The following is a 144,179-nucleotide window of genomic DNA, read 5'->3' as shown; positions in this document are numbered from 1 at the left end:
CAAAGTCTGTTTTTTATACATACATTGCAAATGATAATAGTACCTCACAGTATTTAAAAAATCTTTCCATCACTCTCCCGGCCTTGATAATCACCAAGTGTTAAAGAGTAAAATATCATGATCTGATATATCCAACTGAAACGCCATAAAATTATCACAAAACCTTCTGTGCGAGCTCACTGGCGCAGGAAACTCTTTATTTATTTGACCTTTTTTTGTTACTTTTAGCCCGTTTTCTCCTCAATTTCATGGTATCCAATCGGTAGTTACAGTCTTGTCTCATCGCTGCAACACCCTACAGACTCAGGAGAGATGAAGATCGAGAGCCGTGCGTCCCCCAAAATACAACCCAACCAAGCCGCACCACGCCCACTTAACCCAGAAGCCAGCCGCACCAATGTGTCGGAGGAAACACTGTGCAACTGGCAACCATGTCAGTGTGCACTGCACCCAGCCTGCTACAGGAGTCGCTAGTGCACGATGGAACAAGGACATCCCTGTCGGCCAAACTCTCCCCTAACCCGTATGACGCTGGGTCAATTGTGCGCCGTACCATGGGTCTCCCGGTCACAGCCAGCTGCGACAGAGCCTGGACTCAAACCCAAAGTCTTTAGTGGCACAGCTAGCACTGTGATGCAGTGCCTTAGACCACTGTGCCACTCGGGATCCCTTGGCACAGGAAACTGAGGGCCCAGAATAGACTATTGATACAATGTTGCAAGTTTGCTAGCCACAGGCAGGAACCAGTTGATTGATTTGATACAATGTAGCACTTCACTAGTGATAGCTCAAGTCAAGACCAATAGAAAGGAAGGCAGACAGGTAGAGTAAAGAGATTAATGCGATTGAAAGAACCAGAATTTTCATCAGTTTATTTTCTACTTTTTTTATTTGTCGGCTTTAGGCCTGTGTATTTTACTTAATTGATGGTGGAAGTTAAAGGCCTACTGCTGCATTGGCCTATAGGATATCTTAGTTCCATGCGCTCATTTCTTTGATCAATACTATTTATTTGTATACGTGTGTGTTTTCTTGTGAGTCCAGGTCAATATGACCTCCTCTTTGATAGTGTGATGGATTACAGGTTAGTGGCCCCCTCTGGGATTGCGCGCGCACACACTTAAAACACACATAGACACCACACACACTCCACACACACACACACACACACACACACACACACACACACACGCACACACACACACACACACACACACACACACACACACACACACACACACACACACACACACACACAGGGAAAATTAGGGTAGACAATTTCCTTTCAGAATCAACAGATGGCAGCAAAGTATTGCACCAGTCTGCATCAAAATACATGCACCAGTTGGCATGTAGTGAAATCATAAGATTTCAATCAGTGGTCGAAAAAGTACCCCATTATCATACTTGAGTAAAAGTTAAAATACATTAATAGAAAATTACTCAAGTAAAAGTGAAAGTCATCCAGTAAAATACTACTTGAGTAAAAGTCTAATAAGTAAATGTAATTCCTTAAATATACTTAAGCATCAAAAGTAAGAGTATAGATCATTTCAAATTCGTTATATTAAGCAAGGGGCACACTCCAACACTTAAGACATCATTTCTAACAAGCATGTGGGTTTAGTGAGTCCCCCAGATCAGAGGCAGTAGGGATGACCAGGGATGTTCTTTTGATAAGTGCGTGAATTGGACCATTTTCCTGTCTTTGCTAAGAATTCAAAATTACAGCACTTCAGTATCCACGCAAAGCTATCCACAAAATCCAACTTGAACGTGTACACTGCTTCGGACAGAGAGGGCAGAGGTATGAACGCCCAATCGTTGCCAAATTTGCTTCCTTTAAAGATAAAATAATGGATAAAAGCCTGGGTAAAAGACTTGCTAGGACCAAAATTGGCATGAATGACCAGTTCCCAAAGCAAAATGCAGAACGGTGAAAGGTTCTGTATCCAATTTTCAAGGAAAGTAGATTAAAAGGGAAACAAGGACGTGAAAATACTGCCCCCTATCCCAAACAGGTTAAAAGGGAAACGAGTAGCTCTTGTTGACGATAAACTATATATTGATAACCAGTTGTTCAGAGACACAAAGACTACTCCATGGCTATTTTAAAAATGACAAAGTTCTTATAGACGAGGAAAATAATGAAACACAATTCTAGCCCAGTTATGGATTGTGATAATACAATAAAAATATAGCTTTTCTATATATTTTCAAATATAACCAATTGGAACACAAAAGCACTAATTTGAGAGAGCTTTCAATGTTGTTCAGATGGTGGATATACTTTTTATAATGAATTATACATCTTATTTATTTATTTATTGTCCTATCATGGTGGAACAGTGTTTTAAAACAAATTATACTTTAAATGTATGTATTGTCCTATCACGGGGAACAACATCTTTAAAATAAATAAATAAATTAGATATATAATTTATGATCCTATATTGATGGAACGGTCCACAACCCTATACCCTAGAGACCCACCTGAATGACACAGCTAGTAAGGAGAAGTCCCTAACTGTTTTATTGGCCTGCTGTAAGCGGTCTGTATGCAGCCATAATGTGGTCAGAGACCTAGAGCAGCACTGCCCCCTCAAGATTCTGAGCCTGCTTGGCTGGGTTGGTCCTGCAAAGGCAAAGCCCCTAAAGGGAGAGCATACTATACAAGGAAATTCTCAAAGCTGCTAATGAGAACCTTGACGACCTTGTACCTAGCCTGTGGGGATTCGGTGGGGTGCCCCCACCCAGGCAGTGGCAGGGCTGGCAACACTAGCTGCAGTAACCCATGGGGGGTCACACTCGGACATTCAGAGAGGGGGTATATTATTGTGGCCCTGGTGGCAAAAAATCAAAAGTCTGACTGCATAGAGATGCTTGGGAATATGGTCAATACGGGGGACCGTGCTATGGGTGTTTCAGGGAAAAGGTGTACATTTGACCTCCATCATCTAGGACGTGACAATGGTTAATGAAATCTCTCCATTTCTGCCCATTTTTTTGCACAGTCTTGCAGTCCTTCTCATACAGCTGCAGCTGTATATGCATTCGTAAATCAATACCTTTCTTGAGTTGGGCTCTGGGATGGTGCAACTGTTGAGAATGTGAGCCTATGGTTGTGTGAGGGGAAAGGGTTGAGTGTGTATGAGTGTAAAGATGTTAGGGACAATACAGTATGATTCACAATAATTGTTTGCTAATATAAAGATTGCTTGCAATAATGTAATTTTGGTAATGGCAAGACTAGTGAGAGGTACAATCCTTTGCATTTGCACATTACTACAAATATCAATAGCTAATTATGGAAAATAAGAAACAGGATTTAAAAAAAAAATATATATATATATTTTTTTTAATGGCTATATATAACACAAATCGAGGTGAGGGGGATGGAAATGCATTTGGTGGTTGATCTACTTCTGTTCTGTAAATGGCACTGTGTGCTCTTTTCGAAGGATGGATCGCCGTCTTTTCAGGGCTATGGGATACGAGGGGGTGGTCTGCTGGGCATTGGGATGACAACCCAACTTGGGATGAGGAGGGCTTTTAGCGGGTGTAATAGTGGGGACCAATTGGAGGTTTGTAGTAGCAATGCAAATATCATGGTACAGCTATATAGATACTCAATCATCATGTTACTTTTTAATTGTACGTTTACAAACATATATTTTGAAAAATAGAATTCAAAGTTGTGTCTCATTATGGTAAGTGGTGAAATAAGTATAGCCAGTTACAATTGTAATGGCTTAGCAGAGAAAAGATGATCAGTATTTACATGGCTAAAAGAGAAGGAATATAATAACTATTGTTTACAGGAAACTCATTCAACAATTTTAGATTAAGTTTTGTGGAAAAAGGACTGGAGGGCAAAATATATTTCTCCAATGGGCAAAGAAATTCAAAAGGGGTTTTAATTAACAGTAATTTTGATCCAAATGTGCAAATTGTCCAAACAGATCATCAAGGTAGATGGATTATTTTAAAATATGTTATTGGACAATAAACAGATATGGCTTATTTTAACCTATACGGTCCAAATAATGATGATCCAAGCATCTTTGAAAATATATATAAGAATCTATCAACTCTACAAGCAACACTAGACTATCATTATGTTGGGAGATTTTAATACTTAAAAACCTCTATGAACCGGAAAGGAAATCAGTGGATAAGTGGATATATGGAGATTTAAATACCCTGACCTAGTGAGATATACAGTGGGGCAAAAAAGTATTTCGTCAGCCACCAATTGTGCAAGTTCTCCCACTTAAATAGATGAGAGAGGCCTGTAGATTTCATCATAGGTACACTTCAACTATGACAGACAAAATGAGAAAAAAATTCCAGAAAATCACATTGTAGGATTTTTTATGAATTTATTTGTAAATTATGGTGGAAAATAAGTATTTGTTGGCAATGACAGAGGTCAAACGTTTTCTGTAAGTCTTCACAAGGTTTTCACACACTGTTGCTGGTATTTTGGCCCATTCCTCCATGCAGATCTCCTCTAGAGCAGTGATGTTTTGGGGCTGTTGCTGGGCAACACGGACTTTCAACTTCCTCCAAACATTTTCTATGGGGTTGAGATCTGGAGACTGGCTAGGCCACTCCAGGACCTTGAAATGCTTCTTACGAAGCCACTCCTTCGTTGCCCGGGCGGTGAGTTTGGGATCATTGTCATGCTGAAAGACCCAGCCACGTTTCATCTTCAATGCCCTTGCTGATGGAAGGAGGTTTTCACTCAAAATCTCACGATACATGGCCCCATTCATTCTTTCCTTTACACGGATCAGTCGTCCTGGTCCCTTTGCAGAAAAACAGCCCCAAAGCATGATGTTTCCACCCCCATGCTTCACAGTAGGTATGGTGTTCTTTGGATGCAACTCAGCAATCTTTGTCCTCCAAACACGACGAGTTGAGTTTTTTCCAAAAAGTTATATTTTGGTTTCATCTGACCATATGACATTCTCCCAATCTTCTGGATCATCCAAATGCTCTCTAGCAAACTTCAGACGGGCCTGGACATGTACTGGCTTAAAACTTTGGATGAATTGCGTGCCCATAGTGAACTGCATCCTACTCTGTCCTAGATTGCTAATATATGCATATTATTATTACTATTGGATAGAAAACACTCTGAAGTTTCTAAAACAGAACTCATAGGGCAGGCAATCTTCCAAACAAGAAGTGAAATACTGAATGTGGGTCAACTTTGACATCATCGCCCCCTCCTTTCCCAACAAGTTATGGATCTGGTAGCACTTCCTACGCCTTTCACTAGATGTCCTCATTCAGTAGAAAGTGGAATGGAGCTTTTGGTGTGAATTTTGACCGAATGGGAGGGGAAATAGTCACTGTCCCGACAGAATGCCATTTTCCTGTGGCGCATTTCTCTGTGGGTGCCACCGTCGTTCCATTTGGCTGCAGCTGAAAATGTATGATCCGGTTGGAACGTTATTGGATATATATGAAAATAACATCCTGAAGATTGATTCTCTACTTAGTTTGACCAGTTTATTCGACCTGGAATATATCTTTTTGACGTTTTCGTTCGAGTTGTCCTGGACCGGCGTCAGCTTTTGGGCACGTGAGCTGAAAGTGGTAGCAAATGCAGCTAATTGGACACTGTATTGGACATTATGGAACAAAACAACAATTTATTGTGGAACTAGGACTCCTTGCACTGCATTCTGATGAAAGATTATCAAAGGTAAGGGATTATTTATGATGTAATTTCATATTTCTGTTGACTCCAACATGGCGGAGAAATACTTTTACGTCTGAGCGCTGTCTCAGATTATTGCATGGTAGGCTTTTTCCATAATGTTTTTAAAAAATCTGACACGGCGGTTGCATTAAGAACCAGAGTATCTTTAATTATGTAGAACATGTATCTTTAGTCAAAGTTTGATGAGTATTTCTGTTATCTGGCATATTTTGGAGGCATTTCTGAACATGGCGTCAATGTAAACCGAGATTTGTGGATATAAATATGCATATTATCGAACATAACATAAATATATTGTGTAACATGTCATATGAGTGTCATCTGATGAAGATTTTCAAAAGGTTAGTGATTCATTTTACCTCTAATCCTGCTTTTGTGACTCTATCTTTGGCTGGAAAAAATGGCTGCGTTTTTCCTTTGATTTGGTGGTGGTCTAACATAAATATATGTTGTGTTTTCGCTGTAAAACATTAAAAAAATCGGACATGATGGGTAGATGAACAAGATGTTTATCTTTCATTTGAGGCATTGGACTTGTTAATGTGTGAAAGTTAAATATTTCTAAAGAATATTTTTGAATTCCCTGCGCCACCTTTTCAGCTGAATGGGGGAGGGTGGAGTTCCCCATAACAGGTTTTAAGCAGGGGGACACGTCTGGCACTGCAGGATTTGAGTCCCTGGCGGCATAGTGTGTTACTGATGGTTGGCTTTGTTACTTTGGTCCCAGCTCTCTGCAGGTCATTCACTAGGTCCCCCATGTGGTTCTGGGATTTTTGCTCACCGTTCTTGTGATCATTTTGACCCCACGGGGTGAGATCTTGCGTGAAGCCCCAGATCGAGGGAGATTATCAGTGGTCTTGTATGTCTTCCATTTCCTAATAATTGCTCCCACAGTTGATTTCTTCAAACCAAGCTTGTAGGTGACCAAGTACTTATTTTCCACCATAATTTGCAAATCAATTCATTAAAAATCCTACAATGTGATTTTTCTTCTCATTTTGTCTGTCATAGTTGAAGTGTACCTATGATGAAAATTACAGGCCTCTCTCATCTTTTTAAGTGGGAGAACATGCGCAATTGGTGGCTGACTAAATACTTTTTTGCCCCACTGTATATACTGTATTACTCTTACAGAATTTCCACCTGGGTGAGGATATTGTAAATTGAATCAAAGCCTACTAGATGAATTGTTTAGAACTAGGACAGAAGATTTTATAACTGACTTCTTCAGACATAACATAGATACAGCAGATCCCCTTATTGTATGAGATACTTTTAAATGTGCCTTTAGAGGCCATGCAATTCAGTACTCATCTATAAAACAAAAGCAATTTAGATCAAAAGAGTCCATATTAACAAAGGAAATTGATGATCTAACAGTACAGTTCGATAGCAATAAAAACTGTACCATTAGAGGCACAGAACAAGTTAAAGGAAAAACAAAAAGAAATGGAAGAACTTATTCAAGAGAGATCCAATGTAATATATTATAAAAATTAAGCGAACTGGATGGAACATTGGGAAAAATGCACCAAATTATTTTTCAATCTTCAATATAGAAATGCTACCAAAAAATGTTTTGAAACTTGCTACAAATAAAATAGTCACACATGATTTACCCAGTGATATTTTGAAAGAGGAAGTAAGGTACTTTCAGAATATGTTTTCGTTTCAGTCTCTTCTGTCTCCACTAACTGAAGCTAATTGCATGGATTTTTTCCTGATAATAATGTAAAATTAACATCTGTACAGAAAGACTCATGTGATGGCCAATTTACAGAGGAGGAACTGCTTGATGCAATTGGGGCATTTAACTTCTTGACGCTACCCATCCCTGTCACGGGATCATTTTCGTCAGCAACCACTGAATAGCATGACTATAGCATGACTATATCGAATATATATTTTAAAAACTACCTGAGGAATGATTATAAAAAACGTTTGACATGTTTCTGTGGACATTATGAAGACTATTTGGAATTTCGTCTGCGTTGTCGTGACCGCTCTTTCCTGTGGATTTCTGAACATAACGAGACAAACACACAGAGGTATTTTGGGTATAAAAATAATCTTTATGCAACAAAATGAACATTTGTTGTGTATCTGGGAGTCTCGTAAGTGAAAACATCTGAAGATCATCAAAGGTAAACGGTTAATTTTATTGCTTTTCTGATTTTCGTGACCAAGCTTGCTGGTGCTACCCATCCCATGTATTCGATACAGTCAAATAATATTACTAAAAATATTCATATTTATGAAATCACAAGTGCAATATTTCAAAACACAGCTTAGCCTTTTGTTAATTAATCCACCTGTCGTCTCAGATTTTGAAATTATGCTTCCCAGCGAAAGCAATCCAAGTGTTTGTGTAAGTTTATCGATAGCCTAGCATTATGCACACTTAGCACCAGGAAGCTTGGTCACGAAAATCAGAAAAGCAATAAAATTAACCGTTTACCTTTGATGATCTTCAGATGTTTTCACTTACGAGACTCCCAGTTACACAACAAATGTTCATTTTGTTGCATAAAGATAACTGGAACTTTATTGACCAGGCCCTTGCCTAATACCTGCTCTCCTCTCCATTTCCGGTTAAAGCACTTGATGGTCGACCATTGGGATCTGGGAATATCCCTCAATGCATATGATGGCTCTCCTGGTTGAGGATGATCAACACCTGGGCACCAGGATGCCAGAGGACCTGCTTCCCTTCACCCTGTGCGTCCATATTGGTTGAGAGGCCGGTAGCACCCGCCAGTCTCATATTCCATCCTCCCGTATAGTTGGCCCCGTGCTTTGGCATGTAGATGTGGACATCTGCCAGGCTCTGAAGAGGGAACCTGCACCTGCTACCTGCCTTCCTGAGCGCATATAAGGGACATGCTGTTGACTGGAGCACACACATCCCTCACCACTGGACACCCATGCATTACCCACGCAATTCACTCCATCTCCAATAAATACAAAATACAGGATTTGGCTCACTATTTCAACTCATGTTCAGTATGTGCCCAAACTAAATCATCCTCAGTCCAACGGGCAGGTTGAGAGGATGAACCAGGAGCTGGGGAGTTTCCTGAGGAGTCACTGCCAAAATCGGCAGAGGGAGTGGGCCCGATTCCTTCCCTGGGTGGAAGACGCCCAGTATTAATTACATCACTCCTCCACTGGGCCTACTCCCTTCCAGAGTGTCCTGTGTTATCAGCTAGCTCCCACTCTGCCCTGCAAGAAGCAAGGTGACTTATAGGTTACAGCTTCCCACTAACTACCGGATCTCATCTTCTTTTCATGTTTTTCTCCTCAGGCCGGTGGTTCCTGGTCCCCTAGCTGAGGCCGTCCCCCACGACACCCCTCAGCCTCCTCTGGACATCGAGGGAGGTGCTGAGGGGAGGACGGCTCACAACAATGGCTGGAACGGAGCAAATGGAATGGCATCAAACTGTTTGATATATTTTATACCATTCCACCTATTCTGCTCCAGCCATTACCAAGAGCCCGCACTCCCCAATTAAGGAACCACCGTAGGAACCTGCGTGTTATTCTTAACTTTTCACCCTATACTATTAGCAAAGGTGCCACTACCAATAAGTACTGTGGTGAGGTTAAATGTGTTGGGCAACAGGGACACAACTCTGTTGCTTCACCTTCCAATGCTGAGCTGAGAAAAACCCAACAAAAATACAGTTGAAATTGGAAGTTTGTATCGAAAGCTGATAGGCGGCGATATGAGGAGGCAGCACGGCAGCACGGCTGGGACGAGAGGCATTACATTATTGGGGGATAATTGGGGGATAATAAGTCAGGTAGGAGACCTGAGCCAACTCCCCGTGCTTACCGTGGTGTGGTCCGAGCAGGAACCGTGTTATGCCAGGCACCGTGTTATAGCCCGGTGCGTTACATCACAGCGCCTCGTATCGGCCCGTGCTAGAGTGGGCATCGAGCCAGGTGCCTTGAAGCCGGCTCAGCGCATCTGGTCTCCAGGGCATCTCCTCGGCCCGGGGTACATGGCACCAGCCCTACACACGGTGTCCCCGGTTCGCCAGCACAGCCCAAGGTTCCACCTCGCCACACTGGCCTGGCTACGGGGAGTATCCAGCCAGGTAGGGTTGTGCAGGCCCGGTGCTTGAGACCTCCAGTGCGCCTCCACGGTCCGGTCTATCCGGTGCCTCCTCCACGCACCAGCACTCCGGTGGCAGCCCCACGCACCAGGCTGTCTCTCCCGCCTGTCCAGCGCTGGCAGAGTCTTCCTCCTGTCCAGAGCTGCCCGTCTGTCCTGAGCTGCCTGAGCCGCCCGTCTGTCAGGAGCTGCCGGAGCCACCCGTCTGTCAGGAGCTGCCTGAGCTGCCCGTCTGTCAGGAGCTGCCGGAGCCGCCTGTCTGTCAGGAGCTGCCGGAGCCGTCCGTCTGTCAGGAGCTGCCGGAGTCGCCATTCCCTCCGGTGCTGCCGGAGTCGCCGAGACTAAGTGGGCCGAGACTATGATGGAGTGGGGTCAACGCCCTGCGCCATCGCGGACAGACGCCCACCCTGACCCTCCCCTATAGGTTCAGGTTTTGCGGCCGGAGTCCGCACCTTTAGGGCGGGGGGGACTGTCACGTCCTGACCTTAGTTATTTTGTTAGGTCTTTGTTTTAGTATGGTCAGGGTGTGAGTTGGGTGGGTAGTCTATGTTCTTTTTTCTATGTTGTGGTTTTGTGTTTGGCCTGGTATGGTTCTCAGTCAGAGGCAGGTGCCGTTCGTTGTCTCTGATTGAGAATCATACTTAGGTAGCCTTTTCCCACCTGTGTTTTGTGGGTGATTATTTTCTGCGTCTGTGTTTTCGACACGGAACTGTTTCGTTTTCATTTTGTGTAGTGCTCAGTTTTAATAAAAAATATGACGAACACTTACCACGCTGCGTATTGGTCCGATCCTTCTTACTCCTCCTCAGAAGAGGAGTACGAAAACCATTACAACCAAGGAATTGCACCTCTGCATTTGTGATAGCAATGAATGCTTCACTTTTCCTAATAACGTCATAAGATTTTTACAGATTTCTCCACATGTAATTCAAGTTCTTCAACCTGTCCAATAAATGGGTACAGAACATGCATAGATCATATTGTCAAAATGAAAATATTGCATATCATGAAGGGTTGATAGATACAGAGACGGAGAGAGAAATGTGATTCAAAATAACCTTACCTACCCGTGAAAGAGAGACAGCCAGACAGAGACTGATATAGACAGAGACATAGGAATAGTCAGAGAAAGAGGAGAGAAAGAGAGATGGGGTACAGTAGAGAGAGATAAAAACAAAGTGAGAGGGAAAGAATGAAGGAAGAAAGATAGGAGAGCAAGGATAATGTATAGTGTGAGAGGAGAGAATCATTTGGAGTGGTGCATTCCTCATTATTGACTGGGCGGAAGAAAGCTCCAGATCCTGCAGAGTTTTACAAACCCCGCTGACTAATGCCTTTCTATGGAAAAAGTTGTGGAAAAAGTACGCAAATGTCAGAGTTGAGTAAAAGTAAAGATTCCTTAATAGAAAATGACTCAGGTAAAAGTGAAAGTCACATATTAAAACCCTACTTAAGTAGAAGTATTTGCTTTAAAATATACTTAACTATCAAAAGTAAATATAATTGCTAAAACATACATAACCTCTCTGTGCACCGAACCCGTTAGCGGGATTAATTTCGACAACATACGGTGATCGCTACATAAATAGTCATATTAAACATTCGTGAAAATACAAGTGTCTCACATGGTTCGAACGCCTAGAATCTAGCTAATCCAACTGCGTTGTCAGATTTAAAAAAGTATTTATTGCGAAAGAATACGCTCCGATTATCTGAGCACAGACCCCCATATCAAACTACTGTTTCAACCAGTAACAAAATCACAGATTGCATTGAAATAAATTGTTTACCTTTGAAGATCTTGCTCTGGTTGCAATCCCAAGAGAGAGAATAAAGTAGACGGCACGGGTCAAAGTTATTGATTTATGACCCTGTGTCCATGATGACGTGTACATGTCCAAATATGTGCCTCCGGCCAGGCCATCCTGTTCCTGTGGTCACGTGTTAGAGGGTGTGTTATTTTATATCTATATTGCATCCTTTGAAGTAGTCATGCTGATTGATGTCTAGGGACCTGGTTGAACTTGGGAGCGGTTCAGTTTGAACTTTTGAACGTGTATGGCCCCCACCCCCAGTTTTATTGCCCTTATGGTTGTTATCTGATGAAGCAGGAATGTCCGGGGTATTGGCTGTGGCATACGCATTATAAATGTCAAGAACAAGGCCTGCGATTTTTTCAATAAAGCCCAGAATATTAAACATAAAAATATGTCTCCTAGGCCAATTCTCGGGGTGCTCTTCAGCTCATGTCATGAGCCCAATGACAGAAGTCTGGAGGATGTTTTGCGTGAGGCTCCAGAATGTTTTAAAGGAGTTTTGGGTACGAGTGAGGGACATATGTCTTACATGTTCCATGCTGAGGAATCTACGGTTAAGATATTCACAGACAGCGGCCCCAAACCCCTTTATCGGGCAGAACCCGAGAGTTTTTCTCCAGCGCTAAGGATGAGAGAATGGCTTAAAATAAGACTCGTGCTGTGTCAAATTGAACAGGCCCTGAGTGCTTCAAGTCTACCCTGATATGCGTTGGAAGAACTGGTCTGCGGACGAAATGATCTGATGGCCCTAAGAGTCGCTTCAATGGCGTATACCCCGGACTCCAGAGTGACAATTTTAGCATGTGAACAATTTGATAGTGCAAATGCAACGAAAACTGTCAGTTCATATGTATTTTCCAAAGCATGCAAGGATGTAAACTTTTTAAAAATAATGTTCAGTTTTAAATGGCGCGATTACCATATTTTCCGAACACTGATGAATAAGCTGGACAGTCTTTTCGAAAATCCTGAACAATTACGGCGATGGCCGAGGTTATCGTTGAGACATACCCAGGACCCACAAGGCCGAAGGAGGATCTTTCCCTGGAGTGAAAACGTCCGGAGCTTCGATGGAGCGGGCAAGCGACTTTGCGATGGTGAATTGGAAACGGATAATGGTCAGGGCTAACCGGACCTAACCGGGGCGGCAGGGTAGCCTAGTGGTTAGAGCGTTGGACTAGTAACCGAAAGGTTGCAAGTTCATATACCCGAGCTGACAAGGTACAAATCTGTCGTTCTGCCCCTGAACAGGCAGTTAACCCACTGTTCCTAGGCCGTCATTGAAAATACGAATTTGTTCTTAACTGACTTGCCTAGTTAAATAAAAGGTATAAAAAAAAAATCTGTAAGAAATAGTAAACATTTTGAATTATAACGTGTGTTAAAATGTATGTACTAAATATTCTGAATTAAATCATTGGTTTTGAAAATGTATCTCACCATTTAACGAAAGGGGAAGCGGTCTTTTCTCTCACGCCATGGTCTGTCGCAGAGAAATGTAATGTCTGAAAAAAACATTTATTGTTTTATAGTCTTTCCTACAATGGTATGTTATAAACATTACTGGTTATTTGTAATAATGTACAACTGCAGGCCTCCAAGGTTTTTACATAAAACACTCGTGATTCATGTTTAAATATTAGTCAAATTTGTTAATGAATTCTAACATGTCTTAAAGGTTGTACGAAATATTTTGGAATTCAATAAAAGGAATTTAAAAACTGTATCTTACCCTTTAACTATGGGAAAATGTATTTTACATCATCACCCAGCTCTGCCGCGAAGGAAAAAGACACGGAAAATCAGGGGGCGTGTGTGAGTGTGCGTGTGACGGAGCAGCAGGAGTGTGTGTGCATTTCAGAAACAAAAGGGTGTGTGTGTTCAACAGGGGACCCAAGCATTCTATCTGTAGAGAATCGTTTGAAACCAATGTTTGCACTATCATGCATACGGCATGTCCAGATATCTGCCGACCGCCCGGGGTTAAACATTGATGTCTAATCAGCGCCCGGTGCCCCCCACCCCGGTTGTAGACAGAATGTCTCTTTGAATTCACATATTCTGAATAAGTGAATCTCTCCTAATGGATATTTCTGGAGGTGAGTAAGTGAAAAATATATTTTAAGTTTTGTTTGAATATTCGTGATATTGTTGTAATATTATTTATTAGTTATTTGTGTATTTCAGGCCAAATGCCCATAGAAGTTAAAGTGCATATATATCGTATAACTGTTAATATTATCTAACGTTTGTTAGGCTCCCCAACCGAACATTCCCAATGAAACAACCAAAGCGGAGGAAAGCCCAGTTTTTAATGACATTTCAGATGTTGACGACCAGTTATTCTGTGTTGCGGCCAACCTTCTTGACCCCGACAATTCTATGGCATCAGGCCTGCAATAGAACAAGCAAGGTTTTTCACATTATTTTCCAGGGCTTTGAAATCGAGGAACGTTTTGCTATACAAACGACTGGGGGTTTTAATTGAGAGACAGTACCGAGACGATATGTTATTCTGGCATAGAACAATTCCACGCATGTTAAACAGCAAACCAATTAAGAAACGCAAATACAGGCGCTAAAATCATATATGTAACACGTATCATTCCAGAAATACCCCAAAACGCACATCCTTAATTATTCAAATGGACGAACAACAGGAACAAGTTGAGACACTTGAAAGCCTCTTAGCACAGATTCCGCCAGAACTCCTAGAAATTATTAAACATATGAATGAGTCATGGACGCCCGATGAAAGCATATTATCACAGATTCCAGCCAAACTCCTAGAAATGATTAATCGTATGAACGAGTCAGGGAAGCCCGATGAAAACCTGTTATCACAGATTCCCGAAGCCCTCATAACCTTAATTAATCGGATGAACGAGAGTCAGACATTTTCGGCACCCGCCACCCCAACAGCGACAGCCCAACCATTAACCCCCATGTCCGTAGAGTCTGATACGCCACATGATGTTTTTGGGGAATTGGAAAATTGTCTCATAAATCTGGAGGGAGATGGTATTGATAGACGTGTCCGGGTTGTGTACCGAAATAATTTCAACAATACAGAGATTCGAAAGTTTTTCAATTTCCTATGGGCGAGTCAGAATCTTGACTATGCTGTGTTTTACGTAATGATAATTGACACTCTGAACGATCTGTTAGACACAGCAACACCCGAAAGGGGGGGCACTCGTGCCGTTATAACTGTTCAGTATGTCAGGATGCAGATTGCCCAATGCAACCCTTAAATTTGACACCCTGTGAGGATTGCCACCGCACATGTCGTTCGACCTACTGTCACGAAAAACACAACATTGAAACATGGCACCCCAAGGCATGTAAATCTGTCAGCATTTGTGACATTAACAAGAAATGCCCAAAATGTCATTGCAATTACAACCTTAAAATAGATAGCCCTAAACCGCATGTGTGTGGAATCATACATTGTCCAATCTGTAAAGGGCCTTTGAAAAGCAGAGACGCTGAAGTGGTTCAAGAAGTGCCACACGAGTGTTATATTCAGCCCTTGGCTGAAGATGAACATTCAGAGAAATATGTGTTCTATGATTTTGAGACAAATCAGCAATCGGGGGATCATTTACCTATTTTTGTATCTACCATAACTTTCAAGGGGGAAAAGTGGTCTGCAGAAGGATCCAATTGTGCACTACTCTTTCTAAAACATTTTAGAAAGCCACAGTACAGAAACTTCACGTTTATAGCCTACAATGCTAGAGCCTATACGACTCTTACCTTCATCTGAACCCCTTGATACAGCAAGGCGTGGCACCCAGTGTCATTGCTCAAGGTAGTAAAATCTTGTGTTTTGTAGACCCAGCCTTCAACCAGAGATACATTGACAGTTTAAGCTTCTTACCCATGCGATTGGCTCAAAGGCCTTGGGTTTTGAAAACTCTGTGAAAGGCTGGTTCCCCCACTTCTTCACATCTGAGGAGAATCTACATTATTTCGGATCATATACCAGCCCAGAAATGTACGGGTGTGATCAAATGTCTCCCAAAGAGCGTGAGAGATTCATGACGTGGTACGAGACAGTAAGACATGGCACCTTTGATTTCCATAAAGAGATTAAATCATACTGTGACAATGATGTGGTTATACTTCGTGAAGGATGCCTCAGATTCAGAGAAGAGGTAATCAAAGATGCAGACATTGACCCCTGGAGTTGTACAACTATTGCATCGGCATGCATGAAAACCTATCGTACACACTATCTGCCTACATCCTCTATAGCTATCCCCTCGCCTGACAACTACCGACGCCAATTCACGTCATACTCTAGTGGGTCCATTCAATGGTTGGAGTATATGGCCCAGGATAAAGACATTTTTATTCAACATGCTTTGAATCGGGGGGAGAAGGCGTTTGGCTCTTACCATGTAGATGGCTACACCCAGATTGACGGGGTTGAGACCGTGTATGAGTACAACGGTTGTTTCTTCCATGGTTGTAAATCTTGCTTTGTGCCCCAGGCCATGTGTGTCCTAACCCAAAAGACTTTTGGGGAAATGTACCAAGAGTTTCAAGACAAATTGAATTCTTTACAGGCTACTTACGGGCTAAAAGTGGAGGTTTTGTGGGAGCACGAATGGACCGCCCTCAAAAAGTCTGATCCTCATGTTCAAGCCTTCCTTTCCAGCTATGACACCCCAGAACCCCTGGAACCCCGACAGGCCTTGTATGGCGGCCGTACCAATGCTTTGACCTTGCGGTATGTAGCGCAACCCGACGAGACAATAGGATATGTAGATTTTACATCCCTTTATCCTCATGTAATGAGTTCCTCATGCTATCCTATGGGGTATCCGGAAATTATTCATCGTGATTTTGACTTACCTCAAAACTATTTTGGTCTGATCAAAGCAACTGTCTACCCTCCTAGGGGTTTGTTTATACCAGTGTTGCCTTACAGGGGCCCTCAAGGAAAACTTTTATTTCCCCTTTGTCGCACCTGCAGTGAAAACAAACAACAAACCCCATGTGATCACTCAGATCAAGAAAGAACCCTGACAGGGGTGTGGGTCACAGTTGAATTCTCTAAGGCTTTAGAGATGGGGTATCGTGTGGCCAAAATCTTTGAAGTGTGGAACTTTTCCAAGAAATCAGACACTCTTTTTAAAGAGTACATCAAGACCTTCTTGAGATGCAAGCAAATGGCTTCAGGCTATCCTGCATCGGTCACAGATCAAGAGAGCAAAGACAGGTACATTCAAGACTATCACGACAGAGAAGGCATATTTCTTGACCCTGACAGAATAGAGGTCAACAAAACCAAACGAAATGTGTCGAAATTGTACTTAAATTCGCTTTGGGGGAAATTAACGCAGAGATGTAATATGCTAACAATGTCGATTATTAAAGACCCCGAAGAATTTGGGGAATTTGTTTTTTCGGACCAATACGAAATTTCACATTTTTCATTCTTGAGTCAAGACATTGCCCTGGTGCAATGGCGACGTAACAAGAAGTGGGTTCTACCCACTAATAATGTAAATGTGTTTCTTGCAGCATTTACCACGGCCTATGGCCGACTTGAACTGTACACGCTCTTGGAGCAGCTTCAGAGGCGGGTTCTTTACCACGACACAGACTCTGTGGTCTATGTAAGCAATCAGGGGGATTGGAGCCCCCCACTCAGCAACTATCTGGGTGGCTTAACGAGTGAACTCGAAGAGGGTGACCATATCACAGAATGGTCCTCCTGTGGTCCCAAAAGCTATGCTTTTAGGACTAAAAATAATCACGTGGTGTTGAAAGCCAAAGGCGTGACTCAAAACTATGAAAATGCCACGCGTGTAAACTTGGAATCAATCACACGCTTGGTCGAGGGGTTCCTAAATGACAGGAATAGTGACTTGGAGATTTTGAGCTCCTACAAAAAGATTGTTAGGGATAAAAAGGGCTTCCATCTGAGGAATGCCCCACTTACTAAAAGATTCAGGGTAGTCTATGACAAGAGACTGCTTTTGCCTGACGGGACCACATTGTCCCTTTGGCTACTGACTTATGCTACAAGCCGCAGTGTGTCATTAAAGCTTAAGATATAATGACTGCTGTAGAAGGAATGTTTACCCCCGGTTGCAACTACCATTTTCGGCCTTAATCGCAGGGCCGTCTAATAGTGGTAAAACTTGTTTTGTAAAAAGTATTTTAGAGAATTCTGAACATGTGTTATCTCAAAAGCCTGATAATGTTGTGTGGTGTTATTCTTGTTATCAACCTCTGTATGATGAATTGTTGAAGACAATAAAAATCAAGTTTGTTGAAGGAATACCCGAATCCCTGTCTGATGATGAGCTTTTACCTCCTCATAAAAACAATCTGCTGGTTTTGGACGATATGCTATTTGCAGGTAGCGAACATTCCGAAATTGCCCGAGCGTTTACCCAATATGCTCATCATAGAAACCTGTCCGTGCTTTACTTGGTACAGAATGTGTTTCACCAAGGTAAAAATAGCCGCACCATCAGTTTGAACGCCAATTACATGGTTTTGTTTTAAAATCCTAGAGACAAACTACAAATTAACACTCTAGCTCAGCAGATGTACCCGGGAAGGAAATCCTACTTCATGGAAAGCTACGAGGACGCTACCAAAGTGCCATTTTCTTATTTAATAGTGGATTTAAAAGCAAATACTCCAGAACACCTGAGGCTACGAACAGGTCTGTTCCCGTGGGAGTGGCCGGCTGCTTACATTCCTAAAAAGTAACCGCTATGTCTCTGCGTTTAAAAAGAAACCTGCCCCTCTTGAGAAGCCTAGTTGGGGCTACATCTAATGAACGGAAGGCCATCTTGTGTCACTGTTCTTCAGATCTCATATTATCCCTATGTGAGATTGCTTTGAATCTTCTCAAAGGACGCATTCCACTCACCCTGACACAATTGAAAAAATTAAAGAGACAAAAGACCGCGATCAAACTCTTTGCCAATAAAAGGGTCAGTCTTCAAAAGAAACGACATAGCATACAACAGTCTGGCGGTTTTATTCTACCTTTTCTAAGTATAGCCGTGCCCTTCATCACCAGCCTTATTGCTGCCAGAGGTGGGGGTTGAACACAGAGGGTGATGGCCAATAAAATGTATCTGGTGCCACAACAAGAGTTGGATAGACTTAAAAAACAAGTGCAGGGTCCTGAAAATATCAGACAAACAGCAGAAAATGATTTGGATACGGCCATGAAGGATATTTTGAATCAAAAAGGATTGAACCCCTATGATAAGGTCAAAAAATACACAAACCTCTTGCAAAGGTATTTGTCCTTAGTGAAACAAGGGGAGAGAGAGACAGGCCATTTAACTATTTCCCTACAGGACCCTTTAAAAGATGACGAGCCTAGCGAGAGCCAAGCCCCTGTAATGCCTGAACCTGTGAGCTTACCGTCTGAAGATCAAATGCCTGTTGAAGATAAAGTTATGCATGACTTGTTAACCCATGTTCCGGCACGTAACAGGAAAAATGTTAGCTACATTATGAACAAGATAAAAGACTCAAATGGGGCCGCTACTTGGAACGACAAAGGAGAGTTTATCCTTCAGGGTTCTGTTGTCAAGGGTTCACATATGCTTGACTTGCTTAAAAGTACCACATCGGCCCACAAGTTTGCTGATGACAGAAGACCTCCAGGGTGGCTTCAGTTTCTTAAGGCCCTGACCATCCTCAACATTCCCCTCTCTGGTGTACCCAACTATAAGCTTCGTCAACAGATTCACTCTTTAAATCAAAAACCTTCAACGAGATACAGCACCCCTAAAGATGCACCAACAACCCCGCATCCCTATGAAATGAATGATGATAACCCATTTACCCCCCTGAACGCCTCCGGACCTTTCCCTAATCCCGATCTCTCTGGGTGGTTAGACTTTTGAATGACTTTTAGTGTATGCACGGCAGACATTCGGTAACCGTGCATAGCTCATCCCTGTATCCTTTCTCATATTTTTTGTCGAAAACACCCCTCAACTTGGATATACGAACCAAGTCCCCCACAATGAATTAAAAATGTATTTTTTTCTTACGGCGAAGGGGGAACAAACCATACAGATTTTTAAAGACTTGAAAAGAGTTTTCAGAAAAGACCTCGGAGGGTTTCATCCGTATACTCTTATGATAACTATTGTTATACCCAATTTCTAAATCTTGAACTATATCGATATATCTATGCGTGTTGTGAGCTGTAAAATAGCGCCACATCCGCTCCTTCAGAGTTCTGTTAAAGCGTTCAACAACTGAAGCTTTCAAATCTGAGCCTGTAGCAAAATGTACTATATTCTGCTTCTTCATGAGTTTCTGAAAAGTATTATTAAAAAATTATTTTCCGCCATCAGTCTGCACTTTCTTGGGGGCTCCTCCTTCCTTCAAGATAGAGTCAAAGGCCCGGGTCACCTCTGCCCCACTCTTATTTTTTAAGACCCTGACAAAAGCTATTTTAGAGAAAATATCTATAACCGTTAGCATGGCAATCCAAGATGGCGTAGCAGTAGGTCGTCCTGTCCTGTCGTGTCCCTGTATATATCGTTTATTTTTCGTTTTTTACATATTTTCTCCACATATCTCTTTGAAAACATTTTGCTAAACCCTAAGCTTCCAAATACTCTCCTGCAACCCGACTCACCCAATGTAGCTATTTTTCCTAAAGTATTTATATTTACTTCGGGACCCCTCAACTGAAGCTAGCCAGCTAACCAGCGGGTATGCTAGCGGTCTCCAGCTAACCGGTCATCAGCTAACCTGTAGTTCGGAAAGCTCTCGCCTGTTCGTACAACGCGACTTTAACCAGAGCACAACGGACCTATTTATTTTTCATCCCCGGATTCCCACCGCAAACGGAACATCTTTCAGCTGGATTTTTCAGCAACTAGCTATCTAGCTAAACCGCAACCTCGGATTACTCCTGGCTAGCGTTTCCACCCACTTAGCTTGAAGCTAGCCCGGCCGTAGCACCTGTGCTACCACCGTAGCATACTCCTGAGCTACAATACCCGGGCCCACGACCGGTCTACCGATGTCATTGCATGAAGAGGAATAAACAGACTCACCCCATCGCGACGTCCCCCAAAGGCTAACTCTCTAGCCCTCGCTATCTCCCTGCTTGCTAATTCGGCCTGCTAACTGCTAGCTTGTCCAGCTCCGGCCCGCTAACTGCTACCTTGTCTAGCCCGGGCCTACAAACTGTTAGCTTGTTAGCACAGGCCTGCTAACCGCCTGAATCGCCGCGTCTCAAACGCTCACCGGACCCATATTTACTTTCTATCTCTTTTGACTTTTAATTTGTTTATACCTTCCGGAAACCTGCCTCACCCAATGTGATACGGAATCGCGATTATTTTTTATTTATTTTTAGAACACACTCAAGAACCTCCAGAAGCTAACCAGCTAACTAGCTACAAGCTATTTAGTCATTGTTAGTTTTTTTTAAACCTGGATAACACTCGCCAGGCCAGCTTCCCTGCCCCATCCACCGCTGCCCCCTGGACACTGATCTCTTGGCTACATAGCTGATGCACGCTGGACTGTCCATTAATCACGGTACTCCATTCTGCTTGTTTGTTCTATCTGTTGGCCCCGTTGCCTAGTCTATGCCATTTTACCTGCTGTTGTTGTGCTAGCTGATTAGCTGTTGTCTCACCTACTGTTTTAGCTAGCTTTCCCAATTCAACACCTGTGATTACTGTATGCCTCGCTGTATGTCTCTCTCAAATGTCAATATGCCTTGTATACTGTTGTTCAGGTTAGTTATCATTGTTTTAGTTCTCAATGGAGCCCCTAGTTCCACTCTTCACGCCCCTGATAACTCCTTTGTCCCACCTCCCACACATGCGGTGACCTCACCCATTACTACCAGCATGTCCAGAGATACAACCTCCCTCATCATCACCCAGTGCCTGGGCTTACCTCCGCTGTACCCCACCATACCCCTGTCTGCGCATTATGCCCTGAATATATTCTACCATGCCCAGAAACCTGCTCCTCTTATTCTCTGTCCCCAACGCTCTAGGCGACCAGTTTTGATAGCCTTTAGCCGCACCCTCATACTACACCTTCTCTGTTCCGCGGGTGATGTGGAGGTAAACCCAGGCCCTGCATGTCCCCAGGCACCCTCATTTGTTGACTTCTGTGATCGAAAAAGCCTTGGTTTCATGCATGTCAACATCAGAAGCCTCCTCCCTAAGTTTGTTTTACTCACTGCTTTAGCACACTCTGCTAACCCTGATGTCCTTGCTGTGTCTGAATCCTGGCTCAGGAAGGCCACCAAAAATTCAGAGATTTCCATACCCAACTATAACATCTTCCGTCAAGATAGAACTGCCAAAGGGGGCGGAGTTGCAGTTTACTGCAGAGATAGCCTGCAAAGTAATGTCATACTTTCCAGGTCCATACCCAAACAGTTCGAACTACTAATTTTGAAAATTACTCTCTCCAGAAATAAGTCTCTCACAGTTGCCGCCTGCTACCGACCCCCCTCAGCTCCCAGCTGTGCCCTGGACACCATTTGTGAATTGATCGCCCCCCATCTAGCTTCAGAGTTTGTTCTGTTAGGTGACCTAAACTGGGATATGCTTAACACCTCGCCAGTCCTACAATCTAAGCTAGATGCCCTCAATCTCACACAAATCATCAAGGAACCCACCAGGTACAACCCTAACTCTGTAAACAAGGGCACCCTCATAGACGTCATCCTGACCAACTGGCCCTCCAAATACACCTCCGCTGTCTTCAACCAGGATCTCAGCGATCACTGCCTCATTGCCTGTATCCGCTACGGAGCCGCTGTCAAACGACCACCCCTCATCACTGTCAAACGCTCCCTAAAACACTTCTGTGAGCAGGCCTTTCTAATCGACCTGGCCCGGGTATCCTGGAAGGACATTGACCTCATCCCGTCAGTTGAGGATGCCTGGTCATTCTTTAAAAGTAACTTCCTCACCATTTTAGATAAGCATGCTCCGTTCAAAAAATGCAGAACTAAGAACAGATACAGCCCTTGGTTCACCCCAGACCTGACTGCCCTCGACCAGCACAAAAGCATCCTATGGCGGACTGCAATAGCATCGAATAGTCCCCGTGATATGCAACTGTTCAGGGAAGTCCGGAACCAATACACGCAGTCAGTCAGGAAAGCTAAGGCCAGCTTCTTCAGGCAGAAGTTTGCATCCTGTAGCTCCAACTCCAAAAAGTTCTGGGACACCGTGAAGTCCATGGAGAACAAGAGCACCTCCTCCCAGCTGCCCACTGCACTGAGGCTAGGTAACACGGTCACCGCTGATAAATCCATGATTATCGAAAACTTCAATAAGCATTTCTCAACGGCTGGCCATGCCTTCCGCCTGACTACTTCAACCTCGGCCAACAGCTCCGCCCCCCACGCAGCTCCTTGCCCAAGCCTCTCCAGGTTCTCCTTTAACCAAATCCAGATAGCAGATGTTCTGAAAGAGCTGCAAAACCTGGACCCGTACAAATCATCTGGGCTTGACAATCTGGACCCTCTATTTCTGAAACTATCTGCCACCATTGTCGCAACCCCTATTACCAGCCTGTTCAACCTCTCTTTCATATCGTCTGAGATCCCCAAGGATTGGAAAGCTGCCGCAGTCATCCCCCTCTTCAAAGGGGGAGACACCCTGGACCCAAACTGTTACAGACCTATATCCATCCTGCCCTGCCTATCTAAGGTCTTCGAAAGCCAAGTCAACAAACAGGTCAATGACCATCTCGAATCCCACCGCACCTTCTCCGCTGTGCAATCTGGTTTCCGAGCCGGTCATGGGTGCACCTCAGCCACACTCAAGGTACTCAACGATATCATAACCGCCATCCATAAAAGACAGTACTGTGCAGCCGTATTCAACGACCTTGCCAAGGCTTTCGACTCTGTCAATCACCATATTCTTATCGGCAGACTCAGGAGCCTCGGTTTTTCGGATGACTGCCTTGCCTGGTTCACCAATTACTTTGCAGACAGAGTTCAGTGCGTCAAATCGGAGGGCATGCTGTCTGGTCCTCTGGCAGTCTCTATGGGGGTGCCACAGGGTTCAATTCTCGGGCCGACTCTTTTCTCTGTGTATATCAATGATGTTGCTCTTGCTGCGGGCGATTCCCTGATCCACCTCTACGCAGACGACACTATTCTATATACCTTCGGCCCGTCTTTGGACACTGTGCTATCTAACCTCCAAACAAGCTTCAATGCCATACAACACTCCTTCCGTGGCCTCCAACTGCTCTTAAACGCTAGTAAAACCAAATGCATGCTTTTCAACCGGTCGCTGCCTGCACCCGCATGCCCGACTAGCATCACCACCCTGGATGGTTCCGACCTAGAATATGTGGACGTCTATAAGTACCTAGGTGTCTGGCTAGACTGCAAACTCTCCTTCCAGACTCATATCAAACATCTCCAATCGAAAATCAAATCAAGAGTCGGCTTTCTATTCCGCAACAAAGCCTCCTTCACTCACGCCGCCAAGCTTACCCTAGTAAAACTGACTATCCTACCGATCCTCGACTTCGGCGATGTCATCTACAAAATGGCTTCCAACACTCTACTCAGCAAACTGGATGCAGTCTATCACAGTGCCATCCGTTTCGTCACTAAAGCACCTTATACCACCCACCACTGCGACTTGTATGCTCTAGTCGGCTGGCCCTCGCTACATATTCGTCGCCAGACCCACTGGCTCCAGGTCATCTACAAGTCCATGCTAGGTAAAGCTCCGCCTTATCTCAGCTCACTGGTCACGATGGCAACACCCATCCGTAGCACGCGCTCCAGCAGGTGTATCTCACTGATCATCCCTAAAGCCAACACCTCATTTGGCCGCCTTTCGTTCCAGTACTCTGCTGCCTGTGACTGGAACGAATTGCAAAATTGCTGAAGTTGGAGACTTTTATCTCCCTCACCAACTTCAAATCAGCTATATGAGCAGCTAACCGATCGCTGCAGCTGTACATAGTCTATTGGTAAATAGCCCACCCTTTTTCACCTACCTCATCCCCATACTGTTTTTATATATTTACTTTTCTGCTCTTTTGCACACCAATATCTCTACCTGTACATGACCATCTGATCATTCATCACTCCAGTGTTAATCTGCAAAATTGTAATTATTTGCCTACCTCCTCATGCCTTTTGCACACATTGTATATAGACTCCCCCTTTGGTTTCTACTGTGTTATTGACTTGTTAATTGTTTACTCCATGTGTAACTCTTTGTTGTCTGCTCACACTGCTATGCTTTATCTTGGCCAGGTCGCAGTTGCAAATGAGAACTTGTTCTCAACTAGCCTACCTGGTTAAATAAAGGTGAAATTAAAAAAAATTTAAAATAAAAGCATGTAGCGATTTCCATCAATTTTATCTGCAAGGGCCTGCATGTCACATAGATCAGCCTGAAATTGGGAAAATGGTTGGGTAGAAAAAAACTATATTTCTTGGAAATTGTTTTCTTACGGGTTTATGTAGAGTGTGCGCATCCTGCTCTGATAGCCACTCATTCACTTTAGCATCGCTTAACCGGCTACCTGTTTCTTCGGCTAAAGCTCTCTGTAAACGTTCCTTACCCCCATAAGAACCAGGATTAGAGGGATTATAATAAATGTTTTTCAACATCTGCTCTACCAATAACGTTAATGAGCCACTTTCAAATAACGACAACATTTAATTTTCATTTTTGGGATTTTTTTTTTCAAGAAAACATTATGTATTACATATACAGACAATTCAGAATTCGTTGCAGGATACATGTCCCCGTTTTCTCAATGATCACATCATGCAAAACCCTGTATATTTGGTTTAGATTAACAGGCTTGTGTCACTGAATTTTTACAACACACACATCCGCTATAAAAGTATATAAACAACAAATATGATACATGTTACAATTAAATGGTGTTTCAAACAAATAAAGTAAAATCTTAGACAAGGTTGTTTCTAGTTCTTCAGAATCACCACCAAGCAGGGATACTATTTGTGTCCATTGTAGACACTCGCCCGCATGTCGTACATGATTCATGATTTGTTCCATTTTCAGCACACGCTCTACATTAGTCCCGGACTTGTGGGTTGTGTAGAACGATACATTGTTCAATTTACTTTCAATAATTTGATGCATAACATTTGTAAGTTCTCTCAAAAGAAAACATGTATTTATTCTCTCTAACATCGTATACACATAGTTACCCATTGCTTTACATCTAAATAACAAAAATGTCACTCGGTCTCTTGGGGTTTATTGAGCCAGAAAGTCATCACATCAGCCACCACAGCCTCCCTGTATTTGTTATTGTCGACCAGGGTGTGTCGGATTTCTTTGAGTTTCTTTGAGTTTCTCGTGCATGTATTCAGTTCATGTAGGAATGCCTCGGTTACCCCGTAAACTCTGGGGATAGACGGCACAAGGCCCATAGACTCCAGGGCTCTGACCAGCGATGGTATAAACCTGCAGGACCAAAGTCTTTTCACCTCAAAATGGTTGAAGAAGTAGTATCTTTGGGGGTCGTATAGGCATGGATGCTTGCGCTGGCTGGGGTGATTGATCTCACAACCGATGCATTTTTCTCGTATATATTCTCCAATCACCACGTCTAAAAGCGTGGCTACAGAGGCCTTGATGGTGTCCACAAAAATAGTACTGAACACCCCATCAAACACATCCTCAGGCTGTGTACATGTAGGGGGTGTCGCGGGTCTTGCCAGGGGGGAGTAGAATGTTGGGCTGCGAGGCATATAATCCTTAGGGTCGGGCCCCCATGACGTTTCGGAGTTCTGGTATGCGGTAGGAATTTCCATGGTTAATACGTAAGTGAAGAACTGTAGGTTTTAAGGACCCTCCTTTTATTGTTGAACCAGCCCTCGGGGTATCTGGGCGTGGTTAACGCAGCCGCGTACTTAGTTTTCTTCGTGGGGTGACCCTTCTGACGATGTACCTTCTTGGGGCTCCTTTGAATCATAATCCTCAGGATTCGTATATATTATGCACTTCTTTAGCCGAATAATGCTCTGTCGCTGTTGGCTCTGTACAAACAGAGGGTCCAACAACTCCAACATTTTCAATTCCATTAAATCCCAACTTTTAAAAGGAATAAGCATGCGCAACATAAAATTCCCAACCAAGCCTCCATCACGAATGTTTTGGTTGAGGATTTCCTCGGTGCTGATATAGAACTCCACGCAGCCACAGGGAAGTCCATTCTTTCTCTGTATTTTCACCCTGTGAAATACTCTTCCTGAGGAGTCAGGGGTACCTTCCCAACGGGTCTCGTAGCCTGTGAACAAGCTATACCCCTTGGTGATACGTCTCAGTTCAGGACACAAAACCTGGCGAAAAACCGTCCAGTCTTCAACCCCATAGTCCACTCCTAATGTCTGGTCGGTATATTCTTCTCCTTCGGCTACCGTATAGAGGTTCACTCTACAGGCCAAGTAATCAAACAGATACCCCCATTGCTGTCCATTAGACATCCGCACTTGATCTTTCAGTTGCGGGCGGTATCTGGGTTCTATACACACTTAGAAACCGCTTTTTTGGAGCATCGTATATTGCGGCAGTATACTTTGCCCTTTCTCTATGTTTCAGCCGCGGTCCTGCTTTCGTTGTTACAGTCATCACAGCTTTGCCACTGATCGCAAAATCCATGTTTAAAAATCTTGTTTACTGTTCTGGGATCACACGCCTTGTTCTGGACATTTATAATGCGTATGCCACAGCCAATACCCCGGACATTCCTGCTTCATCAGATAACAACCATAAGGGCAATAAAACTGGGGGTGGGGGCCATACACGTTCAAAAGTTCAAACACTGAACCCCCCCAGTTCAACCAGGTCCCTAGACATCAATCAGCATGACTACTTCAAAGGATGCAATATAGATATAAAATAACACACCCTCTAACACGTGACCACAGGAACAGGATGGCCTGGCCGGAGGCCCATATTTGGACATGTACACGTCATCATGGACACAGGGTCATAAATCAATAACTTTGACCCATGCCGTCTACTTTATTCTCTCTCCCAAGGCTCATTTTTACACAATGAATGGTCTTTTGTTCGGTTAAATCCATTTTTTATAGCCTAACACAAAACATTTTGTGAACGCTTATCTCGTTGAATTTCGTGTCATTCAATTTTCGACGTAACATCCAACGTAAAATAGACAGACTTTCCCTGACTTTATCCAGTCATGTTTGGATTCCTTGCAATCAACTGTTTGTTTGTAACATAACCAAACATGATGGGTCATTTTGCGGGACGTATTGACCCGGAAAAACCGATTGGAAGACAACAAGTGACGAGCCCATTGTGCACCAATTATATGACCACTGTCTCGTTGGTTGACTGTATTTTAACCCAATGACCACTGATCGTCTTGAAATCTAGCTGGGTAGATAGCCAATGAGCAGAGGTAAACGGCAATATCCCATAGTTCTTTGTTGTAAGACAAACCTTTCCATTGAACGCTGGCGTGAGGACCGTTCTTTCGCCATTGCCAATTCAACCATGAAGGAGCGACGCTTATTACGCACAGCAGTATTTCGGTGACTTGCATCTTCAGCAGCTGTTTATTTATCCAACATCATGGCGAATAAGTCAAGGAAAACTAATTCTAAGACTAGATATACGAATGTAGAAACAATTTTAGAGGAAATTGATCGTGAAAGTGAGACATCTGCTTTTTGAAGACTCCATTAAAGTTATTATATTAGTCATTAAAGTACTCCATTGAAGTTCCCATAGCTTTGATTCTGAAACTGAGGCATATTTTTTGAATGGAGAGGACATTGTTTTGGACTGGTAAGTTGCTCTCATGCTAATGCCGTTGTTTCAAATTAATATAAAATATTATTTGTGATTGTTTTTACATTTTATTTGCAATATATAAAGATGTAATGAAATGGGTAAAGTACACGTTAACTAGTCATTGTGAGGGAGCATGGTCTACCAGCTGCTGCTCCACCCCACCCACACATGAAATAGCCTATTTGAGGCAGGCCCACAAACAAGGGCCAAAGTGAAATGGAACAGCACTTTATGTTCCCTATACTCTATATATACAGTATGTTTATTATACATGTTTTTACATTTGATTTGCAATATATAAAGATGTAATGAAATAGGTAAAGTACACGTTAGCTAGTCATTGTGAGTGGGGGTCTCTTTGTTTGTATGAGAACGACCATAGCCTATGTCTGTGTGTGTATATATATATATATATATATATATATATATATATATATATATATATATATACACTGCTCAAAAAAATAAAGGGAACACTTAAACAACACAATGTAACTCCAAGTCAATCTCACTTCTGTGAAATCAAACTGTCGACTTAGGAAGCAACACTGATTGACAATAAATTTCACATTTTGTTGTGCAAATCGAATAGCCAACAGATGGAAATTATAGGCAATTAGCAAGACACCCCCAATAAAGGAGTGGTTCTGCAGGTGGTGACTACAGACCACTTCTCAGTCCCTATGCTTCCTGGCTGATGTTTTGGTCACTTTTGAATGCTGGCGGTGCTTTCACTCTAGTGGTAGCATGAGACGGAGTCTACAACCCACACAAGTGGCTCAGATAGTACAGCTCATCCAGGATGGCACCTTAATGCGATCTGTGGCGAGCTGTGTCTGTCAGCGTAGTCTCCAGAGCATGGAGGCTCTACCAGGAGACAGGCCAGTACATCAGGAGACGTGGAGGAGGCCGTAGGAGGGCAACAACCCAGCAGCAGGACCGCTACCTCCGCCTTTGTGCAAGGAGGAGCAGGAGGAGCACTGCCAGAGCCCTGCAAAATGACCTCCAGCAGGCCACAAATGTGCATGTGTCTGCTCAAATGGTCAGAAGCAGACTCCATGAGGGTGGTATGAGGGCCCGACGTGTGCTTACAGCCCAACACTGTGCAGGATGTTTGGCATTTGCCAGAGAACACCAAGATTGGCAAATTTGCCCCTGGCGCCCTGTGCTCTTCACAGATGAAAGCAGTTTCATACTGAGCACATGTGACAGACGTGACAGTCTGGAGATGCCGTGGAGAACGTTCTGCTGCCTGCACCATCCTCCAGCATGACCGGTTTGGCGGTGGGTCAGTCATGGTGTGGGGTGGCATTTCTTTGGGGGGCCGCACAGCCCTCCATGTGCTCGCCAGAGGTAGCCTGACTGCCATTAGGTACCGAGATGAGATCCTCAGACCCCTTGTGAGACCATGTGCTGGTGCGGTTGGCCCTGTGTTCCTAATGCAAGACAATGCTAGACCTCATGTGGCTGGAGTGTGTCTGCAGTTCCTGCAAGAGGAAGGCATTGATGCTATGGACTGGCCCTCCTGTTCCCCAGACCTGAATCCAATTGAGCACATCTGGGACATCATGTCTCGCTCCATCCACCAACGCCACGTTGTCAGGAGCATGCCCAGGCGTTGTAGGGAGGTCATACAGGCACGTGGAGGCCACACACACTACTGAGCCTCATTTGGACTTGTTTTAAGGACATTACATCAAAGTTGGATCAGCCTGTAGTGTGGTTTTCCAAATCCAGACCTCCATGGGTTGATAAATTTGATTTCCATGGATCATTTTTGTGTGATTTTGTTGTCAGCACATTCAACTACGTAAAGAAAAAAGTATTTAATAAAAATATTTCATTCATTTAGATCTAGGATGTGTTATTTTAGTGTTCCCTTTATTTTTTTGAGCAGTGTATATACAGTGGGGCAAAAAAGTATTTAGTCAGCCACATAATTTGCAATTCAGTGCAAGTTCTCCCACTTAAAAAGATGAGAGAGGCCTGTATAATTTTTTATCATAGGTACACTTCAACTATGACAGACAAAATGCGAAAAAAAATCCAGAAAATCACATTGTAGGATTTTTAATGAATTTATTTGCAAATTATGGTGGAAAATAAGTATTTGGTCAATAACAAAAGTTTATCTCAATACTTTGTTATATACCCTTTGTTGGCAATGACAGAGGTCAAACGTTTTCTGTAAGTCTTCACAAGGTTTTCGCACACTGTTGCTGGTATTTTGGCCCATTCCTCCATGCAGATCTCCTCTAGAGCAGTGATGTTTTGGGGCTGTTGCTGGGCAACACGGTCCCAGAACTCTGCAGGTCATTCACTAGGTCCCCCCGTGTGGTTCTGGGATTTTTGCTCACCGTTCTTGTGATCATTTTGATCCCACGGGGTGAGATCTTGCGTGGAGCCCCAGATAAAGGGAGATTATCAGTGGTCTTCTTGTATGTCTTCCATTTCCTAATAATTGCTCCCACAGTTGATTTCTTCAAACCAAGCTGCTTACCTATTGCAGATTCAGTCTTCCCAGCCTGGTGCAGGTCAACAATTTTGTTTCTGGTGTCCTTTGACAGCTCTTTGGTTTTGGCCATAGTGGAGTTTGGAGTGTGACTGTTTGAGGTTGTGGACAGGTGTCTTTTATACTGATAACAAGTTCAAACAGGTGCCATTAATACAGGTAACGAGTGGAGGACAGAGGAGCCTCTAAAAGAAGAAGTTACACGTCTGTGAGAGCCAGAAATCTTGCTTGTTTGTAGGTGACCAAATACTTATTTTCCACCATAATTTGCAAATAAATTCATAAAAAATCCTACAATGTTATTTTCTGGATTTTTCCCCCTCATTTCGTCTGTCTTAGTTGAAGTGTACCTATGATGAAAATTACAGGCCTCTCATCTTTTTAAGTGGGAGAACTTGCACAATTGGTGGCTGACTAAATACTTTTTTGCCCCACTGTATATATATATATATATATAAATGATATTGTGTAGAATGTGTAGAATGCAAACCCATACATCTCAACACAGCCAGCATGCTTCCTCAATTCAGTCTACATTAGAGGGAGCATCAAGGAGATTGCTGGCTACAGCACCACTGCACCAAGCCCTGTCCCTTCTGCTCCTGCCACAAGTGTTCATCTGTCCAAATATATTTGTGCAGGCATGGATGTATCTAAGGGCCAAAAAGGCACAGCATGGAGGCGTTGCTGTGTTGTTTGCAAGATGAAGTCTCCCATCACATGCACCACATGCTGAGTGACCCTCTGCTTTACATCAGAGACTGCTATGGCATCTGGCATCAGCAGCAGAATTTTGTCTAGAGTTTTGGCTAAGTTGGTGGGGTTATATGGCAAAGTGGGTGGGGGCTAGGGTCAGTATGTTATATCTGTCTTAAAAGTTATAGTACTTTTCCTGTCTTATCCGGTGTCTTGTGTGAATTTAAGTCTGCTCTCTCTTTCTCTCCTTCTTTCTCTTGGAGGACCCGAGCCCTTGGACCATGCTTCAGGTCTACCTGCCATGATGACTCCTTGCTGTCCCCAGTCCACCCGGCCTTGCTGCTGTTCCAGTTTCAACTGTTCTGCCTGCTGCTATGGAACCCTAAACTGTTCATTTTTACTCTTGAGGTGCTGTCATGTTGCACCCTCTACAACCACTGTGATATCCACAGCCAGAAGAGGACTGGCCACCCCCCATAGCCTGGTTCCTCTCTAGGTTTCTTCCTAGGTTTTTGCCTTTCTAGGGAGTTTTTCCTAGCCACTTGGGTATATTTGGGCTACTTGTGTGGGACACCTGGGTGACTTCATGATAAATGTCATGTAAGCACACTCATTTTGGAAGTTATCTTTCTAAAACTTTGCACAAGTACTGTTGCAAGTACTATTTTTCACTGAAATTGTCCCCATCATCCTATCTGAATGTTTGTTTTATCTTGTTAATTTTAAAGATAATGATACAAAAATAGAAATAAAAAACGTATGTTTATTGTCATTGTTTTATCTAAACCAGATCTACTGTTTTATTTTTTATTTTTATTTTTTATTTCACCTTTATTTAACCAGGTAGGCTAGTTGAGAACAAGTTCTCATTTGCAACTGCGACCTGGCCAAGATAAAGCATAGCAGTGTGAGCATACAACAAAGAGTTACACATGGAGTAAACAATTAACAAGTCAATAACACAGTAGAAAACGAAGGGGGGGTCTATATACAATGTGTGCAAAAGGCATGAGGAGGTAGGCAAATAATTACAATTTTGCAGATTAACACTGGAGTGATAAAAGATCAGATGGTCATGTACAGGTAGAGATATTGGTGTGCAGAAGAGCAGAAAAGTAAATAAATAAAAACAGTACGGGGATGAGGTAGGTGAAAAGGGTGGGCTATTTACCAATAGACTATGTACAGCTGCAGCGATCGGTTAGCTGCTCAGATAGCTGATGTTTGAAGTTGGTGAGGGAGATAAAAGTCTCCAACTTCAGCGATTTTTGCAATTCGTTCCAGTCACAGGCAGCAGAGTACTGGAACGAAAGGCGGCCAAATGAGGTGTTGGCTTTAGGGATGATCAGTGAGATACACCTGCTGGAGCGCGTGCTACGGATGGGTGTTGCCATCGTGACCAGTGAGCTGAGATAAGGCGGAGCTTTACCTAGCATAGACTTGTAGATGACCTGGAGCCAGTGGGTCTGGCGACGAATATGTAGCGAGGGCCAGCCGACTAGAGCATACAAGTCGCAGTGGTGGGTAGTATAAGGTGCTTTAGTGACAAAACGGATGGCACTGTGATAGACTGCATCCAGTTTGCTGAGTAGAGTGTTGGAAGCCATTTTGTAGATGACATCGCCGAAGTCGAGGATCGGTAGGATAGTCAGTTTTACTAGGGTAAGCTTGGCGGCTTGAGTGAAGGAGGCTTTGTTGCGGAATAGAAAGCCGACTCTTGATTTGATTTTCGATTGGAGATGTTTGATATGAGTCTGGAAGGAGAGTTTGCAGTCTAGCCAGACACCTAGGTACTTATAGACGTCCACATATTCTAGGTCGGAACCATCCAGGGTGGTGATGCTAGTCGGGCATGCAGGTGCAGGCAGCGACCGGTTGAAAAGCATGCATTTGGTTTTACTAGCGTTTAAGAGCAGTTGGAGGCCACGGAAGGAGTGTTGTATGGCATTGAAGCTTGTTTGGAGGTTAGATAGCACAGTGTCCAAAGACGGGCCGAAAGTATATAGAATGGTGTCGTCTGCGTAGAGGTGGATCAGGGAATCGCCCGCAGCAAGAGCAACATCATTGATATACACAGAGAAAAGAGTCGGCCCGAGAATTGAACCCTGTGGCACCCCCATAGAGACTGCCAGAGGACCGGACAGCATGCCCTCCGATTTGACACACTGAACTCTGTCTGCAAAGTAATTGGTGAACCAGGCAAGGCAGTCATCCGAAAAACCGAGGCTACTGAGTCTGCCGATAAGAATATGGTGATTGACAGAGTCGAAAGCCTTGGCAAGGTCGATGAAGACGGCTGCACAGTACTGTCTTTTATCGATGGCGGTTATGATGTCGTTTAGTACCTTGAGTGTGGCTGAGGTGCACCCATGACCGGCTCGGAAACCAGATTGCACAGCGGAGAAGGTACGGTGGGATTCGAGATGGTCAGTGACCTGTTTGTTGACTTGGCTTTCGAAGACCTTAGATAGGCAGGGCAGGATGGATATAGGTCTGTAACAGTTTGGGTCCAGGGTGTCTCCCCCTTTGAAGAGGGGGATGACTGCGGCAGCTTTCCAATCCTTGCGGATCTCAGACGAGATGAAAGAGAGGTTGAACAGGCTGGTAATAGGGGTTGCGACAATGGTGGCAGATAGTTTCAGAAATAGAGGGTCCAGATTGTCAAGCCCAGCTGATTTGTACGGGTCCAGGTTTTGCAGCTCTTTCAGAACATCTGCTATCTGGATTTGGGTAAAGGAGAACCTGGAGAGGCTTGGGCGAGGAGCTGCGGGGGGGGCGGAGCTGTTGGCCGAGGTTGAAGTAGCCAGGCGGAAGGCATGGCCAGCCTTTGAGAAATGCTTATTGAAGTTTTCGATAATCATGGATTTATCAGTGGTGACCGTGTTACCTAGCCTCAGTGCAGTGGGCAGCTGGGAGGAGGTGCTCTTGTTCTCCATGGACTTCACAGTGTCCCAGAACTTTTTGGAGTTGGAGCTACAGGATGCAAACTTCTGCCTGAAGAAGCTGGCCTTAGCTTTCCTGACTGACTGCGTGTATTGGTTCCGGACTTCCCTGAACAGTTGCATATCACGGGGACTATTCGATGCTATTGCAGTCCGCCACAGGATGTTTTTGTGCTGGTCGAGGGCAGTCAGGTCTGGGGTGAACCAAGGGCTGTATCTGTTCTTAGTTCTGAATTTTTTGAACGGAGCATGCTTATCTAAAATGGTGAGGAAGTTACTTTTAAAGAATGACCAGGCATCCTCAACTGACGGGATGAGGTCAATGTCCTTCCAGGATACCCGGGCCAGGTCGATTAGAAAGGCCTGCTCACAGAAGTGTTTTAGGGAGCGTTTGACAGTGATGAGGGGTGGTCGTTTGACTGCGGCTCCGTAGCGGATACAGGCAATGAGGCAGTGATCGCTGAGATCCTGGTTGAAGACAGCGGAGGTGTATTTGGAGGGCCAGTTGGTCAGGATGACGTCTATGAGGGTGCCCTTGTTTACAGAGTTAGGGTTGTACCTGGTGGGTTCCTTGATGATTTGTGTGAGATTGAGGGCATCTAGCTTAGATTGTAGGACTGGCGGGGTGTTAAGCATATCCCAGTTTAGGTCACCTAACAGAACAAACTCTGAAGCTAGATGGGGGGCGATCAATTCACAAATGGTGTCCAGGGCACAGCTGGGAGCTGAGGGGGGTCGGTAGCAGGCGGCAACCGTGAGAGACTTATTTCTGGAGAGAGTAATTTTCAAAATTAGTAGTTCGAACTGTTTGGGTATGGACCTGGAAAGTATGACATTACTTTGCAGGCCATCTCTGCAGTAAACTGCAACTCCTCCCCCTTTGGCAGTTCTATCTTGACGGAAGATGTTATAGTTGGGTATGGAAATCTCTGAATTTTTGGTGGCCTTCCTGAGCCAGGATTCAGACACAGCAAGGACATCAGGGTTAGCAGAGTGTGCTAAAGCAGTGAGCAAGACAAACTTAGGGAGGAGGCTTCTGATGTTGACATGCATGAAACCAAGGCTTTTTCGAACACAGAAGTCAACAAATGAGGGTGCCTGGGGACATGCAGGGCCTGGGTTTACCTCCACATCACCCGCGGAACAGAGAAGGAGTAGTATGAGGGTGCGGCTAAAGGCTATCAAAACTGGTCGCCTAGAGCGTTGGGGACAGAGAATAAGAGGAGCAGGTTTCTGGGCATGGTAGAATATATTCAGGGCATAATGCGCAGACAGGGGTATGGTGGGGTGCGGGTACAGCGGAGGTAAGCCCAGGCACTGGGTGATGATGAGAGAGGTTGTATCTCTGGACATGCTGGTAGTAATGGGTGAGGTCACCGCATGTGTGGGAGGTGGGACAAAGGAGTTATCAGGGGTATGAAGAGTGGAACTAGGGGCTCCATTGTGAACTAAAACAATGATAACTAACCTGAACAACAGTATACAAGGCATATTGACATTTGAGAGAGACATACAGCGAGGCATACAGTAATCACAGGTGTTGAATTGGGAAAGCTAGCTAAAACAGTAGGTGAGACAACAGCTAATCAGCTAGCACAACAACAGCAGGTAAAATGGCGTAGACTAGGCAACGGGGCCAACAGATAGAACAAACAAGCAGAATGGAGTACCGTGATTTATGGACAGTCCAGCGTGCATCAGCTATGTAGCCAAGAGATCAGTGTCCAGGGGGGAGCGGTGGATGGGGTAGGGAAGCTGGACTGGCGAGTGTTATCCAGGTAAAAAAAAAACGAACAATGACTAAATAGCTTGTAGCTAGTTAGCTGGTTAGCTTCTGGAGGTTCTTGAGTGTGTTCTAAAAATAAATACAAAATAATAGCGATTCCGTATCACATTGGGTGAGGCAGGTTTCCGGAAGATATAAACAAATTAAAAATCAAAAGAGATAGAAAGTAAATATGGGTCCGGTGGGCGTTTGGGACGCGGCGATTCAGGCGGTTAGCAGGCCTGTGCTAACAAGCTAACAGTTTGTAGGCCCGGGCTAGACAAGGTAGCAGTTAGCGGACCGGAGCTGGACAAGCTAGCAGTTAGCAGGCCGAATTAGCAAGCAGGGAGATAGCGAGGGCTAGAGAGTTAGCCTTTGGGGGACGTCGCGATGGGGTGAGTCTGTTTATTCCTCTTCATGCGGTGACATCGATAGACCGGTCGTGGGCCCGGGTATTGTAGCTCAGGAGTATGCTACGGTGGTAGCGCAGGCCGGGCTAGCTTCAAGCTAATTGGGTGGAAACGCTAGCCAGGGGTAATCATCCGGGGTTGCGGTTTAGCTAGATAGCTAGTTGTGAAGATCCAGCGTATTTGGAAGCTTAGGTTTAGCAAAATGTTTTTAAAGGGATAGCTATGTATGTGTTACATTCAGTTCACATTCACACAAACTTCAGAGCGTTTTCTTTCAAATGGTACCAAGAATATCCTTGGTTCTGTGCCTGAGCTACAGGCTGTTAGATTTGGGTATGTCTTCAGGGGGGAACTCTAAATAAGTATCAAAAGTTAAACTATAAGTAATTTAACATTTCTTATATTAAGCAAACCAGACAGCACCATTTTCTTGTTTTTATTTATTTATTTACGGATAACCAGGAGAACACTCCAACACTCAGACATAATTTACGAACGAAAGCATGTGTTCAGTGAATCCACCAGATCAGAGGCACTAGAGATGACAAAGGATTTTCTCTTGATAAGTGTGTGTTAGACCCTTTTCCTGTCCTGCTAAGCATTCAAAATGTTACGAGTACTTTTGGGTGTCAGAGAAAATGTATGGAGTAAAAATTACATCATTTTCTAGGAATGTAGTGAAGTAAAAGTTATCAAAAATATAAATAGTAAAGTACAAATGCCCCAAAAAACTACTGAAGTAGTACTTTAAATAATTTTTACTTAAGCACTTTACACCACTGCTGCCAAGATCAATGGAGGCAGGGGGCTAGGGCGCTACTTCCTGCATAACCTTGCCATTGCCATAATAGCCAGGATGCAAGGAGACCGGCTCATGGAAACGCTGGATTTAACAAATGGTAAAATAGCCCTCGTAGTGACAGGGGAGGCTCTGAGGTCCTAAAGATAGTCACGGAAGGGAGGTGGACAGGGAAGGATGGATGGAGGGAGAGGGTTATTTCTTACATTAGTACCCCAGGTTTCATTACATACAGTCGAGAAGAACTACTGAATATAAGATCAGCGTCAACTCACCATCAGTACGACCAAGAATATGTTTTTCGCGATGCGGATCCTGTGTTCTGCCTTACAAACAGGACAACGGATTGGATCCCATGCAGCGACCCAAAAAAACGACTCCGAAAAAGAGGGAAACGAGGCGGTCTTCTGGTCAGACTCCGGAGACGGGCACACCGTGCACCACTCCCTAGCATTCTTCTTGCCAATGTCCAGTCTCTTGACAACAAGATTGATGAAATCCGAGCAAGGGTAGCATTCCAGAGGGACATCAGAGACTGTAACGTTCTTTGCTTCACGGAAACATGGCTCACTGGAGAGATGCTATCCGAGGCGGTGCAGCCAACGGGTTTCTCCACGCATCGCGCCGACAGAAACAAACATCTTTCTGGTAAGAAGAGGGGCGGGGGCGTATGCCTTATGGCTAACGAGACATGGTGTGATGAAAGAAACATACAGGAACTCAAATCCTTCTGTTCACCTGATTTAGTGTTCCTCACAATCAAATGTAGACCGCATTATCTACCAAGAGAATTCTCTTCGATTATAATCACAGCCGTATATATCCCCCCCCAAGCAGACACATCGATGGCTCTGAACAAACTTTATTTAACTCTTTGCAAACTGGAAACCATTTATCCGGAGGCTGCATTCATTGTAGCTGGGGATTTTAACAAGGCTAATCTGAAAACAAGACTCCCTAAATTTTATCAGCATATCGATTGCGCAACCAGGGGTGGAAAGACCTTGGATCATTGTTACTTATATACGCATATAAGGCCCTGCCCCGCCCCCCTTTCGGAAAAGCCCGACCACGACTCCATTTTGTTGATCCCTGCCTACAGACAGAAACTAAAACAAGAGGCTCCCACACTGAGGTCTGTCCAACGCTGGTCCGACCAAGCTGACTCCACACTCCAAGACTGCTTCCATCACGCGGACTGGGATATGTTTCGTATTGCGTCAGATAACAATATTGACGAATACGCTGATTCGGTGTGCGAGTTCATTAGAACGTGCGTTGAAGATGTCGTTCCCATAGCAACGATTAAAACATTCCCTAACCAGAAACCGTGGATTGATGGCAGCATTTGCGTGAAACTGAAAGCGCGAACCACTGCTTTGAATCAGGGCAAGGTGTCAAATACAAACAGTGCAGCTATTCCCTCCGCAAGGCTATCAAACAAGCTAAGCGTCAGTACAGAGACAAAGTAGAATCTCAATTCAACGGCTCAGACACAAGAGGCATGTGGCAGGGTCTACAGTCAATCACGGACTACAGCAAGAAATCCAGCCCAGTCACGGACCAGGATGTCTTGCTCCCAGGCAGACTAAATAACTTTTTTGCCCGCTTTGAGGACAATACAGTGCCACTGACACGGCCTGCAACGAAAACATGCGGTCTCTCCTTCACTGCAGCCGAGGTGAGTAAGACATTTAAACGTGTTAACCATCGCAAGGCTGCAGGCCCAGATGGCATCCCCAGCCGCGCCCTCAGAGCATGCGCAGACCAGCTGGCCGGTGTGTTTACGGACATATTCAATCAATCCCTATACCAGTCTGCTGTTCCCACATGCTTCAAGAGGGCCACCATTGTTCCTGTTCCCAAGAAAGCTAAGGTAACTGAGCTAAACGACTACCGCCCCGTAGCACTCACTTCCGTCATCATGAAGTGCTTTGAGAGACTAGTCAAGGACCATATCACCTCCACCCTACCTGACACCCTAGACCCACTCCCATTTGCTTACCGCCCAAATAGGTCCACAGACGATGCAATCTCAACCACACTGCACACTGCCCTAACCCATCTGGACAAGAGGAATACCTATGTGAGAATGCTGTTCATCGACTACAGCTCGGCATTCAACACCATAGTACCCTCCAAGCTCGTCATCAAGCTCGAGACCCTGGGTCTCGACCCCGCCCTGTGCAACTGGGTACTGGACTTCCTGACGGGCCGCCCCCAGGTGGTGAGGGTAGGCAACAACATCTCCTCCCCGCTGATCCTCAACACTGGGGCCCCACAAGGGTGCGTTCTGAGCCCTCTCATGTACTCCCTGTTCACCCACGACTGCGTGGCCACGCACACCTCCAACTCAATCATCAAGTTTGCGGACGACACAACAGTGGTAGGCTTGATTACCAACAACGACGAGACGGCCTACAGGGAGGAGGTGAGGGCCCTCGGAGTGTGGTGTCAGGAAAATAACCTCACACTCAACGTCAACAAAACTAAGGAGATGATTGTGGACTTCAGGAAAAAGCAGAGGGAACACCCCCTATCCACATCGATGGAACAGTAGTGGAGAGGGTAGCAAGTTTTAAGTTCCTCGGCATACACATCACAGAGAAACTGAATTGGTCCACTCACACAGACAGCATCGTGAAGAAGGCGCAGCAACGCCTCTTCAACCTCAGGAGGCTGAAGAAATTCGGCTTGTCACCAAAAGCACTCACAAACTTCTACAGATGCACAATCGAGAGCATCCTGTTTATTTATTTACGGATAACCAGGAGAACACTCCAACACTCAGACATAATTTACGAACGAAAGCATGTGTTCAGTGAATCCACCAGATCAGAGGCACTAGAGATGACAAAGGATTTTCTCTTGATAAGTGTGTGTTAGACCCTTTTCCTGTCCTGCTAAGCATTCAAAATGTTACGAGTACTTTTGGGTGTCAGAGAAAATGTATGGAGTAAAAATTACATCATTTTCTAGGAATGTAGTGAAGTAAAAGTTATCAAAAATATAAATAGTAAAGTACAAATGCCCCAAAAAACTACTGAAGTAGTACTTTAAATAATTTTTACTTAAGCACTTTACACCACTGCTGCCAAGATCAATGGAGGCAGGGGGCTAGGGCGCTACTTCCTGCATAACCTTGCCATTGCCATAATAGCCAGGATGCAAGGAGACCGGCTCATGGAAACGCTGGATTTAACAAATGGTAAAATAGCCCTCGTAGTGACAGGGGAGGTTCTGAGGTCCGTTTACACACTCAACGTCAACAAAACTAAGGAGATGATTGTGGACTTCAGGAAAAAGCAGAGGGAACACCCCCTATCCACATCGATGGAACAGTAGTGGAGAGGGTAGCAAGTTTTAAGTTCCTCGGCATACACATCACAGACAAACTGAATTGGTCCACTCACACAGACAGCATCGTGAAGAAGGCGCAGCAGCGCCTCTTCAACCTCAGGAGGCTGAAGAAATTCGGCTTGTCACCAAAAGCACTCACAAACTTCTACAGATGCACAATCGAGAGCATCCTGGCGGGCTGTATCACCGCCTGGTACGGCAACTGCTCCGCCCTCAACCGTAAAGCTCTCCAGAGGGTAGTGAGGTCTGCACAACGCATCACCGGGGGCAAACTACCTGCCCTCCAGGACACCTGCACCACCCGATGTTACAGGAAGGCCATAAAGATCATCAAGGACATCAACCACCCGAGCCACTGCCTGTTCACCCCGCTATCATCCAGAAGGCGAGGTCAGTACAGGTGCATCAAAGCTGGGACCGGGAGACTGAAAAACAGCTTCTATCTCAAGGCCAGACTGTTAAACAGCCACCACTAACATTGAGTGCCTGCCTCCAACACACTGACACTGACCTAACTCCAGCCACTTTAATAATGGGAATTGATGGGAAATGATGTAAATATATCACTAGCCACTTTAAACAATGCTACCTTCTATAATGTTACTTACCCTACATTATTCATCTCATATGCATACGTATATACTGTACTCTATATCATCGACTGCATCCTTATGTATGTCACTAGCCACTTTAACTATGCCACTTTGTTTACATACTCATCTCATATGTATATACTGTACTCGATACCATCTACTGTATCTTGCCTATGCTGCTCTGTACCATCACTCATTCATATATCCTTATGTACATATTCTTTATCCCCTTACACTGTGTATAAGACAGTAGTTTTGGAATTGTTAGTTAGATTACTTGTTGGTTATTACTGCATTGTCGGAACTAGAAGCACAAGCATTTCGCTACACTCGCATTAACATCTGCTAACCATGTGTATGTGACAAATAAAATTTGATTTGATTTGAGAGGGGGGGATAGATGGATGCTGAGTTTAACATGAAGGAGTGTGCCCAATTGCTTTGGAGACTCTGTTTGTGAATTTAGGTTTATGTAAGAAGGCTGTAAGGTCAGCACGGCCACACACTCAACGGCATGAAAGAGTTGGTTATTCAGCAGAAAAATGTTAAAGCTCATCTTCTTTCTCTCACAACTTAACTCCCCCTTAATCACAAATCACCCCATCTTTCTTCCTTCTCTCTTTCCCTCTTCCCTCTCACTCTCTTTCTCTTTCCCCCCAATTTTCCCTCCCTCCCTAAGCCTCTCTCTCTCCCCTAAATCCATCCCTGGCTAAAAGGCTGTACACACAGCAGCGGAGTGCGGATGCCCACGTAGCACTCTCAGGGAGCTGAAGACTCCTACTCGGTCTCTGCGTCATGGAAAAGAGATCCCTCAGAGATGACACAGAACAGATGGAGGAATAACACACCGTCCCTCCATTGTTTTAACCACAGATGCATCATAAATGTCACTCTATTCCCTATTTAGTGCAATACTTTTGACCAGAGCCCTATGTTCCTGGTCAACGGCAGTGCACTATATATACGCTCTTAGAAACAAAGGTGCTATCTAGAACCAAAAAGGGTTCTTTGGCTGTCCCCATAGAAGAACACTTTTGGACCCAGGTAGAACCCTTTTTGGTTCCATGTAGAACCCTTTCCACAGATGGTTCTGCATGGAACCAAAAATAGCTCTACCTGGAGCCAATGGTGGTTCTTCTATTGGGACAGCCATATGTGTTGGGAATACAGAGCCATTTGAGGCGCACCCATATCAAATGATTAGGACCACTCTTTATACATAAGCAACACAAATAAAGATAAAGTTAGATTTTTTTAAAGACTACATCTGTGTGGTGGTTAATTAACTGGAATATCAATTGATGATTGAATGCTTTGAGGGTAACACCTGGACTTGAATCAGGGATGGATGCTTATACATGCATTCTTTCAAAGTGGAATTTGTCAATTTCTCCCTTGTGGCAGGACAATTCTTACAGTATATATTACCTACTGTATACGTACAGTACATGACATTGCATGACTTAAGCTAATTACTGTACATAGATATTTGGTGCATATTCATATGCTTATGTGATAGGAATACAAGCAAGTAAGTAACATTCAGGATCAAATGCTCTGAATCGCCCCCCATCACCTTGAATTGACCAACATAGCAAACTGCAATCTGTGATAATTGTCTTAAATGTTCCTTGCTGCTCCTCCACAGCTTTTTTTTAACCATTATAAAACCAGTTTAGTTCCTTCTCCTGGAAAACAAAACTGTTTGGGCTATGAAAATAATTCTCTCAGTTCAAATCCACTACCTGTTGCGTACGGAGGACACAACATCCCAGGGCTCGCTCAATTGGTGTAACCGTGGTGACCGAATGCACATCCGTAATTGAAATCATGGGCCATTTAAACAATGACAGACTACGTAGAGACACAACTTGGGTCTCTATGTGTATATTGTGTGGCCACCTGTTGTTGCTATGCTGTCACCTAACCCCTGCTGCTGTTATGACCCCTATTTCTAACCATTGCGTAACTATCATCCATTAGTAGAAATACAGGCAATTGCTGCACTTTGAAACTCTCACTAGAATGACCTTTTACAAAGACAGGCTTTGTTCAGAAGTGACAAAAGCTGTTTGCCCATAAACCATCTCACTCACTATATCCTCATATTCACGTCGCTCACAGAAGGCCTTTAATATTGGATCTGAGGCTGGTCTGTAACACTAAAAAAGCCCATGCAGCATTTTTCTGGTCTGAGTAAGGAAGGATTCAATTAGACTATGGGGTAGCTGGGCAGATCTACAATCCAGGGGCTTACTTTTTGGTAGAACACCCTATTCTTTATGTAAGAAGATAACAAGAAGATGGGGCCAGCAGCTCTGCTTCTAGCTTCGAAGCTACTTTGCATTATTTTGCTTTTTTTGTGTGTTATTAGCCCAGATTTTTTTTGTGTTATTACACATACAGCCGGAAAGAGCTTTTGGATATCAGAGCGGCGGTAACTCGCCAGCAATACAACCAGGGATACAACTTTCCCAAATTGGATCCTTTGTTCGTACCCCCCAGTGCAATTTAATTTAGTCCAGAGGCTGCTCCAAAACACTGGCAGCGGAGAATAGGTATTCGGAGTGGACTTCTAGTCTGACTCAGGAGGCGTGCACACCATCCACTGCTTCAGAGTATATTATTCGCTAATGTTCAGTCTTTGGATAATAAAGTAGACGAGCTCAGGGCAAGAATCTCCTTCCAGAGAGACATCAGTGATTGTAACCTACTCTGTTTCACGGAAACATGGCCCTCTCGGGATATACTGTCCCCGTCCATACAGCCATCTGGGTTCTCAGTACATCGTGCAGACAGGAATAAAGAACTCTCCGGGAAGAAGAAAGGTGGCACTGTATGTTTCATGATTAATCACCCGACCTAGAATAGCTCACAACCAAATGCCGACCGTATTACCTCCCAAGAGAATTATCTTCGGTTATAGTCACAGCCGTGTATACTTCCCCTCAAGCCAATACCACGATGGCCCTAAAAGAACTACACTATTAAAACCTACCCAAACCAGAAACCATGGATAGATGACAGCATTCGCAGAAAACTGAAAGTGCGAACCACCACATTTAACCATGGCAAGGTGACTGGGGATATTGCCGAATACAAACAGTGTAGTTATTCCCTACGTAAGGAAGGCAAACAGGCAAACAGGCAAACAGGCAAAAATGAGACAAAGTGGAGTCGCAATTCAGCGGCTCAGACACGAGATGTATGTGACAGGGTCTACAGACAATCACGGACTACAAAGGGAAAACCAGCTACATCGCGGACACTGACATCTTGCTTCCGGACAAGCTAAACACCTTCTTTGCCCTTTTTGAGGATAACACAGTGCCACAGACTGTGGGCTCTACTTCTCTGTGGCCGACGTGAGTAAGACATTTAAACGTGTTAACCACGCAGTGCTGACGGCCCAGATGACATCCCTAGCTGCGTCTTCACTGAATGCGCAGACCAGCTGGCTTGAGTGTTTACGGACATATTCAATCTCTCCCTATCCCAGTCTGCTGTCCCCTCTTGCTTCAAGATGTACACCATTGATGCTGTACCCAAGAAAGCAAAGGTAACTTAACTAAATGACTATCGCCCTGTACCACTCACTTCTGTCAGCATGGTATGCTTTGAGAGGCAAGTTAAGGTCATATCACCTCTACCTTACCTGACACACTAGACTCATTTCAATTTGCTTACAGCCCCAATAGATCCACAGACGATGCAATCGCCATCGCACTGCACACTGCCCTATCCCATCAGGACAAGAGAAATACCTATGTCAGAATGCTGTTCATTGACTATAGCTCAGCATTCAACCCCATAGTACCCTCCAAGCTCATCATTAACCTTTTGTGACTAGGGGGCAGTATTTTCATTTTTGGAAAAAAAACGTTCCCGTAGTAAACAGGATATTTTTTCAGGACAAGATGCTAGAATATGCATATAATTGACAGCTTAGGATAGAAAACACTCTAACGTTTTCTTTAGACATAGTTTCAGGCTTTTATTTTGAAAAATGAGCGTGAAAGATCACATTGTGTAAGTGGATAGGTGGGGGCTCTCAGAGTGAGTTTTTGCGCTACAGAGTAAAGCGGCCACTGTTCCTCCCGCTGTTATTGAAAAACCTACACTCTAGGTTGATATATTATCTAATATATATTTTAAAACTACCTGAGGTTGACGTTTGACATGTTTCTGTGGACATTATGAAGACTATTTGGAAATTCGTCTGCGTTTTCGTGACCGCTCTTTCCTGTGGATTTCTGAACATAACGCGACAAACAAACAGAGGTATTTTGGGTATAAAAATAATCTTTGTGGAACAAAAGGAGCATTTGTTGTGTAACTTGGGAGTCTCGTAAGTGAAAACATCCGAAGATCATCAAAGGTAAACGGTTAATTTGATTGCTTTTCTGATTTTCGTGACCAAGCTTCCTGATGCTAAGTGTACATAATGCTATGCTAGGCTTTCGATAAACTTACACAAACACTTGGATTGCTTTCGCTGTAAAGCATCATTTCAAAATCTGAGACGACAGGTGGATTAACAAAAGGCTAAGCTGTGTTTTGCAATATTGCACTTGTGATTTCATGAATATTAATATTTTTTAGTAATATTATTTGACTGTTGCGCTATGCTATTCAGCGGTTGCTGACGAAAATGATCCCGCGACAGGGATGGGTAGCTTCAAGAAGTTAACTTCTTGGTGACATGGGGCAGTATTTTTGTGTCCGGATGAAATGCATGCCCAAATTCAACTGCCTGCTACCCATCCCCAGAAGATAAGATCCACATATTATTAGTAGATTTGGATAGAAAACACTCTGAAGTTTCTAAAACGGTTTGAATTATGTCTGGGAGTATAACAGAACTTATTCAGAAGGCGGAACCCTGAGGGCAAACCATTCAGATTTTTTTTGTTTTGAGGTCTCTCTCTTTTCAATGAGCTTTCATTGGGAATCCAGATTTCTAAGGGACCTCCTTGCAGTTCCTATCGCTTCCACTGGATGTCAACAGTCTTTAGAAATTGGTTGAGTTTATTCCTTTGTGTAATGAAGTAGTGCGGCCATCTTGAATGAGGGTCACTTGAAGTGTACTGTTAGATAGAGGCGCACGACCAGAAAGCATGCTTCAGTTTGTTTTCTTCCTGTATTGAACACAGATCATCCGGTCTTCAATTTATCGATTATTTACGTGACAAAATTCCTAAAGTTGTATTACAAAAGTAGTTTAAAATGTTTTGGCAAAGTTTACAGGTAACTTTTGAGATATTTTGTAGTCACGTTGAGCAAGTTGGAACCGGTGTTTTTCTGGATGAAACGCGCCAAATAAATTTACATTTTGGATATATATCTGTTGCAGGAATTAAATTCCTCTGTTTTAATACCCAATTAAAATCAAACACTGTCAATTCATAAGAATTTGTATGACCCTTATTTGTATAAAATGGACAGAGCCCAATCTTAAAGTCAACCAGTAGCTTTTATTCACGGGAGTACTCCCCCTTTTACACATTTTACCACAGGTTATAAACTGAAAATGACGTCATTAGTTTTAGTACCAGCCCGTGTCGTCTCCGCTCTAGTACAATGGCTGTATGGTTCTCACATCGTCTCTCCCTATTAAGATATATGACTGAGCCTAGGCCACCTTGTGTAGATAAGCCTTCTAGCCAGTCTGGCTATAAGTTCATTCATTTCTACCATGGTACAGACAGTCATTGTTCTAATTCATGATTATATTTACACACATTATATACAAAACATAGAATTATTACTAGGATTAAAAAGAAAATTCATACATATCCAGGAACATAATAGTATTCTGATTAGTCAGTCCTGATTGAAATGTATACATAATTAGTCATCATTGATAAAGATTCCCTTAACAATATCGACGGAATTAATCGAACAACAAGATCATTTGTGATGTTTATGGGACATATTGGAGTGCCAACAAAAGAAGCTCATCAAAGGTAAGGTGTCACGTCCTGACCTTAGTTCCTTTTTTATGTCTCTATTTTAGTTTGGTCAGGGTGTGAGTTGGGGTGGGCATCCTATATTTTGTTCTGTGCGTTATATTTCTATGTGTTTGGCCTGGTATGGTTCCCAATCAGAGGCAGCTGTCATATATACTGGAGTGCCAAAAAAAGAAGCTCGTCAAAGGCATGAATAAAAAAAAAAATTCTGCGTTTTGTGTCAGGCCTGCAAAGAGGTTAAAGTTATAAAATAGTAAATAATGGCTACATCTCAGAAAGTGTTAAACTATCTAGAGGAGTAAATCAAGGTTGTCCACTATCGGCATATCTATTTATTGCCTTCGAAATGTTAGATGTTAAAATTAGATCAAACAATAATCTGTGGCTTAAAAACTGTCACGCGCTGGCCATAAAGAGGCTTTTATTCTCTTTTTTGTTTAGGCCAGTGTGTGACTAGGGTGGGCATTCTAGTGTCATTAATTCTATGTTTTGTATTTCTTTGGTTTTGGCCGAGCGTGGTTCCCAATCAGAGGCAGCTGTCTATCATTGTCTCTGATTGGGAATCATACTTAGGTAGCCTGTTTTCCCACCTATGTTGTGGGATCTTGTTTTTTGTTAGCCCTGTGAAGTAGGCAGAATGTGACGTTCGTTAATCAGTTTGTTGTTTTAGTATGGTGTTCTGAGTATTAAAGATCATGAACACTTACCACGCTGCACCTTGGTCTACTTCTTCAGACGAACGTCACAGAAGATCCCACCTCAAAAAGACCAAGCCGCATTTTCTGGAGGAATGGACATGGGAAGAGAGGCAGCACGAGAGGCAGCCCGGGGGGATTGCCGGAGTCAGGTTAGACCTGAGCCAATTTCCCGTGCTTACTGTGGGGAGAGAGTGACTAGTCAGGCACCATGGTATGCGGCTCTACGCCGTGTGTCACCGGTGCGTATGCACAGCCCGGGGCGCTCTGTGCCAGCTCCTAGCATTTGTCAAGCTAGAGTGGGATGATGCCAGGATGGATGGTGCCGGCTCAGGGCATCTAGCCTCCAGTGCATCTCTTCCTGTCCAGGATATCCTGCGCTGGCTCTGCGCACGGTGTCTCCGGTGCGTCTCCACAGCCCAGTACGTCCTGTGCCAGCGCCCCGCAGTTGCCGGGCTAGGGTGAGTATCCAGTCAGGAAGGGTGGGGCCAGCACTGCGCTCCAGACCTCCATTGCGGCTCCATGGCCAAGTATATCCTGTGCCAGCTCCACGAACCCAGCCTCCAGTGATGATACATGGCCTGAAGCTTCCAGTGATGATCCATGGCACAAAACCTCCAGTGATGATCCATCGCACGAAGCCTCCAGTGATGATCCATCGCACAAAGCCTCCAGTGATGATACATGGCACGAAGCCTTCAGTGATGATCCATGGCATGAAGCCTCCAGCGATGATCCATGACACAAAGCCTCCAGTGATGATCCATGGCATGAAGCCCCCAGTGGTGATCCATGGCACAAAAAAGCCTCCAGTGATGATCCATGGCCCAGAGCCTGCAGTAAGGATCCATGGCAAGGAGCCTCCAGCGACGGTCTCCAGTCCGGAGCCTCCAACGACGGTCTCCAGTCCAGAGTCTCCAGCGAAGGTCTCCACTCCGGAGCCTCCTGCGATGGCCTCCAGTCCGGAGCCTCCAGCGACGGCCTCCAGTCCGGGGCTTCCAGCAACAATCCCCAGTCTGGAGCCTCCGAGCGACGGTCCCCATTCCGGGGCCTGCAGCAGGCAACCTTGTCACGTAAATCAGAAGCAATCAAATGAAATCGTTTACCTTTGATGAACTTCGGATGTTTTCACTCACGAGACTCCCAGATAGATAGCCAAAATATTATTTTTGTAGGCGAAATAGCTCCGTTTGTTCTTCATGTTTTGCTGAGAAATCGCCCGGAAATTGCAGTCACGAAAACGGCAAAACATATTCCAAATTAGCTCCATAATATCTACAGAAACATGGCAAACGTTGTTTATAATCAATCCTCAAGGTGTTTTTCTAATATCTATTCGATAATATATCCGTCGGGACAATTTGTTTTTCAGTAGGACCGATTGGAGTAATGGCTACCTTTGTATTTTACGCGAGAATCTCTCTGGGAGCCATCATGTGACCACTTACGCAATGTAGCCGCCTACGGCTATTCTTCAACATAAATGCGTAAAACTACATCACAATGCTGTAGACACCTTGGGGAATACGTAGAAAGTGTAATCTGGTTGATAGGGCATTCACAGCTCAATAGGGACTCATTGGAACGTATCGCTTTCAAAATATGGGGCACTTACGGATTTGATTTTTCTCAGGCTTTCGTCTGCAACATCAGTTCTGTTGTACTCACGGACAATATCTTTACAGTTTTGGAAACGTTAGATTGCTTTCTATCCAAAGCTGTCAATTATATGCATATTCCAGCATCTTGTCCTGACAAGGAACCGTGTTATGCCAGGCACCGTGTTACAGCCCGGTGCGTTACATCGCAGCGCCTCGTATCGGACGGGCTAGAGTGGGCATCGAGCCAGGTGCCTTGACGCCGGCTCAGTGCATCTGGTCTCCAGGGTGTCTCCTCGGCTCGGGGTACATGGCACCAGCCCTACGCACGGTGTCCCCGGTTCACCAGCACAGCCCAGTGCGGTCTGTTCCACCTCGCCACACTGGCCTGGCTACGGGGAGTATTCAGCCAGGTAGGGTTGTGCAGGCCCGGTGCTCGAGACCTCCAGTGCGCCTCCACGGTCCGGTCTATCCGGTGCCTCCTCCACGCACCAGCACTCCGGTGGCAGCCCCACGCACCAGGCTGTCTCTCCCGCCTGTCCAGCGTTGGCAGAGTCTTCCTCCTGTCCAGCGCTGCCAGAGTCTCCCGTCTGTCCTGAGCTGCCAGAGTCTCCCGTCTGTCCTGAGCTGCCAGAGCTGCCCGTCTGTCCTGAGCTGCCTGAGCCGCCCGTATGTCCTGAGCTGCCTGAGCCGCCCGTATGTCCTGAGCTGCCAGAGCCGCCCGTCTGTCCTGAGCTGCCAGAGCCGCCCGTCTGTCAGGGGCTGCCTGAGCCGCCCATCTGTCAGGAGCTGCCGGAGCTGCCCGTCTGTCAGGAGCTGCCGGAGCCGCCCGTCTGTCAGGAGCTGCCGGAGCCGTCCGTCAGTTAGGAGCTGCCGGGGTCGCCATTCCCTCCGGTGCTGCCGGAGTCACCGAGACTAAGTGGGCCGAGAATATGATGGAGTGGGGTCCACGTCCTGCTCCAGGGCCGCCATCGCGGACAGACGCCCACACTGACCCTCCCCTATAGGTTCAGGTTTTGCGGCCGGAGTCCGCACCTTTAAATCAAATCTAAATCAAATAAAATGTATTTATATAGCCCTTCATAAATCAGCTGATATCTCAAAGTGCTGTACAGAAACCCAGCCTAAAACCCCAAACAGCAAGCAATGCAGGTGTAGAAGCACGGTGGCTAGGAAAAACTCCCTAGAAAGGACAAAACCTAGGAAGAAACCTAGAGAGGAACCAGGCTATGTGGGGTGGCCAGTCCTCTTCTGGATGTGCTGGGTGGAGATTATAACAGAACATGGCCAAGATGTTCAAATGTTCATAAATGACCAGCATGGTCCAATAATAATAAGGCAGAACAGTTGAAACTGGAGCAGCAGCACGGCCAGGTAGACTGGGGACAGCAAGGAGTCATCATGTCAGGTAGTCCTGAGGCATGGTCCTAGGGCTCAGGTCCTCCGAGAGAGAGAGAGAAAGAGAGAATTAGAGAGAGCACACTTAACTTCTTGAACCTCTGGGGGCAGTATTTCATTTTTGGATGAAAAACGTTCCCGTTTTAAACAAGATATTTTGTAACGAAAAGATGCTTGACTATGCATATAATTGACAGCTTTGGAAAGAAAACACTCTGACGTTTCCAAAACTCCAAAGATATTGTCTGTGAGTGCCACAGAACTAATGCTACAGGCGAAACCAAGATGAAATTTCATACAGGAAGTGAGCCAGATTTTGAATGCGCTGTGTTCCAATGTCTCCTTATATGGCTCTGAATGCGCAAGGAATGAGCCTATACTTTCTGTCGTTTCCCCAAGATGTCTGCAGCATTGTGACCTATTTGTAGGCATATCATTGGAAAATTTACCATAAGAGACTACATTTACCAGGTGTCCGCTCGGTGTCCTCCGTCGAAACTATTGCATAATCTCCAGGTGCGTGCATTTTTCCATTTTGTTCAGAGGAGAAACCAAACTGCCACGAGTGATTTATCATCGAATATATATGTGAAAAACACCTTGAGGATTGATTCTAAACAACGTTTGCCATGTTTCTGTCGATATTATGGAGTTAATTTGGAAAAAGGCCATTGTAATGACTGAATTTTCAGGGGTTTTTCTTAGCCAAACATGATGAAGAAAACGGAGCAATTTCTCCTACACAAATAATATTTTTGGAAAAACTGAACATTTGCTATCTAACTGAGAGTCTCCTCATTGAAAACATCCGAAGTTCTTCAAAGGTAAATGATTTTATTTGAATGCTTTTCTTGTTTTTGTGAAAATGTTGCCTGCTGAATGCTAGGCTTAATGCTATGCTAGCTATCAATACTCTTACACAAATGCTTGTGTAGCTATGGTTGAAAAGCATTTTTTGAAAATCTGAGATGACAGTGTTGTTAACAAAAGGCTAAGCTTGTGAGCCAATATATTTATTTCATTTCATTTGCGATTTTCATGAATAGTTAATGTTGCGTTATGGTAATGAGCTTGAGGCTATAATTACGCTCCCGGATACGGGATTGCTCGTCGCAACAGGTTAAATTCACACAGGACACCGAATAGGACAGGAGAAGTACTCCAGATTTAACAAACTGACCCTAGCCCCCCGACACATAAACTACTGCAGCATAAATACTGGAGACTGAGACAGGAGGGGTCAGGAGACACTGTGGCCCCATCCGAGGACACCCCCGGACAGGGCCAAACAGGAAGGATATAACCCCACCCACTTTGCCAAAGCACAGCCCCCACACCACTAGAGGGATATCTTCAACCACCAACTTACCATCCTGACACAAGGCTGAGTATAGCCCACAAAGATCTTCTCCACGGCACAACCCAAGGGGGGGGCGCCAACCCAGACAGGATGACCACATCAGTGACTCAACCCACTCAGGTGACGCACCCCTCCCAGGGACGGTATGAGAGAGCCAGTGACTCAGACCCTGTAATAGGGTTAGAGGCAGAGAATCCCAGTGGAAAGAGGGTAACCGGCCAAGCAGAGACAGCAAGGGCGGTTCGTTGCTCCAGAGCCTTTCCGTTCACCTTCTCACTCCTGGGTCAGACTACACTCAATCATATGACCCACTGAAGAGATGAGTCTTCAGTAAAGACTTAAAGGTTGAGACCGAGTTTGCGTCTCTGACATGGGTAGTTCCATAAAAATGGAGCTCTATAGGAGAAAGCCCTGCCTCCAGCTGTTTGCTTAGAAATTCAAGGGACAATTAGGAGGCCTGCGTCTAGTGACCGTAGCGTACATGTAGGTATGTACGGCAGGACCAAATCAGAGAGATAGGTAGCAGCAAGCCTATGTAATGCTTTGTAGGTTAGCAGTAAACCTTGAAATCAGCCCTTGCTTTGACAGGAAGCCAGTGTAGGGAGGCTAGCTAGCACTGGAGTAATATGATCACATTTTTTGGTTCTAGTCAGGATTCTAGCAGCCGTGTTTAGCACTAACTGAAGTTTATTTAGTGCTTTATCCGGGTAGCTGGAAAGTAGAGCATTACAGTAGTCTAACCTAGAAGTGACAAAAGCATGGATTAATTTTTCTGCATCATTTTTGGACAGAAAGTTTCTGATTTTTGCAATGTTACGTAGATAGAAAAAAGCTGTCCTTGAAATGGTCTTGATATGTTCTTCAAAAGAGAGATCAGGGTCCAGAGTAACGCCGAGGTCCTTCACAGTTTTATTTGAGATGACTGTACAACCATTAAGATTAATTGTCAGATTCAACAGAAGCATCTTTGTTTTGTCCGAGTTTAAAAGTAGAATGTTTGCAGCCATCCACTTCCTTATGTCTGAAACACATGCTTCTAGCGAGGGCAATTTTGGGGCTTCACCATGTTTCATTGAAATGTACAGCTGTGTGTCATCCGCATAGCAGTGAAAGTTAACATTATGTTTTCGAATGACATCCCCAAGAGGTAAAATATATAGTGAAAACAATAGTGGTCCTAAAACGGAACCTTGAGGAACACCGAAATGTACAGTTGATTTGTCAGAGGACAAACCATTCACAGAGACAAACTGATATCTTTCCCACAGATAAGATCTAAACCAGGCCAGAACTTGTCCGTGTAGACCAATTTTGGTTTCCAATCTCTCCAAAAGAATGTGGTGATCGATGGTATCAAAAGCAGCACTAAGGTCTAGGAGCACGAGGACAGATGCAGAGCCTCGGTCTGATGCCATTAAAAGGTAATTTATCACCTTCACAAGTGCAATCTCAGTGCTATGATGGGGTCTAAAACCAGACTGAAGCATTTCGTATACATTGTTTGTCTTCTTTAGGGGGGGGGGGGGGTATTGTCACGTTCTGACATTAGTTATTTTGTTAGGTCTTTCTTTTAGTATGGTCAGGGCATGAGTTGGGTGGGTAGTCTATGTTCTTTTTTCTATGTTGTGGTTTTGTGTTTGGCCTGGTATGGTTCTCAATCAGAGGCAGGTGTCGTTCGTTGTCTCTGATTGAGAATCATACTTAGGTAGCCTTTTCCCACCTGTGTTTTGTGGGTGATTATTTTCTGTGTCTTCCACACGGAACTGTTTCGGTTTCATTTTGTTTAAATGAGTTTAATAAAAAATATGACGAACACTTACCACGCTGTGTATTGGTCCGATCCTTCTTACTCCTCCTCAGAAGAGGAGGATGAAAACCATTACAACCAAGGAATTGCACCTCTGCATTTGTGATAGCAATGAATGCTTCACTTTTCCTAATAACGTCATAAGATTTTTACAGATTTCTCCACAATGTAATTCAAGTTCTTCAACCTGTCCAATAAATGGGTACACAACATGCATAGCACATATTGTCAAAATGAAAATATTGCATATTATGAAAGGTTGATAGATACAGAGACGGAGAGAGAAATGTGATTCAAAATAACCTTTTACATCCCCGTGAAAGAGAGACAGCCAGACAGAGACTGATATAGACAGAGACATAGGAATAGTCAGAGAAAGAGGAGAGAACAAGAGATGGGGTACAGTAGAGAGAGATAAAAACAAAGTGAGAGGGAAAGAATGAAGGAAGAAAGATAGGAGAGCAAGGATAATGTATAGTGTGAGAGGAGAGAATCATTTGGAGTGGTGCATTCCTCATTATTGACTGGGCGGAAGAAAGCTCCAGTTCATGCAGAGTTTTACAAACCCCGCTGACTAATGCCTGCCAAGCAGTAGTGGAAAAACTACGCAAATGTCAGAGTTGAGTAAAAGTAAAGATTCCTTAATAGAAAATGACTCAGGTAAAAGTGAAAGTCACATATTAAAACGCTACTTAAGTAAAAGTATTTGCTTTAAAATATACATAAGTATCAAACTTAAATATAATTGCTAAAACATACATAACCTCTCTGCTCACCGAACCCGTTAGCGGGATTAAATTCGACAACATACGGTGATCGCTACATAAATAGTCATATTAAACATTCATGAAAATACAAGTGTCTCACATGGTTCGAACGCCTAGAATCTAGCTAATCCAACTGAGTTGTCAGATAAAAAAAAATAGTTATTGCGAAAGAATACGCTCCGATTATCTGAGCACAGACCCCCATACCAAACTACTGTTTCAACCAGCGCTTGCGTAACAAAATCACAGATTGCATTGGAATAAATCGTTTACCTTATCTCGTTGAATTTCGTGTTATTCAATTTTCGACGTAACATCCAACGTAAAATAGACAGACTTTCCCTGACTTTATCCAGTCATGTTTGGTTTCCTTGCAATCAACTGTTTGTTTGTAACACAACCAAAAAGATGGGTCATTTGCGGGATGTATTGATCCGGAAAAACCGATTGGAAAACAACAAGGACGAGCCCATTGTGCACCAATTATATGACCACTGTCTCGTTGGATGACTGTATTTTAACCCAATGACCACTGATGGTCTTGAAATCTAGCTGGGTAGATAGCCAATGAGCAGAGGTAAACGGCAATATCCCATAGTTCTTTGTTGTAAGACCAACCTTTCCATTGAACGGTTTGTCTTAAGGACCGTTGGCGTAAGGACCGTTCTTTCGCCATTGCCAATTCAACCGTGAAGGAGCGACGCTTATTACGCACAGCAGTATTTCGGTGACTTGCATCTTCAGCTGTTTATTTATCCAACATCATGGCGAATAAGTCAAGGAAAGCTAATTCTAAGACTAGATATACGAATGTAGAAACAATTTTAGAGGAAATTGATCGTGAAAGTGAGACATCTGCTTTTTGAAGACTCCATTAGTTCCCATAGCTTTGATTCTGAAACTGAGGCATATTTTTTGAACGGAGAGGACATTGTCTTGGACTGAGAGGACATTGACATTGTCTTGGACTGGTAAGTTGCTCTCATGCTAATGCCGTTGTTTGAAATTAATATATATATATATTATTTGTGATTGTTTTTACATTTGATTTGCAATATATAAAGATGTAATGAAATGGGTAAAGTACACGTTAGCTAGTCATTGTGAGTGAGGGTCTGTTTGTTTTTATGAGAACGACCATAGCCTATGTCTGTGTGTGTGTGTATATATATACTGTATAAATGGTAATGTGTAGAATGTGTAGAATGCAAACCCATACATCTCAACACAGCCAGCATGCTTCCTCCAATCAGTCTACATTAGAGGGAGCATCAAGGAGCTTGCTGCCTACAGCACCACTGCAGCAAGCCCTGTCCCTTCTGCTCCTGCCACAAGTGTTCATCTGCCCAAATATATTTGTGCAGGCATGGATGTGTCTAAGGGCCAAAGGGGCACAGCATGGAGACGTTGCTGTGTTGTTTGCAAGATGAAGTCTCCCATCACATGCACCACATGCTCAGTAACCCTCTGCTTTACATCAGAGACTGCTATGGCATCTGGCATCAGCAGCAGAATATTGTCTAGAGTTTTGGCAATGTTGGTGGGGTTATATGGCAAAGTGGGTGGGGGCTAGGGTCAGTATGTTATATCTGGAGTACTTTTCCTGTCTTATCCGGTGTCTTGTGTGAATTTAAGTCTGCTCTCTCTTTCTCTCCTTCTTTCTCTTGGAGGACCCGAGCCCTTGGACCATGCTTCAGGACTACCTGCCATGATGACTCCTTGCTGTCCCCAGTCCACCCGGCCTTGCTGCTGTTCCAGTTTCAACTGTTCTGCCTGCTGCTATGGAACCCTAAACTGTTCATTTTTACTCTTGAGGTGCTGTCCTGTTGCACCCTCTACAACCACTGCAATATCCACCCGTTTTATCTAAACCAGATCTATAGTGTGTTATTCTCCTACATTCAATTCACATGTACACAAACTTCAGAGTGTTTTCTTTCAAATGGTACCAAGAATATGCATATCCTTGGTTCTGTGCCTGAGCTACAGGCTGTTAGATTTGGGTATGTCTTCAGGCGGAAATTTCACAAAGTAGGGGGGGAGCTGCAAGAGGTTTAAGCTTTAGCCCCACACATCTCCTTGCTTTCAGAGCACACACTTGCTGCTCTGGCCGATGATTTATTTACCTCTGGATAACATAAAAACAGCCTAACCTAGCTCTGCTGGCAACAATTTCATCATGCTTTTTTTGCCGACATTTTATGGCCGGTGTCAGTAAACGTGTAGCTAGCTACCTAGGTAAACAATTAAGCTAGCTTGGTAAACATGTAAGATCACACGCATCATGCCACCTAACGTTAGCTAGGGAGCCAGCCAGCTAATAGTACAATTGAAATTAAACCACTTTCTGTCAAAATTAGAAAGGGTAATATCTGAAAATGTAGCTAGCTACATTTATCTTTCCCGAATACATCATCATGTATGATGGACACGTCTCCCTGTCACGGATCCATGCCACAAATGCCCTTAGTTTAAAGACGTAATCCGGAAACAGGTGTTTTCCCATCTCTTTAGCTATCATACTCTAATTCCACTCATTTCAAAACTCGATCCTTCAGAAAGTGGAGAGCAAAACTTGTTGCATTCGACAGGATTACCAACACAGGCTGATCAGCTCAAATAGACGACAACCTTCTATATGACAGAACAATCCAAACTCCTCTCTCGGCATGTCCAGACCATTATCTCAGCCAATCTATGGAGATTGCATGGCTGTGTGCTCAATTGTATACACCAGTCAGCAACCGATGTGGCGGAAATAGCCAAATCCACATATTTTAAGGGGTGTCCAAATACTCCTGTATCTATAAAAGTATATTTACCAGTTGTGCACTCATTTTCAGATAGACGTTTTTTGTTTGGGGGATGTCTATAGACACGTCAAGAGTCGTGGGATGGTGTCTTGCAAAGACACTGTCGGCAGCTTCTCTAAATTTCCTACTTGAACAGAGTCCGAGCTGGGGTAGTTCGGGTGGAGTTAGTCGTTTGATAGAGTGGTGAATGTGCTGCTAAAAAGGCAAATTCGGGGGACGCAGGCGAAAATAACAAACAAACAAACCAACCACTGTTCCACTCGTTCGCAAAGAGGCAGACACAACCTGTTATTTGAAATGAATTCCAGGTGACTACCTCATGAGCTGGCTGAGATAGCGCCAAGAGTGTGCAAAGCTGTCATCAAGGAAAAGGGTGGCTTCTTTGAATAATCTAAAATAACATAGTAAAAAATAAAAACCCTGGAATGAGTAGGTGTTCTAAAACTTTTTACCGGTAGTGTATGTAGTTACGGCCCTGGTTACTTGCTGTTAAATCCTTGCTTCCTCCGTACTTGTTTCCTCAATTGCGCTCAAAGCGCATTGAAGCAGAGGATCCAAGGTACTCCCTCGGACCTCTTCCTCCAACGAGCTGAGAGAAATTGGTGAAACATGTACGGAGGAAGCAAGGGTTTGACGCCAAATTTCAGACATAGTCAGAGTGTGGCTTTAACAATGGTCATGTTCCCCTGCATGAATCAACCAGTGATTGCATGTCATCGAGTGTGCAGTCAGGCACCAGATAGGATGTGGTTAGTTGATACGTTAAATACTTATCCAGGCTTGTAAAATCTGGCATGTCAGCAACGTCTGAGCAGGTCAACACGACCATAGACTCAGCCATATGACATCATCATACACAAAGAGCTAATAGTGGGAGTCATGTTAGATGTATAATTTTGTTGTTTTTCCTCCTGCTGTGTATAATGAGTGATTTTAATATTCAGCTCATATCAGGTAACATTTGTGTTTTCATGGTAATTCAAGTCATATACTATGTTGGCCTAGTCATTTGCCCCGGCTTCAAAATTTTAATCTCACAATACTTTCCAATTTGTGCGCATAGCTTTTCAGTGTGCATCCACTTACTTCAGATTTTTATTTCTGTCTTTGCAGTGAACAAGCACGTTCTCTTTCATGAAAAGAAGAAGATTAGGTTGATTTAACCGTGAACGGCAAAGAATTAAGAATCTGCAACATCTAAGCAGATTTCACTGATTTCATTTCTATTGTCAAAACTGTGTTGACCATCATTCGTGAGAAGAGCTAAGAGGTGTTCCTATTGGACTTTTCCAGGACCACATCAACTCGTGGTAAAACATTTTGGATGAACCAAATGGTGGCAAAACCTCAAGCAGTTGTCTGTTTCCACTCCCATCAATGAGACAGTTATTCCTCAATAAGTATCTTGTTTCATGTTGTTTTCCACTTGTAAACTTTCTCTACCTTAGGCTAAATATTATTAATTATCTTTTTTTTCCTGCGAGAGGATCATGTCTGGCATTATCTAAGTCAGGGTTCCAACTGGCGAGCCGAATGTGACCCAAAAGGGGTTTTATTTGGCCACCAAGATTTCTGAGCAAGAAATAATCATCATAATCCTTTATTTAAAAAAATAAGATACAGTCTATTGTCCAACAATGAAATATCAGGAAATCAGCTCCAAGTAATTCACAAGCATTATAGAGATTGTATACAAATGTAGGCAAGGTTTGGAATGATTGTTTTTGTCAAATATTATGTTTAGGCTTGCAGTCAATTTGCAATCTACAAATGATTTGCAATTATGTCCCCCCCCCCCAAGGGGGAATCTAATTGATGACCCCTGATTTAAGGTATAATGGAAACGTGAAAGAGACAACTGCTCACTTACTGTGCCTTCAAATATTCACACCCCTTGACTTTTTCCACATTTAGTTGTTAAAGCCTAAATAAAAAAATTGATTTGGTGTCATTGGCCTACACACAATACCCCAGAATGTCATTGTCAATGTGGAAACATGTTTTTAGAAATTGTATTAAAAATGAAAAGCTGAAATGTCTTGAGTCTAACTATTGAACCACTTTCTTATGGCAAAACAAATAAGTTCAGGAGTAAACATTTGCTTAACAAGTCACATAAGATGTTTCATGGTCTCACTTTGTGTGCAATAATAGTCTTTAACATGATTTTTGAATGATTACCTCATCTCTACCCCACACACACACACAACACTCTAGTTACTGTACAACACTAACCTAAATGACAGTGTGAAAAGGAAGCGTGTGCACAATAAAACATGCATCCTGTTTGCAATAAGGCACTAAAGTAAAACCGAAAAAAATGTGGCAAAGAAATTAACTTTATGTCCTGAATATAAAGCGTTATGTTCGGGGCAAATCCATCATAACACATCACTGAGTACCACTCTTCATATTTTCAGGCATGGTGGTGGCAGCGTCATGTTATTGGTATGCTTGACATTGGCAAGGACTAGAGCAATTTTTGGGGGATAAAAAGAGACGGAATGAAGCTACGCACAGACAAAATCCTAGAGGAAAACCTGGTTGTCTACTTTCGACCAGACACCAGACATAAGTTCACCTTTCAGCAGGACAATAACCTAAAACGCATGGCCAAATATACACGGGAGTTGCTTACCAAGACGACATTGAATGTTCCTGAGTGGCCTAGTTACAGTTTTGACTTAAATCTACTTGAATGACAAAGACTTAAATAGCTGTCTAGCAATGATCCAACTTGACAGAGCTTGAAGAATTTATAATGTGCAAATATTGTACAGTCCAGGTATGCAAAGTTCTTACAGACTTGCCCGGAAAGACTCAATGCTGTAATTGCTGCCAGATGGGATTCTAACATGATTCACTGCCAAAGGTGATTCTAACTCGGGGTTTGAGTACTTATGTAAATGATATATTTCTGGTTTTCATTTTCAATACATTTGCAGAAAACAAAAATGTTTTCACTTATTTCACTCATTATGGGGTATTGTGTGTGTGTGAGGGGGGGGGGGATCTATTTAATAAATGTTGAATTCAGGCTGTGACACGTGGAATTAATCAAGGGGTATGCATGTTTTACCCTGAATTATAATATGCTTCACAACATTCCGGTAATTCAGTACACAATAAAAAAAAATGTGTCTAGAAACATGTACAATCAATCAATGGTACAACCTAATCTGTGTTTGGTGTTGAACTTTTTCACAGTTTTTCTGATATATTAAAAAGGAAAATACATTTATTTGTGTCCTGATCATAGGGCAGAATAAAAGTTGAATAATTCAAGTTGTCTTTTACCTCTTAAATGTTTTAAGCTTATCAAAGCTTATGAAAACAATGTTTGAGTGTCAGAAATTGTGGCTACATTTAGTATGAAGCAGTATTTATTAAAAGTATTAATCTTATTCACGTTTCAATGAAATTAGAATATTTAAGTGTTGTATATGATATAAATACTGGTATGGCAGATTTAATAAAGGACAATGGTCATTACACATTTATTTACAGTTATATTAGTTGATACAGTACTTGCAACAGTGTTAGATTGTTATGGTTCAGTGTCCATTTAGTGTGCAAGTTGCTGTCTTCTATAGAAAATGTCCGTGGGTAGGTCCTTTTGAGGGATAAGACGCTTGCGTCCCATTTGTCTACACTCACTCATGCCACCTTATTTGCTCTACTGGCCCTCCAGTGGCATTGTGGGAAAGTGAGCCCTGTAGAATGCCATGGCACAAATCAAGCTGTCTCCATCTCCCTGTGCAGAGACGGAAACGGTCATTAGTACTCCAATACCATACTCCGATAGTGAAACACACACACTGAGGGTGTCAACAATTCAATTGAGATGTAGGCTGGAAGGACAAAAGTACTTTCCGCAGACAACTATGACCTTGCCGTGAGAACTCACTACCCTTTATGACAAGAATGAAACATTAACATTAACATTCCCTCATTTTTAGAATTTCATGTCAGCAAATAAAGGGCTTATATGACTTAATTTATCATGAAACTTGGAAAAACTAATCAAAAGTGAAACTGAGACGAGATGTTATTTAACTGATCAACTGTTTGCAACAGTAGGGGGTGCTATGACATGTCAATTGTGGCTTTTTGAACAAGGCTCCCCACTGTCAGTCTCAATGTTTTTCATTTCCGAAATCAAGTTTTCAAGATGTAGAACTTTCAAACTACATAAATTATCACCGTATGATGCATTTTTCATATGATGCCAAACACATCATTCTGTGACACTTTCTGTATTTTTAAAGTTCTATATCTTGGACATGATTGCTGACATGCAAAACATTTTGGGACTGTACCAAAAGTCGACAAATAAAACAAATACCAAGTGCTTGAGTGGTATTTTCCTTTTAAGCATTTTAATTTTCAACTTCAATGGATGAAGCCTATTACTCACCCTTTATGGCAAACAAATGTATTATCACTAATTGTCCTATCCTATCCTGTGTGAGAATGCAATTTGTTATAAACAACTAAAGACATAATGAGACAGATACAAACGGAACATTATGCAATTTGTATGAAGAATATTTAACCTACATTGAAAGATGGTTATTGCCATACCAAAAATATGTCGGTATCATGCATATAATAAGCCAGAATAATCAAATAGACTATAATTTTTTTTCTTACCAACATATTTAGCCGAACAGATTTACCTTTTGACAGGGTCAACTTGGCAGAATTATACCATATACCAAAATTGTATATGCTCGTAGAGTGTACTTAAAGAAAAAAACAACTTATTTCTATCATTCTTATATTGTGTCATATAAGAATGATAGAAATACGTTTTTTTTTCTTTAAATGCACTTTTCCACCGTTATTAGCTCAAAATTAAGCAAAGCATTATCAACATTTAAGAGCAAATGTTTTTGGGTTTTTTTCAAATGATACCTACCTAAACTTGATCTGTATAATTATCAGAGGCTTTAATGCAAATGCCATAAAAACAAAAATACAAACACTAAATATATGGATAAAATAGAAACCTTAATTTGTTTTACTTTCAGGACATTTCAAGACCTACATTTCAGATTATTTTTTTTAACACAAAATAAACAGTTTATAGTATAAAACAAGATGCACATGTTTTACAATATTAATGAATCACACATTTTTGCTCAATAATAAGCCAATAGGTTCAATCACAAGAATATAACCATTTAATAATTTCCCAATCGAAATGTACTATTACTTCCCATTGCAAAAACATTTTACGTTTAGCACAAAAAGTAAACGGTGACCTAAAGTTTAAATGCAACAATGTTTCACACACAAGTTATTTTTAAAGAGATGGCTAACACCAAGCGAGCTGCAATAAACACAGTTCTACTAGATGATCATTTTAAACTTCTTGTTGAAAGTTATTCTTGAAAAGGGAGAAGCTAACAAATTAGTAACAACATCCACTTCGATAACACCTGCTGCAGCCGCTGCAAACTAGCCGACAACAAAAGATCGTGGGAAAACTACTGCTCTGTATTGCGTAGTGACCTGTTGGCCTTCAAGAAGCCAGTTTCAATTAAGTTTTTGTAAAAACGTCCCACCCATTAAGTCAATGTAATTGGTTATTTCCACTGTCACTCCAAAATGTTGCCCTAATAGAGTTGAATCGCAGAGGCCTTTTAACTAGCTTCTGATGGCCTAGCCAATGGCTGACTTTAACTAGCCAGATTTATCTCCCAATAGATTCTTCAGTGTTAACCCTTTCCTTTCCAACAAAAACTGAAGAGATTAAATCAGAACATCATTGAAAATAATATTATTATTTTATAAATCCTTTGCCCTTCTCTAAAGGCATTGTGTTTGGGTTAGTAATAATTTGTAGTTGCTCTATTTTCCCTCCGCATATATGAACACAGACATACTGGACATGGTGATTTGACAATATTATTTATTTATTTATTTGCTCCGGTCTCGCTTTAGTTGGTCTCGAAAACAAAAATAGGCAAGGTTGTAGAAAACAACCTTGGTGTAGTAATTTGTGACAATTGTGACCAATTCAATGTCTACAAAACTCCAAGGGCCAAATCCTTGACATCAATGCATGGTTTTTTTTCAAAAGTCCAAGTTCAGTGCACAGTTCCCAAATTAGAATTTCGCCCTAAATGACAAATGTGTTAAGTCCTTTTGGACATCTCCCCTATCCCAGTTTTCTGCCATCCAGACAGTTACAGCTAACACTCCTCTGGGATTGCTTATGGGTTGGTCATGGGTTTATTATTTCTTTCTCTGTTATTGACAGGTTTGGGCTTGGAGGAGGGATTGGGTGCGATGAGGGTGTTAGATCGCTGATGGGAAAACACATGGAGGAATGTGGCAACGCGCTCAGATTTAACCACAGATGGCCCCCGCCAATGGTTCTCACGGGCCTGGCCGATTTACTCACCATTCTGGCTCATTGCACTGATCCACAAACTCCTCCACCCCTCCCCGGAGAATCCACCCCACCTCATCCCCCATGCAAAACTCTCTTTAGCCAAGAGTCAAGACTAGAGTTAAAGGTGACCAATGGTGAATTACAGGGATTGCTGAGAGACTGGAAAAAGTGAGTATAGGTGGAGAAAAATCTAACAAAGCTGGTACATTTCCATTTTTACCAATGTACAGTACCAGTCAAAAGTTTGGACACCTACTCATTCCAGGATTTTTCTTTATTTTCAAAAAAAAAAAAGTGTCAACTTTTTACTGGTACTGTATGTTTATGTTTCCTGTCTGGTTTTTGGATTGGGTTGTGCTAACCATGTGGAAATACATGGTCCCACTTTGGCACTGGCAAGTTTCCAGTTCACAGTTCTGGTTAGAAAATGACTACACCCTGTCCACACCCAAACTCAAGGAGGTTGGCACCCATACTTGAAGAGGCAGAGTAGTTAGAAAAAAGATGGTCCCACATTCAAGTTGCCAGAACAGTCAAAATAATTTTGTACATATAAACCAAACTCCTTTCAAATTGTGATTATCCCCCTCGTAAAGAGTGGAACTGGATAACAACTGAAGTCTTCTGATCCTCTCTGTTCACCATGCTCCAGTGCGACCAATGCCGAGTCACTGTCCTCTCGTCTTGTGTTAAACAATGCCTTGCTCCCTGAGACTGGCATGTGACAGCGTCGGATCCCCGCGTGACGCTCACTGGAGCTGACAACCACTGCTCCCCTCAGCCCCGCTGCGTCTGCCCCCAACACACTTTGGTGAAGGTTAGATTGGGAAGCCTGTCAGTCAAACGACAGAAGCGGTAGCCGCGGATGAGTGCTGATGCTCTCCATGGTTAACTCCATCCGCTACGCCGCAACCTCTGCTGGTTCTCTGCTTGGTTAGAGACTGGAGTCATAGAGGTTTGTCATTAAGGTGGCAGCATGCGCAATCAATCTAACATCAGCATAACCAACTGTGGTCTACGAGTGTAAATGCATGTTGTGGCTGTACCTGGCCTTCCCTTTTTTCATGAATTTTTTTGTCTACTGAATCAAATCTCACTTTGAGATCAAAACAGGTCTGCAAATCCAAATTCCTTGTTGGCCAATTTCATCTGTCTTCTCTTCCTTTCAAAACTGACCCCTGCCCTAACCTTTATCTAATTAAGTGATACAAGGAACCTGACATTGTGCCTGGGGGTCTATTTTTGACGCTTGACACGTTAGAAACTAACTAGGTTTACCCTTTTATCTGTAGATGAATTGTCAGAGTAGAATACCTTGTGCATTTCAGGTAAAATAACAACCCAATGTTTACATCCCAGGAAAGAATTTGCTAGCAACAAGAAGCTAGCTAGGGTAAATTCCCATGAATATTTAATGCGTTTCGACCCGTCCCCAAATTAATATAGTTGGTTCAGAGTTTGTTTTGATATTTCAACCAGTGTGTCCTGATCGCATCTGGTGTGGATGACCAAATCAGCATGCGTGCGATGGCCCACTCAAACGCGCATGCCCGGTCTAATCACCATGTAACTGGCGCAAGTCTGTGAAAGATGGAAAGCCTGCACTCAATTTAAGACCGAAGGAAAACTTCAGGGAAAGAAGAAAAGGGGCCTTAAATGTTGAGTGGATTTAACTTTGTTACCAGTCCAGCTTTGCTGCTAACCCTGACTCAGATTCTAATGTTGTTTTGCCGTGTAAAATGTATTGCTCATGGAAGAGCAGGGGGGGAGGGTGTTGTGGATCAGTGGATGATGGGGTAGCAACAGTGAGAAGCTTGAGTGTTATGCTGCTTTGAACTTAGCACTGACTGGAAAGGAGACTGGCACTATAATAATACAATATAAATGTGTATTTTGGGGTAAAACTTTTTTTTCTTCTATTCTCCCATATTCAAACCTGATCATAAATCTTTAAGAAAGCCCACTTTCTCTAATTTTCCAGAAGCTCTGTGACATGCTTCCAATGATATCACATGTGTTTGTGATCCCACTTTTGACACCAATATCAAAAGAGTAGCCTCTTTTTGGAGATGTGAACACTCAAAGTCCCCCGATGTCACTACTAATAATATAATACAGCACGTCTACAATACTACTGTGTATTATAAGAGTCATAGCAAAAAGTAGCTTGAAAAATTATTACGTCCAAGTGAATAGAGTGGGGTTTCCAAATGCGCAGAAGAGGAGGCTGGTGACGCTTGGTAACACACTGGAGTGAACCACTGAGAAACACCAAGTGACTAACTGTATTGATGCTGCAAGATCATGACTTCAGACCCAGCCTCCTTTTTCAGTTTGCCAACTCAGTATTACATCGACACTGCCAAATACACACAGAGCAAACTTGCTAATGGTGAAAACAATGACAATTACAGCACTACTACCGTGTTCATCTCAGCGAAAGAAATTCCAATGAACAAAACCAAAGAAATGTTTTGAAGAGGCAATCACCTGACAGGCCTAACAATGCATGGATAAAAAAAGGACTGTCTAGCCATTTGGACAACAATAATTTTTTCCCCTCTTTGCCAGTAAAAAAAACTGGTTTACTGGAAGAGGGATTAGGGCATCCAAAAGAGTTAAACACTCCAGAATTTATAGGGCCATCAAAGTGTACTGGGGGATAAGCACCACCAAAAGCCTCACCACAGCCTGTGCTGTGTTGTGTTCTTCTGACTGGTGCAGGGCTGAGAGGTGAGTCACAGGGAGATAGGAGGGGGGTTTGGGTGAAGGACGCTAAGCCAGGTTCCCCTCAGTGCTATGGTTAATTTCATTTGCACCGCCAGGGAATGGGGGAGTTGCTGTGTTTGCGTGTTGTGCTAGGGACAGTAAAAGTAAATAATTATTTCCTTATATACATATTGAGGCAGATTGCAGTATGAATAGTTTAACATTGATGGTACAGTAAAGGCTAACTTGTGGACTGCTGTGCACATGCAGTCGGGACACTCCAGCAAATGTATTATCTATGCATAGCCACTTTACCTACATGTACAGTACCAGTCAAAAGTTTGGACACGCCAACTCATTCAAGGGTTTTCTTTATTTTTACTCTACATTGTAGAATAATAGTGAAAACAAACTATTAAATTACACATGGAATCATGAAGTAACCAAAAAGGTTTTAAAAATCCAAATATATTTTATGTTTGAGGTTCTTCAAAGTAGCCACTCTTTGACTTGATGACAGCTTTGCACTCTTGGCATTCTCTTAACCAGCTTCACCTGGAATGCTTTTCCAACAGTCTTGAAGGAGTTCCCACATGTTGAGCGCTTGTTGGCTGCTTTTCCTTCACTCAGCAGTCCGACTCAGTGATCCACCATGAGAGAGCACTCAAATACTTGAAACACAGGTACACCAATCTCCGACTTGGCGCAACAATCTGAGGATATACCAGGGAGCAGAAGGCATTGAAAGAAATTATATGGTGAGCTTTGTGTGGTGAGCAGTCTATGACCACTCTGAAGCTGCCATTGAAAATGGTCAAAGACTACAGCCACCCTAGTCAAAGACTGTTATCTCTGCTACCGCACGGCAAGCGGTACCGGAGCGCCAAGTCTAGGTCCAAGAGGCTTCTAAACAGCTTCTACCCCCAAGCCATAAGACTCCTGAACATCTTGTCAAATGGCTACCCAGACTATTTGCATTGCCTCCCCCCCTCCACACCGCTGCTACTCTCTGTTGTCATCTATGCTTAGTCACTTTAATAACTCTATCTACATGTACGTACTACCTCAACTAACGTGTGTCCCCACACATTGACTCTGTGTAGGTAACCCCCTGTATATAGTCTCGCTATTGTTATTTTACTGCTGTGAGCCTGACTCAAACAGAGCAAGTCAGACTTATTCTTCTCGATATCTCCGGATTCCTACCGCAAGCTCTGTACCTATTTTTATTTTTATTATATTTAAAAATATTTTTTTTCCACTTGGAATTATAGCAGCTAACGACCCCTGAATGCACAGCCGCTAATCTGCGGCCTGCTAGCTATCTTAAGCACATTGGACTGCTGACTTAAGAGGCCCTTCGGACATATTTCTTCGGCCACTATATTTTGCCAATTGGCCTGGTTTACCAAACGGAGCCCTGCTGATCCGTCCGCTGATGTAACTGCACGAGGGGGGCACAACAGACTGCCTTCCGTCGCGTCATCCCTCTAAGGCCTTTCCGTTAGCCTGCTAGCCGTGTTAGTCGTGCCGCTAGCTGCTTGAAGCCACGCACTGGACTTGTATGATCACCCAGCTACGCATGCCTTTCCCTAACGTCATCATGCCGTGTCGATTGCTGTTCTGGTTTGTAACTATTGTTTTATTTCACTGTAGAGCCTCTAGCACTGCTCAACACGCCTCGGCTAACAATTTAGTTCCACCTCCCACACACACAGTGACATCACCTGGTTTAAATGCTATTTCTAGAGACAAAATCTCTTTCATTATCACTATATGCACAGGTTTACCCCCACTGTATTCACATCCTACTATACCTTTGTCTGTACATTATGCCTTGAATATATTCTACCGTGCCCAGAAATCTGCTCCTTTTACTCTCTGTTCTGAACGTACTAGGCGTCCAGTTCTGTTAGCCTTTAGCCGTACCCTTATCCTACTCCTCCTCTGTTCCTCCGGTGATGTAGAGGTTAATCCAGGCCCTGCAGTGTCTACCTCCACTCCCATCCCCAGGCTCTCTCATTTGTTGACTTCTGCAACCGTAAAAGCCTTGGTTTCATGCATGTTAACAATAGAATCCTCCTCCCTAAGTTTGTTTTATTCACTGCCCTAGCACACTCCACCAATCTGGATGTCCTAGCCGTGTCTGAATCCTGGCTTAGGAAGACCACCAAAAACCTTGAAATTTCCATTCCTAACTATAACATTTTCCTACAAGATAGAACTGCCAAAGGGGGCGGGTTGCAATTTACTGCAAAGATAACCTGCAGAGTTCTGTCTTTACTTCCAGGTCTGTACCCAAACAATTTGAGCTTCTACTTCTAAAAATTAACCTTTCCAGAAACAAGTCTCTCACCGTTGCCGTTTGCTATAGACCACCCTCTGCCCCCAGCTGTGCCCTCGACACTATATGTGATCTGATTGCCCCCCATCTATCTTCTGAGCTCGTGCTGCTAGGTGACCTAAACTGGGACATGCTTAACACCCCTGCCATCCTACAGTCTTAGCTTGATGCCCTCAATCTCACACAAATTATCAATGAACCTACCAGATATAACCCCAAACCCGTAAACACGGGCACCCTCATAGATATCATCCTAACTAACTCACCCTCCAAATACACCTCTGGTGTTTTCAACCAAGATCTCAGCGATTACTGCCTCATTGCCTGCATCTGTAATGGGTCTGCGAGCAAACGACCACCCCTCATCACTGTCAAACGCTCCCTAAAACACTTCTGCGAGCAGGCCTTTCTAAATCGACCTGGCAGGGGTATCCTGGAACGACATTGACCTCATCCTGACAGTAGAGGATGCCTAGTTATTCTTTAAACGTGCCTTCCTCACCATCTTAAATAGGCATGCCCCATTCAAAAAATGGAGAACCAGGAATAGATATAGCCCTTGGTTCACTCCAGACCTGTCTGCCCTTGACCAGCACAAAAACATCCTGTGGCGTTCTGCATTAGCATGGAATAGCCCCTGTGATATGCAACTTTTCAGGGAAGTTAGGAACCAATATACACAGGCAGTTAGGAAAGCTAAGGCTAGGTTTTTTAAACAGAAATTTGCATCCTGCAGTACAAACTCAAAAAAGTTCTGGGACACTCTAAAGTCCATGGAGAATAAGAGCACCTCATCCCAGCTATCCACTGCTCTGAGGCTAGGAAACACTGTTACAATAAGCATTTCTCTACGGCTGGCCATTCCTACCACCTGGCTACCCCTACCCTGGTCAACTGCCCGGCACCCTCCTCAGCAACCCGCCCAAGCCCCCACCATTTCTCCTTCACCCATATCCAGATAGCTGATGGTCTGAAATAGCTGCAAAATCTGGACCCCATAAAATCAGCTGGGCTAGACATTCTGGACCCTCTCTTTCTTAAATTATATGCCAAAATTGTTGCAACCCCTATTACTAGCCCGTTCAACCTCTCTTTTGTATCGTCTGAGATTCCCAAAGATTGGAAAGCTGCCACTGTCATCCCCCTCTTCAAAGGGGGAGACACTCTAGACCCAAACTGCTACAGACCTATATCTATCCTACCCTGCATCTCTAAGGTCTTCGAAAGCCAAGTTAACAAACAGATTACTGACCATTTTGAATCACATCGTACCTTCTCCGCTATGCAATCTGGTTTCCGAGCTGGTCACGGGTGCACCTCAGCCACACTCAAGGTCCTTAACGATATCATAACCGCCATCGATAAGAGACATTACTGTGCAGCTGTATTCATCTACCTGGCCAAGGCTTTCGACTCTGTCAATCACAACATTGTTATTGGCAAACTCAACAGCCTTGTTTTCTCTAATGATTGCCTCGCCTGGTTCACCAACTACTTCTCTGATAGAGCTCAGTGTGTCAAAGCCTGTTGTCCAGACCTCTGGCAGTCTATGGGGGTGCCACAGGGTTCAATTCTCGGGCGCACTCTCTTCTCTGTATACATCAATGATGTCGCTCTTGCTGCTGGTGATTCTCTAATCCACCTCTATGCAGACGACACCATTCTGTATACTTCTGGCCCTTCTTTGGACACTGTGTTAACTTCTTCGATATAGGGGGCACTCTTAAAATTTTTGGATAAAAAAAAAATCCCGTTTTAAACAAGAAATTTTGTCACGAAAAGATGCTCGACTATGTGTATAATTGACAGCTTTGGAAAGAAAACACTCTGACGTTTCCAAAACTGCAAAGATATTATCTGTGAGTGCCACAGAACTGATGCTACAGGCGAAACCAAGATGAAATTTCAAACAGGAAATGCCCCAGATTTTGAAGGCGCTGTGTTCCAATGTCTCCTTATATGGCTGTGAATGCGCCAGGAATGAGCCTACACTTTCTGTCGTTTCCCCAAGGTGTCTGCAGCATTGCAACGTATTTGTAGGCATATCATTGGAAGATTGACCATAAGAGACTACATTTACCAGGTGCCCGCTTGGTGTCCTCCGTCGAAATTATTGCGTAATCTCCAGCCGCGTGTATTTTTCCATTTCCTTCAGAGGAGAAACCCAACTGCCACGAATGATTTATCATCGAATTGATATGTGAAAAACACCTTGAGGATTGATTCTAAACAACGTTTGCCATGTTTGTCGATATTATGGAGTTAATTTGGAAAAAGGTTTGGCGTTGTAATGACTGATTTTTCAGTTTTTTTTCTTAGCCAAACGTGATGAACAAAACGGAGCGATTTCTCCTACACAAATAATATTTTTGGAAAAACTGAACATTTGCTATCTAACTGAGAGTCTCCTCATTGAAAACATCTGAAGTTCTTCAAAGGTAAATTATTTTATTTGAATGCTTTTCTTGTTTTTGTGAAAATGTTGCCTGCTGAATGCTAGGCTTAATGCAATGCTAGCTATCAATACTCTTACACAAATGCTATGGTTGAAAAGCATATTTTGAAAATCTGAGATGACAGTGTTGTTAACAAAAGGCTAAGAATATATTTCTTTCATTTCATTTGCGATTTTCATGAATAGTTAACGTTGCGTTATGGTAATGAGCTTTAGGCTATGATTACGCTCCCGGATACGGGATTGCTCGACGCAAGAAGTTAACTAACCTCCAGACGAGCATCAATGCCATACAACTCTCCTTCCGTGGCCTCCAACTGCTCTTAAACGCAAATAAAACTAAATGCATGCTATTCAACCGATCATTGCCCGCACATGCCCGCCCATCCAGCATCACTACTCTGGACGGCTCTGACTTAGAATACGTGGATAACTACAAATACCTAGGTGTCTGGCTAGACTGTTAACTCTCCTTCCAGACTCACATGAAACGTATCCAATCAAAAATTAAATCTAGAATCGACTTCCTATATCGCAATAAAGCTTCCTTCACTCATGCTGCCAAACATACCCTTGTAAAACTGACCATCCTACCGATCCTTGACTTCGGCGATGTCATCTATAAAATAGCCTCCAACACTCTACTCAACAAACTGGATGTAGTCTATCACAGTGCCATCCATTTTGTCACCAAAGCCCCATATACTACCCACCACTGCGACCTGTACGCTCTCGTTGGCTGGCCCTCGCTTCATACTCGTCGCCAAACCCACTGGCTACAGGTTATCTACAAGTCTCTGCTAGGTAAAGCCCCGCTCTATCTCAGCACCCACTCGTAGCACACGCTCCAGCAGGTAAATCTCTCTGGTCACCCAAAGCCAATTCCTCCTTCGGTCGCCTTTCCTTCAAGTTCTCTGCTGCCACTGACTGGAACGAACGGCAAAAATCACTGAAGCTGGATATTCCCATCTCCCTCACTAGCTTTAAGCACCAGCTGTCAGAGCAGCTCACAGATCACTGCACCTGTTTATAGCCCATCTGTATGCAGCCCATCTATCTAACTCATTCCCATACTGTAATTATTTATTTTGCTCCTTTTGTACCACAGTATCTCTACTTGCACATCCATCTTTTGCACATCTACCATTCCAGTGTTTAATTGCCATATTGTAATTACTTCGCCACCATGGCCTAGTTATTGTCTTAAACTCCCTTATTTGACCTTATTTGCACTCACTGTATATAGACTTTGTTTTCTTTTTTTCTACTGTATTATTGACTGTATGTTTTGTTCATTCCACGTGTAACTCTGTGTTGTTGTGTTGAACTGTGTCGAACTGCGGTCTCAGTTGCAAATGAGAACTTGTTCTCAACTAGCCTACCTGGTCAAATAAAGGTGAAATAAAAAAAAAAAAAAAAAAACGAACGTCAACACTTTGAGGGATGCGAACCCAACCCTGAGGGCCCCGGGCATCACGGTACAGATATAAGAAATAGACAGTCTTGAGAGTGTCGGACACAGATCTGAAGGCATTCACCAAGGAAGACGTTTGAGAGTTATGTGCCACATTACAATGATTTTGCACTAGGTAATGAACATATTGATTTTGATGTAGCCCACTTTATTTAGTTTTATAATTAGATCAGTTTGTCGACAGATGGTATACATGTTATCCGCTTTAAAATCAACGTTTTAGACTTGCTAAGTTCATTGGGTCAGGTGAGGGGTGGGCGTCAAATTATTTTTTTAGTGCTTTTGTATACTCAACCGGGTTTGGATCGTTGCATCAACACTGAGTGTGTTTACCCCCGAGAGACTGAGAAGTCACAGCTCTCTGTCCATATGTCAATAGGGGTTGGTTTATTTTAGATAATCAACATAACTGGTCATCTCAAATAAAATTATTATTTGGGGGAGACGACACTGATTTTGTTTGTTTGGTAATGTTCCTTTAATCCTTGACCATCATTTTGAGCCTAGGAGTGAGTTTCTCCACTTCACAAACATCCAACATAATCATCATAATTCTATGATGAGAGGGAGGAGTTATGTATCAACGCAAAACAACAGATTAAACATGACTCGTTTGAATTGTATTATTTATAATATAAGTGGTATAAACCATCCTATAAAGAGGAAAAATTTGCTTAACCCACTTTAAGAAAATGCATTTTTCAGTAGCACTGATCCAATAGACACATTTGGCAGAGAATGAACATAAAATGTTGAAAAGAGAATGGATAGATTAGCTTAATAATTAAATTTTTCAAGGTGGGAAAAAGAGGTTGCAGTCTTGTCTAATGGATTGGTGTGCTTTGCCAAGGATAAAGTGTAGACAAACATTGGTAGTGGAATGGCTTTACTGAAGCGGTCAGTGACTTTCAACGTGACACCGTCATAGGATGCCACTTTTCCAACAGGTCAGTTCGTAAAATGTCTGCCCTGCTAGAGCTGCCCCGGTCAACTGTAAGTGCTGTTATTATGAAGTGGAAACGTCTAGGGGCAACAACGGCTCAGCCACGAAGTGGTAGGCCACACAAGCTCACAGAACGGGACCATCGAGTGCTGAAGCGAGTAGCACATGAAAAGCGTCTGTTCTTAGTTGCAACACTCACTACCGAGTTCCAAACTGCCTCTGGAAGCAACGTCAACACATTAACGCATTGGGGTTTTAGGCTGGGTTTCTGTACAGCACTTTGAGATATCAGCTGATGTACGAAGGGCTATATAAATACATTTGATTTGAGTAACAGTTTGGGAGCTTCCAGGGCCAAGCAGCCTCACACAAGCCTAAGATCACCTAACGGATGCCAGGAGAACTATACCTGCTACAATGCATAGTGCCAACTGTAAAGTTTGGTGGAGGAGTGATAATGATCTGGGGCTGTTTTTCATGGTTAGGGCTAGGCCCCTTAGTTCCAGTGAAGGGAAATCTTATCGCTACAGCAGACAATGACATTCCAGAAAATTATTTGCTTCCTTTCCTGTTGCCGCATGACAATGCCCCTGTGCACAAAGCGAGATCCATACAGTAATGGTTTGTCGAGATCGGTGTGGAAGAACTTGACTGGCCTGCACAGAGCCCTGACTGCGAGCCAGGCCTAATCGCCGAACATCAGTGCCCAACCTCATTAATGCTTTTGTGGCTGAATGGAAGCAATGTTCCAACACCTAGTGGAATGCCTTCCCATATAAGAGTGGAGGCTTTTAGAGCAGCAAAGGGGGGACCATTAGATGTTTGACTAGCAGGTGTCCAAATACTTTTGGTCATGTAGGGTATATCAGACCACAGTCCAATATGTCTCAAGATAAATCTAGGAATGGAGAAGCACTTTAAATATTGGAGGCTTAATGTCTCTATATTGACAGACCTTACAATTGAATGATGACTACTGCAAATGATAATGATGATGTATCTATTTTTTGGGGAAGGAGCAAAGACAGCATTAAGAGGGAAGCAGCGTATTGAAAAACAGCAGGGTTAGGAGGATTCATCAGAATAAAAAATATAACCTCTTTGTCTAACTTGAATCTCACTAAATGATCAGAGGAAGAGGGGGCCGAAATGACGCGGCGAGTTACAGAGAACGAGATTGAGGAAGTCATTAATGGATTGAAAAATAATAAATCACCAGGGACAGATGGGTACCCATAAGACCTTCATTGAGGATATTACCTCAGTTCTGTGCAGAGTATATAACTATGCATTATCAAAGGGAGACCCACCCAAAACGTGGTCGGAGGCAATCATAGCAGTAATCTATAAGAAAGGTAAAGATCCTTCCCAGTGTAGGTCATTTAGGCTTTTTTGTCTCCTCCCCACAGACCTGAAATTGTTTGGCACGATAAATCAGAAACAAATAGGGAAACTGATTCACTCAGATGAGACAGGTTTTATCTATAGCAGACAAATTACTAAGAATATTAGGAGAATTATATAAAGGTTACAGATGACCACATCTGAACACACTTGGGATGTTCAAGGAAAATGAATGAACTAAAAATGAAAGTGGTGGTGGAAGAGGAATCACGGGAAAGAGTTTGTGAAAGTAGTCACAGATGCACTAGTAGCCAGTGTGGATTGTGTTTGACTAGAAAGTGAAGATGAGATACTTTAGAACACCTTTCTTGATATTGAAATGTTTTTTTTAAAGCTTCAGCACTATGTTGGAGGGGCTGTGGACAAAAATGAGACCACACATCTTCTCGGACTGTCCAAAGTTACAAGGGTACTGGAAGAACATTCAAAAATAAGTGAAGACAATTCTAGACATTTGAGTTACCACTGGAAACAATGTTCATTTTATTGGGGTTAGGCCCTTTCCAATACCTTGGAACCTGGAAGAAAATAACCAACGCTGCGTTTGAATACCCATAATAACATACTGTACACTACACAGTATATGAGTATATACTACTATTACATTTTTGTGTACTTTAAACTTAACTTGGCTGGGGGCAGTATGAGTAGCTTGGATGAATAAGGTGCCCAGAGTAAACTGCCTGCTACTCAGGCCCAGTTGCTAATATATGCATATTATTGGTAGATTTGGATAGAAAACACTCTGAAGTTTCTAGAACTGTTTGAATGATGTCTGCGAGTATAACAGAACTCATATGGCAGGCAAAAACCTGAGAAAAAAATCCAACCAGGAAGTGGGAAATCTAAGGTTTGTAGTTTTTCAACTCATTCCCTATTGAATACACAGTGTCTATGGGGTCATATTGCACTTCCTAAGGCTTCCACTAGATGTCAACGGTCTTTAGAACCTTGTTTGATGCTTCTACTGTGAAGTGGGGGTGAATGAGAGGGGAATGAGTCAGAGGTCTGCCAGAGAGGCATAAGCTGACCACGCGTGTTCACGTGAGACTTAGTATGAGTTCCATTGCAATTCTACAGACAAAGGAATTCTCCGGTTGGAACATTACTGAAGAATTATGTTAAAAACATCCTAAAGATTGATTCTATACATCGTTTGACATGTTTCTACGGACTGTAACTGAACTTTTGACTTTTCATCTGGACCTAGTGATCGCGCGAATTTGGATTACTGGGCTAAACGCGCGAACAAAAAGGAAGTATTTGGACATAAATTATGGACAACATGGCGGATATCTGTTTGGGTTGTTTTGGTCTCTGAGTGCTGTACTCAGATTATTGCATGGTGTGCTTTTTTGAAATCTGACACAGGGGTTGCATTAAGGAGAAGTGTATCTATAATTCCATGCATAATAGTTGTATCAATGTTTATTATGAGTATTTCTGTAAATTCATGTGGCTCTCTGCAAAATCACCGGATGTTTTGGAACTACTGAACATAACACGCCAATGTATACAGAGATTTTTTTATATAAACATGAACTTTATCGAACAAAACATACATGTATTATGTAACATGAAGTACTATGAGTGTCATCTGATGAAGATCATCAAAGGTTAGTGATTCCTTTATCTCTATTTCTTCTTTTTGTGACTCCTCTCTTTGGCTGGAAAAATGGCTGTGTTTTCTGTCACTAGGCACTCACCTAACATAATCGTTTGGGTTGCTTTCGTCGTAAAGCCTTTTTGAAATTGGACACGGTGGTGGGATTAGCAAGGAGTGTATCTTTAAAATGGTGTAAAATACCTGTATGTTTGAGGAATTTTAATCATGGGATTTCTGTTTTGAATTTGGCACTTTCACTGGCTGTTGTCATATCAGCCCAAAGAGGGTTTTAATGGTAACCTTTCAGTTGAGCGTACTAGCGCTTCGCCTGTTTACCGGAAGTTGATGCTGTTGCTATACAACCTCTTGCTAGCTTGTTAGCATAGCAAATTACCAGCTAGAAGTGTTATGACCTGGGATGTGTTTGTAAATTAAATCTGGAGTGCCAGAGTGCGCTCTGGGCATAAATTCGGAGCGTTTGTTCAAGGCACACACTGGACGCTTTGGCTGGGGAGTAGGGTTGATCGAAGGTGTTGGTAACTGCTGGCAACAATGTAATTATGCTATTTTACCGAAGTTTTCTGACACCAGCCATATTCAATGGGCGTTGAGCGTTGGTAAATTCATCAGTTATTCTGCACTCTGAGAGTGCTCTGAAATCGTAGTAGATAAGCTAAGAATGATGTGAATAATCAAGTCAATAAACGTTGGGTAGCATATACTAAATATACTGGAAAGTTCGATGTATTAGTAGCCATTTAATGTTAGGTAGCTAGCTTATCATACCCGGTACATACTGCTGTAATGATGCTATGCTGTTCGTAAAGATAGCGGTGTAACGTAATTTATTTGAAAAGTCAGTACTTTATTACCTTGCTCAACATTTTCTTAACATTTATCCTAATTAGTTAAAGCAATAAATTTGTATCCTTTCTCGTCGGACTTCGCCTGCATATTGTCTGCCATTTTCTTCAAATCTGAAAACGTGAAGCCACGCCTATTTTCTGAGTAACTGCATTATGGGCCATAAAAGCACAGAGATAATGTCCACTGCTTGTATACTTCGTAATTTGGCGAATGTAGTACGGCATCTGGGAACTTTTGGCATGCTAACTATCATCCATTCTATGACTAATAAGCATCCTTAAGGACAACAAAGTCAAGGTATTGGAGTGGCCATCACAACGCCCTGACCTCAACCATATAGAAAATTTGTTGGTAGAACTGAAAAAGTGTGTGCGAGCAAGGAGGCCTACAAACCTAACTCAGTTACACCAGCTCTGTCAGGAGGAATGGGACAAAATTCACCTAAATTATTGTGGAAGCTTGTGGAAAGCTACCCGACACGTTTGGCCAAGTTAAACAATTTAAAGGCAATGCCACCAAATACTAATTGAGTGCATGTAAACTTCTGACCCGCTGGGAATGTGATGAAAGAAAAAAAGCTGAAATAAATAATTTTCTCTACTATTATTCTGACATTTCACATTCCACATTCTTAAAATCAAGTGGTGATCCTAACTGACCTTAGACAGGGATTTTTACTAGGATTAAATGCTATGAATTGTGAAAAACTGAGTTTAAATGTATTTGGCTAAGCTGTATGTAAACTTCTGACTTCAACTGTAAATGTATTATTTCAGTTGTTTAAAAAAAAATAAAAAAAATTCAAAGGTTGTCATGCATGAAGAACTTTGGTAGTCTGCGTTCTCTCCTAAGACTTTTGCTCTACTTCACTGTTGGGGGTCACTTGTAGCTGGTGACTGAGGAGCTCGAACATCTTCGTCCACAGGTAAGTACATTGTCTGTTCCACTTCGTTCTGAGTCTCTTCTGGCAGAGGCATTTGGTTGTCAACAGGTGTGTCCTGTTTTGGGTCAACTGCATGTTCTGCAGGTTCTACATCAGTACTTTCACTTCTTTCTGAGTACGCCCAAGACGGTATTTCATATCTGTAGTATTTATCATCGTCGTCATCATGGTTCTGTTTGACTTCTTCCATTTGTCCATTACTTTGGTTTGTTCCTTTTTTCTTTGGCTTGGAGTTTTGCTGTGTTTGAACTTCAAGGGGCAAGTGGTCACAGTAAGAGTAGGTTGCGATGCAAGACTCTGGACCATAATTTTCCTTGTTCAGGTATCAGTTCATAGATCCCACCTGGCGTACAACTGTGTGAATGTTGCCTTCCCATTGATTTAGAAGTTTGCCGGTACCGCCACGTGCTGTCATGTTTCTGATGAGGACATGATTGCCTGGTTGCAACACTGAGGTTCTGACTTTGCTGTCGTAGTTTCCGATGGCCTATTTTATCATGTAGTACAAGACTGTAGGCTTCTCTGCCAACACCAGTTGCGTTCTGAATACCGTCTTGCGATGGAGGATACAAATCAAATTTATTTATATAGCCCTTCGTACATCAGCTGATATCTCAAAGTGCTCTACAGAAACCCAGCCTAAAACCCCAAACAGCAAGCAATGCAGGTGTAGAAGCACGGTGGCTAGGAAAAACTCCCTAGAAAGGCCAAAACCTAGGAAGAAACCTAGAGAGGAACCAGGCTATGTGGGGTGGCCAGTCCTCTTCTGGCTGTGCCGGGTGGAGATTATAACAGAATATGTCCAAGATGTTCAAATGTTCATAAATGACCAGCATGGTCGTATAATCATAAGGCAGAACAGTTGAAACTGGAGCAGCAGCACGGTCAGGTGGACTGGGGACAGCAAGGAGTCATCATGTCAGGTAGTCCTGGGGCATGGTCCTAGGGCTCAGGTCCTCCGAGAGAGAGAAAGAAAGAGAGAAGGAGAGAATTAGAGAACGCACACTTAGATTCACACAGGACACCGAATAGGACAGGAGAAGTACTCCAGATATAACAAACTGACCCTAGCCCCCCAACACAAACTACTGCAGCATAAATACTGATACCATCCTCATCCAAATCGAGCTTGTCCCACTCTCGAAGAAGACATCTGATTTTCATGTTGAATGTTTTCAGTTCTTTCCCTGTTGGTTTTCAACTTGAAAGTTTGTGTTCCATCACTGGGGGGATGCTCTTTTCTTCTCTTTGTGCCTGTCGTATCTCTGCATTTGAGAAAGGCATGATGGATCTGGTTTCTGTTGCTGCATACATAGGAGACTGCCATTGACGAGGATATGTTTGAGTCTTGTTGTGTGTCGACGGCCAGTGCATTTGCTCCAACTGAGTCCGATGTCAACTCCTCTGAGCATTTTCTTATCAGTGTTTCCATGTCTATCGGCATTCTGGACAAACTGTCAGCGTCAATGTTCTCTTTGCCTGGACGATATCTGATAATGGAAATCGGGGAGTTGTGCAAACCCATCTGCACTCTGTCGCATTCAGCTTGGCAGTCGACAAGATGTAGGTAAGGGGATTGTTGTCACTATACACTTTGAAGGTCCGTGCTTAGTATAAGTAGTCACGGAACTTTACTGTGATTGTTCAGCACAGGGCAAGAAACACATTTTCTTGAGTGGAGATGGTAGTTTTTCTCAGGTGCCGTCAAGGTCCGAGACGCATAGATTATCACACACAGTTTTCCATCTTGTTTCAAATATAACACAGCTCCTAAACCTTTGTTTGATGCATCTGTGTGAAGGATAAACGGCTCTGAAAAGTCTGGGAAACCGAGTACTGGCTATACTAAACAGTCTATCAGCCGCTCCATTATCTGTTGATGCGCATCAGTCCACATGATTGATTTGTAAGAGGGAGGTCCTCTTGTTTTGCTCTTTGTCTGCCATCGTTTTGCTTTGTTGTGTGTATCTGTAACTTCTTCAGGAAACCCTGTGAGCAGGTTGTTGAGTGGGCTAGCAATGTGTGAGAAGTCTTTTGTGTGTGTTTGGGGGGGGGTGATATTTAACCATTTTAGAGTGATTATTTTTTTAATATGATTTGTCAGTACATTATGTAAATGTTTTGCTGATACAGTGGTTCAGTGGAACCATAATTATTTTAATATCTGTTACAAAAGACATTTAACAATTAAAAAAATGCTATTAAAGTATTGCACATGAATGTAACAAAGTAAATTGACAAAATTATATCATCTTCATTAGGTATTGACAATTATTTAAAGACAAAACATTGCCTTTTAAGAATAAAATTATAATTTTATTGTTCGGCTCATGTCAAAGACCAAAGTTCATATCATTGTATATGAATAGTGGGTAACGTGAGCATATCTTGTGGGTTATAGTAATACGCTAGTTACTGAAGAGAGATGGCCGTCATGATTAGAACCTGGGCTACTACCTGTAGAAGGCAGTCAGAATGTGACCCTTCTTTCCTCGTCTGCATCCAGAACCCTCAGAAATTATTAAAAGAGAGGGAGAGGGTGAAAGAGAGGGCCATGATTCCTCTGCGCTTTCCTACTCTACTTGGTCTTTTGTCCTTCAGAGCTCTGACTGCTGCAGTATCAGCTGGGTTGATTTTGCGTCCCTCAGTAGACACTATTTTCCCTAAATAGCAAACCTCCGCATTGAATATCTCACACTTGCTGAGCTTCAGCTTTATCCCATATTCTCTTAGTCTCTGTAGTACTTTTCTAAAATCGTTGACATGGTTCTCAAAGGTCTTGCTGAAGACGAGGGTGTCGTCCAGATATGGGACTCAGATCTCATCTCTCAAGACATCCAAACATTCCTCCATACAGTGCTGGAAGGCTGCTGGTGCATTTATGAGTCCAAACGGAATCTGAACACACTCATACAGGCCCCAGAGGTGACCCTTGGTGATATGATTTTCCCTGGTCCAAGAGTGAAAACCAGGGATTTCCTCCAAGGCTGTCTATATCCTGTACTCTGGGTATTGGCTGGCGGTCAGGATGAGTCTTCCTGTTCAGCCCCCTGTAGTCTATGCACAGTCGTAAGCCGTCCTTTTTCCTTACACATACGATAGGGGAAGAGTAAGGAGAGTTGGACTTCTTCACCCAGCCCTGTGCTATCAGGTCATGCAAATAGTTGTTCATCTCTTTGTATAACTGTCTTTTAATGAAATGCTCAGATTCAGATCCTCAATGCAGCCAATGTCATCACTGTCTGATTTGGAAAACGAGCATGATTCCTCTCTCAACACTTGGTAAATGAAAAGGAGGATCCCATACATTTGAAGTATTTTTGATGACAGTTCTCCAGCATGGTGGCAGGATAGACTGACTTTTTTCCTGAACAGTGCCAATTACAGTTCGCCCTGTTAACATGATGTCGTGGTCTGTGACATTCTGAACATCAATGATGACATGTGGAGAGGCATCTTTTCTCAGCTTTACAAAAGTCTCACAGAACTTAAGTCCTTCTGCCCACTGAGGGTTTACATAAGATATGTGTGGTGTCCTCTAATGGGCTTTGTCTGCACTCGACATTGAACCTGAACAGAGGTGCGTTTTGGTATGTTGATCTTCTCTTTTGTAGTTTTCACTAAGTACTTGTATGCAGTAGTGTAAAGTAAAAATACTTGAAGTACTACTTAAGTAGTTTTTTGGGCATCTTTACTATTTATATTTTTGACAACTTTTACTTCACTACATGCCTTAAGAAAATAATGTACTTATACTCCATATACTCCATGTACTCATTACTTATTACTCCATACTCCATACATTTTCCCTGACACCCTGACACCCTGAATTAGACCCTTTCCCTGTCCTGATAAGCATTCAAAATGTAACGTATCAAGAGAACATCCCTGGTCGTCCCTACTGCCTCTGATCTGGCGGACACACTAAACACATGCTTTGTTTGCAAATTATGTCTGAATGTTGGAGCGTGCACCTGGCTATCCGGTGTGATAAGTGACTTTCACTTTTACATGAGTCATTTTTTATTAGTTTATCTTTACTTTGTAATGGGAATTTTAATGTTTGTGCTTTTCTTATGACTAATTTCTGTGTTCTATTCATGTGCTGTTCTAATAACCAATTTCTGTGTTCATGCACGTGGTTGACTGTTCAAATCCTCACTATCAGTAGCTGCAATTTGGCAGTACGCCCGGAACTTGTCTTGAGCATGAACGAAAGATAACTCTGTTTCAAGGTCTCAGTTTAGAGAGAAGTCTCGTGAGATATTGGTCTGTCACATGAATGAAACAAAACGGTAATGATTAATTAATTATGCTAAATCATGCAAATATAACTTTATAACTGTCTGTGTATAGCCATATATAAGACAACTGCTGGGTCTGCAGAGCTCCTGATTGACTTGTACTATGGTGCATTGAGTTGGTTGGAACCTCTCCAGTGCACTGACAATAAACAATGATTAATTTTAAGATTGACTTTGAGTGTCCCTGTGTAAGAATTTCCACAACAACCTTTACTCAAGTATTACTGTTCAGCACTCACTAGCTCTATGAAAGCCTGGACGTTGGCCTTTCCTATAGCCTAAAGAAAAATATTCTCATTGTCTCATTAAGTGCTCTGTGCATGTTTATTTATTTATTTTTATTTCACCTTTATTTGCAACTGCGATAAAGCGTAGCAATTCGACACATACAACAACACAGAGTTGCACGTGGAAAAAACAAAACATACAGTCAATAATACAGTAGAACAAAAGAAAACAAAAAGTCTATATACAGTGAGTGCAAATGAGGTAAGTTAAGGAAATAAATAGGCCATGGTGGCGAAGTAATTACAATATAGCAATTAAACACTGGAATGGTAGATCGGCAGAAGATGAATGTGCAGGTAGAGGTACTGGGGTGCAAAGGAGCAAAATAAATAAATAAATACCAGTATGGGGATGAGGTAGGTAGATGGGCTGTTTACAGATAGGCTAAGTACAGGTGCAGTGATCTGTAAAATGCTCTGACAGCTGGTGCTTAAAGCTAGTGAGGGAGATGCGAGTCTCCAGCTTCAGAGATTTTTGCAATTCCTTCCAGTCATGGGCAGCAGAGAACTGTAAGGAAAGATGACCAAAGGAGGAATTGGCTTTGGGGTGACCAGTGAGATATACCTGTTGGAGCGCGTGCTACGAGTGGGTGCTGCTATGGTGACCAGTGAGCTGAGATAAGGCGGGGCTTTACCTAGCAGAGACTTGTAGATAACCTGTAGCCAGTGGGTTTGGCGACGAGTATGAAGCGAGGGCCAACCAACGAGAGCGTACAGGTCGCAATTGTGGGTAGTGCATAGGGCTTTGGTGACAAAACGGATGGCACTGTGATAGACTGCATCCAGTTTGTTGAGTAGAGTGTTGGAGGCTATTTCATAGATGACATCACCGAAGTCGAGGATCGGTAGGATGGTCAGTTTTACGAGGGTATGTTTAGCAGCATGAGTGAAGGAAGCTTTGTTGAGATATAGGAAGCCGATTATAGATTTAATTTTGGATTGGAGATGCTTAATGTGAGTCTGGAAGGAGAGTTTACAGTCTAACCAGACACCCAGGTACTTGTGTGTCTGGTCACTGCAGCCGAGGTGAGTAAAACATTTAAACGTGTTAACCCTCGCAAGGCTGCAGGCCCAGACGGCATCCCCAGCCGCGCCCTCAGAGCATGCGCAGACAAGCTGGCTGGTGTGTTTACGGACATATTCAATCAATCCCTATCCCAGTCTGCTGTTCCCACATGCTTCAAGAGGGCCACCATTGTTCCTGTTCCCAAGAAAGCTAAGGTAACTGAGCTAAACGATTACTGCCCCGTAGCACTCACTTCCGTCATCATGAAGTGCTTTGAGAGACTAGTCAAGGACCATATCACCTCCACCCTACCTGACACCCTAGACCCACTCCAATTTGCTTACCGCCCAAATAGGTCCACAGACGATGCAATCTCAACCACACTGCACACTGCCCTAACCCACCTGGACAAGAGGAATACCTATGTGAGAATGCTGTTCATCGACTACAGCTCGGCATTTAACACCATAGTACCCTCCAAGCTCGTCATCAAGCTCGAGACCCTGGGTCTCGACCCCGCCCTGTGCAACTGGGTACTGGACTTCCTGACGGGCCGCCCCCAGGTGGTGAGGGTAGGCAACAACATCTCCACCCCGCTGATTCTCAACACTGGGGCCCCACAAGGGTGCGTTCTGAGCCCTCTCATGTACTCCCTGTTCACCCACGACTGCGTGGCCACGCACGCCTCCAACTCAATCATCAAGTTTGCGGACGACACAACAGTGGTAGGCTTGATTCCCAACAACGACGAGATGGCCTACAGGGAGGAGGTGAGGGCCCTCGGAGTGTGGTGTCAGGAAAATAACCTCACACTCAACGTCAACAAAACTAAGGAGATGATTGTGGACTTCAGGAAACAGCAGAGGGAACACCCCCCTATCCACATCGATGGAACAGTAGTGGAGAGGGTAGCAAGTTTTAAGTTCCTCGGCATACACATCACAGACAAACTGAATTGGTCCACCCACACAGACAGCATCGTGAAGAAGGCGCAACAGCGCCTCTTCAACCTCAGGAGGCTGAAGAATTTCGGCTTGTCACCAAAAGCACTCACAAACTTCTACAGATGCACAATCGAGAGCATCCTGGCAGGCTGTATCACCGCCTGGTACGGCAACTGCTCCGCCCACAACCGTAAGGCTCTCCAGAGGGTAGTGAGGTCTGCACAACGCATCACCGGGGGCAAACTACCTGCCCTCCAGGACACCTACACCACACGATGTTACAGGAAGGCCATAAAGATCATCAAGGACAACAACCACCCGAGCCACTGCCTGTTCATCCCGCTATCATCCAGAAGGCGAGGTCAGTACAGGTGCATCAAAGCTGGGACCGAGAGACTGAAAAACAGCTTCTATCTCAAGGCCATCAGACTGTTAAACAGCCACCACTAACATTGAGTGGCTGCTGCCAACACACTGACTCAACTCCAGCCACTTTAATAATGGGAATTGATGGGAAATGATGTAAAATATATCACTAGCCACTTTAAACAATGCTACCTAATATAATGTTTACATACCCTACATTATTCATCTCATATGTATACGTATATACTGTACTCTATCATCTAGTGCATCTTTATGTAATACATGTATCACTAGCCACTTTAACTATGCCACTTTGTTTACATACTCATCTCATATGTATATACTGTACTCGATACCATCTACTGTATCTTGCCTATGCCGCTCTGTACCATCACTCATTCATATATCTTTACGTACATATTCTTTATCCCCTTACACTTGTGTGTATAAGACAGTATTTTTGGAGTTGTTAGTTAGATTACTTGTTGGTTATTACTGCATTGTCGGAACTAGAAGCACAAGTATTTCGCTACACTCGCATTAACATCTGCTAACCATGTGTATGTGACAAATACAATTTGATTTGATTTGATTTGTAGTTGGACGGGCGAGCAGGTGCGGGCAAGCGATCGATTGAAAAGCATGCATTTAGTTTTACTTGCATTTAAGAGCAGTTGGAGGCCACGGAAGGAGAGTTGCTCGTCTGGAGGTTAGTTAACACAGTGTCCAAGGAGGGGCCAGAAGTACACAGAATGGTGTCATCTGCGTAGAGGTGGATCAGAGAATCACCAGCAGCAAGAGCAACATCATTGAAGTATACAGAAAAGAGAGTCGGCCCAATAATTGAACCCTGTGGCACACCCATAGAGACTGTCAGAGGTCCTGACAACAGGCCCTCCGATTTGACACACTGGACTCTATCAGAGAAGTAGTTGGTAAACCAGGCGAGGCAATCATTTGAGAAACCAAGGCTGTCGAGTCTGCCAATAAGAATGTCGTGATTGACAGAGTCGAAAGCCTTGGCCAGGTCGATGAATACGGCTGCACAGTAATGTCTCTTATCGATGGCGGTTATGATGTCGTTTAGAACCTTGAGCGTGGCTGAGGTGCACCCATGACCAGCTCTGAAATCAGATTGCATAGCGGAGAAGGTATGGTGGGATTCGAAAAGGTCAGTAATCTGTTTGTTAACTAGGCTTTCGAAGACCTTAGAAAGACAGGGTAGGATAGATATAGGTCTGTAGCAGTTTGGGTCTAGAGTGTCACCTTTGAAGAGGGGGATGACCGCGGCAGCTTTCCAATCTTTGGGAATCTCAGATGATACGAAAGAGAGGTTGAACAGGCTGGTAATAGGGGTTGCAACAATTTCGTCAGATAATTTTAGAAAGAGAGGGTCCAGATTGTCTAGCCCGGCTGATTTGTAGGGGTCCAGATTTTGCAGCTCTTTCAGAACATTGGCTATCTGGATTTGGGTAAAGGAGAAATGGTGGGGGCTTTGGCAGGTTGTTGTGGAGGGTGCCGGGCAGTTGACCGGGGTAGGGGTAGCCATGTGGAAAGCATGGCCAGCCGTAGAGAAATGCTTATTGAAATTCTCAATTATAGCGGATTTATCGGTTGTGACAATGTTTCCTAGCCTCAGAGCAGTGGGCAGCTGGGAGGACGTGCTCTTATTCTCCATGGACTTTACAGTTTCCCAAAACTTTTCTGAGTTAGGATGCAGGATGCAAATTTCTGTTTGAAAAAGCTTGCCTTAGCTTTTCTAACTGCCTGTGTATATTTGTTCCTAACTTCCCTGAAAAGTTGCATATCATGGGGGCTTTTCGATGCTAATGCAGAACGCCACAGGATGTTTTTGTGCTGGTCAAGGGCAGACAGGTCTGGCGTGAACCAAGGACTATATCTATTCCTAGTTCAACATTTTTTGAGAGGGTCATGCTTATTTCAGATGGTGAGGAAGGCACTTTTAAAGAATATCCAGGCATCATCTATTGACGGGATGAGGTCAATGTCATTCCAGGATACTCCGGCCAGGTCGATTAGAAAGGTCTGCTCGCAGAAGTGTTTCAGGGAGCGTTTGACAGTGATGAGGGGTGGTCGTGAGATCTTGATTGAAAACAGCAGAGGTGTATTTGGAGGGCAAATTAGTTAAGATGACATCTATGAGGGAGCCTGTGTTTACTGATTTGGGGTTGTACCTGGTAGGTTCATTGATAATTTGTGTGAGATTGAGGGCATCAAGCTTAGTTTGCAGGATGACCGGGGTGTTAAGCATGTCCCAGTTTAGGTCACCTAGTAGCACGAGCTCAGAAGATAGATGGGGGGAAATCAATTCACATATAGTATCGAGGGCACAGCTGGGGGCAGAGGGTGGTCTATAGCAAGAGGCAACAGTGAGAGACTTGTTTCTGGAAAGGTAAATTTTTAGAAGTAGAAGCTCAAATTGTTTGGGTACAGACTTAGCCTGCAGAGTACTGTATTACTTTCTATCTTTGCAGTAGATTGCAACACCGCCCCCTTTGGCAGTTCTATCTTGGCGGAAAACGTTATAGTTAGCAATGGAGATTTCAGGGTTTTTGGTGGTTTTCCTAAGCCAGGATTCAGACACGGCTAAGACATCTGGGTTGGCAGAGTGTGCTAAAGCAGTGAGTTGCTACTCCCCAAACTTGGGGAGTAGGCTTCTAATGTTAACATGCATGAAACCAAGGCTTTTACGTTTACAGAAGTCAACAAATGAGAGCACCTGGGGGGTGGGAGTGGAGATAGGCACTGCAGGACCTGGACTAACCTCCACATCACCAGAGGAACAGAGGAGAAGTAGGATAAGGGTACGGCTAAAGACTATACGAACTGGCTGTCTAGCACGTTCAGAACAGAGAGTAAAAGAAGCAGGTTTCTTGGCACAATAGCATAGATTCAAGGCATAATGTACAGACAAAGGTAAGGTAGGTTGTGAGTACATTGGAGGTAAACCTAGGCATTGAGTAATTATACAACACATTTTCCAAAAAGTAGTAGCATTAGTCACATAAACACTGAAATAAACAAATGACAAGATAAATATAATCTCTAGAGATGTTTAAACCAGGTGATGTCATCGCATATGTAGGAGGTGGAACAACATGGTTGGTTAAGGCATATTGAGCAGGGCTAGAGGCTCTACAGTGAAATAAGACAGTAATCACTAACCAGAACAGTAATGGACAAGGCATATTGATATTAGAGAGAGGCATGCGTAGCCAAGTGAACATATGGGTCCAGTGAGTGGTTGGGCTGGCTGGGGACACAGCGATTCAGACAGTTAGCAGGCTAACAAGCTAACAGTTAGTAGGCCGGAGCTAAATAAGCTAGCAGCTAGTAGACCAGGGCAAGCTAGCAGTTAGCAGGCCGGGTTAGCAAGCAAGCAGTTGTCATGGGCTAGCAGTTAGTAGACCAGGGCAAGCTAGCAGTTAGCAAGGGTTAGCAGTTAGCATACCGGGCAGCTAATCTAGCAGTTACCAGACCAGGGCCCGGCAGTTTTGCAGTTAGCAGACCGGGTTAGCAAGCAAGCAGATAGCAGGGGCTAGAAAGTTAGCCTTTGGGGGGGGGCGTCACGATGGGGGTAAGTCTGTTTTAGCCTCTTCGTGCGGTGACGTCGATAGACCAGTCGTGGAATTAGTAGGGTTCCAAGTAGCTCTTGGTAGCTAGCAGGCTGATATTGTAGCCCAGGAGTATGCTTCAGTGGTAGCACAGGAGCCCTGGCCGGGCTAGCTTCAAGCTAAATTGGTGCTTGCTCTGGGATGGAAACGCTAGCCAGAAGTAGTCATCCGGGATTGCGGTTAGCTAGTTGTGAAGATCCAGATGAAAATGTTCAGTTTGCGGTAGGAATCCGGGGATAAAAATAACAGGTCCGTTATGCTCTGGTTAGAGTCACGTTGTTCGAACTGGCGAGAGCGTTCCGAGCTGAAGGTTAGCTGATGACCGCCGGCAATGGTTTGCTGACTAATATCTGGTAGTTAGCTGACTAGCTTCAGTTGAGGGATTGAGGAAGGGAGGGAATTATATATACAAGGGACACAACAGGACAAAGACGTCTTGACTGCTACGCCATCTTGGAGAAAAAAATTGTCACTGTTATTGACGATCTGCTCAAACACATTAAAGCCAAAAGTGGGATGAGATGTCTACCCTTCATTACGAGCACTGGGATGACTAGTTCTTTAATGTTAGTTGCCTCTGAGGCCAGTTTAAAGTATATTCTATCCAACCTACATAAGGCATGTCCATTCCATTGGCAGCTACTATTTGTTGTGAGTCAGGTGAATCAATTATATCTGAAACATTTCTCAGCCTAAGACCAGGTAAGTTTTCATCTTTCCACAGTTCATCAATGAGAGCCAGTGTCCCACAAGGCTTGAGTTCTCTGACCCTGTAGATAGCATTCAACAAGGCACTGTTTTCCTACGAAGGCAGTTACAGTAGAAGATGGGTTTACCTTATTTCTTTGTTACATTCGTCTTCATACAGGAGTACAGTCTCTGTGTGCAGTATTTTCTGTCTCTGTGTGTATTTTCTGTCTCTGTCTCTGTGTGCAGTAACTTCATCCATATGCATTTCGGTAATGAGAATTTTTTGTGAAAATGTACATCGTTTCTAAAAACTAAACATCTTAGGCCTCAGACTGAAAGTAGATTTTTGCAGATGCAACTCTAGCCTGAATGCCAAGCTTCACGTCTGGAGGAAACCTGGTACCATCCCTACGGTGAAGCATGGTGGTGGCAGCATCATGCAGGGGATGTTTTTCAGCGTCAGGGACAGGGAGACTAGTCAGGATCAAGGGAAAGATGAACAGAGCAAAGTACAGAGAGCGCTTTGATGAAAACCTGCTCAAGAGCGCTCAGGACCTCAGACTGGGGCAACGCAGGATTGGCTTTGGGACAAGTCTCAATGTCCTTGAGTGGCCCAGCCAGAACTCAGACTTGAACCCGAGCGAACGTCTCTGGAGAGACCTGAAAATAGCTGTGCAGCGACGCTCCCCATCCAACCTGACAGAGCTTGAGAGGCTCTTTAGAGAAGAATGGGAGAAACTCCCGAAATACAGGTGTGCCAAGCTTGTAGTGTCATACCCAAGAAGACTTGAGGCTGTAATCGCTGCCAAAGGTGCTTTAACATAGTACTGAGTAAAGGGTCAGAATGCCTATGTAAATGTGATATTTCAGTTTTTTGTTTTTAATACATTTGCACACAAAAAAACTGTATTTGCCAAGTCCTTATGTAGTATTGTGTGTAGATTGATGATGGTAAAAAAAAATATATATATATATATTTAATCCATTTTAGAATAAGGCTATAACGTAACAAAATGTGGAAAAAGCAAAGGGGTCTGAATACTTTCCGAATGCACTGTGTATTAACTCAGTCGGTATCTCAACTTACTGTTGAGAGTTAGCATAGTAGAATACACAAGGTGGAAGTTAGAAATTTGGTTGTGCATCAGCAGTTTTTCTCTTCTTTTGTCAGCACTGACAGTCACCCAATTACGCCTGTCAGCTAATACTTTTTAGATTGGTTAGTTAGTCTAGCCAGTTATCTAAACTTGTCATAATCATGGCCGAAAAACAACTGGGCAGACAGGGCACATGCCAAGGGGGCCTAACCTGCAGGGGGACCCAATTTATTTTGGCAGTCACTAACTCAGAAATTATTAGCATGGCATAAGTCATGGCAAAATGTGTAGAAATGCAGGAAATGCTAGGGCTGTTAACTTCTTTCGGATCAGTGGGACGCCTCGACAACATCTGGTGAAATTGCAGAGCGAGAAATTCAAAAAACAAAAGTAGTAATATTAAAGATTCATAAAAATACAAGTGTTATACACCACTCTTTAGCTTAGAATCTTGGTAATCGAACCGCTTTGTCCGATTAGGCTTTACGGCGAATGCATAGCATTTGATCATTTGAGGACAGCGCCTCACCCACTTCCTGCATTAACATAAATTCATAACCTGCACAGGTGTCACAAAACTGAAAATTAGCACTAAAATAAATCACTTACCTTGGAATATCTTCCTCTTTTTGCAATCCAAAGGGTCTCAGTTACACAATGAATGGTTGTTTTGTTCGATAAAGTCCTTCTTTATATCCCAAAAATGTCAGTTTATTTGGCACATTTGATTCAGAAATCCGCCTGTTCCAAAATGCCTACAAAGGAATCTAAAAAGTTACCTGTAAACTTTGTCCAAACAATTCAAACAACATTTTTAATCCAACCTCCGGTACCCTAATATGTAAATAATCGATAAAATTTAAGACGGAATATACTGTGTTCAATACCGGAGAAAAAGTACCAGGAGCGCTCACTCATTCACGCACGCCCAAAGACTAGAGTCCTGAGGAATACTTTGAAAGAATACGAATACTTAATTTTTCAAAAAACAAGCATGAAACAATTTCTAAAGACGGTTGACATCTAGTGGAAGCTGTAGGAACTGCAATCCTAATTATTAGACTCCCATAGAAAAGCATTGAAAAGTCCAATGACCTCAACAAAAAACAATCCTGGATGGATTGTCCTCGGGGTTTTGCCTGCCAAATCATTTCTGTTAAACTCACAGACATTATTTTAACAGTTTTAGAAACCAGCGTGTTTTCTATCCAATACTACCATGCATCCAAACGTTTGTGTACATTTATTGATCCCCTTGTCAAAACATTATGTACACCTAGGATCAAGTAGCTTGGTCACGAAAATCAGAAAAGCAATCAAATGAATCGTTTAACTTTGATGATCTTTGGATTGTTTCACTCACGAGACTCCCAGTTACACAATACATGTTCCTTTTGTTCCATAAAGAATATTTTTTATATCCAAAATACCTCCGTTTGTTTGGCGCGTTATGTTCAGAAATCCACAGGAAAGAGCGGTCACGACAACACAGACAAATTCCAAATAGTATCCGTAATGTCCACAGAAACATGTCAAACGCTTTTTATAATCAATCCTCAGGTTGTTTTTAAAATATAGAATCAATAATATATCAACCGCCACTGTATTTTTCAGTAGGAGAGGGAAAGGCAATGGCTGCCCAAACTTGCGTGTTGCGTGAGCGAAACTCATGCGAACACCTGACGCTATGTTATCTTTCTGGCTCATTTTTCAAAATAAAAGCCTGAAACTATGTCTGAAGACTGTTGACACCTTGAGGAAGCGATAGGAAAGGGAATCTGGTTGATATCCCTTTAAATGGAGCAAAGGCAGGCTATGGAACATGGAGTTTTCAAAATAGAAGCTGTTGCTCTCAGCAGCCTCTTCAGAGTCTTCCGGAATGCTTGCTACTCTCCTCCAAGAAATTCAAGATGGTAACAAAGGTCTTTCACTGAAAATGTAGAAGTAATTGGCTGAACTCCATTCTTCCATTGACAACCTGAAATCCTCCCTGAATTATCTCCTTTTGAGAATGACTGAGGCTGAGTTACGCATTAGCACAGTTGAAGATACCATCACTCGACATGACCAGGTTATGAAACAGGTGCAGAAGGACAAAGTCGATCTCAAAAACAATGTGGACCAGATGGAGAACTAGAGCAGATGCAGCAATATTGAAGGAGGACAGTGAAGGCTGTGACCCCGTCCGTTTCTTCACTCAATGGATCCCTGATGTCCTTGGCATAACCAACTTCACCAAGCCGCTGTAAATCGAACACGCCCACAGAACCTTAACACGAAAAACCCCACGAGCCGTCCTGATCTGCTTCCTCCATTTCCATGACAGGGAGAAGATACTGCGACTTGCAAGAGCCAAAGGGGACATTAACATCAATTGCAAGAGGGTCATCGCTTTCCCGGATATGAGCACGGATCTCGCCAGACGTTGCAAGCAGTTCAAAGCAGTCGCCAAAGCCCTGAAGGAGAAGAACATCACCAGCTACCTCATTCACCCTGCGCGGATGAAAGTTCAGCACAATGGCCGAAGCCATCTCTTCGACACATCGGGAGAGGTGTTTACTTTTCTCAAAGAACTGAACTGCGTTTGATTCACAAAGGTCTATCCTTGGAATTTGATGCAGTTTATTGTTTTTTTTTCTTGTTTGTGCTGTCCTGGAACTGAATGTCTATCTGGACTGTGGATCTGTTTACCCCACGAATCGGTCGCTACTGTTGATTAGTACATTTTCAACTAACAGTTATTTTTCCTGTGGTGAGTTGTATTACATTTACAGGAGAGTATATTTTATTTTGACAATATCCACTGGACAAAGCAAATTAGTAGGTTTAGGCCCATTTTCCCCCCATTTATATTTCTCCTCTTCTCCTGAAAAGAGACTCAAGCAGCTCTTATTGTTGACAGTAAAATATTCAGCCATAAATATCTAATCACAATGTTTGTTTTCAATATAGAGAGCTCGTCGGTTTTAGGTTGTAACTTTTAGCCAAAGTTTAGCTAGTAAAAACAAGATGGAAAGTGAGCAACAAGTGTCTTCGTGTTTGATGGTTGTGATTGATTTTAGTCCAACAATCAGGGTGGACGGGGTTTATGTAAAAAAAAATGTTTTATGTTTAACGTCGTTTCCTTCCTAAATTGACACACAGGTCACTGAAACATTACCTGACTATTTACATATGAGTGATTACAGATCACTGCACCTGTACGTAGCCCATCTGTAAATAGCCCATCCAACTACCTCATCCCCATACTGTATTTGTTTATTTATCTTGCTCCTTTGCACCCCAGTATCTATACTCGCACATTCATCTTCTGCACATCTACCATTCCAGTGTTTAATTGCTATATTGTAATTACTTTGCCACAATGGCCTATTTATTGCCTTTACCTCCCTTATCCTACCTGATTTGCACATACTGTATGTAGACTTTTTCTACTGTATTATTGACTGTATGTTTGTTTATTCCATGTGTAACTCTGTGTTGTTGTATGTGTCGAACTGCTTTGCTTTATCTTGACCAGGTCGCAGTTGCAAATGAGAACTTGTTCTCAACTACCCTACCTGGTTAAATAAAATAAAGGTGACATTTTTTTGTTTTTTTTATTTGAAACTCAACCCATGCTTAATCCACTAAAATATTCAATGTAAAAGGTCTTAATTAACAGCCCGGTTAAGAGGAAAATATTCTATACCGTAATAAATTAAAGACTGGCATTGTGTTCTTACAAGAAACATATCTTACAGCAAGTGAACAGAAGAAATTAAAGAGGGAATGGGTAGGACAAGTTTTTGCATCCTTAACTCTATAGCAAGAGGAACTGCAATTTTGTAGTAGACACAAATAGTAGACACATCCCCTTCTGTGTCAGCAACAACATGTCTGATCCCTCAGGCAGGTTTGGTTTGGTGCAGGGGCAAATATATTTTGGGTTTTGGACCTATTGAATATTTATGCTCCTAACTTCGATGACCATATGTTTATTCAGAATGTCTTCCCTCAGGTTGGTCAAGCCCCACCAGGATGGCTACTGGCTGGAGGAGATTTTTGTTTAGATAAAGTTCTTGATAGGTCCTCTGATAAACCCTCCCCTCTTACTAAAGCCACCAAGCTTTAGTAAGAGGTTTATTTATGAAGGATCTCAATTTACTAGACATTTGGAGACCGATGCACCCACAGGATAGGGCCTACTCTTTTCTTCACACCCACACAACACACACACACACGCATAGATAACTTTTTGCTATCAACCCAACTGTTTCATTGAGTGTTAGATACCGATTATCTCCCCAGATTGCTCCTCTGGTATTATCAATATCCATTCCTACCAAGGAAAATTTTGCATATAGATGTAGACTACATTCTACACTCCTGAAGCAACCTGTATTTTGTGCAGATCAATATTTTTACTTTGACAAACAAACCCTCTACTACTGACAGTTTCATTCTTTGGGATGCATTGAAAGCCCACCTGAGGGGACTGATCATTGCCTATACTAAAGGGTTGAAGAGAAAACACAGTGCCGAACTGAATGTCCTTGTATCTGACATTTTTGAGCTAGAGAAAACCTACCTAAGAGGCCCGACTAAAGACTTATACAGTCTTATGGTAAATAAAAAACTGAAATATAATACTCTGAACACATATCAAGCTGAGAGGGCATCACAATCAAAACAGCGTTACTGCGAACTTGGAGAGAAAGCACACAAAGTATTGGCATGGCAACTGAAAGCAGAGGAAAGTAAGAGGACAATTAATGCTATAGACACTTTTACTAATGAGATATTTTTTCGACCCTACTGAAATTAATGATACTTTTAAGAAATATTACGAGGACCTCTATTACTTCCCAATCAAGTGATCATCTATCAGCGATTGAGTATCTTCTCTCCTCTCTCAACCTCCCATGCCTGTCAGAGGAAGACAGAGAGCGCCTGAGTGAACAGTTCTCAATCCCTGGAGGCAATTAAATCTTTACTTTCTAATAAATCTCCTGGGAAGGATGGCTTCCCTCCAGGAGTTCTGTAAAGAATTTAAGAAGCTGTTGGTACCCTACCTTATGGAGGTACTTAAAAAACCTGGGGAGGACAACTACTTTCCAGAGACTTTTATTCAAGCTGTAATTCACAAATTACATTACAGTAATTCACAAGAAAGGGAAAAACCTGCTAAAGTGAGCCTTATATAGACCGATCTCACTCCTTGATACATATTGTAAACTGGTCACCACAATGCTATCTAAGAGACTGGAGTCATGCCTCCCCCTGTTGGTTAACCCAGATCAGACTGTCTTCATAATTAACAGATTATCCTCCAATAATCTCAGAAGGTTCTTTGATATAATTCACCTTGCTAACAAAAACAAAATACCCAATGTCACAGCCAAAAAGGCCTTTGATAAGGTCGAATCGCCATATCTCTTTCACGTTTTGGAAAAGTTTGGTTTAGGCACAGTGTTTGTAAACTTGATAAAATCACTCTACAAATCTTCTACAGCTAGGATTAGCTAGGATTACTTCTTCCTCTTTCCCGCTCTATAGGGGAACAAACAGGGCTGCCCTATTAGCCCTCACCTCTTCGCCCTTACCATCAAACCATTGGCTGAGGCCATTAGAACGTGCCCTGACATACATGGCTTTGAGGTGGGCCCACAGACCCATAAATTATCACTTTTTGTGGACGACCTTAGCTTATTTTTAACCAATCCAGAACATTCCCTCTCAAATTTAGAGAACCTATTACAGTATTATATTTATTTCTCTGGATATTTTGGTACATTTTGATAAAAGCACAATCTTACCGTTGTCTGTCTTTGACTATCGTACCATCAAGGATAAGTTTCCTTTTAGATGGTTGCTTTTGGGCTTCACATATTTGGGCATAATGGTGGATGGTCACCTGAACAACCTCTATAAACTCAATCTGGCCTGCTTGTTGCAAAAGGTGGAGGGTGACCTGTGTAAATGGATGGAATGGACTTGTCTCTCACTCTACTGGGTAGAATTGAATGTCCTGCCCAGATTTCTATATTTGTTTCAATCTCTCCACATCCCTGTACCCGCAGCATTCTTTTCCTCTCTCGACAAACTGACCAGATGGTTTATCTGGCACAGTAAAACCCCTAGGGTTAGCCTGGACAAACTGACCCTTGATTACGGTCAAGGTGGCTTAAACCTCCCCTATTTCAGAATGTATTACTGGGCTGCGCAGTCTAGATTTTGGGCAGAATTGTTTTACAAATGGCCCATGAAATCTAAAAAAAATCACAGACACTTTTTTTATGCATTCTGTCCTGGCATGGTGCAAACTGCCTGAGCTGTTCAGAGGAGAAGGATTTCTTTCCCCTAAACCCCTCTATGGAACAATAGATTTATTCCTATGTTTTTCCAGAATAGTAACTTTAGACCATGGTCTGACAAGGGTATCACTCTTCTTGAACATTGTTATGTGGAGGGGATTCTTATGTCCTTTGAACAGCTGAAACAGAAATATCACTTGTCTAACAAGGATTTATTTAGTTACCTACAACTACAACATTTTATTAGTGTGAATCTCAAGGGCCAATGGAACTTACCTAAGATGTCCCCTATTGAACAACTCTGACATGCAGACCAACCACTGTTCAAGACCATTTCCTATGTTTCTGATATGCTCTTTTGTCAGGACTCCCACTGCCTGAACTACATAAACCCTGACTTAGATGGGAAAAAGATCTGGGTATTAATCTTGATGAGGGACTATGAAGTGACCTATGCATGGTGTTACATCCACATTGAACTTCAGATACAGACTGATCCAGTTTAATTTCCTCCATCAGCTCTATATCACCCCATCTAGATTGCACAAGTTCAAGCCTGATATCTCCTCCCTATGTTTTAGATGTGGCTCAGATGAAGAAACATTCCTCTATTCCACTTGACAGTGTTCAAAAACTACACCGTTTCTAGCAAGGGGTATGAAATACCATATCCTGAATTCATGGGGTTGCATTCCCTTTAGACCCTGTCTATCTACTGGGTAACTTTACTAATTCCAGTCTTAGGCAAAGCCATACAATAAAGCTAACAGAAATATGGCTAGCGATTGCCAAGAAATGTATTGCCTTGAAATGGAAATCAGATTGCAACTGGCAGGGGGGTATCAGAAGTTAATAGTTGTATCCCACTGGAGAAAATTACTTACTGCTTTGGTCACAAACACAAATTACACTCACCTGAGACTAATGCAGATGCACTAAAGTTAACATTAGCTATCTAACTGCACTTGATGTAAACAAAATCAAACACACCCAGTTTGGCACCCACCCCTAGGTACACACTGCTACCATTATTATCTTTGCTGCTACTGCTAGCCTATAGTCCACCACAAACTATAGTCGATGCGCACCCTGCTCAGCAGCCTCCTTCCCCGCCTACATTGACAGCGCTTGTTTTCCGATATCCAAGGTGAAAATGGAGAACGAATAACGCCGATATCTGGTCATTTCTCCAAACTCAAATAAACAGAAAACAGATAAATAAGCAGTGGTATAGTTATCCGTCTTCTTGTTTCATGTAGGATATCGGATGGCCACAATATACACAGAACTCAAAAGCAGGTTGCTTATCTTTTCTTTTTTGGCTATCTTGAGGATTCAGTTCTTAAATCATGGAAAATAACATGCATGTAAATGGCTGATATTATTTTTACTTTTAAAGAATGCACAAATAAATATTTTCTTGTTTCTGGGCAAGGCACATGCCAAATATTTCGAAAATGTGCCTCAGCCCTAAGGCACATGCCAAATATGTCAAAAATAAACAACAAAAAACAAATGATATACAGCGCTTCAAACACAGGCTTCAAGCAGATTTTATCTGATGTGTTTTTAAATGGATCTTATCATATATCTGATTTTCCATTACATATTTGCCATATACACTGATTATTAGGAACACCTCCCAAACATTTTGCCCTCAGAACAGCCTCAATTCGTCAGGGCATGGACTCTACAAGTTGCCGAAAGTTCTTAAATCATGGAAATCATTCTTTATTTCTATATTTCCACTGTAGCTGGGCTGTCTATAATATATCTGTAGGTGCACAGGATGTTTTCCATGACGACTGCACAGGTGAATACATGATAACAGCCATCCGTCTTCTATGGCTGTGTTTAACTTTAGAAACTCATCACTTATGAAGTACTTTGTTTTTTACATGCATTTTCTCCTCTGCAGTGAGTTCCTCATGCATCTGATGTAGGCCGTTCTCATCTGTACATATTTGAAATGAGTCAGGTTTTAGCAGACGGTTTCCCTCCTTCCCACTTCGGCCAAAATGAAGTTGAATGCAAAGTTATTCAGCAAACCCTCAGTTGTTTCGGTGTCCAGAGCCTTGGATTGTTTGATGAGCGGCATGCTGTTTTCAGTTACGGCTGCGTGATGGGCAGCTATGTCGCACCCTTCTTTCCTCAACTTTTTAATTACGGCGACAATTACATTGTTGCTCGTTGTGAGTTCTGTGTTCCTCTATATATTCCATGCTAAACTGAGAGGGAGGTTGTTGATATGTTGGTTCAATCCAGCTCTGAATTCAGTGTAGCTGCTAATCCCATATTATTGGTTGCCATTCATGTTTCTCACTGTACCATAAAAATCCCATAGAACGTTTTTCAGCTCTGTTTTTGTTGTATTTTCTAACTCGCAATGTATCCCTTTTTCTACACACCAGTCAGTGAAGCAGGTTTGTTTGTCAGTGAAGCCCACTTTGTTTCACTGTGTTCTTTTAGTTTTGGTTTCTCTCAAGTTCATCTACACTCTTATTTTCTACATGGGCATGTCAAGCTGTTGATGACGTAGCCATTTTAGCATGGGAAAAAGCCTAAACGTCATAGTCATGGTGTTACATCTGCTCCGGCCACGCCCTCTTCTGCTCATCCTGTGTCTCCTTGACCTGCCACCGCTCCCTCTCCCACTCCCCCTCTGTGTGTGTGTGTGTGATTGTGTGGGCGAAGACAGGTGTGCTGGAGTCAGAGCAGATCCCCACCAGCTGCAATCTGTTCCATAATCAAGACCTCTACAAATACTCAGTCCTGCCACTTCCACACTGCCAGATCGTAATCACTGCTCTGTCAGTCTACGTTTCTAGCCGTTTGTTACTATTTAGATCCTGTTATCCTGTTTTCCTTGCCTGACACGGTTTTCCTCTCCGCTACAGTTCTGCCCGCTCTGACTGGTCCCTGTCTCCAGTCCCACGTCTCCTCATCCTGCTACTCTGCCCTGGATTCCCCACTCTACTGTTCCCTTGGATTCCCCTCCAGACCTGCTTACCCCTCTTGCTCCAGCCTCAGCTTCCACACTTTGTTTCCTGCAACCCGCCTAAGCTTCCCCTGGCCTGCAGTTAATCTTTCCCCTGTGTTTCAATAAATACCTTGGTTACTTCATCCCATTCTCCTTGTCTGAGTCTGCTCTTGGGTTTCCCTGTTCCACTCCAAGTAACACATACACATGGCTGAATTCTGTTTTAGGCAATCAATATCCAAACGACCCGGTTTATAAATACTGTAATGTTTACTGTAGTGTTTACAGTTAACTGTCGTATAAATACTGTAGTAAAATAACTGTAGTATATACTGTAGCATTTACTGAAGTGTTTTTGCAGACTACATTTTATTCAATTTGTTTTCAGACTTTAATGTAGTATTTACTATAGTGTTTTTGATTTATTATCTTTGACATAGAACTGGATGTATTCTCCTTGAGGAAACATACTAGAGAAACACTAAAAGAGCAAATTTCCCATAACATGTAGGTAGTAGGACTGGGGGTCTGAATGGATAGTTCAGAGCCTCTGCTAATTTCTACAACCTGTATGAAACACAATATGGTCTGTACTTGGCATGTAGGTTTCTCACTAATGGGTGGCATACATTGGGATTATGTGGGAGGGGAATGGTCAGGGTATATGCAAATTAAATACCGTAGTATTTACTATAGTTTTAAAATGGTAGTGTTTTTGCAGACATTACTATAGTATTTACTATAGTATTCTACAGTCTACTACAACATTCTATAGTACGTACAACACATGATCAAGGGGCACTACAATGTGTAGTATAGTATTCTACAGTTTACAACAGAATTCTACAGTAATGACTGTACTATTTTTTTCATGTTTGTGGTAAATGGTTGATATTTGACAGTATGCCAATGTCTATTACTGGGGCGAACATATCCACAGTCACACAATTAGTGCTGGGCAAGAGAAAACATCTGCACCCCCGTGTTTCCCTAGGAACAGGAAACTGTGATATTAAGACCTTAAGGATATTTTTACCGTGGCATCTACCATTGTCACCGGCTTAGTGGAGATGCGGATTGACAGAGACGAGGGCTCTTCTGCCGACAGCACCACGCAGCCCCGGAAGCACAGGCTCCTGTCCAGCCCAACCGACATCCACTACACTCGCCACGTCCGTCCCAGTCAGCAGCTCTGCCTGTGGAGACTACCATGGAAATGATGTGTGACCTAGGATTTGAAGCAGCAACCTTCTGGCTTCTGACCCGCCTCTAAGTGATAATCAATGTATGGTGAGTATTTGGGCGTGCTTCGCCCAGGTGGGTGCAATACAATGGTGATGGATGAGATTACTTATCCCTACAATGTAAGCCTAAAGCACTTTGACCACTTGCAAAAACACTTTATATATCCCTATTAGTTCAGTTTTATATTGTTCTCACTGATCTGTAGATAAGGGCAACTTCTACCGGGAGCTGGTAGACACTAGATAGAGCAGAAAGCGATACAGATTTTTACTGGACATATGGCCCTTTATTTCTCAATCATTCTTTGGGATGTATACCAATCCAGCAACCCCGGGTCCATTCTGTTATACCGCAGCTAGTCAGTGTGATGTCCTTTAATGGACAGTGGTACTAATTCCCATCACTATAAACAGGACAACATACTATGTGGGCGCTGGATCAAAGAATGTTTGCATTTTGTCATCCTTCAACCCTCTTCCAGATTCAGCATGGCACTGGGAGACCACACACACAAGCAAGATAGGGGTTTAAGAAAAGGAGTGGACGTCCATCTTATCTGTCAACCCTCCACACCTGCCCAGAGAGTGAGCTTAGCTAGCTCACCTCTCTGTGGGGGTCAGGGCACCACTACCACAAACACTAAGCATAAATGGAGGCTTTCACTTCATCATCGAGGAGGCTTCAAAGCCAACAATTGATAGTTGAAAAATAAACTACACACAGTATATTATCAGTGCTCATAGTCTCTGGTGCCACCCAGTTCTGGTCGGCTGCCAAATAAGAAGAAGAGCTATCTGTCTTCTCCTTACTCATCGGAGGAGCCCGGAGGATCAGTGTGTTTGTGTGTGTGTGTGCTCTGGGCGGGTGAATCATTTCACTGCCTTGACTGAAAGATGAGTAGCGGTGAGAGGATGAAAGCAAGGAGTGTGTGTGTGTCTTACACTCAAACTTACAAAAGAAAAAGACAGACAGTCGACTCCATCTTCAACTCACTCTTTTAAGACCCCACCTGCAAAGCCCCCCCCCCTCCCACCTGACCACATCAAAGTCCCTCTAAGAGACTTTTCTGGGCAAACTCATCTCTTTGTTACCCGACGGGTGAATCTGACTCACTCTCAACACATCTGCCCTGTTTTCCATCATTCCCAACCCCTATCTGTCATCTCTGACAGTGGAGGTGTGAGGCTAAGGTGGCTCCATAACACCCTTTACTGTAAATGGAGGGAGGGGAGAAATGGTGGCAGGTAGGGAATCATCTTTTCCATTCAAGCCAAAAGGGGTTACTTACCTGTGAGGCAGCTGCTATGCTATTGATGTGCAGGGCCGTGACCCTGAAGATACAATAGAATGGTTGTGAAGGAGGTGAGGAAGGGGGACTGGGTTTGTTTTTTAACTGCAGGCTTCAGCGCTCGCCACAGCGCCTCAGGCAAATAGGTACTGAAATGTATTTGTTGTGTTACTATAATAATAAATTATTATTCTATTTATTTTGGGGGGTGGGGGTATTCTGCATTGTTGGGAAGGGCCCATAAGGAATAATTTCACTGTTCACTCGACACCTGTTGTTTACGAAGCATGTAAGAATTATAATTTGACTTGAATTGACATTGTACGGAAGGAAGTGAGTTATTTTACATATTTGGTGTGTGTGTGTTGCTTCACATTGTCTATCTATCTCACCTCTGATTCGTTACAGCAGAACACATCAGAGACTCTGTAGAAATCGGAATGCAAGTCTGGAATGGCCGGTGCTGGGTTGAAAATGGTCTTCACTGTAAGATATAAGAAACAGTATCTATATATACAGTGCCTTTGGAAAGTATTCAGACCCCTTTTTTCCACAGTTTGTTAGGTTACAACCTTATTCTAAAACTGATTACATTTTTCTCTCATCAATCTACACACAATAAAAAACACAACCCATAATGACAAAGCAAAAACAGTTTTTTTGAAAGTTTTGCAAATTTATATAAAAAAAGAAATATCACATTTACATAAGTATTCAGACCCTTTACTCAGGACTTTGTTGAAGCACCTTTAGCGGCGATTACAGACCTCATGTCTTCTTGGGTATGACGCTACAAGCTTGGCACAATTGTATTTGGGGAGTTTCTCCATTCTTCTCTACAGATCCTCTCAAGCTGTGTCAGGTTGGATGGAGAGCGTTGCTGCACAGCTATTTTCAGGTCTCTCCAGAGATGTTCAAGTCTGGTTCAAGTCTGGGCTCTGGCAGGGCCACTCATGGACATTCAGAGACTTGTCCCGAAGCCACTCCTTGGCTGTGTGCTTAGGGTGGTTGTCCTGATGGAAGGTGAACCATCACCCCAGTCTGAGGTCCCGAGTGCTCTTGAGCAGGTTTTCCTCAAGGATCTGTCTGTACTTTGCTCCGTTCATCTTTGCCTCGACCTGACTAGTCTCCCAGTCCCTGCCGCTGGAAAACATCCCCACATCATGATGCTGCCACCACCATGCTTCACCGTAGGGATGGTAACAGGTTTCCTCTCGAGACCTGATGCTTGGCATTCAGGCCAAAGAGTTCAATCTTGGTTTCATCAGACCAGATTATATTTTTTCCCCTGGTCTGAGAGTCTTTAGGTGCCTTTTGGCAAACTCCAAGTGGGCTGACATGTGCCTTTTTACAGAGGAGTGGCTTCCTTTTGGCCTCTCTAGCATAAAGGCCTGATTGATGGAGTGCTGCAGAGATGGTTGTTCTTCTGGAAGGTTCTCCCATCTCCACAGAGGAACTCCAGAGCTCTGTCAGACTGACCACTGGGTTTTTGGTCACCTCCCTAACCAAGGCCCTTCTCCCCCGATTGCCTAGTTTGGCCGAGCGGCCAGCTCTAGGAAGAGTCTTGGTGGTTCCAAACTTCTTCCATTTAAGAATGGTGGAAGCCATTGTGTTCTTGGGGACCTTCAATGCTGCAGAAATGTTTTGGTACCCTTCCCCAAATCCGTGCCTCGACACAATCCTGTCTCCTAGCTTTACGGACAATTCCTTCGACCTCATTACTTGGTTTTTGCTCTGACGTGCACTGTCAACACTGAGACCTTTTATAGACAGGTGTGTGCCTTTCAAAATCATGTCCAATCAATTGGTACACTTCAACTATGACAGACAAAATTAGAAAAAAAATCCAGAAAATCACATGAAATGAATTTATTTGCAAATTATGGTGGAAAATAAGTATTTGGTCAATAACAAAAGTTTATCTCAATACTTTGTTATATACCCTTTCTTGGCAATGACAGAGGTCAAACGTTTTCTGTAAGTTTTCACACACTGTTGCTGGTATTTTGGCCCATTCCTTCAATCAGATTTGCAAATAAATTCATAAAAAATCCTACAATGTGATTTTCTGGATTTTTTTTCTCATTGTCTGTCATAGTTGAAGTGTACCTATGATGAAAATTACAGGCCTCTCTCATCTTTTAAAGTGAGAGAACTTGCACAATTGGTGGCTGACTAAATACTTTTTTTGCCCCACTGTATGTAGCCATGTTATTTTTACTTGTTATTGTTATCAACTGTGTATTTATGCCTCGTGTCACTATTTATATTTTTATTTTATTTTGTATCTTTAACTCTGCATTGTTGGAAAACTCTGTAAGAAGTTTTGTTGTTTATGAAGCATGTGACAAATACAATTTGATTTGTAACCCGGTATGTGTTTGTGAGGTGTAATTCTCAGGGGGGGAGGGGTCCCAGCACTTTGGATTTGAACGATAATTCATTTGCTTTAATTTGAGGGTATTTTCATCCAAATCGGGTAAACCGTTTAGAAATTACAGCACTTTTAGTACATAGTCGCCCCATTTTAGGGGACCAAAAATATTGGGACAATTTCACTTATACAGTGCTTTCAGAAAGTATTGATATACCCTTGATTTATTCCAGACTTTTTAGATACTTCTGAATTTCATTTTCAATACATTTGCAAATATTTCAAAAAATATGGTTTCACTTTGTCCTTGTGGGGTATTGTGTGTAGATGGGTGAGGAAAAATGTAAATTTAATGCATTTTGAATTCAGGCTGTAACGCAATCAACAATGTGGAATAAATCAAGAGGTATAAATACTCTCTGAAGGCCCTGTGTGTGTATTAAAGTAGACAAAAGTTTAGTATTTGGTCCCAAAACGTGTTTCAGATAATTTTGTGCCCAATAGAAATGAATGGTAAATAATGTATTGTGTCATTTTAGAGGGATTTTTATTGTAAATAAGGATAGAATGGAACAGTATGAAACATATCGGAACCGCGTTTGAATCCGTTCCAAATATTCAATTCCAGCCATTACAATGAGCCCGTCCTCCTATAGCTCCACCCACCAGCCTCCACTGGTTTCTAAACACTTCTACTTTAATGTGCTTGCTACCATGATTACGGATAGTCCTGAATGAATCGGGAATAATGATAAGTGAGAAAGATACAGATGCACAAATATCATTCCTCCAAGAACTCTCACCATTACAATAACAGGGGAGGTTAGCATTTTTGGGGGGAGTATGATATTTTTGCCTCTAACGTTCTCACTCATCATTTCTCACGATTCATTCAGGATTACCCATAATCATGGTAGCATCCAGATTAATGTAGAAGGGTTTAGAAAATATTCCATTCTAATTTACAATAAAAGTGATTAAAATGACACCATTAATTTACCATTAATTTATTAAATTATTTATATTGGACACAAAATAACTATGTATGTGACTAATTTAAATATCTCCCTGCATGTATTTACTCTAAAGGCCTTTTGTATTCTCGCTTGTCTGACATAAAACCCTGTTTTGTATCTGTGTGTGAGTATGTGATTGTGTATGTGTGTGGGTGTGCGTAAGTGAGCAGCTGCGTAGGTTTGCTCAGGGCTTTGGCCACCTTGGGCTCAAATCAAAATCAAATCAAATCAAATGTATTTGTCACATACACATGGTTAGCAGATGTTAATGCGAGTGTAGCGAAATGCTTGTGCTTCTAGTGCCGACAATGCAGTAATAACCAACGAGTAATCTAACTACGACCTTATACACACAAGTGTAAAGGAATAAAGAATATGTACATAAAGATATATGAATGAGTGATGGTACAGAACGGCATAGGCAAGATGCAGTAGATGGTATCGAGTACAGTATATACATATGAGATGAGTAATGTAGGGTATGTAAACAAAGTGGCATAGTTAAAGTGGCTAGTGATACATGTATTACATAAAGATGCAGTAGATGATATAGAGTACAGTATATACATATACATATGAGATGAGTAATGTAGGGTATGTAAACATTATTTTAAGTAGCATTGTTTAAAGTGGCTAGGGTGGTTGTTGTCCTTGATGATCTTTATGGCCTTCCTGTGACATCGGGTGGTGTAGGTGTCCTGGCGGGCAGGTAGTTTGCCCCCGGTGATGCGTTGTGCAGACCTCAATACCGGCCTTACGGTTGTGGGCGGAGCAGTTGCTGTACCAGGCGGTGATACAGCCCGACAGGATGCTCTCGATTGTGCATCTGTAGAAGTTTGTGAGTGCTTTTGGTGACAAGCCAAATTTCTTCAGCCTCCTGAGGTTGAAGAGGTGCTGCTGCAACTTCTTCACGACGCTGTCTGTGTGGGTGGACCAATTCAGTTTGTCCGTGATGTGTACGCCGAGGAACTTAAAACTTTCTACCCTCTCCACTACTGTCCCATCGATGTGGATAGGGGGGTGCTCCCTCGGCTGTTTCCTGAAGTCCACAATCATCTCATTTGTTTTGTTGAAGTTGAGTGTGAGGTTATTTTCCTGACACCACACTCCGAGGGCCCTCACCTCCCTGTAGGCCGTCTCGTCCTTGTTGGTAATCAAGCCTACCACTGTAGTGTTGTCCCCAAACTTGATGATTGAGTTGGAGGCGTGCATGGCCACACAGTCGTGGGTGAACAGGGAGTACATGAGAGGGCTCAGAACGCACCCTTGTGGGGCCCCAGTGTTGAGGATCAGCGGGGTGGAGATGTTGTTGCCTACCCTCACCACCTGGGGGCGGCCCGTCAGGAAGTCCAGTACCCAGTCGAGACCCAGCGCCTTGAGCTTGATGACGAGTTTGGAGGGTACTATGGTGTTAAATGCTGAGCTGTAGTCGATGAACAGCATTCTCACATAGGTATTCCTCTTGTCCAGATGGGTTAGGGCAGTGTGGTTGCGATTGCGTCGTCTGTGGACCTATTTGGGCGGTAAGCAAATTGTAGTGGGTCTAGGGTGTCAGGTAGGGTGCAGGTGATATGGTCCTTGACTAGTCTCTCAAAGCACTTCATGATGACGGAAGTGAGTGCTACGGGGCGGTAGTCGTTTAGCTCAGTTACCTTAGCTTTCTTGGGAACAGGGACAATGGTGGCCCTCTTGAAGCATGTGGGAACAGCAGACTGGGATAAGGATTGATTGAATATGTCCGTAAACACACCAGCCATCTGGTCTGCGCATGCTCTGAGAATGCGGCTGAGGATGCCGTCTGGTCCTGCAGCCTTGCGAGGGTTAACACGTTTAAATGTTTTACTCACATCGGCTGCAGTGAAGGAGAGTCCGCAGGTTTTGGTTGCGGGCCGTGTCAGTGGCACTGTATTGTCCTCAAAGCGGGCAAAAAAGTTATTTAGTCTATCTGGGAGCAAGACATCCTGTTCTGTGACGGTGCTGGTTTTCTTTTTTTGTAATCCGTGATTGACTGTAGACCCTACCACATACTGTACCTCATGTCTGAGCCGTTGAATTGCGACTCTAGTTTGACTCTATACTGGCGCTTAGTTTGCGGAGGGAATAGCTACACTGTTTGTATTCGGTCATGTTTCCGGTCACCTTGCCCTGGTTAAAAGCAGTGGTTCGCGCTTTCAGTTTCACGCGAATGCTGCCAACAATCCACGGTTTCTGGTTTGGGAATGTTTTAATTGTTGCTATGGGTACGACATCGTCAATGCACTTTCTAATGAACTCGCTCACCGAATCAGCGTATTCATCAATGTTGTTGTTGGACGCAATACGGAACATATCCCAATCCACGTGATCGAAGCAGTCTTGAAGCGTGGAATCAGATTGATTGGACCAGCGTTGAACAGACCTGAGCGCAGGAGCTTCTTGTTTTAGTTTCTGTCTGTAGGCAGGGAGCAACAAAAAGTCGTGGTCAGCTTTTCCGAAAGGAGGGTGGGGGGGGGGGTTTTACCAGCCCTGGTTGCGCAATCAATATGCTGATATAATTTAGGGAGTCTTGTTTTCAGATTAGCCTTGTTTTAAATCCCCAGCTACAATGAATGCAGCCTCAGGATATGTGGTTTCCAGTTTGCATAGAGTCAAATAAAGTTTGTTCAGGGCCATCGATGTGTCTGCTTGGGGGGGAAGATATACGGCTTTGATTATAATCAAAGATGATTCCCTTGGTAGATAATGCGGTCGACATTTGATTGTGAGGAATTCTATGTCAGGTTAACAGAAGGACTTGAGTTCCTGTATGTTGTTATGATCACACCACGTCTCGTTAATCATAAAGCATACCCCCCCGCCCCTCTTCTTACCAGAAAGATGCTTGTTTCTATCGGCGCGATGCGTGAAGAAACCAGCTGGCTGCACCGACTCCGTTAGCATCTCTCGAGTGAGCCATGTTTCCGTGAATTCACAAGCATTGCTCTGGACTGTGGTTGAACCATCCTCCTCTGGTGATGTGGTTGATGTCAACAGATGGCAGATGGTTCTCAAGATAGGGGTGAGGAAGAGGGTGATAGCGTTGGCCGTTCACCTGAACTGGCGGTGCCTCTTTAGTTTACACTGTTTTCGATACACAAGCATAGATGAGAGAGACAGATGAGAGTGGGAGTAATTAGGGAAAGAGGGACCAGAGTATTTGAGTATTTGAGACAGTGCACAAAATTGCACAAACAATAACATGTGTGCCCAATACACTTGACATCACAAGAGGGTTGGGGTCAACTCTATTCTAATTCACTCAAATCAAGGTCACTACAGTAACAAATAATGGTACTACTGGACCTAGGCAAATCAAATCAGGAAGTAAATTATAAATGTAATAATCTGTCTGTTTACAATTGTTGGAAAAATTTGATGACTGACTTGCTAAAACTATAGTTTGTTAACAAGAAATGTGTGGAGTGGTTGAAAAACTAGTTTTAATGACTCCAACCTAAGTGAATGTAAACTTCCGACTTTGGGCCGAGTCATTGTCTCTTTATGGTTATGACTGACTGAGACATTAGGGACTTGTTGGTTATTATGGGACTGCTCTGCAGGGTTGGGGTCCTCCATTACCATTTAGTCAATTCTCAGGAAGTATAGTGAAATTACAATACAAATTTTCATCATAGCCTTTTAAAGTGCAACATTTTAATTTTTGTTTACTTCCAAAGAGGCACTGAGCTTGAAGGTAGGCCTTGAAATACATATACAGGTACACCTCCAATTGACTCAAATGATGTCAATTAGACTATCAGAAGCTTCTAAATGACATCATTTTCTGGAATTTTCTAAGATGTTTAAAGGCACAGTGAACTTCGTCTGGGAGTGCATTCCAAATGGCACCCTATTCCCTATGCACTGTAAGAAGTGGGAAGTTATTCATGTGATGTGTTTTTACTGATTGGAATGCTGGAAAATTACGCTTTGGTTCATTCAACCTATTCTATTCTATTTGTCAGATTTTTATTTATCATGCCCATGAGCATTGAGTAGCAGTGGAGGCATTGTAGTTGGCGTCAACCTATCTGAAGAGTGGCTTATTGGGGGCGTGGATTTCAGTTAGTTCTTTTTGCACATTTGTGAGAGTGACATTCCAATTAATGTGGCCTACTGTATTTGTTATTCAAGCTGGAACTTGTACACTGTCAGTATCTGTAATGATACAGTACTTGTATAATTGCATGTGATACTAAAGAGCCTGATAAGGTTTCTAAGTTAAGTTAGCCATGGCTTGGTTATGATATTGCAGTTACTAAATGTGAAGGTCTTCTGTAAAGAATAAGTTGAAGTATTTTTGGGGGGTTGATCCAAAAAGTAATTTTTAACAGTGTGAGCCGTGATCAAAAGTAGTGCACTATATTGGGAATAGGATCCCATTTGCAACACAACCTGGGCCTTTTGGTCCGTCGGGTTGGCTAAGCTGCGTGTATTTGTAATTGCCATCCTCCAATGTATTTTGCATATGCACACACACACACCACACACACACAGAGAGCAGTGTTTGAAAACTGTAATGATAAGAGACAGAAATGTAGGGATGGATAAAGTGATAGAGAAAGAAAGAGAAGGCAGGTGTTTCAAAGAGGCAGAAGAGGAGAATGAGAAAAGTAGAGAAAAAGGAGGGATCGGGGCTGAAAGACAGAAATACTGTAAGCACAATCTGTCGTGAACACAATGGGAGACAAAGAGCTGGTTTCAAGTGCAGGGCGCAGTAGGTGTTTATTGGTAAAGGGCAGGTAGCTGGGTCCAGGGACAGGCAGAAGGTCATACACAGGAGGTCCAAAAAGGCAACAGTACAGGCAGAGAAAAGGCTAGTAATGTCATCCGGGAGATCAGGCAGTAAGTTGATAACAGGAAATGCAAAAGGCATCGTTAATGAGGCAGGCCAAAACTATCATACACAGGAGGATTAAATTACGGGGAAAAAAACAGCCCTCCGAATAGAAGTGTCACAAAACAAACAACACCTCTCAATGATGGGGTGCAAAGAACTGAACTAAATAGCGTGTGATAGTGCCATACAGGTGTGTGAACAAGTGATCAGAATTCCGGTGATTGGGATCTTGAGAGTGAGCTGCTTTCAGGGGATCTATGTGTTTAAGAGTGTGATCTGGAAAGTGGGCTGGACAGTGAGCTGCGTTCAGGGGATCTACGTGTTTGAGAGTGTGAGTTGGAAGCAGACGTTACACAGTGTCTAACACACACACACACACACAGAGGTCACTGGGGGCGTTTGGAGAGGGTTTAATAATGGGCTCTAATTGTGTCTGGTAAGAAAATAGCAAAGTTGCCTCTTGAACAGATAGCAGAAAAGAAAGAGAGATAGAAGCAGAGGGAAAGAAAGAGCGAAATAGGGAGAGAGAGAGAGAGAAAGTAAGAGTGAGAAAAAAAAAAGAAAAAAGGGAGAGAGATAGTAAGAGAAAGAGCTTTGGCAAGATGCATTACCCCTTACAGGTTCATCTAATTACCCCCCACCTTTCTAATGAGGTAGAGTGAAAGGATAGAGACAGAGATGGAGAATAAAACAACATATTAATTTGTTGGTGGAAGAGGACACACAGGCAAAAAAAGAAATACATATTCAGTGTATGACATTTTTTATTAAAACAGTGCGTCACAATGAAACCAATCCCATTGGGCTGTATAGTACATACTGTACAGAGTAAATGAATACATAAATATCTTTAAAAATTATTAAATCTTTGAAGAATTCCTCCAGTGATTCTATGTGAAGCAACACCAAGTGTAGATAGTGAAAAAGCAAGAAGCAAGACCACAACCATGGAAAGTTATTTCTACATATCTGTTTATTTTTTCATCCTTGTGGAAATCTCCCGAGGTGTCATATGCGTAAACCCGGCAGCAGCGAGCCCACCGGGTGGAGGGGGGGGGGCATTCACGTAATCCACAGGCACTGCAATCATCACTATCACTTCACAGTGGCTCCTTTCACTCCATGCAGTGATGCCTATTAGTGCCTTGGCAGAGGGAGTTTATTGGCATAATCCATGCAGAGGTGTATGATATCAGGGGTGGCATGTCTGAGATGGCTTGCGGTGCCATATGGGTTGCCCAGATTGCCCATCTGTGATTGAGTGCCCGTTACAGCATGCTGGTGATGGTTACTAATAATGGACCTCTGACACCAGGGCCAGATGTCTGTGTGACCCTGAGGGGTGATTGGGGTGCTAATGATGATAGAGCGCCATGACCTACATCCAGATGTACTGTTGTTTTCCAAGACAGACAGACAGACTTAGACAGTACAAAGACAGACATCCAGACTGACTGTTGTTCTCCTGGGCCAGGAGCAGGGCCTGCAGGGAGGTGTGCGGGCTGACTTCCAGCTGGCACACCAGCACCTTGGCATGCATCCGGGCTGACAGGGCCCGCAAAAGATCCTTGCCACCCACCAGCAGGTTGGTGCCGGCCACGATCACGATGGCGATCTCCCCTGCGGACGTGACACAACTGGAAGTGGCCCAATAGAAAGATGATGACAGGACAGAAAGTTCACTTGGCCTTGCATACGAAAACATATGTGTGTTTCTGTGTTTGTGTCTACTCTGTGTATATTGTAAAATTAGCCAGGACTCCCTTCATATCTGCATCTGTGTCTGCAAGTAGAACCAGGTGATATAATGCATCAGCTGATATGTGGGTGGGCACACCACTTGAGTGTGTGTCTGTCTGTGTTACAGTAAGGCTTGCTACTTTCCTGTCGATCTTACAGGAGTTTCTGCCACATTGTTGGACTGGGCCTTGGACATGCTCCAATCTCCTCTGACTTTTCTTTTAGTACTCCTACACTATGCACCTTAAATTAATTAGCTGGGAGTGTTTTCTCTTGGGTATTTTTGAATACTCGTCTAGGTTGTCGAACCGACCTGCTGTTCATTTGTTAGCTGAAGCGTGTGGGGCCTGAGATCCTTGAACCACTTTTGCTCAGTGGATTCAGGAAAGGAATTGCAATTCAACTATTTACATATATATCCTCTCACGTCGTCTTTTGAAAATGTATCCACAAAATAAATACATTTCCTGGATTCAGTTCGAACAGAAATGACCATAAACCATTGTTTTCAACCTCCTTCAAATCTGTTGGTGCCCACATGCATTGGTTAGTGTACTTTCCATGACAACTGATTCAATTTGTTAGCTTATTTTCTGCCATACTGACTGATTCTGGATCATCCCCAGTTCTAGACATAACTATTTCTATTTAAACGTCTTAGCAGGCCTGGAAGCCGTTGCTAAAAGATCAGTCAAACTTCTTCCTACACACAACTACTCCATGGGCTACCTGCTTACTGCTTTTTTGTCTTTGTATGGAGACCTGATTAGGACATGAGGATCAATACATTGTCTTCTTGCTAGCTTAATAGGCTATATCACACTTGGTAGCATTATAAAAATCAAATCAAACTTTATTTGTCACATGCTAACAATAAGTGTAAGTGTAGTAGACTAAAATAAAAAGTAATAATAAAAAAGTAACATAATAAGAATAACAATAAGGAGGTTATATAGAGGGGGCATCGGTACCGAGTCTGTGTGCGGGGGTACAGGTTAGTTGAGGTAATTTCTTCATGTAGGTGGTGGTGAAGTGACTATGCATAGATAATAACAGCGAGTAGCAGCAGTGTACAAAAGGGAGGGGGGGTCAATGTAAATTGTCTGGTGGCGATTTTATGAATTGTTCAGCAGTCTTATGGCTTGGAGGTAGAAGCAGTTGAGGAGCCTGTTGGTCCTAGACGTGGCACTCCGGTACTACTTGCCGTGCAGTAGCAGAGAAAACTATAACAATAGTCTATATAATAATAATAGTCTATAACTTGGGTGACTGGAGTGAATTTTATGGGCTTTCCTCTAACACGCCTATTATATAGGTCCTGGATGGCAGGAACCTTGGTCCCAGTGATGTACTGGGCCATTCGCACTACCCTCTGTAGCGCCTTACGCTTGGATGCCGAGCAGTTGCCATACCAAGCAGTGATGCAACCGGTCAGGATGCTCTCAGTGGTGCAGCTGTAGAACCTTTTGAGGATCTGGGGACCCATGCCAAATCTTTTCATTTTGTCGTGCCCTCTTCACGACCGTCTTGGTATGTTTGGACCATGATAGTTCGTTGGTGATGTGGACACCAAGAAACTTGAAATTTGAATTCTCGACCCGCTCCACTACAGCCCCATCGATGCTAACCTCTCTGGGGTAGGCGGGACACTTGCATGGCCAATAGCCAGGGAAAATGCAGAGCACCAAGTGCAAATACATTTCTATAAAAATCTAACTTTCATTAAATTACACATGCAAGATAGCAAATTAAATCTTGTTGTGAATCCAGCCAACATGTCAGATTTCAAAAAGGCTTTTCGGCAAAAGCATAAGATGCTGATGATAGCACAACAGTAAACAATGAGAGAGTAGCATATTTCAACTCTGCAGGCGCAACACAAAACGCAGAAATAAAATATAAATCATACCCTACCTTTGACGAGTTTCTGTAGTTGGCACTCCTATATGTCCCATAAACATCACAAATGGTCCTTTTGTTCGATTAATTCCGTCGATATATATCCAAAATGTCCATTTATTTGGCGCATTTGATCCAGAAAAACACCACTTCCAACTTACTCAACGTCGCTACAAAACATTTCAAAAGTTACCTGTAAACTTTGCCAAAACATTTCAAACTACTTTTGTAATACAACTTTTGGTATTTCTATATATATATATATGTATATAATCGATCAAATTGAAGACGGGATGATCTGTGTTCAATACAGGAGCAAAACAATCTGACGCTACTTTTCTGGTTTACGTGCCTCTATCAAAAGGTACACATGAAGTGACATTCGTTCTGAGCTATGGTACTTCTTCATTACACAAAGGAAAAACCTCAACCAATTTCTACAAACTGGTGACATCCAGTGGAAGCGGTAGGAACTGCAGGAAAGTCGATTAGAATTCTGAATTCCCCATGAAAACATTATTATTTTTTTATATTTTATTTTACACTCTGTGGTAAGTAGGGTTTATATGGAAGTAGTAGAGTGGTACTTGCTAATCATTTCCCCAATCAGATGCACTTACTGTGTGTGTGTGTGTCTGTTTGTATGTTAGCACACATCCAACGAATCATGCTCCTCAGTAAAGCATATGTACGTGTCTGATTGAGTAACCAAGTACGTGCACATTCAATGAGTGAGTGATCGTGTGTATGTTATTTTGTTGGGGGGGGTTAACATTCCAACAGGGCCTACTGCCCTTGTTTACCTGCATCATTAACAATGATAGAGGAAGAACCAGTGGCAGCACCAGTCTAGAGAGGGAGAAAAAAACAAGAAATTTTAAGCATTTCAATACATATAATGTAACCATTCATTTCTAATAGTTTGACACTTTTGGGACTATTTCATTGGTTCAATTATGCTGCGCAACCTTAATTTTAAACCAAGCGTAGGAAAACATACTATTTCGATCAAGGTCTGGGATGATGCATGCCATGAAATCACATCTATCTGTTCAGTTTTAAGCTAGTTTTGAAATAAGTTTTGGTGTTCCAACCTGTGAATACATCATTGTCCTTCAAATTCATAATTTTGTTTTCTCAAGTCTTTGCCAACCTGGAAGAAAAATGTCATGATGAAACTTTGAAAACACTGATCTAAGCCATACATGAGATATCAACAGAATTGGTTGTATTTTCTTGTACCCCGCTGGCATACTGGCAAAGTGCCGTCACTCAACACAAACACATGCACACACACACACACATATACACACACACAGACACACACAAACACACACACACACACACACGGCCATCGCGCCAAGCCTTCAAGATATGACGATCCCACCCGTCCGACGCCTCCTCATGTCCACCTCTCCTCCCTCATCCTCCCCACTTCACTCCATCCGCTCTGGGATGTCCACATCATAAACTCACTCAGGGGGCGTCAACGGGGTCCCCACCTCGCCCTCAGGCTCTCCACTTTTATCCTACGCTTTCAAACAATAAGCCAAAGAGGCATCTGTGCCCCAACTGCCTATGATGTGTAGTATGCAGCGGTAGTAGCAATACAGTGGCAGCCTTGGCCCCCTTTTTGTTTGAAGTGCGGCCTTCCTCCTTCGATGTTTCTTAAAAGCCTAGGCATCTATTTTTGGGCTGTGCCCATGCCTGGAGAGCCACTCTTGCGTTGTACTTGCATATCGATCTGGCCCTTTGTTCTTGACAGAGGTGGGGCTTCAGCTACTTTGGTGAAAGTTTTTCATGCTGTGCTGTGCCTAGCTGATTAGAGACCTTGGGTTGGATGTATGGGAATAATGTGTGTTTGAAGGAGAGTGGTGTTTGGGTTTGTGTTATCCGTGTGTAATGGTAAAGATCAAGAGAGAATGCGGGCCAGGGCGTTGACAGGTGGGGTGAGAGGAGGTCGGTATGACTAAGGTAAAATAGTAATCGACTGGTTGGTAGGTAGGTAAGTAGATACATATAAAATTGTATTTGTCACATGCGCCGAATACAACAGGTACCGCGAAATGCTTATATGGATAGAAAGAGAGAGAGTGTATGTAGACAGAGAGAGAGAAGTGTGTGTGTGTGTGCTTTCCATATACTATCACTGTGCCATACCTTGCAGACCATGGCATTTTTGGCTTCTATTCTAGCTGCCGGAATACACTGGTTTGCCCCTATGCCTCTGAAACCGATGAAGAACTTGTGACCATGGATGGTCTCTCCCGCCATGGGGAGCCTTGGTGCCTGGCTGAAGGAGAAATAGCACAGGTGAAAATATCCCTCACAGACTCATAATACAACCCTCTGGTAAAAAGTATAAAAGTAACTTACAAATGCTATGACACGGGTTCAATGATATATCCATTATTGAGACAGCAAGAATTGTTCTCTGGTGATATGATCTCTGCCAAGACCCAAACCACAACTGCTTTGACTTAACTATGTCAGTGCCAATGCCAGTCATGCCTGACTCACTACAGGGTTGGGCCATGCTTTCCACCGCCCTCTCTCCACAAGGCTACCACCCTACGGGCTGGTGAGAAAGTTGTCTGTCTGCTTTCTCCTCTAATCACAGAGAGTCACCAGGCGACTTTAGGGTCACAGCAGGTTGGCATGAACAGGGTAAATAACTTATTTTTCACCATGACCCTTATCTATTATTGACATTTGGTTATTGATAAAGTGTGTGTGTGTTACCGAGTTCAAAACAACTGGGAGCTGGTAACTTGGACATCTCAGACATTCGACTTCAGTGCATTCAATACAACTGGGAATTTGAAAAAAGAACATCAGACTGGAAAAATCAAACTCTGAATTCCAAGTCGGAAACCCAGGCATCTTCTTAGATTTTCCGACCTAAAGATCACTGATGTCAGGATTTTATCTAGTTTTTTTCAGAGATCCCAGTTGTCTCTTGAACACACCATGTGTGTGCATGTGCCTATCCAAATGAAAAAATACTACAGTTTACTATACAATACTACAGTACTTACTATAGTAAACTGTAGTATACTGTAGAATGCTATACTACACACTGTAGTATACCTCAATCATGTGTAGTACTTACTATAGAATTATGTAGTATACAGTAGAACAATATTGTATATACTACAGACTTCCAAAACTCTACAGTAAATTCTACAGAAATGTCTATATAAGGTCCCACAGTTGACAGTGCATGTCAGAGCAAAAACCAAGCCATGAGGTTGAAGGAATTGTCCATAGAGCTCCAAGATAGGATTGTGTCGAGGCACAGATCTGGGGAAGGGTACCAAAACATTTCTGCAGCATTGAAGGTCCCCAAGAACACAGTGGCCTCTGTCATTGGAAGAAGTTTGGAACCACCAAGACTCTTCCTAGAGCTGGCTACCCGGCCAAACTGAACAATCGGGGGAGAAGGGCCTTGGTCAGGGAGGTGACCAAGAACCCGATGGTCACTCTGACAGAGCTCCAGAAGAGATATCGTACATTGTAAACAAGTCTGTTAGGTCGTTAACTTATGTTTTGTTTTGTGTCAGCACAACCTGATATTTGACTGGTTCATGGAATGAGTTTGGCTGTGGATGTGTTCCGTGTGATGCTTTGATGATGAAGTTTGCATTTATCGTGTAGTTTCTTTTTCTTTTTATTCAATTTAGTCACGATGTCTCAATTTGCAGTACGTTTGCCAATCGGTTGTGCAGTCAGACTTATTTGCCGTTCCTTTTGCCTCATCCCACTCAACCATAAAATGTTTCAATTCCTCATTAATCCACAGGGATTTAACAGTTTTTACAGTCATTTTCTTAATGGGTGCATGCTTATTAGTAACTGGAATAGTAACTCCTCATTACACACCACAGACCAACAAGTATTCTTTATATCAACAAAATAGGAATTAACCATAGTATTTAACCATATTATACCATAGTATTTTTTCATGTGGGTGTGTGTGTGTGTATACAGTATGTGTGGGTGTGTGTATTACAGTAAGTTTACATAAAAGAAATAGGTATCTGTTGTTTTTCCCACCCTCAGAATTTCCAGTATTGATGATGCAGGAGATTTGAAGTTGTTTTGATCAAAACCAAAATAGCGGGGAACATATGGGTGTCCATATGTTCACTGGTTTTGATTAATCATGTTCTATGTCTTATGTCCTCTTTTTTTAAGTACTGTGATATATGAATCATTTGTTGAAACACATTTGTGCAGAGGTGGGCCCAAGTCACTATTATTCGAGTCACTACCAAGTCTCAAGGTCCAAGTCTAAAGTCGAGTAACAAGAAGAACGGGTCGAGACTCGAATCAAGTCTACGTCCTCTGCATACCATACACGGAACAATAATTGCATCTTATTCTATGTTCTGACTCCAAAGCGTGTGGAGCGCAGGCCAGGTAGCCTATTTCTATGCACACTGAGGTGTCCGTGCTCCTGTTACGCACAACAAAAATGACATAGACATAGAAACCGGACACACGGAACTGAAACATAACTTGGGAAATATGAACAAAGGAAACTATACATTGAAAAAACAGAACTTCTACCTCATTAGTCTTCATGTGCACAATAAACATTGCGCCCACACAGATCAGAGTAAGAAATGGTTGACTAAATGACAATGTGTCATAGGTCTATTAAACATGAAACAGATAAAAATATATGTCTATGTGTAGCATTAAACGGTACGGGGATGGAATGATAAAACGCTAGCAATTATTGTAGGGTGGAATGAGATATAGAATATGGAATATAGATTTACCACATATGCATTAAACGTGTGAAAGCAACAGCAAATATTTCAACAAGAGAAAAAAGCACTCTCCACTGGAGGGAGTTTGGAGAGCGTAAGTGGAAAGCAGTGCCTCTTCGCCACAGTTGCCTAATAATTTATTTTAACAACAAATTCCAAATGCAAGCTTCATAAGTAAATGATACATTTCAATATATTTTTACATACCAAAAGACCAGTAGGCCTATGCTAGTAATTGTTGACCCATTGCTGGTGAGCTTGCAAAGTAAACAGTTAATATTCTTGATCACCGAACCACTTCATATTTATTTACTATGGCAATCCTCTCTCTCAATCAACACTGCACCCAATCCTATAGCTGTACTGCAAATCAGAAATCTGTTCGGTAGCTCACCCGACCAGTGTTGATTGACAGTTTGCTGGTCCAATCAGAGGGCCGGGTGTGCGTTTCACTAGCCAATCTGTTTCCGTTTTTTTTGCAAGTGCCTTGCTGCAGCTACTGTCTCTGGCTGAGTGTAGAGTAATCCACATGGACTCTGTGCCACAACATGAGTAACAAATGACTACGAAACCTGGCCAGATAATTTCAAGTCATCTCTCTCAAGTCAAAGTTGAGTCCCTAGTCATGAGGCTCCAAGTCTCCCAAGTGGGCCCCCGAGTGGCGCAGCGGTCTAAGGCACTGCATCTGTGCTAGCGGCATCACTACAGACCCTGTTTCAATTCCAGGCTGTATCACAATCGGCCGTGATTGGGAGTCCCAAAGGGCGGTGCATTATTGGATCAGTGTCGATCAGTAGGCCATCATTGTAAATAAGAATTTGTTCTTAACTGACTTGCCTAGTTAAATAAATAAAAGTCCAAGTCATTTTATTTTCTAGCAAATCGAGTCTCAAGTCATCACATTTGTGACTCGAGTCAGACTCGAATCCAAGTCATTTGACTCGAGTTCACAACTCTGCATTTGTGTACTAATCTATTTTAGCCTATATAATGTAGCCTTGTGTACTATGCTTCGTATTGCTCTCCTATATGTCATCAGCCACACATTAAAGTAAACTATGTAGTCTCGCTTTTTTTATTACAGTATGTTTAATTAGCTTATATAATGTATCTACAGTTGATCCCATAGGTTGTTTGTTTTGTTGCAATAGGAAGGAAACATGTATGGTTAAACTCAGAAAATGTTCTTCTGTATGTTGGATGACTGGAAAAGCAGCCTTTTGTCAAAGGATTTCACTTTCTATTCAAGAGCTCGCTCTTGCTCTCTCGCTCTCTGTCTCTCTGTCTCTCTCGTTCGCTCTCTCCTAACGCACGCATGTGCACACACACACGATGCAGGGTGGTGATTTGGGTGGTGATTTGTTTCTGATAAGCAGAGTGATACACTACTATGCCAACTTGAGAGGAAGTAGGGGAGGGTGTGAGAGTGTGTGGGCCAAGCATAGTAATTGCACTCTGCGCACGCACGCACACACACACACACACACACACACACACACACACACACACACACACACACACACACATACAAGCACACGCACGTACACACACAACAACATGTACACGCACACATTCACATTCACACACACACACACACAGCTTCCGGTCCAGCCTTTATTGGCAACTGACTACAACTATTGGTTTGCTTGGCTGCCTAGCATCTCAACACCTGTGATTGACAGGTATGGTAAATCTCTGCCCCTCCCTCACCAGACACACTGTGTTTTTGAGAGCACGCCAACCAAATGGCTGGTTATGTGCTTAAGCTCAACTCCAACCTCAGTCTGTTTTCTCCCACGCCACCAAAAGGCCACCACAGGTATTCGATGATGTCAGCTGTTTGTTTTTCAGCTTGTTTTGTCTCTTGTTTTCTAGGAAAATAACTTGGTCTATTCTGTCATCATGAGCAATAGCTAGAAAGGCTAATATGGCTAAGGAGGCCAGTGGGTGCAGCACAGACAAAAACATTTGCTTTCCAATTAAGTTAACCTTCAGAAAGCGTGGATGACTCAGACACAAAAGTAGCCTGACAGCTATTAACTAGGCAAGTCAGTTAAGAACAAATTCTTATTTACAATGACAGCCTACCGGGGAACAGTGGGTTAACTGCCTTGTTCAGGGGCAGAACAACAGATTTTCACCTTGTCAGCTCAGGGATTCAATCCAGCAAGCTTTCGGTTACTGGCCCAACGCTCTAACCACTAGGCTACCTGCCGCCGCACTATTACCACATCGGTATCACTACCGGAAGTAGGTCTAAGAGGGACTGAGGATTGTGCAAACATTGCTAACTTTGGACCATTTCCTTATTTCCTTATGCAGCAGTCACGTAGGTTGACATAACCTAGTAGTGTTTTCAGATAGAATAGATTATCAGAAAGATAATGGCTTCACAAAAGAGTTTCTTCAAAGACAGGAAGGCCTTATATGGTCATGCTGTGTTGACTCATCAACTAGCTGTGTAAGTTAAGAGACCTTTTCACTTCTAGTCAGAGAGAGGTCATGTGAGAGAGGGATAAGGAAAGACTGAAAAATACTTTCCTTATTAACCACTTAGGTCAGGGACGGCAACTTTGATGGGGGTGGAGGCCACAAAAAAATCAGAACTCGTCATGAGGGGCCGCAGTGGCTCGTGGGTCTGCTAACCCCACATCCATAAATGCAGTCAGAGCCAGCCCTATCCTTTAGGGGGCCTAAAGTGACATTTTGTTGGGGGGCCCACCTTCAAGCAAAACATTGTAGCTGCCCCCCTCTTGACAGCGAAGACAATAAAAAGTTTTGGAGTTCATTTCCTACCATTCTACACATTTTGTCATGGAGCATAGAGAAAATGTTGCCGTTAAAATTTTTTTTTTTTGCAATTCTACACATTTTTCCATGGGATGGAGAGAAGACTTTGCAATTTTATAACTAATCTGATGCAATTCTACTCTGGGACAAAAAAATCTAAATTTTACAGCTAATTTCCTGCAATTGTAGAAATCTTGCCATATGGTAGACACAAATGTTAGCCGTTTTTAATATGATATCTGATGATATCGCGGCAGGTAGCCTAGTGGTTAGAGCGTTGGGCCAGTAACTGAAAGGTTTCTGGATTGAATCCCCGAGCTGACAAGGTAAAAATGTGTCATTCTGTCATAAGTTGTCTCGCTTCTGTCTGTCCAAACACTCTTCAATTGTACTTGAGATGATGAGTAATGATGCAATATGTGTGGGAAGGACATTTTTGCTGCACTATTCACACCCTTTACTGAGATGATGAAACAGCAACAGTTGGGTAAACATTAATTACATGGGATCATGGCGTCATGGTGTCTAAGTTGAATCTTTTCTGTCTCAATGGTCATATCCACATCATCAGTCAATGGGCAGATCAATGGATCAGTGTCTGGCTTTCATAGGCAAGATTAGAAGTTAAATGGAATAAGTGGTGTGGGTGATATTGGAAGGCAAGTATTTGTGGTATGAGTGAGACGGTGTTGCCAACTGTGGAAAAAGCCAATGAACAAAAATATAAATGCAACATGCAACAATTTCAAAGATTTGACTGAGTTACAGTTCATACTGTGTAAGGAAATCAGTCAATTGAAATAAATTCATTAGGCCCAAATCTATGGATATCACGACTGGCAATACACATATGCAGTCGTTGGTCACAGCTACCTTACAAAAAGGTACCATAACCCCACTGCCACCATGGGGCTCTCTATTCACAACGTTGACATCAGCAAACCGCTCACCCACACGATGTCGTACAGTTGAAACCGGGATTAATCCGTGAAGAGGACACTTCTCCAGTGTGCCAGTGGCCATCATAGGTGAGCATTTTCCTACCAAAGTCGGTTACACCGAACTGCAGTCAAGTCCAGACCCTGGTGAGGACGACGAGCATGCAGATACTTCTGTTGTGGAAACCCACAGTGTCATCAACTGTCCAGGCGGCTGGTCTCAGATGATCGGGGAAGAAGCCGGATGTGGAGGTCCTGGTGAGGCCGGTTTGACGTACTGCCAAATTCTCTAAAACGATGTTGACGGTAGAGAAATGCACATTCAATTCTCCGGTAACAGCCTTGGTGGACATTCCTGCAGTCAGCCTGCAAATTGTACACTCCCTCACAACTTCAGACATCTGTGGCATTGTGTGGTGTGTCAAATTTTACAGTGGCTTTTTACTGTCCCCAGCACAAGCAGCACCTGTGCAATGATCATGCTGTTTAATCAGCTTATTGTAATGCGACACCTGTCAAGTGGATGGATTATCTTGGCAAAGGAGAAACGCTCACTAACAGGGATCACATTTGTCTGTGTGGAACATTGAGGATATTTTATTTCAGCTTTGAAACATAAACATTGCGTTTATATATATATTTTTTTCTCAAAGTAGTGATGCTAAGACAGTTATATTAACAATTTCCACAATATTTGGTCTGTTGACATTTTCAAGACGTGAGACAATATTTGAAGGCACAAAATCAATTCAAAAACACTTTTTCTATTAATTCTAACCTATAAAAGTAACAATAACAATACCTTGTCATCCTTGCATTTCTGATGTGGCCCTTGGGGGTCTTTACCCCTCAGGCCTCCATCCCCCTCATGTCCATATCACGTGACATATAGCATAAGGTGGTGACTGGGTCTGGGGGCAGCGGACAGTATTTATCATAGAAATACTATTACTAGAATGACTAGATTCTATGGTAGGCTATTAATAATCCAGGCGGGGGTGGAGGAACAAAGCAGTTCCCTTATCTGTGTCTGTATATAGGTCATTTAAGGCTGCTACACACTTTACACAATACGCAGCAACCAAGCTTCGTTTTCTGCTTTGTTCGGCACAAATTGTGGAACGGACCATAAAAGATGCTCCGTCGTTCTGTTTGGGTAAAGTGTGTAGAGCGCTTTAGAGCAACAGTCTCAACCATTTCGAGCCATGAACCCTGAAACACCCTTTAGCCCAAATTCCAATATTTCCCCTTGGCTTTGTATAAAAACTGCCATGACAACTGATGTTAAATATAGGCTAACATGATGTACAGAGCATGATTTCCATCGGCTCTGAAAATAGGCCTTTCCATGTCTCCATGACAATGTGATGTGTATAAATCAGAACAACCAGTAAAGGTTTTTCTAGTACAATGAAGATGTGTCGGTTTCAGCTGCAGAAGACAATACAGTGCCTTCGGAAAGTATTCAGACCACTTGACTGTTTCCACATTTTGTTACGTTACAGCCTTATTCTAAAATTGATTAAATTGTAGTTTTTTTGTGAATCACCATAATACCCCATAATGAAAAAGCTAACTTTATTTTTTTATTTTATTTTTTTACAGAAATGTCACAATGACATAAGTATTCAGACCCTTTACTCATGACTTTGTTGAAGAACCTTAGACAGCGATTACAGCATCGAGTCTTCTTGGGTATGACGCTACAAGCTTGGCACACCTGTATTTTTCGGGAGTTTCTTTCATTCTTCTCTGCAGATTCTCTGTCAGGTTGGATGGGGAGCGTTGCTGCACAGCTATTTCTAGGTCTCTCCAGAGATGTTCGATCGGATTCTGGGCTCTGGCTGGGCTCTCCAGGTCATTCAGAGACTTGTCTCAAAGCCACTCCTATGTTGTCATTGTCCTGTTGGAAGGTGAACCTTTGCCTCAGTGTGAGGTCCTGAGCGCTCTGTAGCAGGTTTTCATCAAGGATATCTCTGTACTTTGCTCCGTTCATGTTTCCCTCGATACTGACTAGTATCCCAGTCCCTGCCTCTGAAAAACATGCCCACAGCATGATGCTGCCACCACCATGCTTCACCGTAGGGATGGTGCCAGGTTTCCTCCAGACGTGACGCTTGACATTCAGTCCAATGAGTTCAATCTTGGCTGTCATGTGCCTTTTACTGAGGAGTGGCTTCCGTCTGGCGACTTTACCATAAAGGCTTGATTGGTGAAGTGTTGCAGAGATGGTTGTCCTTCTGGAAGGTTCTCCCATCTCCACAAATGAACTCTACAGCTCTGTCAGAGACACCATCAGGTTCTTGGTCACTTCCCTGACCAAAGCACTTCTCCTCCAATTGCCTAGATTGGCCGGGCAGCTAGCTTTAGGAAGAATCTTGGTGGTTCCAAACATCTTCTGTTTAAGAATGATGGAGGCCACTGTGTACTTTGGGACCTTCAATGCTGCAGAAAGGCTTTGGTCCCCTTCCCCAGATCTGTGCCTCGACACAATCCTGTCTCATAACTTTACGGACAATTCCTTCGACCTCATGGCTTAGTTTTTGCTCTGAGCTTATATAGACAGATGTGTGCCTTTACAAATCATGTCCAATCAATATAATTTACCACAGGTGGACTCTTATAAAGTTGTTGAAGCATCTCAAGGATGGTCAATGGAAACAGGATGCACCTGAGCTCAATTTCGAGTCTCATAGCAAAGGGGCTGAATACTTATGTAAATAAGGAGTTACTGTTTTTTTTGGCAAAAAATTATAATAATCTTTTTTTCACTTTGTGATTATGGGGTATTGTGTGTAGATTGCTGAGATTTTTTAAATTTGATCAATTTTAGGATACGGCTGTAACGTAACAAAATGTGGAAAAAGTCAAGGGGTCTGAATACTTTCCGAAGGCACTGTATATAAAGCGATTTGTGCATTTAAGCAACAGTATAAATACACATATTTTACTTTTGCCTGACAAAAACTGAATGACCACTACTGCACATTCTGCCACTGTCTTGAACAGATTTGATTATACTATTTAGAACGAGCAGCCAGCTCATGAACATATGAGTGCACCAGGATAGCTAGCTAACATAATGTCACAAAGCATGATGCTCTAGTTAACTTTCATTCTGAAATTACCTCATATTTCCGAGTTAGTCAGATATTACTTTAAGACTTGAAATTGGCACGGGAGATAGATAAGCACATAGCTAGCTACCTAAGGTAGATCACTAACTGGTTAATTTGACAAAAAAAATCTAAAAGTATTTATCAATGTAGCTGGCTAATTCATTTGATCGTGCTGTGGGATACACCAGGTTTTATGCTGTTTTAGTCCACATGTCGCTCTGTCACCTACAGTAGAACTTCTTAAACAGTGGTGTAAAGTACTTAAGTAAAAATACTTTCAAGTACTACTTAATTCGTTTTTTTTTCTTGCTAGTGTATCCCTCTGTCCTTCGACTCTTTTTGGATGTAGTTGTCCAGTTTTCAGGTCCCAGGCTCCCATGACTGTTATTATTATGTATTTACAAGTTACTTACAATTTGCTTTAGCACCATTTGTACCTGATAGAGCAGATCTAGTCTCACGTGCGGAAGTAAGCCATCTGGTGCGAGAGGATATATTGGGAGGAGACTATAGCAGACCCAGAAGTTCTGACTGAACGGATGCACATTTGTGCGCCCCAGAACGGTCCATTTACTTTGTGCTGTTATAATTTATGCTATGAAATCCTGAGATTTATTTAAAAGAAGTCCTGAGGTTTCATTGGGACAGTTCCCCCTCATAGCAAATAACTGGCAAAACATTCAAAGCAGTGGGGGGTTTGATTTATTTAACATATTCTTTAAAGAGGTAGGGTTTCAGACATTTTGGAAGATGGGCAGGGACTCCGCTGTCTTGATGTTAGGGGGAAGATTGTCCTGGCACCACAATGGTGGAACAGAGAAGAGCTTTGACTGAGCTGAGCGGAAGCTGCCCACCCATAGGGGTGGGAGGGCCAAGAGAACAAAGGTGGCAGTGCCTGTGTTTTATTTTTTTCATTTCACCTTTATTTAACCAGGTAGGCTAGTTGAGAACAAGTTCTCATTTACAATTGCGACCTGGCCAAGATAAAGCATAGCAGTGTGAACAGACAACAACAAAGTTACACATGGAGTAAACAATAAACAAGTCAATAACACAAGCTGGGATATCTGATAGGCACGCAGAGATGAGTGTCGCCACTTGAGTGTCAGAACCCCCTTCTGACACTCAAGTGGCGACACTCATCTCTGCGCGGAGAAAAGTAGTTGAGTGTCACACATAGCAATGATAGAAGAGACCATATGAGGATATGACGGAGACGAGTGACTTGGTGTAAAGAGAAAAGAGGAGAGGGCCTAGAACTGAGCCCTAGGGTACACTAGTAGTGAGAGCACATGGTGCAGACACAGATCCTCTGTTCTAGGATGCAATCCATTGCTGTGCAGAGCCTGAGACGCCCAGCCCGGAATGGGTGAAGAGGAGGATGTGATGGTTCACGGTGTCGAAAGCAAGGGTTAGATCTAGGAAGATGAGAACAGAGGAGAGTGTTTCAGCTTTGGCAGAGGGGAGAGCCTCTGTGACACAGAGGAGAGTGATCTCAGTTGAGGGAGACATCTGACTGGTTAGGGTCAAGAAGATCTTTCTGAGAGAGATAACAAGAAATATGGTAATAGACAGCAGGCTCAAGTGTTTGGAAAGAGAAGATGTCAGAGGGGTCGAGTGTTCGTTTCTTGAGGAGGGGAGTGACTCTGGCCATCTTCTAGTATACTGTACTAATTGGAGCTAACATGAGGAGTACAGGAGCAATTATTTCACAATATGAATTGTAATGCGATTTAGGGGTAAAAAAAATTGGGACCGAATTTGCTTGTTAGTCTTTTTTTTTGGAACTAAGCCTAATTGTAGCCTTTACTCTTTGCTAGTTTTTCAGGCAACAACAGCATACCATACTTAAACTGCACAAAAAAACTCAAAGTCTTTGCCACATTACCATGTACTGACTGGAAGAAAAAAATAGAGCATTCAAAGCTCTCACAGAGTTGGACAGGTGCCATGTTAAAAGGGGCGATTATTTCAATGCTGCACCACGTGACTGAACACAGCCCAGAAAAATCTTTAATTAATTACCTGAGCGTGTATCGGATTAATGCTTGTGTCTTAATCTCTTAAAATCTCCTCAGAAAGCCTGGCCACTGGCTCTAGGATAACTACTTCTCATTCAGAGGGGATCAATGCAATGATGACAATTCATGACACAGTTCGAGCCAATGTGAATGTAGGCTGTATCGTTTGATTCCTTACATCGTCTGTCCTCATAAAAATGCATCCCAGAAGGCGAGGGAATGGAGTAAGTATGGAATAAAAAAACATTGAGATTCCCCCAAGTCTTCAAACCTTCCACACTTTGTTAAGGCATGTTGGTACTGGTAATTCATCTCACCACCTTCAAGGTATACAAATATATGCTTAACTTTAATTTTGAGGTGAACTATCCCTTTAAATCAGTGTTTCTCATTCCATTCATATTTTAGGTAGACACAGCACTGAGTAGCAAAACAGTTGCCTGGTGTTCCAGTCCGTTGATAGTTGTATCTATATCCCCTTTTCTTGTGCTCGTGTCTGTGTTTTGGTGTCCAACCCTGATCTGCTTCACCTGTCTTTGTGCTTGTCTCCACCCCCCTCCAGGTGTCACTCATGTTCCCCGTTATCCCCAGTGTATTTATACCTGTGTTCTCTGTTTGTCTGTTGCCAGTTCATCTTGTTTTGTCTTACCATCTCCCTGCTTTCTCAAGTTCTGTTTCCCGGGTTCTGACCATTCTGCTTGCCCTGACCCTGAGCATACCTGCCATTATATACCTGCCTGACTCTGACCTGTTAACGAATCTCTGCCTGTCCTGACCCCGAGCCTGCCTGCTGTTCTGTACCTTATTGACTCTGCCCTGGATTACGGACCTCTGCCTGCCTTTGACCTGTCTTTTGCCTGCCCCTGTTTGGGTCAATAAACATCTGTGACTCTAGTTGTCTGTATCTGTGTCTTAACCTGAGTTCTGATATTGGTTCATTTTCAGGCATGCAAACAGACAAACTGGCTAGCTAAATCAGCACATTGGCCTACAGAGGCTATCTAATAAAAAGTTTGATATAAATGTTTATTTTCACACATTATATAGCCCGTACCAACTGTTATGGTATTCCGGATTATACTGGAGATTTACCTTCGGTTACTGGCAAAGTTTTTCGGAAAAAGGTTAACCAGAGGGCTGGTCTTGTCCTCACATTGAAGCCTCTTCAGTCTTCAGATAACTGTTGGCCAACAGTTAGCTGAACTAAGCTACTGTAGCTAGGTATTCTCTTGTAGATACAGACCTTGTGTGTGGATGGTGTAGGAAGAAGGTCCACGACAATCTTCTCTCTTGGTTTCAGATGTTTAGTTACTGTTTATCTCCAGTACAGATCACACACAGGTGTCCATACAACAGAACTGACGTACCAACTGAAAAACACTGAACACAAACTTACGACGTCATGACAATTGGAACATACGGCTGTCAATCATCTAGGGGTAAAAGTAGGAGGGATTGCTACTTCTGTGGCACAACACTACCCCCTCCAGCGGTGCCGAGTCCCTTTAGCACCTATAACAAATAAAACAGGTTACATTTATTAAATAACACATGTAAAAATTAATCTGAACACCAATAACATTCAATTGTGAAGTATTTTATGTTCTTCTCCAAAACAGGTAAGTAAATAAAGGTGATTGTCCTTTTTGCAACACTTCACTTTTAGGGTAACCTAACATTTCTCTCAATGGGCAAAGGTAAGTAGCTAGTAGAGTCCAATTTTTAACACTTAAACGTTCCAGTAACATGGGAACATTGGAACAGTCCTCAACGTTGTTGTTTTTCTCTTTCTGCAGGCCCTGTTGCTGATAGAGGGAACCCTGCTCACCCAATTTTAGTCTCTCTGTCTTCGTCCTCAGCCTTGTTTGTTTGAGTGTGGACCCAGAGAACCCAGAGGAGGAGTGTGGAACAGGCTGGCGTGTAGGTCTGGGACTCCCTGTGTTTCTGTCTAACTGGACCCATGTTGGGTCTGGATCTAATGTTTTCTCCCATGCCAGCTGTGGGGTGTCCAGCTGGCCCACTGCTGCAGTTTAGGTGGCTCAGGAAGAACTGCAACACTGTCAGAGGAGACGTCCTCAGCCGTGTTCATGTTTGAGAACAGTAGAAGCACCAGGTTTTGGGTTGTCGACCTGGTGATGGTATTTGGAGCGGGGCTGTTACCTGCAGTTGAAGCTCTATGGGGCGGGATTGTGGACCTGGAACAATGTCTGCAGAAATGCCCATTCTCCCCACATTGGTAACAGGTGGCTTTGTTAGGGCCTGGGGACCTGAATGTCACTTTGCCTTGGCTGGATCCCCTCCTTTCCCTATCTAAAAGCTTTTGGAGCTGGGTAGATGTTGGAACTGGAAATGGCTGACTTGTAACCTCAATTTGCCGGGCCATGGACTCTACAGGGTGTCGCAAGGTGTCGCAAGTGTTTCACAGGGATGCTGGTCCATGTTGACTCCAATGGTTCCCACAGTTGTGTCAAGTTGGCTGGATGTCCTTTGGGTTTTGGACAATTCTTGAGAACACACGGGAAACTGTTGAGTGTCATTAACACAGCATCATTGCAGTTCTTGACACAAACCGATGCGCCTAGCACCTACTACCATAAACCGTTCAAAGGCATTTAAATATTTTGTCTTGCTCATTCACCCTCTGAAGGGCACACATACACAATCCATGTTTTAATTGTCTCAATGCTTAAAATTCCTTCTTTAACCTGTCTCCTCTCCTTCATCTACACGGATTTAAGTAGATTTAACAAGTGACATCAATAAGGGATCATAGCTTTCACCTGCTCAGTATATCTCATGGAAAGAGCCGTTCTTAATGTTTTGTACACTCAATGTACGAGGGCCCTTGAACTCTGTCATTGGTGGCTGAATCCGACCATGATGATATGCGTCAAGCCCTGTTTTGAGTCAGTGTCACTTTTTGATTTGTCAGTCCTTTAAGGAAAGCATCGGTGGCAAGCTGATCCAGAAGTACTAAGCTCACCCCAAGATAAGCAAGAACTACAAGGTGACTGACCTCCTCAGAAACCTCAGAGGACGTTTCCATTAGGGTGAGAAATTAACACCAGCCACAAACCAAATACTGGTGGATTTATTACCTGCCACATTGGCAGGTGGTCACACAGAGTATTTGAGTTATTTATTTTTTATCAATCCAATGACCAAATGTAAAAAACATATACACTGAAATATAAATGCAACATGCAACAAATTCAGTTCAGATCAGAAAACCAGTCAGTATGTGGTGTTTTTTAAGGTACCATTTGCCTCATACAGCGCGACACATGACATTTGCATCAAGTTGATCAGGGTGTTGATTATGGACTGTGGAATGTTGTTCCACTCCTCTTCAATGCCTGTGAGAAGTTCTGGATATTAACGGTAACTGGAACACGCTGTGGTACACATCGATCCAGAGAATCACTGAAATTATCCTTGCAACATGGGGTTGTGCATTATCATGCTGAAACATGAGGTGATGGCGGCAGATGAATGGTATGACAATGGGCCTCAGGATCTCGTCACGGTATCTCTGTGCATTCAAACTACTATCGATAAAATGGAATTGAGTTTGTTGTCCGTAGCTTATGCCTGCCCATACCATAACCCCATCGCCTCTATGGGGCACTCTGTCCACAATGTTGATATCAGCAAGCTGCTCGTCCACACGACTCCAAACACGCTGTCTGCCATCTGCCCGGTACAGTTGAAACCGGGATTAATTTGTGACGAGCACACATCTCCAGTGGTTGTCGAAGGTTAACATTTCCCCACTAAAGTTGGTAACGACGCCAAACTGCAGTCAGGTCAAGACCCTGGTGAGGACGACGAGCACGCAGATGAGCTTCCCTGAGATTGTTTCTGACAGTTTGCGCAGAATTTTTTTGGTTGTGCAAATCTAGTTTTATCAGCTGTCCAGGTGGCTGGTCTCAGACGATCCTGCAGGTGAAGAAGCCTTATGTGGAGGTCTTGGGCTGGCGTGATTACATGTGGTCTGCCTTTGTGAAGCTGATTGGAGGTACTGCCAAATTCTCTAAAATGACATTATGATACAGAAATTAAAATAAATTTATCTTTCAGCAGCTCTGGTGGACATTCCTGCAGTCAGCATGCCAATTGCTCGCACCCTCAAAACTTGAGACCTCTGTGGCATTGTGTTGTATGACAAAACTGCACATTGTACAGTGGCTTGTTATTGTGCCCAGAACAAGGTGCACCTGTGTAATGATCATGCTGTTTAATCAGCTTCTTGATACGCCACATTTGTTAGGTGGATGGACTGTCTTGGCAAAGGAGAAATGCTCACTAACAAGGATGTAAACAAATATGTGCACAAAAGTTGACAGAAATAAGCATGGAAAAGTTCTGGGGTCTTTTATTTCAGCTCATGAAACATGGGACCAACACTTTACATGTTGCTTTTATATTTTTTTCAGTGTAGAATCTTTGAGTTACTCAACTGTCCAACAGGCACAGGGTGTATTGGGATTACCTTGTCCTCTTGTGGAAGACTATAGTCAATGGTGACAGTAGTGGCCACAGGCAGAAGATCTCTACCGGTGTCCACCGACTTCTCCACCCAATCTTAGCAGGTGAAGTATGGTTTCAACATGTTGACATGACACAGCAAGGTTTTTTCCTGCGCTCCGGTGTAACGATGACCTAATCCTGATAACAATTTTTTTTTCACTATGGGGTAAGGGCCTGAAAAGCAATGAGCACCAGGACCAGGACATCAAAAGTGTTGCTTCAGGCCTTTCGACCGTACCAACATTTAATATTCGTTTGCGCCTTCCCCAGATTCTCACTGGCAACTCAAAGGTGCGGTGCATCTGTTTTGAAAAACACTAACGTGCGCCAAAAGATTTGTTTTTGTGTTTAATTAAGATGTTGTCCTGCAGCAACCTCTCTTGGAGCCAATACTTGGAGCCATGATTTTCCTCAGAGGAATGGATCCGGGAAACGAGTGGCAGTGCACATGATGATCAAGAGAAACTGGTTACCCCTCTTTGCTTTGGAAAAAGGACCAACACAGTCCACCAGAACCCTGCTGAAAGGTTTGTCATATATTTTGTTGATCCCAAGATGGCATGCCATACTACCATCGTGAGCCAACCTCATTATCTCTTGTCAACGTGTACTGGAACGACAATTTCTGACATATTGGGCCTATAGTCTTGCCTGGAAGTGGTGCGAAAACACAATTTCCTCATCAGAACACCATTTGTGTCAAATTAACCCACACAAACTTCATCAAACTCCTCCTTTGGACATATCTCAGCAAAAAGAGGGAAATGAAAACATCTTTACTCTGTTCAGCAATCAGCTGCCTCCTTATACAAAGGACTTCCATACACCCTATCTCCACGCCTTGTAATAATTGTGGCAGACGATGGGGTTGGGTCAAAAACGTTTACACAGATCAGACACGGACAGAGTAGGATAAGCTCAGTTTCAAAGCTGTTTATTAAAATAATTGTTCAAAAGAAAATAATAGGTCTCCCCCATGAGACCCTCTCCGGGATACCGTCTTCTGGGCTCCGGGTCTTGCTGTATCCTGTGGGGATCAAAAACTGAACTCCCTCCTGTTACGTCTCGAACTGTCCCCAACTATAGTCCTTTCTTCCCCCAGTCTCTTCCCTGTGTGCTGCCCTTCTGGCAGCTTTATGGGACTCGTACAGCTGGTGAGCAATCAGCCCTTGATTACTCACCAACCCCAATCAGCCCCAATTAGTCCTGGCCCGAAAGTCCGTCGAAACCTGGCATGTCCAGCAGAGGGAGCCATCGCCTTGTGATGTATACTCTGTCTGTCACCAGGCCTCGACGAGTCTCCCCCTGGTGGCTGACCTGCTGTACGCCCCCCCCCCTTAGCTCTGTCGGGGAGGGGACTGTCATCAGTGCGACATATGTCTCCCTTCTCGATAGGGCATCCGCGTTTCCATGCTTCACCCCTTGTGCACAACAGAAAACGTGTGCACAACAGAAAAAGAAAAGCATTGAAGAGACAAGAACCACCTGGTGACCCGGTCGTTTGTGTCCCTTCCCCTGGCCATCCAGACCAGGAGAGCATGGTCCATGACCAGGGTGAAGTGGGTACCTAACAGCGGCCACTAGACACTCTTTCTCAACAATAGAGTACTTTTTCTCTCTTGGTATCAGCTTTCGGCTGATGTACATGATGGAGTGCTCCTCCCCATCGTGTATCTGGGACAGAATGGCCCCTTGTCCCGTGTCACATGCATCAGTCTGGACCAACATCGGCACCTGGAAATTGGGTGCTACGAGAATTTAATGGGAGCACAGCGCTTCCTTCAGGCGCCTGAATGCCGCTTCTGTCTCGTCCGTCCATTTCACTGTTTTCGGGAGGCGGGCCCTGGTTAGATCGGTGAGGGGGGAAGCTATAGCCACAAAGTTGGGGATAAACCGGCTATAGTATCCTGCCAGTCCCAGGAAGGACTTGACCTGTGTCTTGGTGCGTGGGACGGGCCAGTCACGTACCGCCTGAACCTTCCTCTCATGGGGATTGACGTTCCCCCGTCCAATCAAATACCCCAGGAACTCCACCTCCTCGAACCCTAGTTTGCATTCCTTGGGGTTCGCTGTCAACCCGGCTTGTCTGAGCGCGTCCAGCACCGCCCGAAGGCGCATCAGGTGCTCTTCCCAACCTTGGCTGTGGATGATGATGTCATCCAAATAGGCCGCTGCGTACTGCTGTTGGGTTCGAAGTACTTTGTTCATCAGTCGCTGGAATGTGGGCGGGGCGCCATCGTTCACACCCTGGAAATCATTACAGAAGCGTAGGCTACCGTCTGGTTTGGGCACCAACACGATGGGACGGCACCATGCACTGTGGGACTCTTCAACGACCCCCATCCTCCACTTCCTGTTTCACGGCCTTCCTTCGGGCCTCCGGAATCCAATATGGCCTCTTTCCTACCGTTTCCCTGGGCCGGGTACGGATGTGGTACTCAATGAGGGTCGTGTGGTCGGCTTCTCGGAGAACACTGCCATGTTCCGATCAACGACCTCCCTGAACTCTTGCTTCTGGGCCGGGTCGAGGTCCTCTTTGCTCGGGACCACCACTGGTACCGTTGGCGTCCTGGGTCCCGACAATAACACTGCCAAGGCTGTCCTCCTGTGCCACTTCTTCAACAGGTTCACGTGGTAAATCTGTTGGGGTTTCCATCTCCCCTGTTGCCGTACGCGGTAATTGACAGGTCCCAGCTTCTCGATCACCTCGTATGGCCCGTGCCATGTTGCCAGGAACCTACTTTCGGCCATGGGGATTAAGACCAACACCCTGTCTCCCACCTGGAATTCTCGAGGCTGGGCTCCCTGATTGTAGACCTGGGCTTGGGCGCGTTGGGCCTTCTCCATATGTTCCCTCACGACTGGCCATATGGCTGTCATCCACTCCCTCATCGTCTCCACGTGCTCTACCACACTGCGTAAGGGGGTCGGTTGAGCTTCCCACACCTCCTTGGCAAGGTCCAGTAGGCCACGTGGCCTCCTCCCGTAAGTGGAGTTCGAAAGGGCGAAACCCAGTGGAGGACTGGGGTACTTCTCGGATTTAGAACATTAGGTGGGGTAGTAGCTGGTCCCAGTTCTTCCCGTCCTGCTCAATGACCCTCCACAGCATTTGTTTGAGCGTTTTATTGAACCTCTCGACGAGCCCATCCATCTGCGGGTGAAAGACGGAGGTCCGGATCTGCTTAATCTGCAGGAGAACACACAAATCTTTTATCAGGATCTCGTTTGGGATGCCCACCCGGCTAAAGAGGTGGAACAGCTCCCGGATGATTCCCTTGGATACCGCCGCCCTTAGGGGAATGGCCTCGGGATACCAGATGGCATAGTCTACTATTACCAGGATGTACCGGTGTCCTCATTTTGTTTTTACCAGGGGTTCCACTATGTCCATGGCAATGCGTTGAAAGTGCACCCCGATGATCGGTAGGGGGACCAGTGGGTTTCGGAAGTGGGCCTTTGGGGCAGTCATTTCACACTCCGAGCAGCTGCGACAGTAGTCTTCCATGGTCCTCCTCATCCTGGGCCAGTGGAACCAGGCGGCGATCTGTTCCCGGGTCTTCTCCATTCCCAGTTGCGCCCCCAACAGGTGGGTCGAGGCAGCAACAATACCTCTCGAAGTTCCCCCTGTTGGAGCGACACCTGATACAAAAGGTTATTCTTGATTTGTTTTATTTGATAAAGTAAATATTTATATCCCAAAATCTCATTTTACATTGGCGTGTTATGTTCAGTAGTTCCAAAACATGCAGTGATTTTGCAGAGAGCCACATCAATTTACAGAAATACTCATAATAAACATTGATAAAAGATACAACAATTATACATGGATCTTGAAATAAACTTCTCCTTAATGCAACCGCTGTGTCAGATTTCAAAAAAACTTTACGGAAAAAGCATATCATGCGATAATCTGAGTACGGCGCTCAGAGACCAAAACAGCCAAAGAGATATCCGCCATGTTGAGGAGTCAACATTAGTCAGAAATAGCATTATAAATATTCACTTACCTTTGATGGTCTTCATCAGAATGCACTCCCAGGAATCCCAGTTCCACAATAAATGTTTGATTTGTTCGATAAAGTTCCTCATTTATGTCCAAATACCTCCTTTTGTTAGGGCGTTTTGGTAAACAAATCCAAAAGCGCGTGCAAGTCCATACGAAAGGTCTGACGAAAAGTCCAAAAAGTTATATTACAGGTCGTAGAAACATGTCAAACGAAGTATAGAATCAATCTTTAGGATGCTTTTATCATAAATCTTCAGTAATGTTCCAACTGGAGAATTCCTTTGTCTGTAGAAAAGCAATGGAACGCAAGCTAACTTTCACATGACCGCGCGCCACAAGCTTGTGGCAATCTGCCAAACACCTGGCTCAATCCCTTCTCATTCGGCCCCCCTTCACAGTAGGAGCATCAAACAAAGTTCTAAAGACTGTTGACATCTAGTGTAAGGCTTGTGAAGTATGACCAATATCCCACTGTATATTTGATAGGCTATGAGTTGAAAACCTACAAACCTCAGATTTCCCACTTCCTGGTTGGATTTTTCTCAGGTTTTCGCCATATCGCCATATCATTCAAACAGTTTTAGGAACTTCAGAGTGTTTTCTATCCAAATATACTAATTATATGCATATTCTAGCTTTTATGGCTGAGTAGCAGGCAGTTTACTCTGGGCACCTTATTCATCCAAGCTACTCAATACCCCCCAAGAATCGCCACTCTGCAGACACAAACCTGTCACATCTGATCCAAAATCTTGTTTAGGAGACAAACCAGTCCTAACCAGAGTCTTTGTGGGTTGGGGTGCTCCCAAAACAAGAAACTTATTTTTCGTTCTCTAATTTTTCTGTTTTAACTTAGGGCACTGAGAAACAATGTGTCCTTTCTTACGACAGTAATGACAAACTGGTGGAATACGAAAAATCTGTTTTATGCCGATCCTTATCTTTGGGCACTGTAAAAAAAGACTGAAACCTCATCGCTTGCGCTCATAAATGTAGATAGCAACCCTTTCTTGAAGGCAATTCCTGAACCGTTCGAGAAGTATGAGTGTCTTTAAATCCTCAAGGTCCTTGACCTCTTGAGAACCACACCACCGACATGCTTGTTCTCTCGCGAATTCAACATGGGAGGGGGATCTTGGCTTTGTGACCCAAAGCAAAAGAGGTGGGGTCCTATGAGGGATCTGAGAGACACTCCTGGGGGTGTCCACTGAAAGTTGACTAGCAACAGCAACTTGCACCTAAATGACACCCACTAAAGAGGAAAACAAAATTACAACTCACACCAAACCAGACCAGACCAGAAGCAAACCAACCAAAAGGTGGAGCAAAATTAAAACAAGAATGATCAGATAAAGGATATATATTTTTTTTATAAAATAGAGAGAGCCAATAAAGGTGTTAACCCACCACATCTCTCAAGCTAACTGGAGTACTGGGCCAGCCACTGTTAAATATCACCTGTGCCAGTACAGTTGAAACACCTTCTGAGTAGTGAGATGACAAGCAAGAACAGGTGAAACACCTTCTGACTAATGAGATGACAACAAGCCAACACAGTTGAAACAGCTTCTGACTAATGAGATGACAAACCGTGCACTGTTGCGAATATATTGTGTGAGTCTCTTTGCGCGAGTACAGATGGTGAGAATGAGTGGATGATGGTGAAGTAGAGTGGAGTAAAAAGGTTTAAAGTTGGAAAGGAACAGCAGTTTATGGTTGGAATGTGATTTAGGAGCAGGGCGGCTTTTTTGGGTGACACATCTGCGGCCTCGAAGATGGTGAAGGATGAATTGGGTAAAGTGGAATCGGAGTGGTATGGTGTTAATTTTGTGTGTGTCAAAAGCACAAAAGGAGAAAGCTCTGTGCTTCTAAAAAGATGTTGATGTATGATGTGGAAAGCTATGATTTTCAGAGTAGGGCACCGGTTAAATGTGTCATCTCTGGTGCCTTGTTGGACATAGTGTGGTTTAGGGATAACATTACAGGAGTGGTAGATGCACGTTGCTTGGATTGAATGATAGGCTTTGCTCTGTCTTTCTGTCTATCGGTTTTACTGTTGTTTGATGAGGTGCTTCTCTCAACTTGTGTAAAACTTGGGTATGTGAGATACGCAACGAGACCGGAGCCGCTGTAGTGTTACAATTGTAAAAAGTTTGGTCATGTGGCAAGTGTTTGTCGAAGGAATAAATATGTAGTACTTAAAGTCAGATGAAACATGCTTTTGTAATTGTGATGGGAATCATGTTCCCAAGTTGCTGTAAGAATGAAGGAGATTGCAGGAGCTAGGATCAGGGCCATCCAGCAGGTCTCCTATGTGGAGGTAGTGAAAATAGCTGAAGGAATGAGTAGAGAGGAGATGGTAGTGGTAGTGGATATCCCACAGTGTGCAATGAATGCAATGCAGGAGAAAGATCACGACACACTAATAGTGAAGAAGGTGGACTTGGTTGTGTTTATAAATTGCACTAGTCAAACTAATACAAAATCAAAGAAGCTAGACATTGTGAAACGGCAAATAGATTTCTGGATCTCCAGGACTTTACAGCCAAAATGTTACAGGGACTACTGAATGAAGAGGTTCCCCCCTCCCAGGTTCCTGAGCCTGGGAGGGATCTGAATAGGTGTTTAAATCAGACTGAAAGAGTAAACTTTTTTGTTTGGGGTATTTTAATTAAGGTGACGGCAATAAACCTCAAAGAAGAAAAAGAGAAGACAAAGATGGCGCCGGGAGACATGGCAGCTCTGTTTCTAGCTCATAAGCAACTTTTCAGTATTTCGTTTTTTTTGCGTGCCATTTCTTAAGTTATTAGCCCAGAACTGCTACACCCCTTCCCGGATGCCTACAAGGCCCTCCCCCGCCCTCCCTTCAGCAAATCAGGTCACGACTCCATTTGGCAAGTCTCTATAGGTGACCAGGAGATTCTGTCTACCACATACGAATGCCTCCGTGGAGCTCATAAGTGTAGCTATGCAGCCTATTTTATCAGCAGTACGGATGTGGAATGCGAGTGGAGAAAGCCAGCCTTGCCAAACCAGGTGCAGTCAGTGGAGGACCTGTACCCTGCCGAAGACTACAACCCTCTGTCCCGAGAGCCGACAGAAGAGGATCTTCAGTGGCTAAGTAACTGTCTCTGGGGCATGTTCAGTGAAATGGCATTTCTCCTTGAACCTGAGCCAGAACAATCGCTACCCTCCCTGTCTGCACCGGACAATGTTAAAAAACAAGGGCATCTCGGGCATGCTGGCATGGCGCTGTCGGTGGAGCAGCAGAAGGCTATACGGCAAGCAACAGTTGGACAGTGCACCAAACCTAACTGGCACACCATGAGGAAAGGGAGGTTGACCGACAGCTGCTAAGAAGGGTCCTGAGAATACAGTCGTTGGATGGGGTGTTGTCTATAAAGTGGGGCACAGATAATGAAGAGGGGGGCATCAAGGCAATCAAATGGCTACAGGGATGGATGTGAAGGAGTCAGGTCTTTGGGTCATGGGTTCCTGGTGCATCGTCAGATGCCTCTATTGAAGAGGCAGTGAAGTCTAAGGATTTCTATATCAATGAGGAAGGGACTTACAGCCTCGGGGAAGAACATCCTTACTGGTATCAAGTCCAAGGTCAGCGCCACATCACTGGAAGGGACACCTGCGTCTTTGGTTTGTGAACCATCAAAGCCTCAATCACCATCCCCATCCAGCGTGACAATCTCTGGTTGACTCATATTATTCCTCCTGTCAGTACCTCTTTTCAGGGAAGCCAATGGTCGAAAAATATTCCACAAAGTTCATGCACACACACTAGGCTCCCAGAATAGGTTATATTACATCCAAGTTTTGCGCAAAGCAGCCAACTAAAGTAATGTGGTTAATGTAAGTGTAATCACAAAGGTTGGTCTGATTGCATCTCCTCAGTTTCATTCATTAGAACAACACAATTCACATTGCATTTTATAGTGGACACAGTGGGTATTTAAATCTGTGATGTTTAATTGATGTCTTACCCCCAGTACAGAGCTTGCCCAGGAATGGCAGCAGGCAGGTGTGAGTCCATCTGCATGCACAGTGAGGCAAAGACTTTTGGGGGATGGCCTGGTGTCAAGAAGGGCAGCAAAGAAGCCACTTCTCCCCAGGAAAAACATCAGGGACAGACTGATATTCTGCAAAAGGTTTAGGGATTGGACTGCTGAGGATTGGGGTAAAGCCATTTTCTCTGATGAATCCCCTTTCCGATTGTTTGGGGCATCCGGAAAAAAGCTTGTCAGGAGAATACAAGGTGAGCTCTACCATCAGTCCTGTGTCATGCCAACAGTAAAGTATCCTGAGACCATTCATGTGTGGGGTTGCTTCTCAGCCAAGGGAGTGGGCTCATTCACAATTTTTCCTAAGAACACAGCCATGAATAAAGAATGGTACAAACACATCCTGTCACAGTTTGGTGACGAACAACGCCTTTTCCAGTATGATGGAACACCTTGCCATAAGGCAAAAGTGATAACTAAGTGGCTCGAGGAACAAAACATAGATATTTTGGGTCCATGGCCAGGAAACTCCCCACAGACCTTAATCCCATTGAGAACTTGTGGTCAAGCCTCAAGAGGCGGGTCCACAAACAGAAACCCACAAATTCTGACAAACTCCAAGCATTGATTATGCAAGAATCAAGAAGACTGGCTGCCATCAGTCAGGATGTGGCACAGAAGTTAATTGACAGATTGCCAGGGCGGATTGCAGAGGTATTGAAAAAGAAGTGTCAACACTGCAAATATTGACTCTTTGCATCAACTTCATGTAATTGTCAATAAAAGCCTTTGACACTTATGAAATGCTTGTAATTATAGTAACATTATAGTAACATCTGACAAAATATCTAAAGACACGAAAGCAGCAAACTTTGTGGAAATTAATATTGTGTCATTCTCAAAACTTTTGGCTGATGGTGGCGTTGATCATGCGCTGCTCCTCATGGGGGGAGCCTGACCCGCATCTCACACCTCATGTCTAAAAGATGGGGAAAAGGGGACATAAAACTCACAATTTTGATGCATCTACAAATTCAATGTTTTACCCAATATTGTATCATATTTGATGAGTTACTAACGTGTCCATCCACAGGCTCAATGTGCTGTAGTCTCCACAACTGGATGCTCCTGCTCAGATCACACTGGCACCGGATGTCCATGCATCAGATGGTCTGAAGGATCCATTCCTGTTGGACTGGAAAACAGAGACATTTGGTAAGTGGTAGGTATTTTTCAATGCTGTATCACCATCTTTATTTGGACAGAAAATGTATTGTTTATTATAACACAAAGTGGTCCCTCAACACCCAATCTTAAGTCATGTATGTGACAAACATACAGATATATATAAAGTTTTATGAGTTACATACCTGTCGTCCACAGGCTCGATCTGCTGTAGTCTGTACAGCTGGACGCTTGCGCTCCGATCACACTGGCACAGGATGTCCATTCACTGGATGACCTGAGGGATGCACTCCTGTTGGACTGGAAAACAAAGGGACATTTGGTCAGTGGTGGGTCTTTTTCAATGCCATATCAACATCTTTATCTTCACAGAAAATGCAAGATAAGAACAAACCTACCTTGGACAATTTGACAAGTGGTCCCTCAATCCTCATGCCTCATTGTTTGTTCTTGTTTTCCAATCAACAGTCTGGATCTTCCTCTTTTGCCATCATGGATGAGCAGAGAGGTACTCTGGTAAATACAGGGCCATTTCTCTTTCCCACCGGAAAAGGTCAGCTACAGACCTGAGTGTTGTCTCTCGGTTTCTGGTCCGCCCATCTGAAAGACAAAAAAAAGTTGATTACTAAAATGGTAACATCTATTTTAAAATACCGTAACCCACAGACTTGACCACAGTAATGGTAATATAGATTGGGCTTTGGTCTATCTGCACATTTAAAATCCTGCTATGTTGATGGAACATTTCTGCTGGGATGGAGGAATTACCTGGAATGCTTAACCAGATGATCAGGACAGTCTATGGTACTATTTGCCTGACGAGGTGAAGAATTTCAGTGATAAATACTACTGTACTTCCGATTTTAATTCTCAAGAGGAAACCCTCAGCTGTGAGGTCACTGAGGAGGACCAACAGTGATAGGGAGATCATCTGAAAGTGACTGACATGTAGGGATGGAACATAAGGATTTTGGGTGCTGGCCAACAGAACACGATTTCTACATTCAGGTCCTAAATCTGTGGCATGAGATATTTGTAAAGGCAAACATTTCACAGCTGTGTCAGGCTAGTTTGGCACATCGTCTACTAGCCCATTCTGAAAAATACTAGCCTCGGGCAAGCTTAATTTCCATCCCTGCTGACATTTCTTACTGACAGCACAGGTCATTTGATTACAGATGCACTCGTGGAACAAAACCATTTCTTTGTTTTGTATGAGGAAAACGTGTATGTAACTAGCCAACCAAGGTTGCTATAGCCCACCAGGCAATATTTAGCTAGCTAGCTTAGCTCACCATTCGGCTAGCTCCCTAAAGCTCAGAACAGTCGTTATGCTAGCCTATGCTAGTTTTCTTTTTAAGAAGGTAACGTGAGTTGTACATGTCTACTGTCGGTGGTTATCTAGCTAATTTTAATAAGCACCTAGCACCCCAGATCTTTGACCAAACAGCTACAAAATAGGGCTTACCTTATCACACGGCTCCAGCGAAGCCTCTCGATTACAGAGGTCGGAAAACAATCAAATAAATGTGTGCATATCGGAGTGATGGTTACATATCCGGTACATAGCACAGAACCATCCTTGTTTCTAATCGACGGGGAGACCTAAGGTTAGCTAGTTTGCTAAAAAGGCCAGAGGGTCATTTAA

At 43.2% G+C, this 144,179-nt stretch overlaps 1 pseudogene; it reads right to left on the bottom strand.

The window, feature by feature from the left end:
* Positions 1 to 48,271: 48,271 nt before the first annotated feature.
* LOC109894794 (ribokinase-like) lies at positions 48,272 to 117,425 on the bottom strand (annotated as a pseudogene).
* Between the last annotated feature and the right edge of the window lie 26,754 nt (positions 117,426 to 144,179).

This window comes from Oncorhynchus kisutch, linkage group LG7 (genome assembly GCF_002021735.2).
Source record: "Oncorhynchus kisutch isolate 150728-3 linkage group LG7, Okis_V2, whole genome shotgun sequence".
Taxonomy (NCBI): Eukaryota; Metazoa; Chordata; class Actinopteri; order Salmoniformes; family Salmonidae; genus Oncorhynchus; species Oncorhynchus kisutch.
Note: the sequence above shows the minus strand (reverse complement) of the source record. Positions and strands in the feature narration are given on the sequence as shown.